The sequence below is a fragment of the Lampetra planeri genome, chromosome 55 (assembly GCF_965212315.1).
Source record: "Lampetra planeri chromosome 55, kcLamPlan1.2.h2, whole genome shotgun sequence".
NCBI lineage: Eukaryota > Metazoa > Chordata > Hyperoartia > Petromyzontiformes > Petromyzontidae > Lampetra > Lampetra planeri.
Window position 1 is genome coordinate 1597656 of NC_136161.1, and position 119439 is coordinate 1717094.

General features: G+C 49.3%; 5 protein-coding genes across 5 annotated transcripts; 1 reads left to right on the forward strand and 4 right to left on the reverse strand.

Annotated features, from left to right (window-relative positions):
• The first annotated feature begins 5507 nt into the window (after window positions 1–5507).
• On the forward strand, window positions 5508–13411 carry LOC144735504 (uncharacterized). Its single transcript, XM_078617900.1, has 2 exons — window positions 5508–7326; window positions 8831–13411. Exon 2 carries the CDS (start codon window positions 8930–8932, stop codon window positions 11006–11008), a length of 2079 nt encoding a protein of 692 aa, XP_078474026.1. The 5' UTR covers window positions 5508–7326; window positions 8831–8929; the 3' UTR covers window positions 11009–13411.
• A 5114-nt stretch (window positions 13412–18525) lies between these two features.
• Window positions 18526–45493, reverse strand: LOC144735455 (interferon regulatory factor 5-like). Its single transcript, XM_078617856.1, has 10 exons — window positions 45423–45493; window positions 36161–36316; window positions 33921–34095; window positions 30341–30427; window positions 27847–27897; window positions 26794–26924; window positions 24231–24377; window positions 22462–22624; window positions 21688–21815; window positions 18526–18781 (listed from the first exon to the last, which is right to left on the reverse strand). Exons 2-10 carry the CDS (start codon window positions 36314–36316, stop codon window positions 18617–18619), a joined length of 1203 nt encoding a protein of 400 aa, XP_078473982.1. The 5' UTR covers window positions 45423–45493; the 3' UTR covers window positions 18526–18616.
• Window positions 45494–59566: 14073 nt separating this feature from the next.
• LOC144735575 (uncharacterized) lies at window positions 59567–63652 on the reverse strand. Its single transcript, XM_078618008.1, has 2 exons — window positions 61523–63652; window positions 59567–60166 (listed from the first exon to the last, which is right to left on the reverse strand). Exons 1-2 carry the CDS (start codon window positions 63650–63652, stop codon window positions 60050–60052), a joined length of 2247 nt encoding a protein of 748 aa, XP_078474134.1. The 3' UTR covers window positions 59567–60049.
• Window positions 63550–97245, reverse strand: LOC144735576 (uncharacterized). The gene is made up of 8 exons (XM_078618009.1): window positions 97153–97245; window positions 92697–92804; window positions 76378–76458; window positions 74244–74398; window positions 72098–72146; window positions 69479–69559; window positions 66590–67252; window positions 63550–64213 (listed from the first exon to the last, which is right to left on the reverse strand). The coding sequence occupies exons 1-8, from the start codon at window positions 97235–97237 to the stop codon at window positions 63828–63830; spliced, it is 1608 nt and encodes a 535-aa protein (XP_078474135.1). The 5' UTR covers window positions 97238–97245; the 3' UTR covers window positions 63550–63827.
• Window positions 97246–101137: 3892 nt separating this feature from the next.
• Window positions 101138–112318, reverse strand: LOC144735581 (transmembrane protein 50A-like). The gene is made up of 7 exons (XM_078618014.1): window positions 112163–112318; window positions 110006–110105; window positions 105851–105963; window positions 104246–104313; window positions 103988–104080; window positions 103246–103306; window positions 101138–102538 (listed from the first exon to the last, which is right to left on the reverse strand). The coding sequence occupies exons 2-7, from the start codon at window positions 110102–110104 to the stop codon at window positions 102493–102495; spliced, it is 480 nt and encodes a 159-aa protein (XP_078474140.1). The 5' UTR covers window position 110105; window positions 112163–112318; the 3' UTR covers window positions 101138–102492.
• Window positions 112319–119439: the final 7121 nt, after the last annotated feature.

Here is a 119439-nt window from a genome sequence, read left to right on the forward strand (position 1 = left end):
CAGCATCATCAGCAGGGACATCAGCAGCAGCATCATCAGCATCATCAGCAGTATCATCAGCATCATCGACAGGGACATCATCAGCAGCAGCAGCTATATTATAATCAGCAGCAGCAGCGACATCATTTGCAAGTATCAGCATCATCAGCAGTATCATCAGCCACTTTGTCTATATGCATCATCAGCAGTATCGACATTAGCTGTGGCAGTACAATCATCATCAGCAGCATCAACCATCGTCATCAGCAACAGCACTTGCCTTATCTCCATAGCGACCTCTTCATTATGATGATGCTGCTGATGATTATGTTTTGGATTCACGCCGTTAAAGCGTTTATAGTGGAGGCATCATCAGCTTCATCAGCAACATCATCAGCAGCAGCATCAGCAGCTTCATCAGCATCATTATCAGCAGGGCTGCACCACCACTCGCTCTGCGGCTGTCTTCTCGACCGCGTCCGCCTCGCCACGAAGCGGTGAGTGTCTGTGCGGGACTCCCCTAGGTCCACTCGGCCTCAAGTGAGTCACGTGGTACGGTGCGTATTAAATATCGCCGCTGGGGAGACAAAGGCGGCCGGGTCGTGGTGGTTGCCACCCACTGCCTGGTGCGCCACAGTGCTGAACTACACTAACAGCACTTGTCCCAACAGCACGTGCAGGCTATAAGGGGGTCTTTGTCTGTATGAGTGTGTATGTGAATGTGATTGTGAATGAGTGTGATTGTGTGAGTGAGTGTGATTGTGTGTGAGTATGTGATTGTGTGTGTGCGTATGTGATTGTGTGTGTGTGATTGTGTGTGTATGTAATTGTGTGTGTATGTCGTTGTGTGAGTGTGATCGTGTGTGTGTGATTGTGTGTGTGATTGAGTGGAGAGTTTCCCATACCTGGGCAGTGTGCTTATGACCTGCTCCAGTTTATCAGCAGAGGTCTCACTCCGAATCAGTCGAGCGGCAATATCTTTTCATCGGTTGCGTAACGCTGTGTGGAAGCTACCTGGTCTGTCGCTCCGCACGAAGCTTCAGGTCTTCTCGGCCACGGTCATTCCCTCCCTTCTCTACGCTTGCGAAACGTGGACCCCCCTAGTGGAGCATCTTCGCCGGTTGGAAACATTTAGGCTGGCCTGCCTACGATCCATCCTGGGTTTAACCAGGCTGGATTGTGTGAGGAGCTCACAAGTCCTTGAAAGATCTGGGCAAAGTCCCATCAGTGAGCTCCTCCGGCAGGCAAGGCTGCGTTGGCTGGATCATGTAGCCCGCATGCCCAGCCACCGCATGCCTAAACAGCTTTTGTTCGGCCGGATCGAGGGGGCTAAACGGGCGTGGCACGGGCTAGAGAAGAGATGGAGTGATGGGTGGGTGGGTGGCTGAGTGGGTGGGTGGGTTGGTGAGTGGGTGGGTGAGTGGGTGGGTGGGTTGGTGAGTGGGTGGGTGGGTGGGTTGGTGAGTGGGTGGGTTGGTGAGTGGGTGAGTGACACGGGCTAGAGAAGAGATGGAGTGACGTGGTACAGGAGGACGTGGAGCTGAGTGGACTTGCCGACGACTGGTACCAGCGGTGTCAAGATCGGCCTCAGTGGAGGAGGCTCGTGAAGGACGCTACTGGGCAGTTGGAGGCAGTCGCCCTCCAACAACAACGGAGGGCGGAGGAGCGACGCTCACAACAACGAGCGGAGCGCCGGGTGGCTAAAGCACAGCAAGTTGGTACAGTAGGGGGCACAGGTGGTGCATCAGCCAGTCATCTCGGTCATCTCGGTCAGTCGACCCGTGGCACCTGGGTCTGCCCCGTGACCTCCTGCCAGCGGGCGTTCGACACTTCACGTGGCCTCAAGGTGCACATGGCCTGGCACAAGCGTCGTGGTGACGTCACCGCCACTTAGTGGCGAATGGCGGTTGTTGTTGTTGTTGTTGTGATTGTGTGTGTGTATGTGAGTGTGTATGTGATTGTGTGTGTGTATGTGCATGTGTCTGTATGTATGAGCACGTCATATCTATTTATATAGTACAGTAGATGGATACTTTTATTATTTATTAACTAACTTCAGAGTATTTATTTATCATTTCACTTCACATATACTTTCGTTCATGCCATTAAAACAACAGTAAATGCATCCAAAGTTCAGTTATTGCACATCAACTTCATACCGCGCGTATCGAAGTGTCCACACATGTGACAGTCGTACTAAGCGGATCTCTCTCCCACTGCTGCCCGCAGGGTCCTAACGTCTCCGCATGCCTCTGGCCTGCCGTGGCTGCTGCTGCTCCTGCTCCTCGCTCTGCGATTCCTCGGCTCCAGACTGCGGCGTCAGAGGGAGAGAATCGGGGTCTGTGCGTCACGCCGTGTCGGAGACTCGGGCAGAACTCGAGCAAAACTCATAATATAGGTTTTGGGTCAGATCGCGTTATTTATAAATGTGTCGTAACCCTCCACCACCCGACACGGCCAATCAGTAAAAAATGTGTCATTTTTATTAAATAAATACAATGGCAATTCCTTATAAGGGAAACAAACACCAATGAATAACAGTTGAATGATTACCAATCTATATAATTACAATACCCTCCCCCTCCTTGCCTCGAATCACTGCACCAGATTGAATTGAATTAAATGATGACGTCACCCTGATGCTGCTGCTCTATTTAAGACCGGAAGCAACAGGAGAGCTTCACAATTCTTGCCCGATGAAGCTGATTGTAATTATCAGCGAAACGTCGAACTACTCAAATTTAAAAATGCTGTTGAATCTCTCTTCAGCACACCGGTGGGCTAAAGAAGTGAATTATTTTATCCTTTGAAAAAGTGACACATTTTTTTGCTGATTGGCCGTGTCGGGTGGTGGAGGGTTACGACACATTTATAAATAACGCCATCTAACCCAAAACCCTTTATTATGAATAATATTGGTGGCGAAAGCTTTCCACGTGTTAAATCGAGCAAAACTGTTGGTATAGCGCCCGTCACTTCGTATACAGCAGCCCATGCCTTGCCGCTGCTCGTGCGTGGTTCCTCATCCTCCTCACCCCTCTCTGTCTGTCTGTACACGTTACAAGTTGAGATGATAGATAGGGGACCGAAGAGCTTGGGAACTGCACACTGATGTTGTAGGAGAAAACATTTATTAAAAAGTCTATTTAATTAAGTAGAACGTGTTGACTATATTTTTTTTAAGTTGCGCATTTTGATGTGACGTCACATTTCTCAACCCCCCCCCCCCCCCCCATCGTCACAAATGTCTGACCCCCCCCCCCCTCCAGGTGCGTGACGTGATTTATGGACGGCCCCTTAGTTTCCAGTCCGCAATAGCGCGTAAGATGCGTGCGCAGGCTGGCCATCTGGGAGCATCATCTCAACGCCTTGTGTGATGACGGTGCTACGCCGCGTGACGTAGCTCCGTTCACTCGATCGCGCTATATCCAATCCGCATCTGCGCTATAAAAAAAATGTGTTCCCTAATATGTGTGCATGTTGAACTTCTTTCGCACCGTACGTAGCCAACCGTGCTAATCGGAGGTGCCGGGGAGGATCAACAAACTACGGATCTCTGTGTGAGTCTATGGGTTTTTATGCGATTCTACGGGTCTATTTTGGGAGTCTATGGGTCTCTGTGTGAGTCTACGGGTCTCTGTGTGAGTCTACGGGTCTCTGTGTGAGTCTACGGGTCTCTGTGTAAGTCTGTGGGTCTCTGTGTGTTGAGTCTTTGGGTTTCTGTGTGGTGAGTCTGTGGGTCTCTCAATGAGTCTGTGGGTCTCTGTGTGATGAGTCTTTGGGTTTCTGTGTGGTGAGTCTGTGGGTCTCTCAATGAGTCTGTGGGTCTCTGTGTGGTGAGTCTGTGGGCTTCTGTGTGTCAGTCTGTGGGTCTCTGTGTGAGTCTGTGGGTCTCTCAATGAGTCTGTGGGTCTCTGTGTGAGTCTGTGGCTCTCTGTGCGAGTCTGTGGCTCTCTGTGTGTGTCTATGGGTCTCTGGGTGTTGAGTCTGTGGCTCTTTGTGTATGAATCTCTCTGCCTCTCAGTATAATCATCATCGTGGTTCATCCACTGTTCGATGAAGTTCAATGTGGTGATGATGATGGTGTCGCCACCATGTGTGTGTAGGCACGCTCACTAATCCACGTGCCCCTCTCTGTCGTGAGCGCCGCCTTTTCCCCTCCTTCACCGCGCAGGCACCAACGCGTCGCTCTGACGCGGCCCCTCGGCCCGTCGCTGGGAAGCCGTCGGCCCCGAGCGCGGACCGGGAGGAGGCCGGGCGGCCCGGATCCGGGGCCCCCGGGCCTGGGACGGCTAAGCCAGAGGCCGCGAAGCGACGGGCCGATGGGCCCCGGCAGCAGCGGCCGCTCCTGGCGGCCCTGGCGTGGTGGACGTTGGGCGCCCGCCGGGAGGTCGCGGGCCTGCGGGCGCGGCTGGCGGAGCTGGAGTCCAACTGGGGCCGTCCCCTCGAGGAGGAGAGAGAGCGGAGCGAGTGAGCGAACGACTCTTCACTCACCCCGACGACTTTCACCCCAAATGGCAGCCCGACTCTGACCCCAACGCTGAATCTGAACCTGACAGCCTGGGTAGGGCAAGTGTCTGGGTGGCTGAGTGGGAGGGGCAGGGGGGGTGTGTGGGTGGCTGAGTGGTGGGGGCAGGGGGGGTGTGTGGGTGGTGAGTGGGAGGGGCAGGGAGGGGGATGTGGGTGGTGAGTGGTGGGGGCAGGGGGGGGTGTGTGGGTGGTGAGTGGTGGGGGCAGGGGGGGTGTGTGGGTGCCTGAGTGGTGGGGGCAGGGGGGGTGTCTGGGTGGCTGAGTGGTGGGGGCAGGGGGGTGTGTGGGTGGTGAGTGGGAGGGGCAGGGGGGGGGGGGTGTGGTGAGTGGTGGGGGCAGGGGGGGGTGTGTGGGTGGTGAGTGGGAGGGGCAGGGGGGGTGTGTGGATAGCTGAGTGGTGGGAGCAGGGGGTGGTGTGTGGGTGGCTGAGTGGTGGGGGCAGGAGGGGGTGTGTGGGTGGTGAGTGGGAGGGGCAGGGGGGTGTGTGGGTGGCTGAGTGATAGGGGCAGGGGGGGGGTGTGTGGGTGGCTGAGTGGTGGGGGCAGGGGGGGGGTGTGTGGGTGGTGAGTGGTGGGGGGGGGTGTGTGGGTGGTGAGTGGGAGGGGCAGGGGGGGTGTGTGGGTGGTGAGTGGGAGGGGCAGGGGTGGTGTGTGGGTGGTGAGTGGTGGGGGCAGGGGGGGGTGTGTGGGTGGTGAGTGGTGGGGGCAGGGGGGGTGTGTGGGTGGTGAGTGGGAGGGGCAGGGGGGGTGTGTGGGTGGTGAGTGGGAGGGGCAGGGGGGGTGTGGGTGGCTGAGTGGTGGGAGCGGGGGGGGTGTGTGGGTGGTGAGTGGGAGGGGCAGGGGGGGGTGTGTGTGTGGGTGGCTGCGTGGTGGGGGCAGGAGGGGGTGTGTGGGTGGTGAGTGGTGGGGGCAGGGGGGGTGTGTGGGTGGCTGAGAGGTTAGTGGTTGTGAGATTCTTGCATAATTTAGGGAATTTATTAATGATCTGGTGGCCATCCAGTTACCAAAACCGAATCGAAATACCCGTGACAATTAAATAATTGTATGTTTTTATTTAACTTGACCAAATTCCACTACTACTATCTTAAACTCATATTGTTTTTAATATTGTCATGCGATGAACGTCTCCAGACATGGGAAAATGTGCGCATATAAAGTTACTCGTAGGGAGCTCAGAAGATCATCCGTGATATCACCTTCTGCTAAGCTAAGACTAAACTAAAACTATCCACGATACAGGTTTTTTTTTTGGGGGGGGTGCTGTAGATTTGCTCTCCAACACATTGGTGTGCTGTACCCGTAACGAATTGGCACGTTCTGTTTACGTGACAAACCTTACCAATTGGCTGTGTCGAGTGGTGGAGAGTTTAACGACACATTTATATTTAGGCGATCTCACCCAAAAAAATCTGTATTATGCGTGATATTGGTCGCACAAACCAACACGTGTTCTACTAAAACGATTTAAATACCAGGTAAGGCCCACTGAGCTATGTAGCTTCTTTATAGAGGCAACTTGGCCACAAACCACAGCTCAGCGAAGTGGCTTCTCATCATCACGTGTGGAAATGTATAGTAGGAGCCGAATACTCTAAACTCACCACACAGACAGCCACAAATGCCTTAAATACTGAGAGGCAGAGATATTGATACACATAGCCACATACTCACCACACAGAAACCCACAGACTCACACAGAGACCCATAGACTCACACAGAGACGCACAGACTCACAGAGAGCCACAGACTCACACAGAGACCCACAGACTCATTGAGAGGCCCATAGACTCACCACACAGAGACCCATAGACTCACCACACAGAGACCCACCGACTCATCACACAGAGACCCACAGACTCACCACACAGAGACCCACAGACTCACCACACAGAGACCCACAGACTCACCACACAGAGACCCACAGACTCACCACACAGAGACCCATAGACTCACCACACAGAGACCCATAGACTCACCACACAGAGACCCATAGACTCACCACAGAGAGACCCATAGACTCACCACATAGAGACCCATAGACTCACCACACAGAGACCCATAGACTCACCACACAGAGACCCACAGACTCACCACACAGAGACCTATAGACTCACCACATAGAGACCCATAGACTCACCACACAGAGACCCACAAACTCACCACACAGAGACCCGTAGACTCACCACACAGAGACCCGTAGACTTACCACACAGAGACCCACAGACTCATCACACAGAGACCCACAGACTCACCACACAAAGACCCACAGACTCAGCACACAGAGACCCATAGACTCATCACACAGAGACCCATAGACTCACCACACAGGGACCCATAGACATAAAGAATACGCCAACTCCAAATATACAGCAGCAGGCAACGTCAAGGTCCAGGATCAAACCCACGAGCTCCTGCACACCAGGCGAGGGAGACGACATCTCCTAGCCACCTCATACATTACAAACAAACAAAGACAAAGATCCCCCCGATAGCCTGAACAAACCGTTGTGGCAAGTGCTGTTAGCGAACACAAACCAAACGAACCGTAGCACCCCCCCCCCCCGAAGCAGTTCCACGATAGCCCCCTTCTGCCCGCCGGTGCGCCAGGCCTCGGCCGCTGCTCCACGAGGCGACGGAGCCGCGCTGGCCCCGCTCGCTGGAGCTGCGCGTCGAGCGACTCGAGGCCGAGAGGGGGGAGCCACGCGGCCACGGCTGGAGGCCATCGTCGGGCGGTCGCAGAGGAGGAGGAGGACGGGGGGCGGCAGACGGCGGTCCCGGAGGGGGTGGCCAGGTGCGTCTGCGGAGACGTCACGGGGAGGTAGGTGGGGTGGGGGTGGTTATGAGATGTTAAATCCCTCACCGGGTATGCGGGAGGTCGTGGGTCCGATCCCCGTGGTGCCCTGATGACTGCTGCTGCGTGTTGTTTGGAGTTTGTGCGTGAGAGGGGGAGTCGACTCCGCCTCGAATAAGTGCCTGGTGTGGTGATGTGTTGTAAACGTGGACGCTGGGGGAGACAAAGGTGGTCGGGCGTGGTGCTGGCCACCCACCCCCATGCGTACCGTGCCGGCCTTCATACCGGCTATACAACAGCACTTGCCCCAACAGTCTGGTAAGGCTACATGGGGGATCTTTGTTTCTATGAGGAGCGCTTCGGTGGCTATGATATGTTAACTCCCTCACCGGGTATGCGGGAGATCGTGGATCCGATCCCAGCGACCCAGACGACGCCTGTTGGCATGGCAATTAGGAGAAAACCCCATGCGACCATGGGGAGAACATGAAAACTACAAATATACCTTCTGCATTGGCCTCGGCTATAGATTTACACGTAAAAAGTCACTTCGTTAAGCCATCATTTGGTAACGAAAATAGTATTTTTTGTATTAATTTAGTCTGTCTGTCTCTGTGTGGTGAGTCTATGTTTCTATAAATGGTGAGTCTATGGGTCCCTGTGTGGTGAGTCTATGGGTCTCTGTGTGATGAGGCTATGGATCTCTGTGTGATGAGGCTATGGGGTCTCTGTGTGGTGAGTCTATTGTCTCTGTATGGTGAGTCTATGGGTCTATGGGTCTTTGTGTGGTGAGTCTGTGGGTCTCTGTGTGGTGAGTCTGTGGGTCTCTGTGTGATGAGTCTATGGGTCTCTGTGTGGTGATTCTGTGGGTCTCTGTGTGGTGAGTCTGTGGGTCTCTGTGTGATGAGTCTATGGGTCTCGATGTGGTGAGTTTATGGGTCTCTGTGTGATGAGTCTATGGGTCTCTGTGTGAGTCTGTGGGCCTCTGTGTGATTAATCTATGGGTCTCGATGTGGTGAGTCTGTGGGTCTCTGTGTGAGTCTGTGGGCCTCTGTGTAGTAAGTTTATGGGTCTCTATGTGATGAGTCTATGGGCCTCTGTGTGGTGATTCTGTGGGTCTCTGTGTGGTGAGTCTGTGGGTCTCTGTGTGATGAGTCTATGGGTCTCGATGTGGTGAGTTTATGGGTCTCTGTGTGATGAGTCTATGGGTCTCTGTGTGAGTCTGTGGGCCTCTGTGTGATGAGTCTATGGGTCTCGATGTGGTGAGTCTGTGGGTCTCTGTGTGAGTCTGTGGGTCTCTGTGTGATGAGTCTATGGGTCTCGATGTGGTGAGTCTGTGGGTCTCTGTGTGAGTCTGTGGGTCTCTGTGTGATGAGTCTATGGGTCTCGATGTGGTGAGTCTGTGGGTCTCTGTGTGGCGACTCCATGATAAGCCACTCGGTTGAGCTATCATTTGTCGCTTCTCAAAAAGAGCTACGTAGCTCAGTGGGCCTGCCGTGGTCAAATAAAATAATATTTGTACTTTTTTTAGGTCACGGAGGAGCCGAGGTTGAGAAGGAGCGACACGGAGGACGAGGACGAGTGCCGAGAGTCGGACTCAGAAGTAGAGAGCGGTCACGGGGAGGGGGTCATGGGCCATTGTGGAGTTCTGAGTCCGCGCATGCCAAGCAGTGACGGGAGGGAGGTCAAGGACGAGCACGTCAGGGGAGAGTCGGACTCCAGGAGCAATCTCACAAAGGTCACGGAAGCGTTCGGAGATCCGAGTCCAAGCGTGGGAAGCAGTCACGGCAAGGAGTTGAGGGAAGAGTCTGTACAGACTGGCTCGATGGTGAGCACAAGTCACGAGGAAGTCACGGATCGCTGCTGCCTGAGGATTAGCCTCGGAGTGGTCACGGGGGAATGTCACGGGGCGGACTCCGTCGTGGTAAGCAGTTGTGGGCAAGTGGCGGAAGAGCTTACGGTTACGATGGGCAGTCACGGGAAGGATATGCGAGAGGGTACAGAGGCCGGATCAAGAGGCGGTCACGTGGGGGTCACGGAGGTGTGTGCGGAGACTGGGTCAAGGTCAAGAAGCGATCTCAACGACGTCACGGACCAAACACACTTGAGGAGCAGTCTCGTGGAGGTCACGAAAGTGTGTACGGAGCCTGGGTTCAGAAGCGGTCACATCGAGGTCAACCAAGTGTGTACGCAGACCGAGTTAAGGTCAAGAAGCTGTCTCAACGAGGTCACGGACCAGTGCCACCTGAGAAGCAGTCACGTGGAGGTCACGAAGGTGTGTACGGAGCCTGGGTCGAGGTCCAAAAGTGGTCACGTGGAGGTGACAGAGGTGTATACGGAGCCTGGGTCAAGGTCCAAAAGTGGTCACGTGGAGGCCACGGAGGTGTGTACTGAGCCTGGGTCGAGGTTCAGAAGCGGCCGTGAAGAAGCCACGAATCAGTACCAGGGGAGAAGTGGGGATAGGAGGGAGGCAGCGGAGACCCGTGGGACGAGGCCGCAGGTCGGCCACACGCCCTGCCCCATGTCGAGAAGCAGCCACGGGGAGACGAGAGCGGAGCACGGAGCGCCGGACTCGACGTTCAGAAGCGGTCACGTGGGGAACGTGGAGGAGGAGCGGGAGGAGGGGCATCAAGCTCTGAGTTCGAGGCAGGGGAGCAGCAACAAGATTCCTGAGCGGCGCCTCCACGTGCCCTCGCCGCTTTCGCGAGAGGGTCACGGGAGGGGCAGAGGAGAGCACGGAGAGCCGGACTCGATGCTGAGATGCGGTCACACGGAGGGGAGAGAAGTGCGCGGGTGCTTGGAGTCAGATGGGAGGAGAGGTCACGAGGAGGTGACAAACCAGTGTCGCTGGCCAAACGCGGACTTCAAGAGTGGTCCCGGGGAGATCCGGGAAGAGTTCGGAGCATCGGAGTCGAGGTTGAGATGCGGTCCCGGGGAGATCCGGGAAGAGTTCGGAGCATCGGAGTCGAGGTTGAGATGTGGTCCTGGGGAGGTCCGGGAAGAGTTCGTATCGTCGGAGTCGAGGTTGAGATGCGGTCCCGGGGAGATCCGGGAAGAGTTCGGAGCATCGGAGTCGAGGTTGAGATGCGGTCCCGGGGAGGTCCGGGAACAGTTCGTAGCGTCGGAGTCGAGGGTAAAAAGCCGTTATGGGGAGGACGCCACAAGCAATGACCGTTACCTCGGGGAAGCGAGAGAAGTGCGCGGGTGCCCGGAGTCAGAGTGGAGGAGAGGCGATGATGGGGAGGCGTCCGACGACTGTCACTGGCCCGACGCGGACCCACGGCTTCAGGGCCCAGGCCGGAGGAGTGCGGCCGCAGCAGAGGAGCGGTGTCGGGGCGAGGGGAGGAGGATGGCCACTGACATCCGCTGCACGAACGCCAGCGGCGGCGGCAGGCGCAGTGCCCCCTGCGATGTCGTCGAATGCGACAGTGTCTGTAGCTACAGCAGCGGCAGCAAGTGTGGCAGTAGAGGTGGTCGTGGTGTGGATGATGACGAGGATGAGGGTGATGATGGTGATGAGGAGGATTTAGAAGGCATGAGATGGAGCGAGGAAGCTTGGAAGAGCTACCGCGCCGCTCAGAAGCTTCTGGAATCCAACTACAGCAGCAACCGAGTTCGCTGGGCCGATGAGGAGCAGGATGAGGAGGAGGGCAGAGATGACTACTTTTACGACCATAAGCGCTCCGCAGCATTCTCCACCACGCGATGAAAGGGGTGGTGAGCGCAATGGCCCAGTCGCAGAACGATCGCGGTTCCTAACACCGGTGGGCCGTAACCCCCGACGGATTAATACTATTGCGGTGCATTGTTAAAGATTTTATCGGAGCGGACGTTAAAGGTCTCCCAGAGACGTCGTTCGCAAAAGAGTAGTCGGCCATCATCGGCATGTCCTGGAGTTTCAGTTCAAATTTTTAATGGCAAAGACGACAAAAATGGAAAATAAGTTGACGCCGCAAGTCACTCGATTGCGATTTCTCACAAAGTCAAATTGCCGCGGTGGCTTTGAGATATTGACTACCTCGCCTGGTATACAGGAGGTCGTGGGTTCGATCCCGACCTTAACGCTACAATGGCTCGGAGATGTTGACTACCTCGCCTGATAATATAGGAGGGAGTGGGTTCGATCACGACCCTGACGATGCCAGTTGCGAACTGTATTGGGCACAATGTAAACTGTAATTGGTACAGTGTAAACTGTATTGGATACAGTGTAAACTGTATTGGGTACAGTGTAAACTGTATTTGGTACAGTGTAAACTGTTTTGGGTACAGTGTACACTGTATTCGGGACAGTGTATTGTGTACATGATTTCATCTCTATTGTTGATTACAATAAAACTCGGGGTCAATGTTTGGCTATGATCCACGTTCAGGTGACGCATTATCAACAATAATACCATCTCGTCAAGGATCGTAAACTCCAGTCATCCTCGCAGCAGCAGCAGCTCTTGGGGCTCGCCATCGAACAAAGACGGTGGGCGCCACATCGCGAGGCGCTTTCAGATGCGCTTCTGCGGCTGTCTGGAACGTGCTTCCTTACGATATTAGGAAGCTACTGGGAGCTATGGGCTTTTAAATCATCAAGATTGAAAACTAATTTCGTTAGAACTGATTTTTGTGTAAGTTTGTTGTCCTTACCCCGCACCTCCGATTAGCACGGTTGGCTACGTACGGTGCCAAAGAACGACCCATACTCACACAACGATCCCCATAGACTCACACAACGACCCATAGACACACAGAGATGCATAGTTTGTTGTCCTTCACCCGCACCTCCGATTAGCACAGAGACCCATAGACTCAATAGAGACCCATAGACTCACACAGAGACACAGACTCACACAGAGACCCATAGACTCACACAGAGACCCATAGACTCACACATAGACCCATAGACTCACACATAGACCCATAGACTCACACATAGACCCATAGACACACAGAGATGCATAGTTTGTTGTCCTTCACCCGCACCTCCGATTAGCACAGAGACCCATAGACTCAATAGAGACCCATAGACTCACACAGAGACACAGACTCACACAGAGACCCATAGACTCACACAGAGACCCATAGACTCACACATAGACCCATAGACTCACACATAGACCCATAGACTCACACATAGACCCATAGACTCACACAGAGACCCATAGACTCAATAGAGATCCATAGACTCGCACAGAGACCCATAGGTTCACACAGAGACCCATAATTTGTTGTCCTTCCCCCGCACCTCCGATTAGCACGGTTGGCTACATACGGTGCGAAAGAAGTTCAAATTCCATCCGTGGGTGGGCGTCGAGGAGGAGCTATAACACAGGCTGTGCCAGAAGGCGCTATCGCAAGAAGGTGGACTCCACCTCTTCACCCCTGTATGGGATAGAGTGCTTCCCCCTCGCATGTGTGGTTTTCTCTCCGGTGTCCTCCCACATGTAAACACTCATTAATTTAGAGATACAACCAGAGCTTGGGCAGTTGTCTGTATCACTGGCTCCTCACCTCATCTGTGGTTCCTTCTTCTGGGCGCCTCTGAGTCGTCCCCTCTCTCCCGAGGAGAGCGATGATCCCTCCAATAATTTCTCACTTTTTTGTCGAGAAAGTCGATTAATAAAACACCATTGTTTTTTTCCTACGGAGTCTGCCAATAAATGATCGTGGCAAGGTGCTGCTGTTACATAATTATATAATTGAAACTAAATTAATAGAACATTGTCAACATGGATGCATCGCAGAAAATAACGAGCAGCAGGTCTAAAAGAATGCATTAGAAGTGGAATTACATAAGAAATAAAGATTACTTTAAAGCGGTAGAAACAAGCGCTATGTTAAACTTCCTTTGCACCGTACGTAGCCAACCGTGCTGATCGGAGGTGCGGGTGTAAAGACAATAAACTAAACACGAGAATCAGTTGTAAAGAAATTCGTTTTCAAAAAGTACAGGCATAGTCCGGTTTACACCCCGGATGCGGTCCTGAAAACCAGAAAGTAAATGGAAAAAACTTCAATCAAAGCCAAGATCTAGTTGTAGGTACTATTAGTTGTAGGTACTACTATTAGAGATGGGATAGTGGGTCGTAACTACTAGTAGGTACTGTACCACGTATTAAACATACTATACGGATAATCATACATATAGTTTACGCTATAATCCACCACCTAGTAGTTGTAGGTACGACTACTAGAGATGGGATGGTGAATCGTAACGTGGTACAGAACCTACTACTACTAGAGATGGGATCGTGAATCATAATGTGGTATTGAACCTACTACTACGAGTGATGGTATGGTGGATCGTGACGTCGTACAGAACCTAAACAGAGGATGCTCAAAAGTAAGTGTACAGGAATCCCTTGCCAACCGCGGACTTGCCAAACACAGTTTCATGTCTACACGGTTTATTACTTGAACACCCATTAACCAATCGCGGTTGGGAAATTTGAGTATCCTTGGGTAAGCAAGCACGCGGTATCAAGGAAGCCACATGACGCGTTTAACATGTCATTGCGTTGCGACATGACGTCATTGTTTTGCGTGACGTCATTGCCACTAATTTCGCGGAGCCGTGGGTCTCCTCCCGCGCCACAGCGCCACCCCGTGGCTGCTGCGAAGCTGATCAGCTGCCACCGTCAGTTCTCGTTGATACCGTGAACTTACTACTCGAATTCTCGCAGCGCGTTAGACCACGTCGCGTCACAAGCCAGAGGTCGCAACCGGGTACCCGATACCCTACCCGAAACCCGGCTACCCGGCCGGGTACGGGTACCCGTTTTCGACCCTGGTGCGGCCGGGTACGGGTAGGCCGTGAGTCACTGGTGAGTCACCGTTTGTCACTCATTTTGGGTAGGGCATGGGTAGCGTACGGGTACCCATACCCGGCCGGGTATGGGTACGGGTACCCGTTTGCGACCCTGGTGCGGCCGGGTACGGGTAAGGAATCAAAACCCGTTTGCGACCTCTGTCGCAAGCGCATTCACGTTCATTTTGCCCCCTCAATCGTAGAGCCGAGAGCGTGGTAAGCGAGTGGTGAAGGTGAGTGCGGTGCGTCTCTGGCCCCTTCTTCTAGCGAGCCGTTCCCCCATCATCTCATTGTCATCACCATCATTAATATTAAAGGTACATGAAGTTAATGCAACAGTTTATATGTATTATTGCCTGTAATGTACTGGATTTTATTCGGCGTATAGTTAATTAACAGGCAACTTGGTTAAGCTTTGGCGAGTCTGACAGCGGCCGTGGCTCCCCTAACCCCGTATTTCCCTTAGGACCCTGTACTTCAACAACCGCGGATTTGCCTCCCGTGACATTTTCCAGGAACCTAACCCCCACGTTTGGCGAGGGATTGTTGTATATCTTACCTATAAACGTCATTTTTTTTCTCTGTCTGCGCGCGCCTATCCTTGCAACGCTTTTAACTGACAAACTGTTGGGTTTACGTTTCAACAAAGTATACAGATACAACACACTAAACTCTCGGACGAAAACGCGCCATTTGTATTTGCCCCTTGGTCAAGTGAACCTTATGGCGGGACCCCGGGGACCCGAAACACAACAGACTGAGTGAGTTAAAACACGTTCCTTCGGAGTGGGCAGGTCGGAACTTGGTTGGACGGCGCATTCGAGCGATCCGTGTCACGTGGTGCAAGCTGCGTGGGGCGGCGCGTCACGTGGTGCTGAGCCCGCCCGAAGCTCTCTTCTATGAAATACAAATCGAGGGCGTGGCTATGCACGACAGACAAATAATCCCTGGTGGGCAGTGTGGAACCTGTTGTTCCTACCTGTAGAAACAGAAGTAAAAATCGTAATTGATATATTTTTGGTGACTCCATCCCACCGTGCACATAAACGCCGCGACCCACCTGGCGCGGATCATTCTGTTATGTCATGCAAGCGCAGCGAGGTTGAATGCGTAGAAGAAACAAAACTTTGAAACTTTGATTAGGGCATCGTGTAGACTGTAGAGCGAGTCGAGAGGAATAGATTGCCGTATTGTTCGCCTTCAACAGACATAGAATGACGTAGCAACGCAGTTTATGCGAGAGCCGGGGGCTTATGGGACCCCGGGTTCCCGCCATAAAGTTCAAGTGTAAACTAATAAAATCACAAACTCTTTGGTTCTTTCGGTAAAGTCACGTAGGTATACAATAAAATCAATTAAATCACGACGTTTCGGGCGCAACACAAGCCTCCGTCACAGCTCGATAGTGTCGCCGACAATCGACGGTTGTGTGTGTAATATATAAAGTGTACACCCACATAGGGTGCGTATAGTCCCCATTGTGTGCAAAGAATAAAGAAAGGTGCCTCCAATAATTCCTGTCTCCGAACTGCGTCACTACAAAGTTGGGTCTCGATGGTAAAGTTCGCAAATTTCGAGTGTGTTACGGCGAGGTGCCTGTGTACGTGAAACGCGATTTGGTACCGGCAAGTTGAGTGCGTTAGCAGTAAATCACGAACAGTGGAAGGGCGTAAATCGGGGTGTTACTATAAATACAATTTAATAATAGTGTAAACACGATACCATAAACACAATATCATTAATACGTTTTACATTTTACTTAGAAAACAGCAACAGGGACTCATGATACAATGTCACAGTGTAGAGAATCATGATGCCATGTCACAGTGTAGAGACTAATGCTCTCATGTCACAGTGTAGAGAATCATGATGCCATGTCGCAGTGTAGAGTCTCATTCTCTAATGTCAAAGTGTAGGAACTCCACGCAATCATTTACTCTTTAGAACAGGGGGAAGATCATACAGACTCCACTTACTCACTCTGTATTACAGGGGAAAATCATACAAACTCCACACTCTGTAGAACAGGGGGAGATAATACAAACTCCACTCACTCTGTAGAACTTGGGGAGATCATACAAACTCCACTTACTCACTCTGTAGAACAGGGGGAGATCATACAAACTCCACTCACTCACTCTGTAGAACAGGGGGAGATAATACAAACTCCACTCACTCTGTAGAACAGGGGGAGATAATACAAACTCCACTCACCCACTCTGTAGAACAGGGGGAGATCATACAAACTCCACTCAATATCACTCTGTAGGACAGGGGGAGATAATACAAACTCCACTCACTTACTCTGTAGAACAGGGGGAGATCATACAAACTCCACTCACTCTGTAGGACGGGGAGATCATACAAACTCCACTCACTGTGTAGAACAGGGCGAGACAATACAAACTCCACTCACTCACTCTGTAGAACAGGGGGAGATCATACAAACTCCACTCACTCTGTAGAACAGGGGGAGATAATACAAACTCCACTCACTCACTCTGTAGAACAGGAGATCATACAAACTCCACTCACTCTGTAGAACAGGGCGAGACAATACAAACTCCACTCACTCACTCTGTAGAACAGGGGGAGATCACACAAACTACACTCACTCACTCTGTAAGAACAGGGGGAGATAATACAAACTCCACTCACTCATTTTTTTTTAGATTTGAAGCTTTCGTGACTGCAAGGATTCATATTCTTAGGTTTTTTAGGTAAAGTCACGTAGGTAAAACATCAAAATTAATATAAAATAAAAGTCACGACGTTTCGGAGGCAACACAAGTCTCCGTCATCAAGTGGGACCGTCACAGCCATATTAGCTGCATCAAGTGAGGCAATGATTCAAGATGCAATCCCTTAAAAGCAAGTTGAGGGGGGAGGAGAGGGGGGCTCATCAGAATGTGGTAGCCAATGAATGGAACGTATCGGGAGGGAGGGAGGGGGGCGGGGCCAAAAGGATGTGCCCGACGGCGCGAACGCGGCCGCTGCAGCACACGCCAACGCATTGGACAGAGAGGGGGGAGGGGAGGCCCAATACACATGATTGAAAGGCACGAAAATGCCCATGTTTATACCAATGCTGGCTGAACAACGAAGAGAGAGCACTGTTAAACACTGGGGATGTTAACACTCGGTAAAGTAAAGTAAAATAGTGTCTGTCAGATAAGATGGTCCAAAAAAGTGTAACTAAGTCTTTTTTGCGTGGTTGATAACATCTTTCCAATGATTACTAAGTTTGTACCCATCATCACGGTTGAAATTATGTCTGTGTTTGTATATTTGTATGGCTTCGTGTACAAACCTTTGATGGTAGCCAGGAGGTTTGCAGAGAACCTTGGTCTCGGAAAAGACAATTTAATGAGAGCCCACAGAGTTGTAGCAATGATCGGCAACGGCCGAAGAATCAGTTCTGCCGTGTTTCAGATCTGACTTGTGCTCGCGGACACGATCAGAAACATGACGTTTCGTTTCTCCAATGTAGCAATCACCGCAAATGCAACTCAATTTGTAGACTCCAGGATACTGTAAGTCAGGAACGACATCCTTCACAGATGGAATCAGATCACGGATTTTATGCACTGTACTGAATCGGACTTGGATCTTATGTTTGTTTAGAATTTTGGAGATCTTTTTGGTCACGCCTGCTATGTATGGTAACGTGATAGTTTTGGTCGGAGTTTCATGTGGCTGTTTCTGTGTGGGGGGAGAGACAGCTTGGCGGATAGTACGGTCAGAGTATCCGTTCATCCTGTAGAACAGGGAGAGATAATACAAACTCCACTCACTCACTCTGTACAACAGGGGGAGATCACACAAACTCCACTCACTCACTCTGTAAGAACAGGGGGAGATCATACAAACTCCACGCAGAGTCGAGAATCGAACCCAGGGACCATCTTGCCGTGAGTCGCTAGCATCACCAATGCAGCTGCCACCCTAGAAATGATGATTACTTTCTTGCTGCTGCTACTGGTGCTACTGCTGCTACTACTGCTGGTGCTGCTGCTGGGGCTATTGATGCTATGGCTACTGCTGAGGCGACTGCTGCTGCTGGGGCTACTGCTGCTGTGGCAAATGAAGCTGGTGCTACTACTGCTAGTGGTGCTGCTGCTGGGGCTACTGCTGGTGCTGCTGGGGCTAATGATGCTGTGGCTAATGAAACTGGTGCTACTACTGCTCCTGCTGCTGCTGCTGGGGCTACTGCTGCTGCTGCTGCTGAGGCTTATGATGCTGTGGCTAATGAAGCTGGTGCTACTACTGATAGTGGTGCTGCTGCTGGGGCTAATGCTGCTGCTGCTGGGGCTAATGATGCTGTGGCTACTACTGGGGCTACTGCTGCTGTGGCTAATGAAACTGCTGCTACTACTGCTAGTGGTGCTGCTGCTGGGGCTACTGCTGCTGCTGCTGGGGCTACTGCTGCTGCTGCTGCTGGGGCTAATGATGCTGTGGCTACTGCTGGGGCTATTTCTGCAGCTGGTGGTGGTGCTGCTGGGGCTACTGCTGCTGCTGCTACTGCTGCTGGTCATAGGCACTGCTCCCCAGCTCGAGTTTCTTGAGCAAATCCAGGAATCTGTCGGCAGAGTTGGGGTCCGAGCAGTCGGGGCGAGCGTCCCGCGGGCAGACACCCAAGTGCTTGAATCCGTCGACGATGGCGTGCGACCTCAAGTGCTCCACCTGAGATGGGCAGAGAACAAAGGGTCCACCTGAGATGGCAGAGAACAAAGGGCAACCCCACCCCCCCACTAAAGCCTTAACAAAGTAGCTGTTTATAGCAATAGCAGCAGCAGCGCCTATGAAAGCCGGCACTGTGGCACACGAGGGGGTGGCGGTGGGTGGCCAGCGTCACCACGGTGGCTATGAGATGCTAACTCCCTCGCCTCGTATCCAGGAAATCGTGGATTCGATCCCGACCCACAGACGGCTGTATAGTTGCAGATTGTATGTTTAGAATGAACACGCGTTTAGAGTATTTGGCTGCTGCAAATGTTCACATGATGAGCCACTTCGTAGAGCTATTATTTGCGATGGCCAGGTCGCTTCTGAGAAAGAGCTACATAGCTCAGGTGGGCCTTACCTGGGAAAATAAATAAAAGTTATATACATGTACGCGTATATACATATATCGCCCGGGACTTGGATTCACGACGCCCGGCCGCCTTTGTCTCCCCAGTGGCGATGTTTGCACACTGCACCAGGTACTCTTTGAAAGCTGAGTCGACCTAGGGGAGGCCCAGGACCGATTCAGATAATCGTCACCGGTGTTGGCCGTGAGCGGGAATCGAAACTCGGTCCGCCAGATTCGTAGCGCACACACACACAGACACACACACACACAGACAGACACATACACACACGTACACACAGACACACACACGTACACACACACACAGACAACAACAACCGCCATTCGCCACTAAGTGGCGGTGACGTCACCACGACGCTTGTGCCAGGCCATGTGCACCTTGAGGCCACTTGAAGTGTCGAACGCCTGCTGGCAGGAGGTCACGGGGCAGACCCAGGTGCCACGGGTCGACTGACAAAGATGACCGAGATGATTGGCTGATGCACCACCTGTGCCTACTACTGTGCCAACTTGCTGTGCTTTAGCCACCCGGCGCTTCGCTCGTTGTTGTGAGCGTCGCTCCTCCGCCCTCCGTTGTTGTTGGAGATGATAAAATTCTTGCTTGCAACTTTCATCAGCTTACTGAGACCAGGACACTTTCGGTTGGAATGGGGTCCTGGGTGTACACCCACCACCGGAGTGGAAGAATGGCAGGGGCATCTTACAGATGACTAGTCGATGGTCAGAGGGCAGATCAGCTCCACGGTAGGTCCTGGTGTCAAGGACATGGGCTCGCATCCGCTGGTCCGTCACTATGTAGTCCAGCAGATGTTCTTGCTTGGACCCGGCATGCATCCCTGATGTTGTGTGGATGCGCCGATGCCGGAAGAGCATGTTGGTAATTACAAGCCCATGGGTTGCACAAAAATCTAGCAGCCTCCTACCTTTGTTATTGAGCTGATCTGGCCCATGCCTTCCAATCACTCCAGATCAGGTGCCAGCATCATGACCAACTCGGGCATTGAAGTCACCCAACAAAATGACCGTGTCCCGAGTGGCCACTTTAGCCAGCACCTGTGACAGGAGGTCATAGAACGCATTTGACTCATTGGCTTTGCTTGCATCCCTCCACGGATGTTCGTCTTTGGTGGGAGCATAAGTAACCACGACCACCACTCCCCGCCTCCGGTTGATGGGAAAGCGAGCCCAAAGTAGCCTGGGGCTTACAGCTTCCCACACTTCAACGCCACGCTCCCATGCCCCCTTCATTCTTTTGTTTAGAAGAAGGGCCACACCCTGTTGTTTCACAGTCTCCTGCCCCGAGTAGAAGACTGTCCACCCCTCATGGTGGCTGGAGCCAGAACCGGTCCACCGGAATGCCACAGAGTACCAGGCGGTACCGGTCCAGCTCCCGACAGAGGAGTGGCAGCCTCTCCTCCGCAGTGAGCGTTCGAACATTCCACGTGGCCACACGAAGTGGTTTTTCGTTGTTTCTGGAGGAGCCCTGAGGGTAAAGATTCAATCTCCTGGCTCCGCCAATTGGGGTTTGGCCAGGAGACGTCATAGACGCCTGTCCCCCCGGGGCCTCTGGCACAAGCTTATTAGTTACATATTTATGTTTAAGTCGTGGTTTCGTGGTAATTAATTGAAAGGTGGAGGGGTTACCAGCCCCTCGCACCCGTCCAGAGCCCCCGTTTAGCCACTGTGGTGGTCACAGACGCCATGAGGGGAGAGGCCAATCGGAATTGGCCCTCCCCCCACAGCACTGTCCACGACAAAGCACCGTGAGGAGGTAGGGAGTTGTTTTGCCAGACACACAGACAGACACACACACGTACACACACACACGTACACACACACACGTACACACACACACGTACACACACGTACACACAGACACACACAGACACACACACACGTACACATGCACACACAGACACACACACAGACACACACACAAGTACAGACAGACACACACACAGACACACACACAAGTACACACAGACACACACACGTACACACAGACACACATACAGACACACGTACACACAGACACACAGACACACACAAACACACAGACACACACAAACACACACGTATACATAGACAAAGATCCCCCGTATAGCCTGTAACAGACTGTAGGGGCAAGTGCTGTTAGCGAGCACCTATGAAGGCCGGAACGGTACACGAGGGGGTGGGTGGCCAGCACCACGCCCGACCGCCTTTGTCTCCCTAGCGGCGATGTTTACACACCGCACCAGGTACTCATTTGAGGTTGAGTCGACCTAGGGGAGGCCCAGGACCGGTTCAGATTATCGTCACTGGTGTTTGCCGTGAGCGGGAATCGAACCCAGGTCGCCAAGTTCGTAGTGCAGCGCGCTAACCACTACACTACCGCTCCCCACTATATACATAGACACACACATGTACACACACAAGTACACAGACACACACACGTACAGACACACACACGTACACACAGACACACAAGTACGAGCGTGGCCCCATGGGCCCATACCCGCACGGCGATGGGCTTCCTGTGAACTTCCTCGCCGTCTGGCCACTTTGTGCCGATGCAGAGCGTCACCTCGTGACTGGGGGCGTGCACGAGGCTGTCCAGGGGGGTCCTGATGTAGTCCTGCATCTCTGTGTGACGGTAAGAACCACAAAGACAGTTACCCACCCCCCAACAAGCACCTATGAAGGCCTGGCACTTTGGCACACGAGGGGGTGGGGTGGCCAGCACCACGCCCGACCGCCTTTGTCTCCCCAGTGGCGATGTTTACTACACACCGCTCCAGGTACTCATTTGAGGCTGAGTTGACCTAGGCAAGGCCCAGGACTGGTTCAGATAATCGCTGAACCGGTCCTGGGAATCGAACCTGGCGACCCGAGTTCAATTGCCAACTTAAGGGCAAGTATCTATGAAGGCTATACAGGGAATCTTTGTGTGTACTTGTGGGTAGTGGTACTCTGGCAGTTCGCGTGCTGCACTACTTAGCTGGGGGACTGAGTTCGATTCCCGCTCATGGCTAACACCACTGATGACTATCTGAAGCGGTCCTGGGCCTCCCCTAGGTCGACTCAGCCTCAAACGAGTACCTGGTGTGGTATGTAAAACCATCGCCACTGGGGAGACAAAGGCGGTCGGGCGTGGTGCTGGCCACCCACCCCCTCGTGTGCCGTTCCAGCCTTCGTAGAGGTGCTCGCTCACAACACTTGCACCTACAGTCTGCTGAGGCTATACGGGGGTATTGATCTGTGTGTGTGTGTGAGTGCGTTCCGCTCTCACTTCGTTGGAATTCTTTGAAGTCAAAGATGAGTTGCCGGGCGCTCCCAGAGCTCTTGGGCCTGGGCAGGGATTGGGGGTCTCCCTGCAGCTTCTGGGTCTCGGGTCCAGAAACGTAGACACGGCAACGGCAGAGACGGGTGCAGAAAATCCCCAGCGGAGTCACCTACACTCGACATTGTCAACATCATCAACGTCATCAATATCATCATCAAAATCATCATCAACAACATCATCAAAATAAACAACATCAGCAACAATATCATTAACATCAACAACATGATCAACATCCTAAAAATCATTAACATCATAATCATCAACATCATCATCAACATCATCAACAACAACATCAACAATATCAACAACAACATCATCAACAATATCAATATCATTAACATCAACAACATTATCAACATCATCAACATCCTAAAAATCATCAACATCATAATCATCAACATCAAAATCATCATCAACAACATCATCAAGATCAACAACATCATCAAGATCAACATCATCAACAACAACATCATCAACAACATCATTATCAACATAATCAACATTAACATCATCAACATCACCCACACGTATGTCTGAAATCTTGCAGCCCTTCCTGGAACACGCTCCAAACCCCGACGAACCGATGACAGTCTCCTACATCTGGATGGCGTGGCTCCCGGCCGACGGCAAACATCACCGATGGCAAACATCACCGATTGCAAACGTCACCAGTGACCCGACCACCAAGCGGTGAAGTCTTGGGGGGTTCACGAAGCTGGTTGTGGTTGTTGTTGTTGTGGTTGTTGTTGTTGTGGTTGTTGTTGTAATTACCGGCGAAACGTCACAGTACTGGACTCGAGTTGTAAATGCTGTAGTGGCTTTACGCTCCAACTCACAACCGGTTAGCGCCAGACTCGTACATAATGGGCCACGTTTTGTTTACGTGACAACCCTTTCCTGATTGGGCTGTGTCGGGTGGTGGCGGGTTTAACGGCACATTTATATTTACGCGATCTACACCAAAAAAAAAAACTCTTGTGGATATTGGTCGCGAAAGAATCCTACCGCTACTACTGCGTGTTAAACTGGGGTTCAACCTTCCCACAGAAAACTTGGGATGAACCCTCCAGCACTTGAGGACAGGGCCGGGGGATATACACACAAACACATATGCATAGAAAAACACATACATGCAAACAAAACAACAAAGATCACCCTGTAGCCTTAAACACACTGTAGGGGCAAGTGCTGTTAGCGAGCACCTATGAAGGCTGGAAGGGTACACGAGGGGGTGGGTGGCCAGCACCATGCCCGACTGCCTTTGTCTCCCTAGTGGCGATGTTTAAGCACCGCCACCAGGTACTCGTTTGAGGCTGAGTCGACCTAGGGGAGGCCTAGGACCGGTTCAGATAATCGTCACCGATTTTGGCGTGAGTGGGAATCGAACCCGGGTGGCCAGGTTCGTAGCGCAGCGCGCTAACTACTACACTACCGCTCCCCACACACACACACGTGTACCAACACACACGTGTACACACACACACACGTGTACCAACACACACGTGTACACACACACACGTGTACACACACACACGTACCCACACACACGTATACCAACACACACACACGTATACCAACACACACACACGTGTACCAACACACACGTGTACCAACACACACGTGTACCAACACACACGTGTACCAACACACACGTGTACCAACACACACGTGGTGTTTATAAGCAGTGTACACACTCGCCCATCCTCAACCCTCACCTCCAGCAGCAGCCCGTTCTCCATGAGCTCCAGCCTCTCCTGCACCTCTCTGCGGTCGCTGCCACTCATGGAGTCACCTTGCGGTGGCCGAGGCAGCATCATGGGAAACAGTTGGGGCTCCTTCGAAGACAGGAAGTTTCTGTTCACCTGCGGGCAAAAGTGTGTGGGGGAGTGGTGTCGTAGCGGTGAGCGCTACGCTGCACTACGAACCCAGTGACCCGGGTTCGATTCCCGCTCATGGCCAACACCAGTGACAATTACACTGGTCAACACACTTTTTCTGGCATAAGGTATTCCAACGGTTTTAAGGTAAGTTTGGGGTGCTGATTCCAAATCTGGCATCAGTTTTTGTCTATCACGTCAGGTTTTTGAGATATAAAATATTGCATTTTCAATAGAAACTGCAGAAGAAAAATATTAAATAAATGTGGATATCTACATAAAATGATATTATAAACACACTATCCTAAAAATACAGCACCATATTTTAACACTAAAGCAGTCACTGACTCGCAACAACTTGCAATCATAAGTGACAGAGTTAATTTCGGGTAAAATCAATGAAAATGGGGTATGCCGATAGCATAAAAATTAGATGTGATAGAGCAAATCTGAGATCAGATTTGGTATCAGCACCCTGAACTTAGTCTAAAACAGCTGCAAAAGTCCACGCCAGAAAAAAATGTTTTTTTGTTGACCAGTGAATGATCTGAACCGGTCCTGGGCCTCCACTACATCGAATCATTATCTATCATCCCCCCGTCCCCTCGATCCTCTTCGTCGACCACCCAGACTGTTCCTCCCTCTCCCGCTCCCTTTAATTCTTCTAGCTAATTTCAATCTGGATCTAGGTCTTCCCTCCATTGCGTCGACCCTCCTTCCCCTCACTAACTCCTTCAACGTTCGTCTCCTTCCCTCGCCTTCTACTCACTTCTTTGGCAGCACCCTCCACATCATCTTTACATCAGATTGTGAGGCTTCCCCCATTGTAGCCGACCTCCGCCCTCCCTCGGACCACTTCCTCCTCTCCCTCACCATCACCGTACCCAGCCCCATCCCACCCCACCACTTTCTTTCCCGCAAACTCCGCTCACTAGAGACTCCGCGTCCCTAATCTCCCGGATCTCCTCCTTTCTCCCTTCCTTGCCCTCTTTTTTCCTTCCCAAACCCCCCCCACCCAGACGCTGCCTCTGCCACCTTACACTCCACCATCAACACATCACTCAACCTCTTTGCTCCCCTGCACAACTGCTCCCACCGTCCGAAGCCCCCCAACAGCCCCGGCTAACCCCCTGCATCCAATCGAGCAAACGTCTCTACGCAAATCGGAGCGTACGTGGGGAGCTCACGCCTTCCACTCTTCCCTCTCCAGTTACCTCTCTATACTCCGGCCATGTCTATCATCGCTGGAAGTAGCCAAACAGAATTACTTCCACACTCTCCTTCCCTCCCTTCCTCTCATCCCCGCCTACTCTTCTCTACCCTTAAAAACCTTCTCCACCCACCCACCCCAACTCCTCCCCCGCCCTTTCCACTTGTCTCTCCGCTACTGACTTTGCCCTTTTCTTCTCTTCCAAAACGAATGCCACTCGCTCCTCTGTCCCAACCAGCTCCTTCCGTCCTTAGCTCCTCACCAACTCGTCATGGCCTTGCCCCACCCCTTATCTCGCTTCCCTCATCTCGTTTTGTGTCCCCTGCCGCCCGCTCCCCTCTCAATCTCTCCTACTCCTCGCCGTTGCCCCTTCTACTTGTGCACAATCCCGTTCCCGCTCCTTATCCCTACTTGCCCTCTTACACTGGAACAAACTTCCACTCCACAATAAGCTTGCACCCTCCCTGTCGAGTTTCCGCTCCTCCCTCAAGACCCCCACCTCTTTTCACTGACCCATCCTCTTCCCTCCATCCCGAGGCACCCCCGGAATTCCGGTACCCACTCACCACCCTTCCTATACCCCATCCCTATTCACCATATCACTTTTAGTTACCCAATTTTTTATTTTATTTAAACTAAACAATCTTTATTTTACCAGGTAAGGGCCACTAAGCAATGTAGCTCTTTTTAAGAAGTGACCTGGCCACACATCATAGCTCAATGAAGTGGCTTATATCAATCTAGATTATATCAATCTATATAGCCTCTTGTCATCGCAGCCCTTCAGCCCACTTCAGCAATTGTTTCTTGCTGTGGTTGTCCCACCTGAAGACGGACGCTTGTGTTGCGCCCGAAACGTCGTGATTTTATTTATTTCGTTTAATACATTACGTGACTTTACCGAAATAATCAAAGAATATGGAAGTGGCTTATCACGTGGAAATGTATAGCAGCCAAATATGCGCATGTTGATTCTAAATGTGGAGAGAAAAACCGGAGGACCCGGAGAAAAATCCACGCGACCACGGGGATAAAGAGAGACACGCAAACTCCAAATATACAGCAGCACGCGTCAGGGTCGGGATCGAACCCACGACCTCCTGTATACCAGGCGAGGTAGTTAACATCTCCTAGCCGCCACCGCGGCCGTCCCAATGCTGATGAACTGCCACAGGCAGCGCCAACACGGACCTCCCTCTGGTCCAAGGCGCCATGGAAGAGGAGGCAGCCGTAGGAGGAGTCACAGGCCATCGACCCAGGGCCCACGGTCTGGCTGAGCGCCAGGAGGCCCCGGTAAGTGACCGTCAGCCGCAGGGCGCTGGCTGCGGCGAGCAAGGGGTGGGGGGGGAGGGAGGGGGAGGGGAGAGAGCGAACGAGGGAGGCTGCTACTCGGAGCCGTCGCCGACGGTGCACGGTGAATCATTGGGGCAACTGCCCCGGGCCCCGTGCTTTCAAGTCATGGTGTCAGATAAAATACTTCAAATTTAGTTTGAAGTCGTTCAACTATAAAGGCTCCGATGGCGTTCAATGTTAAAGATTCCCATGGCGTTCAATGTTAAAGACTCCCATTGTATTCAATATTGAAGGCCCCTATGGTGTTCGATGTTAAGGGCTGCCATGGAGTTCGATGCTAAAGGCTCCCAATGGGTCATTCAATGTTCAAGGTCGCACTCATTACACGCAAAAAAGTGCTTGCCACAAATGAGCCACAATACCTCGCTGACCTCATCAATGAGCTCTATAAACCATCACCAAGCAAAACTCCGGTCATCCTCGCAGCAGCAGCAGCAGCAGCGGCGGCTTTTGGCTAACAAAGCAGTCACCACATCGCACGGCGCTTCTGCAGCCGTCTGGAAAGTTCTTCCAGACGATGTTAGGAAGTCACTGGAGCTATGCAACTTTTAAATCATCTCGATTTTAAAAACTATTTTCTTGAAAACTGCTTCATGCGTTTAGTTTGTTGTCCTTCCCCCGCACCTCCAATTAGCACGATTGGCTACGTACGGTGCGAAAGAGTTCAACATTACATAAAATACAGTATCAAGGTATTGAATGATAAACAGAGGCTTTACTCTTTCCGGCGTAAATACAGGAAGTGTTAATATTGTTAAACGCCAAATAGACACCTATTACAAGACATCAAGTCTGCATTCACCACACCGCTGTGCCACCACCTCCCTCCGGCTGCTATCCCAGCTTTAAATTCCAAACTTGAAATCAAACCCAGGACCTTCCCCTGCTCACCTTTATCCATGGCCACATTTTCAGGGCTCGGAGAGGCCAGAAAAGTCGGGGCTGCACCAGTCGGACACACACAACAAAGACAAACATCATCATGAGACCTCCTTTGCCAACATTAAATTATGATAATAAGGGTTTCCCCTTTCCGGCAATAAAACAGTTGTGTTAAGATGTTAAAACACCAAACTGAAACCTTTGCAAGGAATCATCTTTGGTTCTTTCGGTAAAGTCACGTAGGTATAAAATTAAATTAATTAATTCACGACGTTTCGGGCGCAACACAAGCATCCGTCATCAGGTGGGAAAGCATAGTCTGCTGCTGAGGCAGACTGTTTTAAAAGTTCAAGGTCCCTATTATCATAATTTAATACTGGCAAAGGTGGTCTCATGATGTAGCTCCTCACCCCGAGCTCTCAATGCCCTGATAGTGCGTTGTCTTTGTGCTGTTCGCCTTTAGGCGTCCTCTGGTCTAACACCGTTTGAGACGAGGCTCTAAAGAAAGCTGTCTTTGGTGTGGCCCAATCAGTTTCAAAGACAATGCACCATATACTGTGAGAGCATGTTTTTTTGTTTGCATGTTCACCACAAGTATGTGTGGTTAATGCAGACACGATTCCTTGCAAAAGGTTTCAGTTTGGTGTTTTAACATCTTAATACAACTGTTTTATTGCCATAAAGGGGAAATCCCTATTATCAAGAAAAACATCCCCCGTATAGCCTTAACACCCTGCAGTTAGCGAAAAGAACCTATAGCTGGCCGGCACGTTACATGAAGGGGTGGGTGGCCACCATCACACCCGTCCGCCTTTGTCTCCCAAGTGGCGATGATTAAAATGCATCGATTCGCTGTAACGTTTTGAAAAAAATAAACAGACGAGAATGCAGGAGCTTGGGCAGCGTACGAGACGATGCTCTTCGCCACATCACCCCAGAGCGGGCGCTCACGTATATACACTGCACTACATCGCCATACTGCAGACTGTACGTACTACATCGTTATACAGGTAGTCCTCTACTTACGATGGAGATGCGTTACGACGACCCCATCGCAAGTCAAAAATATCGTAAGTCGAAGATGGCCTAGCCTACCCAGGAGTCTTAAAGAATGATGATAATTTAGCAAAACAGAGCAATTTACAGTACCGTACTGTATAAACTATATACTGTATGTATTTATTAACTACAATACTGTATTGCACAGTAAAATGCAAAGTAAATAAAAAAAAAGGTAAATTCTTAGCCTACCTATATGAACTGCAATTTAATAGAATTTTTTTTCAGGAAACAATCCTATCTGCTATAAAAACTTTTAACATGCATTGAACGTATCGTATCGTGGTAACCCTAAAATGACATCGCTAAAGCTACGTATCATACATGCATTGAACGTATCGTAACGTATCATATTGTATGGTACTCACCAAGATTCATACGCTGCTGCGTTTGCCTGCCTTTTCGAAATTTCAAATATTTTACAATTTTGCCCTATCGCTATCGCCATCGTAAGTTCGAAATATCATAAGTCGGGGACTATCTGTACTCGATACTCTACTACACTGCCATACCGGGTCACTGTACTATATTTCCACAATGGACGCTGTACTACATCACCACACTGTGCCACATCGATTTTGTGCTGCCTTCTCTATTAAATTAAATCTCCACCGCTATTACTCGTGCAATAGCGTTTCCTCGAATTTTTGACCCGAAAATTACCCCCAGGAAGCGTATCCTAAATTGACACCGTTAAGTCAAACGGTGGTTAAATATCATTCGCCCCGCGTCGTCTGACGTCGCGTTTAACCAGGGTATGCATGCACCAACGTTAATGGAGGCCTCGCCGTCAGTGGTTTCAAGTCTCAACATCCACGGGACCACCTTTTTTCGTTGGCTTCTGGCTTTCCAAAGAACGCCATTGTCACGTCGCACTCGTGACACACAACAACAAAGTGCTTGCCGCAAATGAACCACAATAGCCTCGATGATCTCGTCAAGCAGCTACGTAAACCATCACCACGCGAAAACTCCGGACATCCTCAAGCAGCAGCAGCTTTTGGCGAACAATCGAAAAAAAACGGCGGTCACCACATCGCACGGCGCTCTCAGATGCGCTCCTGCGGCCGTTTGGAACGCTCTTCCAGACGATATTACGAAGTCGCTGGAGCTATGCACTTTTAAATCATCTCGATTTAAAAAACTATTTTCTTGAAAACTGCTTTGTGCGTTTAGTTTGTCGTCCTTCCCCCGCACCTATATACGGTGTGAAATATCTCAACATACACGCAGTATCAAGGCATTGAATGACAGAGGCTTTACCCTCTCTGGCGTAAACACAGGCGGTGTTAAGATGTTGAAACACCACAGAGACACCCATTAAATACAAGGCATTGAGTCTGCATTAACCACACACCGCTGCACCACCACCTCCATCCCGGCTGCTAACCTAGCCGTCAATTCCAGACTTGAAATCAAAACCCGGGGACGTCGCTGCTCTCACCTTGCTCCAGCTTGTGACCCTCGGCGGTCTTCATCGGCACGTTCACGGCGACGTCGTCCGGGTCCGGAGGGGCCGGGAAAATCGGGGCTGCACCAGACAGACACACACAACAGAGACAACGATCCGCCCCCCCCATAGACTTTAACACACCGTCGAGGCAAGTCACACACACGTCCGCCTTTGTTTCCCCGGTTGGCGATGTTCACTACGCACCACACAGCCGTACTCATTTGAGGCCGAGACGACCTAGCGGAGGTGCCAGGTACCGGTTCAGACAATCGTCACTGGTGGTGTTGGTGGTTGAGCGGGAATGAGACTCAGGTTGCTGGGTTCGTAGCACAGCCAGACACATATATACAACATCAGACACAGATATACAACATGTGGGCACCATCACCGCCGTGGCGACGACACAGCCCCCCACCCATCAGTGCATTAGGGGCCATCCATAAATGACGTCACGCACCTGGGGGGAGTCAGACATTTGTGACGATGTGTGACGAGTGGGGGGGTGGTTTGAGAGATGTGACCTCACGTCAAAATGCGCAACTTTAAATAAATATAGACAACACGTTCTACTTAATTAAATAGACTTTCTCATAAATGTTTCTCTTACAACATCAGAGTGCAGCACCACATTAAATACACACTACAATGACAATAGTTTAAAGCGAATTGAAGCATGTTTTATATTTTTTGGGGGGGAGGGAGGGTCAGAGCTTTGTAACATTATATTTGAGGGGGAGTCTGACTTTTTGTGAGGCCGTGTAACGAGACGGGGGGGGGGGGTCAAAAATCGTCCAAAATCGTGTGACGTCATTTTTGGACGGCCCCTTATCCCCTCTGCCAGCTGGGCAGTGGTGGTGGCTTCGCTGCACGGGCTGCCCGCCCGTACTGCGGCGCTGTGGCGTCAGAAGCGAGGGTTGGTAGATCACCGGTAGAGTTGGGTCGTGAAACTCCCTTCCCGTGGGCGTCGAGGAAGAGCCGTACCTTGGCTCTGCCAGGAGAAGGCAAAGTGTGGACTAATACCCATCTATAAGAGGCTTTTTTGGGGGTTAAATCGCGTAAATATCTAAATGTGTCGTTAAAACCCGCCACCACCCGACACAGCCAACTAGTAAGGGTTGTCACATGAACAGAACCTGCCAATTCGTTACTAGTACAGCCCACCGATGTGTTGGAGAGTACTTATGCCGATTAGATCGTACATTCGTACGATCTAATCGGCATAATCATTGATTCACTGCAGCTCAAAGACTCAGTCCCTACAAGGAGTGTGGTGAAGTTAGGATATTTGCCATGTGTGTGTGCTCGGCATTTGAAGGCCTTGAGACCAGAATTGGTGATTTAACTGACAGTGTTTCGGGAGGCAGTTCCATATCGGGACAGCAGAGTGAAGAAGTGAGCTTCTGTCCAGGGAGCACGTTCGAGCAACAGGACTTGCTCCAGCAGCCTGGTTAAAGGTTGTATGGGTGATCTTTGTTTCTTGTATTTGTTGTTATACAATATAGGCATTGTAGAAACGCACGCTACTCTGGTCAGGTGCCACAGACCTGCAGTGTTTGTGTTCGTGTCACGTCGTGTTTGCTCTGCGTGGATGTGTGTCCACTGTCGCATTGCAGGCTGTTCCACTTTAAGGGCGCTTTACAGGTGCAACATACTTTGAATGTATGGTGAACAAATAAAGTGCCTTGAACATTGAACCCGATGGGAGCCTTTAACATGGAACCCTATGGCAGCCTTTAAGGTTGAACACTCACGAAGACTTTAACCTTGAACCCAATGGGAGTCTTTAACGTTGAACCATGTGGGAGCCTTTAATGTTTAACCCTACGAGAGCATTTAACGTTGAGCCCTATAGAAGGCTTTAACATTGAACCCTAAGGGAGCCAAAAACTTTGAACCCTATGAGAGCATTTAATGTTGGACCCTATGAAAGACTTAAACAATGAACCCTATGGCAGCCTTTAAACTTGAAGCCTATGGGCGCATTTATCGTTGAACCTTATGGGAGCCTTTAACGTTGAACCCTGTGGGAGCATTTAACATTGGATCCTATGGGAGCCTTTAACATTGAACGTTTTACTCGCACAAAACACCGATATGCAACGTGAAACACGTGCATACCTCACACAAAACGCGTGGCTTTGTCTCTGGTCCTGTTAATGTGTTCCTGTATCTCCATATCCCCGTATCCCCATCGCTCCATATGCCCGTATCTCCGTGTCCCCGTGTCCCCGTATCTCTGTGTAGGGCCTTCTATAGGGAGGTGCGGGGCCTGGGGCAAATCCCACTGTGCCCCCCCCACCCACCCAAATTGCAGGGCCCGGGGCAGTCACCCCGATGAGCCGTACCCCAGGGGATGGCTCTGACTGGTGTCAGTCAAGCACCCGGTGTAAGCGCCACGGTGGCTAGGAGATGCTGATTACCTCGTCTGGTATACAGGAGGGTGCGGGTTCAATACTGACCCTTACGCCTGCTGTATATTTGGAGTTTGAATGTTCTCTCTCTCCGTGGTCGTGTGGATTTTTTTCCGGGTCCTCCGGTTTGAGAATCAACATCGACATGCGTTCAGAGTATTTGCCTGCTACGAATGATGATGACGATGATAAGCCACCAACTTCGTTGACCTATCATTTGTGTTGGCCAGGTCGATTCTGAAATAAGAGCCACTACGTAGCGGCTCAGTGGGAGCCTTACAACCTGGTAAAATAAATAAAAAATGTGTCAACTGTTGTATGCGGGAGCGACGGGCCCCCTGAACGTGGTTGGCAGGAATGAGATGAGGATGGCGAGGAGCGGACTCACTCACGCCAACTCTAAACTATGAACCCAACTATTTGTTTTTGTTTTACCAGGTTGTAAGGCCCCCACTGGGCTACTACGTAGTGGCTCTTATTTCAGAAGCGACCTGGCCAATACAAATGATATCGGCGTCAACAAAGTGACTGCGCTTATCATTATCGGCAGAAATTTTTTGCAGCAGCCAAATAACTCTTAAAAACGTGGTGATGCTCATTCTAAATGTGGGGGGACAAACCGGAGGACCCGGAGAAAGATCCACGTGACCACGAGGAGAGACACACGCAAACTACAAATATACAGCAGCAGCCATCAGGGTCGGAATTGAACCCATGATCTCCTGTATACCAGGTCAGGTAGTTAACATCTCCTTGCCACCGTGGCGCTCTTACCCTCTTACCAAACTCACCTGGGGACCCTTACCTCACCTGGCGACCCTTACCTCACCTGGGGACCCTTACCTGACTCACCTGAGACCCTTACCTCACCTGGGGACCCTTACCTGACTCACCTGGTGACCCTTACCTGACTCACCTGGGGACCCTTACCTCACCTGGAGACCTTTACCTGACTCACCTGGGGACCCTTACCTCGCCTAGCGACCCTTACCTCACCTGGTGACCCTTACCTGACTCACCTGGGGACCCTTACCTCACCTGGAGACCCTTACCTGACTCACCTGGAGACCCTTACCTCACCTAGCGACCCTTACCTCACCTGGAGACCCTTACCTCACCTGGGGACCCTTACCTCACCTGGCAACCCTTACTCAACTCACCCGGGGACTCATGTGGGCGCCGTTCGAGCCGCGCGTAAATGCGGAATGGCTGTGGCGGGTTGAGGTCGGCCCCGTTGCAGACGCAGTGCAGAGTGCTGCGCAGGGCGCAGCGCAGGGACTGCCTCCATGTGCCGGGCGACGTCAAGCCGTCGCGGCAGCGCAGCACCGCGTAGCCCTGCGGGGGAAGGGGTAGGTGGATGTGTGAGTGGGTGGGTGGGTGGGTGAGTGGGTGGGTGAATAGGTGAGTGGGTGGTTGGGCCAATGGGTGAGTGGGCCAATGGGTGAGTGGGTAGGCGGGTGAATGGGAGGGTCGGTGAATAGGTGAGTGGGTGGGTGAATGTGTGAGTTGGTGGGTGAATGGGTGAGTGGGAGGTTGAGTGGGTGGGTGGATGGATAAGTGGATGGGTGGGTGAGTTGGTGAGTGATTGAGTGAGTGGGCTAATGGGTGGGTGAATGGGTAGGTGAGTGGATAGGAGTGGGTGGATGGGTAAATGAATGGGTGAATGGACGGGTGAGTGAATGGGGTGAGTGGGTGAATAGGTGAGTAGCTGGGTGGGTGGGTGAGTGGGTGGGTGAATGGATATGTGGTTGGGTGGATGAGTAGATTAGTGAATTATTGTGTGAGTGGGTGAGTGAGTGGGCTAATGGGTAGGTGGGTGCATGGGTGGGTGAGTGAATAGGTGAGTGGGTGGGTGAGTGAATAGGTGAGTGGGTGGATGGGTGGGTGCATGAGTTAGTGGGTGGGTGAATGAGTTAGTAGGTGGGTGAATGAGTTAGTGGGTCAGTGAATGGGTGAGTGGGTGGGTTGGTGAGTATGTGGATTGGTAAGTAAATGGGTGAGTGTATGGGCGGGTGAATGGGTGGGTTGGTGGGTGAATGGGTGAGTGGGTGGGTTGGTGAGGGGGTGGATGGGTGAGTGAATGCGTAAGTGTATGGGTGGGTGGGTGTTTGCATTGCTGAGTGGCAACCCTAACCGACCCACTTTTTCCGACAGACCAAGCCCAGACCTATTTCACAGTCAGCACTCCTCGGTCTATTCTCAATACTGTAGAGCAGCGGTCCCCAACATTTTCAGCACCCGGAACCGGTTTCGTGGAAGTCAATTTATTTCATGGACTGGGGGGGGAGGTTCATCATTGGGTTTTTCCCTCTTTTCAAAGAAGCTCTCCGGCAACGTTTGTTTTTACTCATGTTGGCTAGGGGTTCGCTTGTGGGGAAAAGAGGCGTGGACGAAAGTGGTCAATAATAAAATAATGGAGGTGTGCCACGCGCGGACTCACAGCTCACCTCCTGCCGTGCGGCCCGGTTCCTAACAGGCCACGGACCGGTACCAGTCCGCGGCCCGGGTGTTGGGGACCGCTGCTGTAGAGCATACTATTGTAATAAAGTTCAACAGAAAACCGGTACCAGATGCGAGTACAGGAGGTATCTAATTTACAACGTTCACACAGGGATTTACGACATAACATAATAATCTTCTTGGTTCTTTCGGTAAAGTCACGTAGAAGGGAAATAATAAAATAATAAAAATAAAACATAATAAAATAATTCTCACGACGTTTCGGCCACAACGCAAGCAGCCGTCCTCAGGTGAAGAACTATTGTAATAAAGTTCACCTGAGGACATCTGCTTGCGTTGTGGCCGAAACGTCGTGAGAATTATTTTATTATGTTTTATTTTTATAATTTTATTATTTCCCTTCTACGTGACTTTACCGAAAGAACCAAGAAAATGAATCCCTGCAGTCACAAAAGCTTTAAATCGAAATATAACATAACTTTCGTTCATCACTAAGTGGTGGTCATGTTACCACGGCGCTTGTACCAGGCTAGGTGCACTTTGAGACCATGAGAAGTGTCGAAGGCCCACTGGCAGGAGGTCACAGAACAGACCAAAGTGTCATGGGTTGACTGACTGAGATGACTGGAAGATGCATCACCTGTGCTCCCCACTGTGCTAACTCTCTGCGTTTTAGCCACCTGGTGCTCTGCTCATTGTTGTGAGCATTGCTCCTCTGCCCTCCGCTGCTGCTCACTAATTTCACTGAGGATTGCTCCACTGAACAAGATAGTCCCGTGGTTCAATTTGCAAGTGCGAGTTCGCGTTTTAAGTCGATGTAAAACAATTCGTAGTTCATGGAAGCTGGTTAGTAAGGGCGGGCATTCGTAAGTGCGGGCGTTCGTAAGTCGGGTGTTCATAAGTGCGGGTGTGTGTGCGTAAGTGCGAGGACTGTCTGTACCTTGAAGATGGAGTCTCCGTCCGGAATCGCCGACGTGGGGTGCCACGGGATCCGCACGCTGGTCCGCTCCGCGTCTTCCCAGCTCAGGCCGTAGCTGCCGCTGTCCGCGAGGCCGCTTAGCCAATCCCAGAGCAACGTTTTCCCTCCAGCGGCCATCTCGATGGGTACAAAGACAAAGATCCCCCCGTGTAGCCTTTAATAGACTATCGGGGCAAGTGTGCTGTGAAAGCAGGACCGTCCAAAGCAGGATGTGGGACCTGGGGCAAATCACACTGTGTGGGCCTTTAACACTGAAAACTATTAACTAAAAACTAGAAACATTTTTTTCATGGGCAAGACCCCCTCAGCTATATTTAACTCAGCTCACTTGCTTTCTCTAATCAAGGACATCTCATTGTCTCCAGATTATTTACTTGTCAGTTTCGATTTAGTCTCCCTGTTCACCATGATACCATTGCAATCATTGAAGACTTGGTCCAACAGGGACTGAATCCAGATGTACCAACTTTGGTAAAGCACTGCCTTACCAACACTTACTTCACCTGGAATGGTACATTCTACAAACAAAATGCGGGTACCCCAATGGGTTCTCCCTTATCGCCAGTGGTAGCGAATGTTTTCATGGAGAAATTTGAGACAGATGCCATCCAGACATCAACCCTACGCCCATCCTTGTGGAAGAGATACGTGGATGACACGTTCGTCATCTGGCCACGTGGCCTGCCAGCACTGAACCAATTTCTCAACCACATCAATTCCATACACCCATCCATCAAATTCACCATGGAAGTGGAAAAGGATGGCAAGCTACCGTTCCTGGATGTTTTGATCGAGAAGAGACCTGTTGGCTCGTTGGGACACTTTGTCTACAGGAAAGCCACCCACACGGATGCCTATCTAAAGCCTGACTCCCACCACCATCCAGCCCAGAAGAATTCCCTCATCAAAACATTACACCATAGGGCCCGTTGCATCTCCGACCAGCATCACCTAGCCAGTGAGCTGGAGCAGGATGAACGGATATTCTGACTGTACAATCCACAAAGCTGTCTCCCCAGCCATGGGGAGACAACCATCTGAGGATCAAACCAATACCATCACTTTGCCATACATAGCAGGGGTTACCAAAAAGATTTCCAAAATCTTAAACATACACAAGATCCAGGTTCGTTTCAACACAGTACACAAAATCCGTGATTTGATCCCATCTGTAAAGGATGTGATTCCTGATATGTAATACCCTGGTGTCTACAAACTGAGTTGTGGCTGCGGCAGCAGTTACATTGGGGAAACGAAACGACATGTCTCGGACCGCGTTCGGGAACACAAGGCAGATCTGAAACAAGGTAGAACCAATACCTCTGCTGTTGCTGATCATTGTTGTAACGCTGTGGGCTCACACGAAATTGACTTTTCCAAGACGAAGGTACTCTGCAAACCCATCGGCTGTTATCAGAGATTTGTTCATGAAGCCATCCAGATATATAAACACAGACACAACCTCAACCGAGAAGATGGGTACAAACTAAGCAATCATTGGAATGACGTTATTAACCAGGCAAAGTCTTAACTGACTGTGATGTTTCCATCCTACCTGCCTATGTCAGCTGTTATTTCCAACTCTCTGTGTGTCTTTTTCTCTCTCTGTATGCATCTCTCTCCGATCTCTACCCCAGTGACCCGGGTTCTGCCGCGGGGTCCACTTTCTGCCCCCCCCCCCCCCCTTTTCTCTCCCCCCTACTGTCGAGGCCTACTATATAACCTCGTGCCACGGCAGATCTCTCGCCTACTTCAGCAGTTTTTTTCTTGCTGTGGTTGTCCCACCTGATGACAATTGCTTGTGTTTTACCACGTAAGACCCATGGAGCTATATAGCTCTTTTTCAGAAGTGGCCTGACCACAAGCGATAGCTCAACGAAGTGGCTTATCGTGTAGAAATGTATAGCAGCAGCCAAATACTCTAAACACGTGTTGTTGTTTATAAAAGGAGGGAAAACCCGGAGGACAACAAAAAAAGCGAACACAAATAAACTAAGAATGCCTATTCTACATACGTACAAATCATACAATTAAAACGCAACTGTAAAACGCAACCAAGCAGTCAGTGATACAAATTATAGTGCCGAGAAAAAGTTTGTGAACCCCAATCATAATTATGGAACTTCCATAGTTTTACCATAAAAGTGTTCTTGAATCAAAACCGGCCTTTTATTAAATATCCAACAGGGTTTATATTAACCAATTCCATGTATTTTGAAACGGAATAACGTATGAATTAAACAATGAGTAATGAAGGTTCAGGGTATGTGAAAAAGTAAGTGAACCCCTGGTTGCATTAGCTCAATTAAGGGGGTAATTAGTATTAGGTGTTTAAACATTTAGATAGATCTTCAGCGGTGAGTTTGGTAAGTTCGACCCTATATAAATATCAGAAATAATATAGGTTTATTGGGTTAGATCGCGTGAATATAAATGTATCGTTAAACCTGCCACCACCCCACACAGCCAATGGGTAAGGTTTGTTACATAAACAGAACATGCCAATGCGTCACTAGTAAAGCAGGCCAGTTGTGTTGGAGAGCAAAGCCACATTTACAATCCGAGTACGACGTTTCGCCAGTAATTACAACTAGCTTCATCAGGCGACAGCCAGATTTGTGGAGAAATTCTCCTATTTCGTTCCTTATATAGAGGCGTAGATGTGATGAAGTCACTTGTGAGCCCTTCCTGTGCGAAGGGGCGGATTAATTAATGCATATGAATTAGAATGGGTATCCATTGAGGGTTGGGCTATTCATATGGTAATCAACGCACCCCCTGTCGTTTACGTGCAATAAAATAGTGGTACCTGTTATTTACGTGTACAGGTAATCCCCACTGATGTATGGTGACCTGTATAGGCATACATTTAAATCATGTGTAGTGGGTTAAATTCAGGCGCACACTGGACTTTGGAGGCAGCACTATTTATTAGCTAACACAACAGGTAACACTTAACATAACGACTTAAGGGGGTAGCCACCGTCCCTAACTTAGATAACACACTGGGGTACTACATCACTGGACCAGGACAGCCCAACACGCTGCCTGGTCCACTGGCGGAGACTGGAGAGCTTCATCCCAGAGTTGACCCAGCAACAGAACAGCGCAGACCAGCCCCAACTCTCCGTCCACGCCCCGCTCATAACCACTCCGGCGTGGCCGGTTCCGCCCCAGGCCACGCCCCCCTTCCCGATCCTTCGGGAAGGCCCGAACCCCAACCACGTGACCTCCCTGGGGCCCCTACCCCCCCCCCCCCTTTATCCAGTCACGTGTCCTGTTGGGTTCACGCAGAGTGTCACGGCCCGACACGACCCCCGTGGCACCCGCCTACAGCCCCCATACCGAGCCAGCACAGTAGTGTCGTTCTACTACACTACACTTGTATTATTTGATGATTCGCTTCCAAGCAGCACTAAGTCTGTAGCTATCCGAATGGTTAAATATGTTTTATTTCTCTCAATTTCGATAGATTCTCTAATTAGTCTCGGTTAGTAGTAACTAGTTTTTCACAAAACTTCAACATTATCAACATCAATGGAATGTCCTTGTTGGCACGCGTGTTCTGCCATTGACGACAGTGCTGTTTACTTGACAAACCTTACTAATTGGCTGTGTAGGGCGGTGGCAGGTTTAACGACACATTTATATTTACGCGATATAACTCAAAAAACCTATTATGGATGACATTGGTCGCGAAAGCCTACATGTTATACCAAAGATCAGAAACTTGATGAGTTTGGTCTTCACCATACAGGTGTATGGAAACAAGCCATGCCATGATCAAAATACATCTTTGAGGACCTCATAAAAATAGCTCCACCAATCCGCTGTCAGACAAATAGTATACAAATGGAGAAAGTTCAAGACCACAGTCACTCTGCCCAGGAGCGATCATCCTTCCAAAATCTCTCCAACAAAGCAGAAGATCATCAAGGAAGTCACAAAGAACCCCAAAATAAACATCCAATGATCTGCAGGTCACTCTCACCTTGGCTAATGTAAGTGTTCATAACTCAACTATTAGAAAAAGAATGAACAACAAAGGTGTTCATGGAAGGATAGCAAGGAGAACACCACTGCTCTCTAAAAATAACATTTCTGCCCGTCTGACGTTTTCCAAACAGCACTTAAGATGATCCACACGAATTCTGGAACAAAGTTATCTGTGCAGACAAGTCAAAGGTAGAAAATGTTGGTATCAGTGAGAAACGTAATGTTTGGCAAAAAACAAACACTGCTTTCGATCAAAAGAACCTCATCCAAAACGTCAAGCACGGTGGTGGGAAAGTGGTGATGGTCTGGGACTGCTTTTCTGCCTCAGAATCTGGACGGCTTACCATCATTGACACACCCATGAATTCTGCATTGTATCAGAAGATTCTAGAGGAGAATGTTAAGCTATCTGTCCAGGAGCTGAAGCTGAAATGAAAGTGGGTTTGCAGCAAGACAATGATTTTAGACGCACAAGCAGATATACAAAGCAATGGCTGCAGAAGAATAAATTCCGCGATTTACAATGACCTCGTTAAAGTCCGGCTAAACGCCATCGAAATATTGTGGCAGGACCTGAAGAGAGCTGACCATGCAAGGCAACCTTCGAATGTCACTGAGCTGAAGGCATTCTGTAAGGATAAATGGGCGAAAATTCCTCAAATCCGATGTGAGAGTGAGTGCATTTTGTATAATCTTCCCCTGTTATACAGAGTGAGTGGAGGTTGTATGATCGTGCCCAATTCTACAGAGTGAATGAGTGTAGATGTATGATCTCCCCCTGCCCTACAGAGTGAGCGGCGTTAGTATGATCTCCCACTGTTCTACAGAGAGTGGCTGAGTGATTATCGTTTGTATGATCTCTCCCTGTTATACAAGGTGAGTGGAGTTTGTATGTTAGGGGCCGTCCATAAAAGACGTCACGCACCTGGGGGGGGGGGGGGGTCAGACATTTGTGACGATGTGTGACGAGGGGGGGGGGGGTTGAGAAACGTGACGTCACATCAAAATGCACAACTGTAAATAAATATAGACAACACGTTCTACCTAATTAAATAGACTTTTTGATAAATGTCTTCTCCTACAACATCAGAGTGCAGCGCCACATTAAATACGCACTACAATGACAATAGTTTAAAGCGATTTGAAGCATGTTTATTTTTTGGGGAGGGGGGCAGAGCTTTGTGACGTCATATTTAAGGGGGGGTCTGACTTTTTGTGACGCCGTGTGACGAAGGGGGGGGGATCAAAAATCGTCCAAAATCGCGCGACGTCATTTATGGACGGCCCCTTATCCCCCTGTCCTGCAGAGTGAGTGAGTGGAGTTTCTATGATCTCCCCATGTTCTACAGAGTGAGTGACGTTTGTATGATTTCACCCAGTACTACAGATTGAGTGGTGTTTGTATGATCTCCCCCTGTCCTACAGATTTTTGAGTGGTGTTTGTATGACCTCCCCCTGTCCTACAGAGTGAGTGGTGTTTGTGTGATCTCCCCCTGTCCTAGAGATTGAGTGGTGTTAGTATGATCTCCCCCTGTCCTACAGATTTTTGAGTGGTGTTTGTATGATCTCCCCCTGTCCTACAGATTGAGTGGTGTTTGTATGATCTCCCCCTGTCCGACAGAGTGAGTGGTGTTTGTGGAATCTCCCCCTGTCCTAGAGATTGAGTGGTGTTTGTATGATCTCCCCCTGTCCTACAGATTGAGTGGTGTTTGTATGATCTCCCCCTGTCCTAGAGATTGAGTGGTGTTTGTATGATCTCCGTCTGTGCGAGGTTCAGTTTTCCACATACAGTGAGGGAAAAAAGTATTTGATCCTCTGCTGATTTTGTACGTTTGCCCACTGACAAAGAAATGATCTGTCTATAATTTTAATGGTAGGTTTATTTGAACAGTGAGAGACAGAATAACAACAACAAAATCCAGAAAAACGCATGTTAAAAATGTTATAAATTGATTTGCATTTTAATTAGGGAAATAAGTATTTGACCCCCTCTCAATCAGAAAGATTTTGGCTCCCAGGTGTCTTTTATACAGGTAACGAGCTGAGATTAGGAGCACACTCTTAAAGGGAGTGCTCCTAATCTCAGCTTGTTACCTGTATAAAAGACACCTGTTCACAGAAGAAATCAATCAGATTACAAACTCTCCACCATGGCCAAGACCAAAGAGCTCTCCAAGCATGTCAGGGACAAGATTGTAGACCTACACAAGGCTGGAATGGGCTACAAGACCATCGCCAAGCAGCTTGGTGAGAAGGTGACAACAGTTAGTGCGATAATTTGCAAATGGAAGAAACACAAAAGAACTGTCAATATCCCTCGGCCTGGGGCTCCATGCAAGATCTCACCTCGTCGAGTTGCAATGATCATGAGAACGGTGAGGAATTAGCCCAGAACTACACGGGAGGATCTTGTCAATGATCTCAAGGCAGCTGGGTCCATAGTCACCAAGAAAACAGTTGGTAACACACTACGCCGTGAAGGACTGAAATCTTGCAGCGCCCGCAAGGTCCCCCTGCTCAAGAAAGCACATATACATGCCCGTCTGAAGTTTGCCAATGAACATCTGAATTATTCAGAGGACAACTGGGTGAGAGTGTTGTGGTCAGATGAGACCAAAATGGAGCTCTTTGGCATCAACTCAACTCGCCGTGTTTGGAGGAGGAGGAATGCTGCATATGACCCCAAGAACACCATCTCCACCGTCAAACATGGAAGTGGAAACATTATGCTTTGGGGGTGTTTTTCTGCTAAGGGGACAGGACAACTTCACTGCATCAAAGGGACGATGGACGGGGCCATGTACAGTCAAATCTTGGGTGAGAACCTCCTTCCCTCAACCAGGGCATTGAAAATGGGTCGTGGATGGGTATTCCAGCATGACAATGACCAAAAACACACGGCCAAGGCAACAAAGGAGTGGCTCAAGAAGAAGCACATTAAGGTCCTGGAGTGGCCTAGCCAGTCTCCAGACCTTAATCCCATAGAAAATCTGTGGAAGGAGCTAAAGGTTCGAGTTGCCAAACGTCAGCCTCGAAACCTTAATGATTTGGAGAAGATCTGCAAAGAGGAGTGGGACAAAATCCCTCCTGAGATGTGTGCAAACCTGGTGGCCAACTACAAGAAACGTCTGACCTCTGTGATTGCCAACAAGGGTTTTGCCACCAAGTACTAAGTCATGTTTTGCAGAGGGGTCAATACTTATTTCCCTCATTAAAATGCAAATCAATTCATAACATTTTTGACATTCGTTTTTCTGGGTTTTGTTGTTGTTATTCTGTCTCTCACTGTTCAAATAAACCTACCATTAATATTATAGACTGATCATTTCTTTGTCAGTGGGCAAACGTACAAAATCAGCAGGGGATCAAATCGTTTTTTCCCTCACTTTACCCCCCCCCACCCCCCTCCCGCACCCACCTGCCCCCTTCCACCGCCCTCGCGATGGCATTTACCAGGGCGGCGGGTGGGTGGTCTGTCTGGTTCGTGGGTGGATTCCACAGGGCGGGAGGAATGTGGTAAGGCCACAAATAGCATGTGGCCTTATTTATTAATATTATTATTGTAGAGTGTGTGCGGAGACACGGCCAGGATGTTTGGGGGGTTTACTGGACCGTGCTCAGAGAATTAATTAAATATGAGTGCTGGGTAAGGCACGACAAATGGGATAGGGGCTTTTGGGGTGAGGGGGAGGGTACCCAACAGATACAGACTGGCTGGAAAGAGGAAATGAGGAGAGAGGGTCTTTAAAAAAAACGATTGCAACTACAATTTTTATTTTACCAAGTCAAAGGTCCCACTGAGCTGGTATATAACTCAACGGAAGGGGCTTATACCATCATCAGCAGCATCAGCAGCAACCAAATACTCGAGACTCACCACGCAGAGATCCATAGACTCACCACGCAAAGATCTATGGACTCTTCACACAGAGACCCATAAATGAATCGCACAGAAATCCAAAGACTCACCACACAGAGTCCCACAGACTCCTAACACAGAGGCTAATCACGTGGCTTATCACGTGTAACTGTACAGGAGCCAAATTCTATAAACGCGTGATGTCGATTGGAGATGTGGAGGGAAAAACCAGAAACACCGGATAAAAACCCACGCGACCACCAGGGCAAGAGAGAGAGAGAACATGCAAACTCCAAATATACAACGGGCTTCGTCAGTGAGATCACATCTCGCCATCAGAGCGAGACAATTTCCACGAGATAAGCCACTTCCTGGAGAGATCGTTTGTTGCCAGGTCGCTTCTGAAAGAGAAGCCGGTAGCTGAGTGGGCTCTTTACCTGGTAAAATATAAATAGTTCATACCTCTTGGCTCTTTCGGTAAAGGCACGTAGGTAAAGAAAATAATAGATAAAAAAGAAAAGAAAAAAGAAAAATTAATACAATTGTGATTTTATTTATTTAAATTTTTTATCTTTTAGATACAAATAAAAAAAATTCGTGATTTTATTTTATTTATATAAAATTTTTAGCTTATAGATACAAATAAATAAAATTGTGATTTTATTTTATTTATTTCATTTTTTTATCTTTTAGATACAAATAAATAAAATTGTGATGTTATTTTTTATCGTTTATTTTATTATTATTATTTATTATTTTCTTTACCTACGTGACTTCACCGAAACAACCAAGAGTATGAATCCTTGCAGTCACGAAAATTCAAATCTAGAATAAATAGTTTAGTTAAATCTTGTTTCTGATTGTGCTTTCCCTTCTTATACTTTGCACTCCGATCGTGTCTATGTGTAATGTGTTTATTGTCGTAACGTGCTGACCCTGTGTGCTCCGACTGGACATCTGAGAAAAAATAGATTGAAAGCTCATCGGCTCCCTCCTGCTGTATAAATACAGCTTCTGACAAACATTCACGGCAAGCGTGCTAATCATACGAATGTATACATTCGACGCTGCATCAGTTTTCTCTCTCGAGATACAGACCGGAGAAAATAACACAGAGTAGTCTCCACTCTTTAGTTATTTCGGCAAAGTCACGTCGGGAAAAAGAAAAAAAAACTTCAAATCAAGAGTCGTCTCTGATCGAGTCTCTAGCCAACAATGGACAGACGGACCGGTCTCTGATAAGAGTCTCTAGACAACAACAACGACGATAATAGAAACACGGTCAGATCAGCCGACGTTACCACAATGACGCCGCATGCAATGCTCCCATGTCCACACAGGCGCACATTCAGTGTGGACGCGAATTACCTTGGAGGTCGGATAGAACCCCGAGGCTTGGAGACGTGTCAGGTGTAAGTGTCACGTGACTATACCCGCCACTCCACACCGCCCACATCCCCACGTCAGTGCAATAGGCATGTGACGTCAAGCCAATCAGATTGCCCGGCGACAGACAGGTGGCATTACCGCCCACTTTTGTATAAACACACTCACACAACGACTAGCTCCACCTACTATTAGACAGACACACCCACACAACGACTAGCTCCGCCTACTACTAGACAGACACACCCACACAACTAGCTCCACCTACTATTAGACAGACACCCACACAACAACTAGCTCCACCTACTACTAGACAGACACACCCACACAACGACTAGCTCCACCTACTACTAGACAGACACACCCACACAACGACTAGCTCCGCCTACTACTAGACAGACACACCCACACAACTAGCTCCACCTACTATTAGACAGACACCCACACAACAACTAGCTCCACCTACTACTAGACAGACACACCCACACAACGACTAGCTCCACCTACTATTAGACAAACACCCACACAACAACTAGCTCCACCTACTACTAGACAGACACACCCACACAACGACTAGCTCCACCTACTATTAGACAGACACACCCACACAACGACTGGCTCCACCTACTACTAGACAGACACACCCACACAACGACTAGCTCCACCTACTACTAGACAGACACACCCACACAACAACTAGCTCCACCTACTACTAGACAGACACACCCACACAACGACTAGCTCCACCTACTACTAGACAGACACACCCACACAACGACTAGCTCCACCTACTACTAGACAGACACACCCACACAACGACTAGCTCCACCTACTACTAGACAGACACACCCACACAACGACTAGCTCCACCTACTACTAGACAGACACACCCACACAACGACTAGCTCCACCTACTACTAGACAGACACACCCACACAACGACTAGCTCCACCTACTTCTAGACAGACACACCCACACAACGACTAGCTCCACCTACTACTAGACAGACACACCCACACAACAACTAGCTCCACCTACTACTAGACAGACACACCCACACAACGACTAGCTCCACCTACTACTAGACAGACACACCCACACAACGACTAGCTCCACCTACTACTAGACAGACACACCCACACAACGGCTAGCTCCACCTACTACTAGACAGACACACCCACACAACGACTAGCTCCACCTACTACTAGACAGACACACCCACACAACAACTAGCTCCACCTACTACTAGACAGACACACCCACACAACGACTAGCTCCACCTACTACTAGACAGACACACCCACACAACGACTAGCTCCACCTACTACTAGACAGACACACCCACACAACGACTAGCTCCACCTACTACTAGACAGACACACCCACATAACGACTAGCTCCGCCTACTACTAGGCACACCCACACAACAACTAGCTCCGCCTACTACTAGACAGACACACCCACACAACGAGTAGCTCCACCTACTACTAGACAGACACACCCACACAACAACTAGCTCCACCTACTACTAGACAGACACACCCACACAACAACTAGCTCCACCTACTATTAGACAGACACACCCACGCAACGACTAGCTCCACCTACTATTAGACAGACACACCCACACAACGACTAGCTCCACTTACTACTAGACAGACACACCCACACAACAACTAGCTCCACCTACTATTAGACAGACACACCCACACAACTAGCTCCACCTACTATTAGACAGACACCCACACAACAACTAGCTCCACCTACTACTAGACAGACACACCCACACAACGACTAGCTCCACCTACTACTAGACAGACACACCCACACAACGACTAGCTCCGCCTACTACTAGACAGACACACCCACACAACTAGCTCCACCTACTATTAGACAGACACCCACACAACAACTAGCTCCACCTACTACTAGACAGACACACCCACACAACGACTAGCTCCACCTACTATTAGACAAACACCCACACAACAACTAGCTCCACCTACTACTAGACAGACACACCCACACAACGACTAGCTCCACCTACTATTAGACAGACACACCCACACAACGACTGGCTCCACCTACTACTAGACAGACACACCCACACAACGACTAGCTCCACCTACTACTAGACAGACACACCCACACAACAACTAGCTCCACCTACTACTAGACAGACACACCCACACAACGACTAGCTCCACCTACTACTAGACAGACACACCCACACAACGACTAGCTCCACCTACTACTAGACAGACACACCCACACAACGACTAGCTCCACCTACTACTAGACAGACACACCCACACAACGACTAGCTCCACCTACTACTAGACAGACACACCCACACAACGACTAGCTCCACCTACTACTAGACAGACACACCCACACAACGACTAGCTCCACCTACTTCTAGACAGACACACCCACACAACGACTAGCTCCACCTACTACTAGACAGACACACCCACACAACAACTAGCTCCACCTACTACTAGACAGACACACCCACACAACGACTAGCTCCACCTACTACTAGACAGACACACCCACACAACGACTAGCTCCACCTACTACTAGACAGACACACCCACACAACGGCTAGCTCCACCTACTACTAGACAGACACACCCACACAACGACTAGCTCCACCTACTACTAGACAGACACACCCACACAACAACTAGCTCCACCTACTACTAGACAGACACACCCACACAACGACTAGCTCCACCTACTACTAGACAGACACACCCACACAACGACTAGCTCCACCTACTACTAGACAGACACACCCACACAACGACTAGCTCCACCTACTACTAGACAGACACACCCACATAACGACTAGCTCCGCCTACTACTAGGCACACCCACACAACAACTAGCTCCGCCTACTACTAGACAGACACACCCACACAACGAGTAGCTCCACCTACTACTAGACAGACACACCCACACAACAACTAGCTCCACCTACTACTAGACAGACACACCCACACAACAACTAGCTCCACCTACTATTAGACAGACACACCCACGCAACGACTAGCTCCACCTACTATTAGACAGACACACCCACACAACGACTAGCTCCACTTACTACTAGACAGACACACCCACACAACAACTAGCTCCACCTACTACTAGACAGACACACCCACACAACAACTAGCTCCGCCTACTACTAGACAGACACACCCACACCACAACTAGCTCCACCTACTACTAGACAGACACACCCATACAACGGCTAGCTCCACCTACTACTAAACAGACACACCCACACAACAACTATCTCCGCCTACTACTAGACAGACACACCCACACAACAACTAGCTCCACCTACTATTAGACAGACACACCCACACAACTACTGGCTCCACCTACTACTAGACAGACACACCCACACAACGACTAGCTCCACCTACTACTAGACAGACACACCCACACAACTTCTAGCTCCACCTACTACTAGACAGACACACCCACACAACGGCTAGCTCCACCTACTACTAGACAGACACACCCACACAACGACTAGCTCCACCTACTACTAGACAGACACACCCACACAACGACTAGCTCCACCTACGTCTAGACAGACACACCCACACAACGACTAGCTCCGCCTACTACTAGACAGACACACCCACACAACAACTAGCTCCACCTACTACTAGACAGACACACCCACACGACTAGCTCCACCTACTACTAGATAGACACACCCACACAACAACTAGCTCCACCTACTACTAGACAGACACACCCACACAACGACTAGCTCCACCTACTATTAGACAGACACACCCACACAACGACTAGCTCCACCGACTACTAGACAGACACACCCACACAACGACTAGTTCCACCTACTAATAGACAGACACACCCACACAACGACTAGCTCCGCCTACTACTAGACAGACACACCCACACAACAACTAGCTCCACCTACTACTAGACAGACACACCCACACAACGACTAGCTCCACCTACTAATAGACAGACACACCCACACAACGACTAGCTCCGCCTACTACTAGACAGACACACCCACACAACGACTAGCTCCACCTACTACTAGACAGACACACCCACACAACAACTAGCTCCACCTACTACTAGACAGACACACCCACACAACGACTAGCTCCACCTACTACTAGACAGACACACCCACACAACGACTAGCTCCACCTACTACTAAACAGACTCACCCACACAACGACTAGCTCCACCTACTACTAGACAGACACACCCACACAACAACTAGCTCCACCTACTATTAGACAGACACACCCACACAAGGACTAGCTCCACCTACTATTAGACAGACACACCCACACAACGACTAGCTCCACCTACTACTAGACAGACACACCCACACAACGACTAGCTCAGCCTACTACTAGACAGACACACCCACACAACAACTAGCCCCACCTACTACTAGACAGACACACCCACACAACGACTAGCTCCACCTACTACTAGACAGACACACCCACACAACAACTAGCTTCACCTACTACTAGACAGACACACCCACTTTAGTATTGCCACACCCAATCTTATTAATAATCGGGGTTTTCCTCTTTTTTCTGGCAACAAAACTGAAACCTTCTTACAGGGAATCAATTGTGCATTAACCACGATACATTATGACCACAAGTATTGTGGTTAATGCAGACATGATTCCTTGTCAAAAGGTTTCAGTTTCGTTGCCAGAAAAAAGGGGAAAATCCCTATTATTATATTTTGGTCCTGGCAAAGGAGGTCTAATGATGTAGACCCAATCATATTCTTTAGGTCTTTCGGTAAAGTCACGTAGATAGGTTTAAAAATAAACAAATAAACTACGTTTCGATCACAACACAAGCGACCGTGATCACGTGTTGTGATCGAAACGTCGTAGTTTTTTTGTTATTTTCTTTCAACCTATCTACGTGACTTTACCGAAAGACCCAACAAATTTGAATTCCTGCAGTCACGAAAGCTTTAAGTCAAGATTCACACCCAATCAGTTTCATACCCAGCCCACCTTGACGTAGTAGCCCCAGCCACCAGACCACAAGACCCACAGGATCGCACAAAGACGATAAACATTTCTTTATATGACCAGGTAAGCCCCACTTGAGCTACAGAACTATTTTTGAGAAGGGACCTCGCGATCACAAATGATGGCCCAGACTAAGTGGCTAATCATCATCATCAAGTGGAAATTCCTGGCAGCAGCCAAAGGAACTACTGAGTTGCGTGGGCCTTATCTGGCAAAATAAAATTTTAAAAAATAGTTTCACTGAGGCAGACACATCGTTAATATGCAGCAGTCATCTCTTTTACTGCAAAATGAAGGCACACGGTGAGTAACGTTATGACGTTCACGGTTCAAACAACAATAACAACACAAGCAAACATGGGCATGATGAAAATATAGCATAGCGTCGATAATAATAATACTGATAAACTTCTTGGTTCTTTCGGTAAAGTCACGTAGAAGGGAAACAATAAAATAATAAAAGTACAACATATTATGTTTTACTTTACCAGTGAGAATTGTATTTTATTATGTTTTATTTTTTATATTTCCCTTCTACGTGACTTTACCGAAAGAACCAAGAAGATGAATCCCTGCAGTCACGAAAGCTTTAAATCGAAATTTAATACTGATAATAGTGATCACAGTAATAGTTTCAGTCATGTGACCTTTAAGTGCGAGGTTAATACATCTCCGGGGGCAACACTTTGGCACGACAAAAGCAACGACAAGCATCTCTCTCTCTGCCACCCCGAGCAACGTGACGAGCAGACACCAGCGAATCATAATCATCCTTCTGCTGCGGGCCAGCTAAATCGGCTACTAATTTGTGCAGGCACATCGCAGGCAATTAACGTGGCGGTCTGACCAGGTCACCTACTGAAACCCGGACCCACACTTTTACCCCACCTCCACCAGAAGACCTGCCCGATCGACTGTGGAGGACAGAGGTTTGTAAAGCTATGAACTATTTTTAAAACTATAAACTTTACGATAAGTCATCAACTAAACTAAAACTTGTATTTATTTTACCATGTAAGGCCCTCTGAACTATGCAGCTCAATGGGCGACCTGGCCACAAATGATAGCTCAACCAAGTGGCTTATCACGTGGAAATGTATAGCGGCCAAATAATCTAAAACTCTAAATGTGGAGGGAAAAACCAGAGGACCCAGAAGAAAATCCAAGCGACCACGGGGAGAACATGCAAACTCCAAATATGTAGCAGGCATCAGGGTCAGGATCGCACCCACGACCTCCTGCATAGCAAGGGAGGTAGTTAACATCTCCTAGCCACCGAGGGCCACACAGTGAGGGTGGTGGGAGATTGAAGAATCTCGCACCAAGTTTTCAAATGTACAGAAGATAATACGCAGCAAGTAACAATGAGGGTGGTCGATCTCTGACAGAGATATCCCTCGATTTACAAACGTTCGGTTCACATTTCGCGTTCACGCAATCGACAAATTGAGAACACTTTGTTTTAAATCCTATATATTAAGTTCGCTTGCTTGCGTGCTTGCGCGCTTACGACCGTGCAAATCTTTCGGTCGTTTTTTAACCCACTTCCCGTGATCCAATCGAGCTGACATTTTGCACACAGACTCGTTATACGTGACAATTAATTTTCGTGAAAAAATGTTTGCAAAATTTTACACTTTTTAGGATTTTTTTTTTATATTTACCAATTGCTTAATGGTGGCAGGCAATCATCTGACCCATAGGTGGCAGCCATCTCAAGCCAGAGGACGAGAGGACTCTAGCCGCCACGCATATAAAGGATTTATAGTGAAAAACTTTGTTTTTACGGGTAAATTTTTTATCGATTGACGAAATCGAATTTCCCTACGATCACGCGCCACGAGATCGTCAAACAAGAAGCCACCCGGGGGAGCTTGCCGTCATCCATCCGCCACTGGACATCTGTGACGATGAGCTTCATAACTCTTCAGATTCCTCCTCCTCCAGTTTAAATCAAGATTGTGATCCGCGGCAGCGTCACGGTGTCCCTAAAGTGCAAAAGTGACGCATCCACATCGCCTGTCCCAGTCATTCCAACGTTTGGCGAGTTCCCTGAAGAGGTTATGCTCATACTCTTAGGTTTTTTCGGTAGTCACGTAGGTAAAAAAATAAAATTCAAATAAAAAATCACGACGTTTCGGAGGCAACACAAGCTTCCGTCTTCAGGTGGAAGTCACAGTACGATTGCTGTACCTCTTTCCTTGATACAGCAATCGTGCTGTGACTGTTCCACCTGAAGACGGAAGCTTGTGTTGCCTCCGAAACGTCGTGATTTTTTATTTAAATTTTACTAATTTTATTTTTTACCTACGTGACTTACCGAAAAAACCTAAGAGTATGAATTCTTGCAGTCACGAAAGCTTCAAATCTAGAATGAGGTTATGCTCGTTTTAAATAATTATTTTGCCGTTTTAATGCTTATGTTCTTTATTACCGATTTTGTGCTGTGAAAAGTGATATCTGTGTATTTATATTTTTAGATCTGTAGTAGAGTTGGAATGACCGTTCGAAACACATCACCACGTGTTAGTTTTACATGGATGGGAAAAGCCGTTTCCAATTGACGACATTTCGTTTTTGTGCACATTCTTTGAGGAACGAACCCTCTTCCAGTAAATCGAGGGATACACCCTTTAGGGTACTTTCAAAATGACTCTTTTCCCTCTTCATGGCATTCTCCAGACCTGTTGTGGGGGGAGGAGGGGGGGGGTCTGTGATTGTTATATCTCTGGAACCACGTTGTGTTTGCAATGTCAATCATATTTGTCTCACCTGATGACGATTGCTTGTGTTGCGATCGAAACGTCGTGATCTATGACACTGGTCAACAAAAAAAAACATGTTTTTTTTTTCTGGCCTGGACTTTTGCAGCTGTTTTAGACTCATTTCAGGGTGCTGATTCCAAATCTGATCTCAGATTTGCTCTATCACATCTCATTTTTATGCTATCGGCATACCCCATATTCATTGATTTTACCCGAAATTAACTCTGTCACTTATGATTGCTTGCAAGTTGTTGCGAGTCAGTGACTGCTTTAGTGTTAAAATATGGTGCTATATTTTTAGGATAGTGTGTTTATAATATAATTTTATGTAGATATCCACATTTATTTAATATTTTTCTTCTGCCGTTTTTATTGAAAATGCAATATTTGATATCTCATAAACCTGATGTGATAGACAAAAACAGATGCCAGATTTGGAATCAGCACCCAAAATTACATTAAAACCGTTGGAATACCTTATGCCAGAAAAAGCGTGTTGACCAGTGTTATTTTTTCTACCTGCGTGACTTTACCAAAAGAACCACAGAGTATGGAAATGTGTATCATTAACTTCTTTCGCACCGTGCATAGCCAACCGTGCTAATCGGAATGTTGCTGCCTTGGTAAATGTTATATTCGTTTTGCAGTTTCACTCTAGAAGCCAGCACAGTCCATCATCATCACCATCATCATTCCCTGTGAGGTTGAATAATTCAATTACTAACATTTGTAAGACCGCTCTTTCATAGTCTTGACCTGGTTCTCAGATTGCATATTGACATTTTCACTTCCTCGGGGAAAAAAAATAAACTGCCTCCGCCCCCTATTAAAGCTGCCAAAATCCTATCAATGAAGACTGCCGGCGTGAGGACCTTTAGCCCCCTGAGTCTTGGCCTCTCGTCACCGGCCAGATTCCTACAAATTTCACAGAAGGCTTTTTGTTTTTAGATTCTCCTTCTCATCGATGAGGCTCTCACAAATGGTCAATCCGGATCACCTTACCCATTTACTGCCCCTCCCCCCCGTACTCGTGGCAATCCCCGAAGCCTTCGTCCTGAGCTGAGGGCCCGATTTAGGCCTCAGCTAGCACAGATTCTAGGCAACTCACATGACGAGTTTTAGAGAATTGAATGGGGGTCACGAGACATCTGTACCACCCTACACAATGCTTGCGTATCTTCTTGGTTCTTTCGGTAAAGTCACGTAGAAGGGAAGTAATAAAATATTTTATTACTTCCCTTCTACGTGACTTTACCGAAAGAACCAAGAAGATGAATCCCTGCAGTCACGAAAGCTTTAAATCGAAATTTAATGCTTGCGTAGTTTCTCCTCTGCTAGGCCCCAGTTGTGTATTTCCGTGATAGGAACACACGACGCCTCGACCACCTTGCACAAAGGCTCCTTGTAAATGACGCCTATTATCACCACCCTTCTAAGGGTAGCTAAATAAAGTACGAACGTCTCTCGCTGCGGTCAACAATACTTCAACAATCATAATAATACTTTCATGGTATATGCCCCCCAGTTGCCTGGGTGAAAAGTGGGCTAAGTGTTGCCCAATCCTGGTCAGCTGGCTCAACAAACTCAATAAAGTGAATAAACGCTGACGGTAAGCAGGGCCGGATTTAGACCTAAGCTCAGTAAGCTACAGAGCAGCGTCTCACATTACAGGGGGGTGCAGGGCAGGGGGGGGGAATCTAAATACGCAAAAAATAATACGAAGTTTCAAGTTTAACATACAAGTAGAACCCCTCTTAACGACTCATCGCTTGACGACGAGCCTCCATAGAGCCCAATGTGTTCGCTTAGCGATCATCCCCCTGTTCAGCACGGGCTGTTGTAGGCACAGTAAATATGAATTAATGCAGTGATCAACCACGTTTCTTTTCATTTTGTTTATCATTTTGTTAATATCTATATTTAATATTATCATTTTGTTAATATCTATATTTAATATTGTTTATCATTTTGTTAATATCAATATTTAATAATGTTTATCATTTTGTTAATATCTATATTTAATATTGTTTATCATTTTGTTAATATCTATATTTAATATTGTGTATCATTTTGTTAATATCTATATTTAATATTGTTTATCATTTTGTTAATATCTATATTTAATATTGTTTATCATTTTGTTAATATCAATATTTAATATTGTGTATCCTTTTGTTAATATCTATATTTAATATTGTTTTATCATTTTGTTAATATCAATATTTAATATTGTTTATCATTTTGTTCATATATATAAGTATTAATATCCATTGTAGAAATATTATAAAGTTGTTTTTTTAGTCAAAGAGGGCACCACCTTTCGATGCAATCGGAACGAATTAATCCTTTAACGTGCATTTCCTATTCTCGCTTAACGACCAAACCACCTAATGACCAGTTTCGTGGAACCGATCAGCGTCGTTACGAGGGGTTCTACTGTTATATTTAAAAAACGTTGAACTTCTTTTGCACCGCACGCAGCCCACCGTGCTAATGGGAAGTGCCGGATGGGGCCCTCTACAGCTCAACACGACTTCGGGGCCCCAGCAATATCCAAGTCCCTGGCCAGCGGCAAGTGCGATTGACTCTCTCGCGCTTTCCGCTCCCAAGACTCGGCTCCTACAAATGCCTTCCTCAGTTTGTCCTCCACCTTGGCCGGTGAGCGAAGTAGTTTTGTGATGTGCAGGCATAACGCGGCTTACGCCCAGGACGGCGTTCCTGAAAGAGCACTTAAATCGAGGCGAAGAGATGGGATAGTGGATGGTAACGTGGTATAGTACCTACTGCTACTACTAGCAGGAACTACTACTAGAGATGGGATAGTGGATGGTAACGTGGTACAGTACCTACTGCTACTACTAGTAGCAGGAACTACTACTAGAGATGGGATAGTGGATGGTAACGTGGTACAGTGCCTAGGCAGAGGATACCAAATAACCCATGGTGCATCTCTACTGTACAGCCATCGGTGTGAAAAATTAAGTGTATATTAGTCATATATTAACATACATCACCTTGTCTATTATACTATATGGATTACTATTAGTTGTTTATCATATTAACAAGAAGTAGTTTACACTTGTTTGAAGGTAGTAGGCATAAATACGCTATGTGGGAGTAGGTCAGGGGTGGGGAACGTCCGGCCCGCGGGCCGTATTAGGCCCCCGAAATCATTTGGTATGGCCCTGCCAAGGCAACCGCAGGCAGGACACGAAATTCAACAAATCTCGGAGCAAACCTGGAAAAGCAGTTGCGAGTAGCAGCAACATCATCAATACCGGCTAACATCACCACACGCCTCGCCAAAGAGAAGCAGTTCCAACCATCGCATTAGGGGCGAGTTATTGAAATGTTTGACCAAATATAACGGGCTAATTTTGAAGTTGATCATTTTGCGTGGCCCGCGAATGATGTTATATAAACATCCAAATGGCCCTTGACAGAAGAAAAGTGTCCACATGAAAGAGACTGTCGCCAATCCGTCACGCCGATCACTTGGGCCGCCATTTGGCGCCTGAATGTTCGCGGTGCGGCGTAACAATAATTACAATTCACCCTGAAACAATCGTAAACAACGGAGTGTTTCGATGGTAAAGTTCGCAAGTCTCTAAGACGTGACTGCGAGGCACGCACAACGTGAACCGGGATTGGGTATCATCAGCAAGTTGAGTATGTCAGAGCGAAAGAACGCAGCAGCGGGAGGGAGTAATTCGGGATGCTACTGCCGTCCATAAATGACGTCACGCGATTTTGGACGAATTTTTACCACCCCCCCCCCCCCTTCGTCACACGGCGTCGCAAAAAGTCAGACCCCCCCCCCCCTCAAATATGACGTCACAAAGCTCTGCCCCCCCCCTAAAAAAAATATATAAAACGTGCTTCAAATCGCTGTAAACTATTGTGATTGTAGTGCGTATTTAACGTGGCGCTGCACTCTGACGTTGTAGGAGAAAACATTTATTAAAACGTCTATTTAATTAAGTAGAACGTGTTGTCTATATTTATTTAAAGTTGCGCATTTTGATGTGACGTCACATTTCTCAAACCCCCCCCCATCCTCACAAATGTCTGACAACCCCCCCCACCCCCCAAGGTGCGTGACGTCATTTATGGACGGCCCCTTAATTTTAAAAAAATCCGCGGTTCTGATGGCTGGCACTCAGGCTCAGGCAAAACAAGATGTGTGCAAGGCTCGTGTGGTGGTGGTGGTCACAGACTGCAGGATTCAGGGTTCTGCGCGTCAAACGAGCCTCGGCACGACACTCGACCAGAACGCTGTTCGATCACCAAGTGCACAACCTCGTCGGGTTCTGAAATGTTCAAATCAGCGCTCGACGCTACATGCAGCGTCGCATCGACAAGGCTCGATTATTGCAACTCGCTACTCTACGGGACGTCTGGCAAACGCATGACCAGGCTGCGGCGCGGATGACAATTCTTTGGCACGTGTCGTGACGGCGACTGCAAGGCCCGACCGCTGTTGGCCTCCTGCCGCCTAACGAATACATCGCGAGGTCGTGCCCGTTACACGCTAAGCGCTCGCTACGCGCTCGCTACTAAGGAACCATTGATACCTTGCTAATCTCGTCGGCGCGGCACACGAGGGGGTGGGTGGCCAGCTCCACGCCCGCTCGTCTTCGGTCTCCCTAGTGGTGACTGAGGGGAGGAACAGGCACAGTGCTCTGCCACAAATTAATCACAATACCCTGTTGATCTCGAGGAGCACAGACCATCACGCTAACCATCTAAAGCTAACCATCTAACGCTAACCATCTAACAAAGACGGTCACCGCATCGCGCGCTTTTAGACGCGCCTCTGTGGCCGTCTGGAACGCTCTCTTCCTTCTGCAATTTTTCGAAGCGATTTGTGTAAAGTTTTTTTGTCCTTCACCCCAAACCTCCGTACGGTGCGAAACAAGTTCATCATACACACAAACATGCTCACGAAACCTTGCCTGCCTTACACAATGGCGCTGTGTAAATGACCACTAAGCTTCTTATTTCCTAAGATATGTTAAATAAACTCGAGGCGTGTTTTGTTTTTTCTGCACGACGGTCTGACGTCTGCTGCGTATTTGGAGGTCTTTCCCTCCACGTTTAGAATGGACATCACGCATTTAGATCAGATTTCTTGGCTGCTAGAAATTTCCACAAGATAAGCCATTTCGCTGGGCTATCATCTGTGGCCAGGTCGTTTGGTTTTAGTTGATTTAGAGATATTTTCTTACCTTTCCTAGACGTTTCACTCCTATCGTGGACATCTGCGATAAAGCAGCTTCATAGCTCATCGGATTTCTCCACGGTAAAATAAAGATGCCGATCCTGTGCTTGCTGCAAACCCTTACAAAAGTAGAATATGCATTATCACCACCCCTTCTCCAAGGGGTCGATAAAAAAGTACTAACTTGTGTACACACTGTCAACAACACTTCATTACTAATAACACTCTCGTGATACATGCTGGTGGGTACAGGTAATGGAAGGCTGCAATTGCCCGCTGCCACTGCTGCTAGCGGCGGCAGGGCCTCCACTAGACTAGCGATACAGCCAACCATCGGCTACTAACCTGCTAAGGTTATGTGACAACGCCGTCACGGTTTCACCAGCTCCACTGAACCCCACTATAAACTTGGCCTACTCTTTCACGCTGGCCAGACACAGCTTTGAAGAGGCTCAGCTACCCACGAGTCAACCCACGCGGCCTGTAACGGACTGTCTGGGGCTGCTGGCACTGTGGCACACGACGGGGCGGGCGGCCAGCACCAGGGAAGGCCGCCTTTGTCTCCCTCGTGGCGACGTAAACTTCACACAGCACCAGGTACTCATTTGAGGCTGCGTCCACCTAGGGGAGGCCCGGGACCGGTTCAGATAATCGCCGGTGTTGGTGGTGGCCGTGAGCGTGATGGAACTCAGGTCTCTACCGGCTTCGTAGCGCAGCGCTAACCGCCACCCCAAAGACAAAGATCCCCCGTGCAGCCTGTAACAGACTGTGGGGCAAGTGCTGTTAGCAGCGAGTAGCCGCACCTGTGAAGGTCGGCACGGCACACGAGGGGGTGGGTGGTCAACACCACGCCCGGTCGCCTTTGTCTCCCCAGTGGCGATGTTTACTACACACCGCTACACCAGGTACGCATTTGAGGCCGAGTCGACCTAGGGGAGGCCCAGGACCGTCTCTGGGTCTCTCTGTAGTGAGTCTATGGATTTCTGTGTGGAGAATCTGTGGGTCTCTGTGTGGTGAGTCTTTGGATCTCTGTATCATGAGTCTATAGGTCTCTGTGTGACGAGTCTGTGGGTGTCTGTGTGATGAGTCCGTGGGTCTCTGTGTGAGTCTGTGGGTCTCTGTGTGATGAGTTTATGGGTCTCTGTGTGATGAGTTTATGGGTCTCTGTGTGAGTCTGTGGGTCTCTGTGTGAGTCTGTGGGTCTCTGTGTGATGAGTTTATGGTCTCTGTGTGACGAGTTTATGGGTCTCTGTGTGAGCCTGTGGGTCTGTGTGATGAGTTTATGGGTCTCTGTAATCCACATGTTCCTCTCTCTGCCCCTCAGTGTAATCTTCATCAACATGTCTCTCTACTGCTGCATAGAGATCAGTGATGAGGATGGTTGATGACGATGTCTGTACCCTCTGTGTGTTCTCTAAAACCCATGTTCCCATTTCTGTCTTTCAGTGTAATTCCAAGCATCTCAAAGCTTATTTGAGCACTTATCAGGCAGTGTCTGTGTGTGTCTGTCTGTGTGTCTGTCTGTGTGTGTCTGTGTCTCTAAAAACTGTGACTAGGTATCCACAGGTGGACACGGGGACACAGGCAGACAGGGAGACACGGGGACAGTCTCCTGCCTCCGTCTGTGTCCGTGATTCTTCCGAGTCCGGGACATGATTTGCTCGAGACGCTGAGACACGGGGAGAAGGGAGACACGGGGAGGAGGGAGACACGGGGAGGAGGGAGACACGGGGAGGGGGAGGGAGACACGGGGAGGAGGGGGGAGACACGGGGAGGAGGAAGAGGGAGACACGAGGAGGGGGGAGACACGGGGAGGAGGGGGGAGACACGGGGAGGAGGGGGGAGACACGGGGAGGAGGGAGACACGGGAAGGGGGGAGACACGGGGAGGAGGGAGACACGGGGAGGAGGGGGGAGACACGGGGAGGAGGGGGGAGACACGGGGAGGAGGGGGGAGACACGGGGAGGAGGGAGACACGGGGAGGGGGGAGACACGGGGAGGAGGGAGACACGGGGAGGAGGGAGACACGGGGCGGAGGGGGGAGACACGGGGAGGAGGGAGACACGGGGAGGAGGGGGGAGACACGGGGAGGAGGGGGGAGACACGGGGAGGAGGGAGACACGGGGAGGGGGGAGACACGGGGAGGAGGGAGACACGGGGAGGAGGGAGACACGGGGAGGAGGGGGGAGACACGGGGAGGAGGGGGGAGACACGGGGAGGAGGGAGACACGGGGAGGAGGGAGACACGGGGAGGAGGGGGGAGACACGGGGAGGAGGGGGGAGACACGGGGAGGAGGGAGACACGGGGAGGGGGGAGACACGGGGAGGGGGGAGACACGGGGAGGAGGGAGACACGGGGAGGAGGGAGACACGGGGAGGAGGGAGACACGGGGAGGAGGGGGGAGACACGAGGAGGAGGGAGACACGGGGAGGAGGGAGACACGGGGAGGAGGGAGACACGGGGAGGAGAGAGACACGAGGAGGAGGGAGACACGAGGAGGGAGACACGAGGAGGAGGGAGACACGGGGAGGGGGGAGACACGGGGAGGAGGAAGACACAGACACATATTAGTGTCACTCAGCTCTCTAGACCTTCCAGAACATCATTAGAATTAAAATGTGTGAACATTGCACTGCGTACACATGCATCCCCACGTCCACGTGTGTGTCCCCGTGTCTGTGTGTCTGTGTCCCCGTGTCTGTGTCCCCGTGTTTGTGTGTCTCCGTGTCCCCGTGTTTGTGTGTCTCCGTGTCCCCGTGTCTGTGTATCCCCGTGTCTCCGTGTCTCCGTGTCCCCGTGTCTCCGTGTCCCCGTGTCTGTGTATCCCCGTGTCTCTCTGTCTCCGTGTCCCCGTGTCTGTGTCCCCGTGTCTCTCCGTGTCCCTGTGTTGTCCCCGTGTCCCCGTGTCTGTGTCCCCATGTCCCCGTGTCTGTGTCCCCGTGTTCCCGTGTCTGTGTGTCCCCGTGTCCCTGTGTCTGTGTCCCCATGTCCCCGTGTCTCCGCGTTGTCCCCGTGTCCTACTACCTGCTTCCTCTCTTTCCTCTCCTGCTCATCTCTTTGTGCCGCTTTCAAGATGGCTGCTCTCCCCGTCTCCACGGCAACCGTCTTGTCCATCTCCATGGCAACCGAATTCTTCGTCTCCAAGGATACCGATGACTCCATCTCCAGAGCAACCGGCTTCGCCGTCTCCATGGCAACCACCTCTCCATTCTCACCCACAAACCCTTCGCCTGTTTCCATGTCAGCCTGTGAAATGCTCGGGATGCTGTTCTGATCGCTGTCGCTAAGGCAGTTGCTAGGGCTGTTGCTAGGGCTGTTGCTAGGGCTGTTGCTAGGGCTGATGGCTATGGGCTTGCTGTTGCCATCACAGCTGTCAGTCTGACTGTCGCCGATGCGGCTGTTCATGTGGTTATTGTTATTGGTGTTGCTGTGGCTATTGTTGCCATGGCTCTTGTTGCCGTGGCTGCTGTTGCCGTGGCTCTTGTTGCCGTGGCTGCTGTTGCCATGGCTCTTGTTGCCGTGGCTGCTGTTGCCGTGGCTGTCGTTGCCGTGGCTCTTGTTGCCGTGGCTGCTGTGGCCGTGGCTGTCGTTGCCGTGGCTGTCGTTGCCATGGCTGCTGTTGTCATGGCTCTTGTTGCCGTGGCTGCTGTTGTCATGGCTCTTGTTGCCGTGGCTGCTGTTGTCATGGCTGTCGTTGCCGTGGCTGCTGTTGCCGTGGCTGTCGTTGCCGTGGCTGTAAGCCTCACCGCTGCTGCTTCTTTGGCTGTCGGTGAGGCTGCTGTTGGGCAGATTCTCCTGAATTTGGCCGCCTGTCTGACCGACGGTCTGGCTGTTGCTGCTGCTGCTGGTGCAACCGTCGCCATGGCGGTGATCCGTCTGACCATCGGGCTGGCCGTGAGTGAGGCTGTTCATCCGGCTGTCGTCTCGGCTGTCACTGTGGCTCTCCCCAGTTTCACCCTTTGTCTGACTGTTGCTTTGGCTGTCGCCGTTCGGGCTGTTGGCCTCGCAGTTTGCCTGCATGTCGCAATGATTGTTAGTCCACCTGTCAGCTGGGTGACTGCTCTGACTGTCTGTCTGCGTGTCAGCTGGGTGACTACTCTGACTGTCTGTCTGCCTGTCAGCTGGGTGACTGCTCTGACTGTCTGTCTGCGTGTCAGCTGGGTGACTAGTCTGACTGTCTGCCTGCCTGTCAGCTGGGTGACTGCTCTGACTGTCTGTCTGCGTGTCAGCTGGGTGACTACTCTGACTGTCTGTCTGCCTGTCAGCTGGGTGACTGCTCTGACTGTCTGTCTGCGTGTCAGCTGGGTGACTAGTCTGACTGTCTGCCTGTGTGTCAGCTGGGTGACTGCTCTGACTGTCTGCCTGTGTGTCAGCTGGGTGACTAGTCTGACTGTCTGTCTGCCTGTCAGCTGGGTGACTGCTCTGACTGTCTGCCTGTGTGTCAGCTGGGTGACTAGTCTGACTGTCTGTCTGCCTGTCAGCTGGGTGACTACTCTGACTGTCTGCCTGTGTGTCAGCTGGGTGACTAGTCTGACTGTCTGCCTGTGTGTCAGCTGGGTGACTAGTCTGACTGTCTGCCTGCATGTCAGGCCGGCTGTCTGCCTGCCTGTCAGACTGACCGTCAATCTGCCTGTTGGCATCGCCATCAGCCCGCCCGGCAGTCCGACCGTTGCTACGGGCAACGCTGCCGGCCTTGGCCCGCGCCTTTGTTTGCCTGTTGTCGGCAGTCTGACCAGTGTTGTTGTCACGGCTATTGCTACGGCCTCTGCTGGTCTGGCTGTTCCCTTGGCTACCAGGCCGCCTGTTGGTCTCGCCATTGCCAGGCGTCTTTTTTGGCTGTTGCTGTCGACTGTTTCTACGAGTTGTTGCGGTTGTTGTGGTTGTTGCGGTGGTGGTGGTGGTGGCTCTCGTGTGACTGTTCTTGTCAAGGGCTCGGTTGTCGCTCCTGGTGGTGGCTGTAGTGGCGGTGGCGGTGGTGGTTCGGTTGTTGCCACTGGTGGTAGCCGTGGAAGTTGTGGCCGACGCGGCTGTTGTCTGGCTGTCTGTTGGAACCTGGTTGTTGTTGTTGCTGACGGTGCTGGTGGTTGAAGTGGGACTGTTGTTGCTGGTGGTAGCCGTGGTTGTTGTTGCCATCTGACTGTTGCCGTCTGTCATTGTATTGCTGCTGCTGCTGCTGGTGGTGGTGGTGGCTGCGGTTGTTGTTGTTGTTGTCGTCTGACTGTCCTCGCCTGCAGTTTGGCTGTCGCTAGCGGTGGTAGCTGCAGGGCCGTTGCTATCGGCATCCCCGCTGCTTGCGGTTGCCGTGCGACTGTTCTTCTCTGCGTTGTTGCTAGGGGTGCTGGCGCCTGTTGTGGGGGTGGCTGTAGAGGTGTGGTCGGTGGCTCCGTTGCCAACGGTGACGGCGGGTGGCGGTGGTTGTTGTGCTGCTGCTGTTACTTTTGCAGCTCTTGCTACTCTGGCTGTTGCTGCGGTCCCGGCTGTTGTTGTTGCTGTTTTGGCTGTTGCCCGGCGGGCTGTACAGAACCTTGGAGACCTGAGCCGCGAGTGTTGCCGTGGGCGACGCCACCGCTTGAATCAGAAGCACGGGGTTGCCGTGGCGAGCGGGGGAGTTGCCACGGCGACCGGGGGAGTTGCCACGGCAACCGGGGGCCCGGTCCAGGCTCCGGCTGCGGAGAAACGGGGAGTGGGGGGGGGGCACTGGGGAACGGGGGCAGACTGAGAGACACGGGGGGAGGGGGGGGGACACGGGGGGGGGGGGAGACACGGGGGAGGGGGGGACACGGGGTGGAGGGGGGACGACACGGGGGGGGGGGAGACACAGGGGGGGGGGGACACGGGGTGGAGGGGGGGGGAAACACGGGGGGGGGAGACGCGGGGTGGAGGGGGGGGAGACACGGGGTGGAGGGGGGGGAGACACGGGGGGGGGGAGGGGGGAGACACGGGGGGGGAGACACGGGGTGGAGGGGGAGGGAGACACGGGGGGGGGGGAGACACGGGGGGGGAGACACGGGGGAGGGGGGAGACACGGGGGGGGGGGGACACGGGGTGGAAGGGGGGGAGACACGGGGTGGAAGGGGGGGAGACACGGGGAGGGGAGACACGGGGTGGAGGGGGGGGAGACACGGGGGGGAGAGACACGGGGTGGAGGGGGGGGGGAGACACGGGGGGGGGGGAGACACGGGGTGGAGGGGGGGGAGACGGGGGGGGGAGACACGGGGTGGAGGGGGGGGAGACACGGGGTGGAGGGGGGGGAGACACGGGGGGGGGGGGAGACACGGGGGAGGGGGGAGACACGGGGGAGGGAGACACGGGGTGGAGGGGGGGGAGACACGGGGGGGGGGGGGGAGACACGGGGGAGGGGGAGACACGGGGGGGGAGACACAGGATAGGGGGGGGGAGACACGGGGTGGAGGGGGGGGGGAGACACGGGGGGGGAGACACGGGGTGGAGGGGGGGAGGTAACATTGTTAGTCATTGTCATCATCACTGTTATCGTCACTGTCATCATCGTCACCACTCATCATCACCGACACGATCTGTGTTGTGGTTGTGCACGGCAGCTGCTGCTGTTGTAAGTTGGTGCAGCAGAAGTCAAGGTTGTTGCTGTACATAGTTGTTGTATTTGGTTGTAGTTGTTGTTGTAGCACCAGTGATGTTTGCTGTCAATGTTCTAAGTTGTAATCCAATGCTAAGATCACCCTACCGTACTCATTTGAGGCTGAGGTTGTTGGGGTTGTGGTTGTTGGGGTTGTGGTGGTGGTGGTTGTGGTGGTGGTTGTGGTGGCCTCAAGGTGCATATTGGGGCTGTCCATAAATGACGTCACACACCTGGGGGGTAAATGTGACGTCACATCAAAATGCACATCTTTAAATACATATAAATAATAGAATTCTTAAAACACTAATTTTTATTAATTTTTATTATTAACTATTTGATTATTTCAATTTACTAAGGTCACCTTTTATTTATTCCATGAAGGAGCATTTTGCTTCTCCATGGGAGAATGATTGTTATTAAACATTTTTATTTTCATGATTCTACCAGGGCTTTTCATTCTGTGGAATGAATAAAAATTGTTATAATTGTACTCTCCATTGTGCTTCGTTCTACTACGAAGTTTCAAGTATTTTTTTCTAGTTATAATTACATTTAATATTTCACAATTATAAGAGAATTTCAATATGATATTCTGAACATCTGCAGTTTTAGTTCGACGTTGAATATTTTCAAGTAAATTTTATGCTAAATTTCAGCTTTCCAACACCCTTTGTAATAAATGTTTTCTCCTACAACATCAGAGTGCAGCGCCACATTAAATACGCACTACAATGACAACAGTTTAAAGCGATTTGAAGCATTTTTTATATTTAAAATGGAATTATGGTTTGGGGGGGGGGGGCAGAGCTTTGTGACGAGGGGGGGGAGGGGGGGTCAAAAATCGGCCAAAATCTCGTGACGTCATTTATGGACGGTCCCATAGCCTGGCACAAGCGTCGTGGTGACGTCACCGCCACTTAGTGGCGATTGGCGATTGTTGTCGTTGTTGTGGTGGTGGTTGTTGTGGTGGTGGTTGTGGTGGCTGTTGTGGTGGTTGTGGTGGTGGTTGTTGTGGTTGTGGTGGTTGTGGTGGTGGTGGTTGTGGTGGTTGTTGTGGTTGTGGTGGTTGTTGTGGTGGTTGTTGTGGTGGTTGTGATTGTGGTGGTTGTTGTGGTTGTGATTGTGGTGGTTGTGATTGTGGTGGTTGTGATTGTGGTGGTGGTTGCTGTAGTTGTTGTGGTGGGTGTGATTGTGGTGGTTGTGATTGTGGTAGTTGTGATTGTGGTGGCTGTGGTGGTGGTTGTGATTGTGGTGGCGGCAGTTGTTGGTGTTGTTGTCTTGGTGGATGTTGTCGTAGTGGCTGTTGTTGTGGTAGTTGTTGTCGTGGTGGATGTTGTCATGTGGGATGTCGTAGTGGTGGTTGCTGTGGTTGGTGTGGTGGTTTCTGTGGTTGTGGTGGTTGTTATTGTTGTGGTGGTTGTTGTGGTAGTTGTTGTCATGGTGGTTGTTGTCATGGTTGTTGTCGTGGTTGTTGTTGTTGCTACTGCTGCTACCGGGCGAGGGAGCTCGGTGACTCTTGCCCATGGAGGCGATGGTTGGGGTCAGGAGTCGTCCCAGCCCCTCCCGCACCCCGGCGCAGGCACTTCCCGCCAGCTCCCTGGACACCCGCATCGGGGTCCTCGCGGGCGCCTTTCTCGCAACCTCCCTGGACACCCGCGCAGAGTTTTCGTTCAGGCACTTCCCGGCGACCTCCCCGAACACCTGCGTGGGGTCCACGAAGGGGTCCTTCGAGAGGTCCTTCGAAAGCACCGGTGCCTGATTCTCTCCGGACACCTGTGTCGGGTCCTTCGAGACCTGTGCCTGATTTTCTGTCGACGCTCCTGCCGAGTTGTTTGAGGATCCTTGGGAGGTTTCTTCATTTTTCACTTCATTTTTGACTTCGCTACCATCCGCAGACACCTGTGCCTGATTTTCTTCGCATGCCACCTCTGGGTCCTTCACCGAGGGGTCCTCGGCCGAGACCACGTCGGACACCTCTGCCTGATTGCTTCCGGACGCGCCATTTATTATTTTCTTCGAGGGACCTTTCTTTAAATTCTCCTTGGACGCCCGCGCCTGCTGCCGTGCGAGATTGCCGCTTGACGACGCCCGCTGTGGGTCCTTGCAAGGGTCCTTGCGAGACGGAAGGCGTCCGAGGGAGGCGCTCCTCTGAGTGCCTGATTTTAGGAAACACAAAATATAGAAAATTAATCTTGATTTGATGTATTCTTGGTTCTTTCGGTAAAGTCAGCAGACTCGGCCCACTTAGTCGATCACAGCAGAGCCACAGCCAATCAATGTCAATCAAACTCCGCCCCGCTGTTGTAAAAATATGGCAACTACTGTACTGGCGGTTAAATTTCGATTTAAAGCTTTCGTGACTGCAGGGATTCATCTTCTTGGTTCTTTCGGTAAAGTCACGTAAAATGGAAGTAATAAAATAATAATAATAAAACATAATAAAATAATTCTCACGACGTTTCGGCCACAACGCAAGCAGCCGTCCTCAGGTGAAGAACAGAGCTGTATTTTTATTATTTTATTATTTCCATTCTACGTGACTTTACCGAAAGAACCAAGAAGATGAACTACTGTACTATAGAGGCAATCACGTAAATTTTGGATTAACCGAAGCAACGTAAATGTTCGGTTTAAGCACCGCGTGTGTGACCTGTAAGTAAACCTTTCCAAGAATAACACGACATAATAACTGTATTTTAGATTATCAATTTGGGGTGAAAGGGAAAATCCACGAGTTAATAATTCATTTCCATTTAAAGCTTTCATGACTGCAGGGATTCATATTCTTCGATCTTTCAGTCAAGTCACATAGAAGGGAAATAATAAAATAATGAAAATAAAATATAATAAAATAAAATTCTCACGACGTTTCGGCCACAATGCAAGCAGCCGTCCTCAGGTGGAGAACAGGTCTGTCGGAAAGACAGCGTCCTAATGAACACCGCCAAGCTTGGCAGCGTATTACGCTGAACACTAAGCTTGGCAGCAGTGTTCATTAGGACGCTGTCTTTCCGACAGCTCTGTTCTTCACCTGAGGACGGCTGCTTGCGTTGTGGCCGAAACGTCGTGAGAATTTTATTATGTTTTATTTTTATTATTTCCCTTCTACGTGACTTTACCGAAAGATCCACGATTATTAATTAACGTCAAAATCTCAGGTGCCGCGGTTAATCCGCAAATCGGATGAAGACGCACGCGGATAATGGAGAGTCTACTGTGTAGCGCCATTGACGCAAGGCCTCACACTGCGCTTTGCAACACAACCCCAGTCACAATAAAACCCCTGAACGTTAAAACTAAGAGGAGGATAAAGCAACCCCCCTACAACAGACGGGGGGACATGCGACAGAAAACAAACGTGGTTCTCGGACGAGCCCCCAAAAAGCTCCACTGGTACGGAGCGTCCCGAACGGACCGAGGCGGAGACAATTGACAGGGACGAGGCGGCCCCTGGCTACCGAACGCTCCGTCGCCCATTCAACGCGGAAGATTTTGTTCGTCGGTAACTCTCTCGGATTCGGTGGATCGAGTTTACCGGACAGGGGGCATCACGCGGTTTCAGGCAGATCCCCGAGATAAAAAATGGAGCCACTTGAACCCTCACAGCAACCGTTTAGCGCTCGCTCCAGGAGTGGAGAAAGCAAAGACGAAGAAAGATCCCCCGGATAGCCTCAACAGACTGTTAGGGCAAGTGCTGTCAGTGAGCAGCAGCACCACGCCCAGCCGCCTTTGTCTCCCCGGCGGTGATGTTGACACAACGCACCAGGTACTCATTTGAGGCCGAGTCGACCTAGGGGAGGCCCAAGACCGGTTCAGATAATCGTCACTGGGTGTTGGCCGTGAGTGGGAATCGAACTCGGGTTGCTGCACCACCGCTCCCCCAGCAACCGTTTAGCCCCCCCCCAACTATCCCTCCCCCCACCTACCCCTCCCCCCACCTACCCCCCCCCCCCCACCTTCCCCTCCCCCACCCTCCCACCTACCTCTCCCCCCCCCTACCTACCCCCCCACCTACCCCCTCCCCCACCTACCCCTCTCCCCCACCGACCCCCCTCAACTACCCCTCCCCCCACCTACCCCTCCCCCCACCTACCCCCCCCCCCCACCTTCCCCTCCCCCACCCTCCCACCTACCTCTCCCCCCCCCTACCTACCCCCCCACCTACCCCCTCCCCCACCTACCCCTCTCCCCCACCGACCCCCCCAAACTACCCCTCCCCCCCTACTCACCTACCCTTCCCCCCCTACCTACCCCCCCACCTACCCCTCCTCCACCTACCATCTCCCACCCACAAACGGGGGTCTAAATTCAAACTGCTCGTCGTGGCGAATTCTCATGGGTGGAAAAGAACGCTCGGTGCATAGCAAAAATTAAACGGGCACCTCGTGAGGGCAGCGCCGCGGACGCCTCGGAGAGCAGCGGGGTCCTCGATCGCTCGCGGCCCACGGAGTAGCTCCTGGGTGCTGGGACCGCCGAGGAAGAAGAAGCAGGCACACGCAGCGCGCCGTCAAAGTCGCTCGCTCACTCGCTCACGAAAGTTTAAAACGCGGCAACAAGTTTAACTTTGCGAGAGAGAAAAAGGACACTCAGAGGTGCGTCAAAAAAATGTAATCAAATATGGGAGGAGAGGGATTTGGGAGAGAGACACCCAGTCCGCTTCGGTGGGTGTCACTGTGTGTGTGTGTGTGTGCGTCACTGTATGTCACTATTTAACTCCATCAGAAAAGTGACCTGCAGTGCCACACCTATTACCATCATTAGGGGGAAAAACGGTGAGCCAATCTCCGACCCCCAGGAACAGGTTTGCAGATTTGCTGAGCATTTCTGTGAGGTCCTGGGGGAGGGGAAATCCCTCAGCCAGGAAAACATCATGGCACAAAGTGGGGATAACCCTGCTGAGGCTGCGGTGCCTCAAATATTGGAAGAAGGCACCCCCTGTGAGTGGCTGGCTGAGGTGCCATCTGTTGAGGAAGCACTAAAGGCGATCCAGAGTCTGAGACCAGGAAAGGCACTGGGCAGAGATGATCTCCCAAGCGAAATGCTGAGGGAGGGTGGCGTTTGTGCACAGACTGCCCTACATGACATCATAACAACAGTCTGAACCACTGGACGGGTTCCGCAGGATTGGAAGGATGCCCTGGTGGTCCCCCTCTTTAAGAAGGAGGACCGCATAGACTGTAACAACTACAGGGGCATCTCACTCCTCAGTGTGCCGGGAAAGGTCCTGGCAAGGATTATTCAACATCGCCTTGCTAGGCACGCTGAGGAGAGGCTTGCGGAGCCCCAATGTGGTTTCAGGAAAGGACTGTCCTGCACAGACGCCATATTTTTCGTCTGTCTGCTACAGCAGAGATGTAGGGAATTCCAACAAGACCTACATCTCTGCTTTATTGACCTGGTCAATGCCTATGATACCATCAGTAGGCCTGGGCTCTGGGTTGTTCTTCGTGCTTTCCGAGTCATTAAGGACCTTCATGATGATGAGCGGGCCCGGGTAAAACTACGTGGCCGGGAGTCAGAGCCATTCCCTATACACCTTGGGGTGCGACAGGGATGTCCTCTGGCTCCCACATTATTTAACATCTATTTTGACCACGTAGTTCATGAAGCCATGAATAGCTGTACCGGGGGAATTTCCATTTGGTGCAGATATAATGGGAGGCTGATCGATGCCCAAGTGCGGTCAAGGGATGGCTCCCTATTGGTCAACCACGTTATGTATGCCGATGATTTGGTAATTGCTGCTCATTCAGCAGTTGGAGACGCTGCTGCTTAAACTGGAGCGTGCCACTAAGAGGTGGGGCCTTACCATCAGCCCCACCAAAACTAAGCACCTGCCTGGGTATTTTGTACCATCGGACACTCCACCCCCACAACTCCCAATCGGTGATGGGGCAGTGGTGGAGAGAGTGGAGAGTTTCCCATACCTGGGCAATGTGCTCATGACTGGCTCCGGTTTAACAGCAGAGGTCTCACTCCGAATCAGTCGAGCGGCAATATCTTTTCATCGGTTGCGTAATGCTGTGTGGAAGCTACCTGGTCTGTGGCTGCACACGAAGCTTCAGGTCTTCTCGGCCACGGTCATTCCCTCCCTTCTCTACGCTTGCGAAACATGGACCCCCCCTAATGGAGCATCTTCGCCGGTTAGAAACATTTAGGCTGGCCTGCCTACGGTCCATCCTGGGTTTAACCAGGCTAGATTGTGTGAGAAGCTCACAAATCCTTGAAAGATCTGGGCAAAGTTCCATCGGTGAGCTCCTCCGGCAGGCAAGGCTGCGTTGGCTGGGTCATGTAGCCCGCATGCCCAGCCACCGCATACCTAAACAGCTTTTGTTCGGCCGGATAGAGGGGGCTAAATGGGCGCGGCACGGGCTAGAGAAGAGATGGAATGATGTGGTACAGGAGGACGTGGAGCTGAGTGGACTTGCCGATGACTGGTACCAGCGGTGTCAAATCGGCCTTAGTGGAGGAGGCTCGTGAAGGACGCTGCTGGGCAGTTGGAGGCAGTCGCCCTCTAACAACAACGGAGGGTGGAGGAGCGACGCTCACAACAACGAGCGGAGCGCCGGGTGGCTAAAGCACAGCACGTTGGCACAGTAGGGGGCACAGGTGATGCATCAGCCAGTCATCTCAGTCATCTCAGTCATCTCAGTCAGTCGACCCGTGGCACCTGCTGGGTCTGCCCCGTGACCTCCTGCCAGCGGGCGTACGACACTTCACGTGGCCTCAAGGTGCACATGGCCTGGCACAAGCATCGTGGTGACGTCACCACCACTTAGTGGCGAATGGTGGTTGTTGTTGGTGGTGTTGATGGTAGTGTTGAAGGTCGTGGTGTTTATAGTGGTAGTTGTGGTGGTTGTGGTGGTGATTGTGGTGGTGGTTGTGTTGGCGGTTGTGGTGGTGGTGGTGGTGGTTGTGTTGATGGTTGTGGTGGTGGTTGTGTTGGTGGTTGTGGTGGTGGTTGTGGTGGTGGTTGTGGTGGTGGTTGTGGTTGTTCTCACCGGGTGAGCGGCGTTCAATTGACTGGATCAACAACTCCTGCTTCTGTTCCTGCAACAACCACAACCAACAACACACGACATCAACAACCACGACCATCACCACAACCACTACCACCACCACTACCACCATTACCACCGCCACCTTTACCACCATAACTACCACAACCACCTCCACCACCACATCCACCATCACCACCACCACCATCATCATCACAACCACCACCAGCTCCACTACCGCCACCATCAACAACAACCGCCATTCTCCACTAAGTGGTGGTGACGTCACCATGGCACCTATGCCAGGCTAGGTGCACTTTGAGGCCACGAGAAGTACCGAAGGCTCGCTGGCAGGAGGTCACAGGACAGACCCAGCAGGTGCCATTGGTTGACTGACTGAGATGACTGGCAGATGCACCACCTGTGCCCCCTACTGTGCCAACTTGCTGTGTTTTAGCTACCCGGCGCTTCGCTCGTTGTTGTGAGCGTCGCTCCTCCGCCCTCCGTTGTTGTTGAAGGGCGACTGCCTCCAACTGCCCAGTAGCGTCCTTCACGAGCCTCCTCCATAGAGACCGTTCTTCACACTCCTGGGACCAGTCTACGGGAAGTCCTCTCAGCTCCAAATCCTCCTGTACCACATCACTCCATCTCCTCTCTAGCCCGTACCCATTTAGCCCCCTCTATCGGGCCAAACAGAAGCTGCTTGGGCATGCGGTGGCTGGGCATGCGGGCTACGTGACCCAGCCAACGCAGCCTTGCCTGCCGGAGCTCACTAATGGGAATGTGTCCAGATCTTTCTAGGATTTGTGAGCTCCTCACACAATCCAGCCTTGTTAAACCCAGGATGGATCGTAGGCATGTCAGCCTGAATGTTTTAACCTGTGCAGATGTTCTATTAGTGGGGTCCATTTTTCACAAGCATAGAGAAGGGAGGGCACGATTGTGGTCGAGAAGACCCGAAGCTTTGTGTGGAGCGACAGACCAGGTAGCTTTCACACAGGATTACACAGCCGATAAAAAGATATTGCCGCCAGACTGATTCGGAGTGAGACCTCTGCTGTCAAATCGGAGCTGGTCATGAGCACACTGCCCACGTATAGAAAACTCTCTGCTCCCTCCACAACTGCTCCATCACCGAAGGGGAGTGGAGAGGGTGGAGTGTTTGGTGGCATAAAATACCCAGGCAGGTGTTTAGTTTTGGTGGGGCTGATGTAAGACCCCACCTCTTAGTGGCACAATCCAGGTTCACCAGCAATGCCTCCAACTCCTCTGAGTGAGCAGCAATCACCAGACCATCAGCATACATAACATGGTTGACCAATAAGGAGCCATCCCTTGACCGCTCCCAGGCATTGATCAGCCTCCCATTGTATCTGTACCAGATGAAATTTCCTCCGGTACGGCCATGGTAAGCTTCTCGAACTACGTGGTCAAATTTGATGTTAAATAGTGTGGGAGCTAGAGGACATCCCTGTTGCACCCCAAAGTGAACAGGGAATGGCTCTGACTCCTAGCCACGTAGCTTTACCCGGGCCTGCCCACAAGCCCCTCGCATACACTAACCTAACGACATACACCCCCCGACTCACACCACCACGGCCCGCATACACACACAGCATGCTTACACACAGCCCGTACCGCCAAGTATACAGACCCACACACACACGCGCACCACCTCTACCATATACACACAGTCTGCACCACGCGTGCACACACATACACAGTCGGCACCGCATGCACACCACCTGTGCAGCATTGTACATACTGACGTACACCCCCTACGCTACACAAGCGACAGTACACCAAATACTACAGTACACTCCACCACCAACACCACCACCATCACCACCACAACCACCACAACCACCATCACCACCATCACCACCATCACCACCACAAGCACCACAACCACCATCACCACCATCACCACCACAACCACCACAACCACCAGCACCACCATCACCACTATCACCACCATCACCACCACAACCACCACAACCACCAGCGCCACCATCACCACCACAACCACCACAAGCACCACAACCACCACAAGCACCACTACCACCATCACTACCATCACCACCACAGCCACCACAACCACCACAGCCACCACAGCCACCACAAGCACCCCAAGCACCAGCGCCACTACCAGTATGTGGTCCCGCCTGGCGCGTGTCTCCATCTGCCTCTGCAGCAGCGTGTTTCTCCGCGTCTCCTGGTGTCGGCGTGTCTCCGTGAGACGCGTCTCCTCCCGCTGCTGTCTCTGGGCTGTCTCCCTGCGCACAGCCTCCACCGCACGTTCCGCTGAGAGACGTGGAGACACGGGGTGAGACACGGGGTGAGACACGGGGTGAGACACGGGGTGAGACACGGGGAGAGACACGGGGCGAGACACGGGGGGAGACACGGGGTGAGAAACGGGGTGAGACACGGGGTGAGACACGGGGTGAGACACGGGGTGAGACACGGGGAGAGACACGGGGTGAGACACGGGGGGAGACACGGGGTGAGAAACGGGGTGAGACGCGGGGTGAGACGCGGGGTGAGACGCGGGGTGAGACGCGGGGTGAGACGCGGGGTGAGACACAGGGTGAGACACGGGGAGAGTCACGGGGTGAGACACGGGGTGAGACACGGGGGGAGACGCGGGGTGAGACGCGGGGTGAGACGCGGGGTGAGACGCGGGGAGAGACACGGAGAGAGACACGGAGAGAGACACGGGAAGTGAGACACAGAAACAAGGGAAAGGTGAGAGAGAGACACACGGAGACACATGGAGTGAGACACGGAGAGACGGGAGGTGAGACACAGAGCCAAGGGGTGAGACACGGAGAGAGACATGGGGGGAGATGCAGACACAGGGGGAGACACGGAGACAATTCAGACACCCGGGCTTGCAAGCCGACGCAGTCTCGGCCGCATGTTCCGCTGAGACTCACGGAAACAGAATGATGGAGACACGGAGACATGGAGACACGCTGAGATAAACACAGAGACAAGCTGAGATAAACACGGAGACACGCTGAGATAAACACAGAGACAAGCTGAGATAAACACGGAGACAAGCTGAGATAAACACAGAGACAAGCTGAGATAAACACAGAGACAAGCTGAGATAAACACAGAGACAAGCTGAGATAAACACGGAGACACGCTGAGATAAACACGGAGACAAGCTGAGATAAACACAGAGACACGCTGAGATAAACACAGAGACACGCTGAGATAAACACAGAGACACGCTGAGATAAACACAGAGACACGCTGAGATAAACACAGAGACACGCTGAGATAAACACAGAGACACGCTGAGATAAACACGGAGACACGCTGAGATAAACACAAAGACACGCTGAGATAAACACGGAGACAAGCGGAGATAAACACAGAGACAAGCGGAGATAAACACGGAGGGATGTGGCGAGTGCGACGGAGAGACGGCGCATAACGCTGGCGACACGAGGAGACACGAGGAGACACAGAGAGATGGGGAGACACACTGAGATACTGGGAGATCGAGATATCAGGAGACACGGGGAGATGATGCAGAGAGCCGTGGGGTTGTTGTGGTGGTTGGAGTTATTGTTGTGGTGGTGGTGGACGTAGTGGTTGTGGTTGTTGTGGAAGTTCTGATGATTTTTGTTTTGGTTGTTGTGGTGATTGTAGTCATGGTTGTGGTCGTAGTTGTTCTTATAGTTGTTGTGGTGGTGGTGGTTATGATTGTTGTTGTTGTTGTTGTGATGGTGGTTGTAGTCATGATTGTTATAGATGTTGTGGTGATTGGAAATATTGTGGTGGTGGTTATTATAGTTGTTGTGGTGCTTGTAGTCATGATTGTGGTGGTTGTTGTTGTGGTGATAGTTTTGTGGTGATTGGAGTTAATGTGGTGGTTGTAGTCATGGTTGTTGTTGTTGTTTTTGTTGTATTTGTTGTGGCGTTTGTTGCGGTAGTGGTTGTAGTCATTGTTGTGGTGGCTGTTGTTGTGGTTGTTGAGGCGTTTGTTGCGGTAGTGGTTGTAGTAATTGTTGTGGTGGTTGTTGTTGTAGTTGTTGTGGCGTTTGTTGCGGTAGTGGTTGTAGTCATTGTTGTGGTGGTTGTTGTTGTGGTTGTTGTGGCGTTTGTTTCGGTAGTGGTTGTAGTCATTGTTGTGGTGGTTGTTGTTGTGGTTGTTGTGGCGTTTGTTGCGGTAGTGGTTGTAGTCATTGTTGTGGTGGCTGTTGTTGTGGTTGTTGTGGTGTTTGTTGCGGTAGTGGTTGTAGTCATTGTTGTGGTGGCTGTAGTACCAATCTCTTTCTCTCTCTCCGTGCGTCTCTGTCTCGCCCGCCTTTGTCTCTCCTCACTCTTCAGGAACGAAGCGTCCAGCACTGACAACAACAAAATCAACAACAACCCACCGCCACCACCACGACCGCTACATTATCACAACAACGCCATCAACAGGTTACCAAATCAACGACCCCGGCAACGAATGCCACTGTCGAGGATATCTCACCCATCCTCACACATCTTCTTGGTTCTTTCGGTAAAGTCGTCACGTAGAAGGGAAATAATAGAATAATAAAAATATTAAACAATTAAAATTCTCACGACGTTTCGACTGCAACACAATCAATCATCATCGGGTGTGAAAACCACATAGAAAAAAACCCGCCACTTTTTTCCAAAAAGCTTTCAAACGAAACGAAATTCATCCTCGCACACTGGCATCACACACACAGCACGCATCCCGTCCCGCACCCCACATCACACGCGTCAATCGACGCCCAATCCAACAGGCGGGCGGACGACGATCGGATCGGTGCGCACAGCGGATCGGGAAAGGGTGGAAAATTGAAGAAAGGTGGAGAATGGGGTTGGGTTGAATGATGATGAGTGTTGCTGTGGTGACAACGGAGTGAAGCAGTTCAAGAACACCTGCCCAAGTCTCCTTTTCACCACTATTAAACTACTTAAACTATTAAACTACTTAAACTATTAAACTACTTAAACTATTAAACTACTTAAACCTTTAAACTACTTAAACTATTTTAGATTTGATAATTGGTTTTTTACCCTTTTACCTGGCAACAAAACTGACACCTTTTTTTTACAAGGAGTCATGTTTGCATAGACCACAATACCTGCAGTCATAATGCATTATGCATTATTGCATAGACCACAATACCTGCAGTCATAATGCATTATTGCATTATTGCATGGACCACAATACCTGCAGTCATAATGCATTATTGTATTATTGCATAGACCACAATACCTGCATTCATAACGCATTATTGCATTATTGCATGGACCACAATACCTGCAGTCATAACGCATTATTGTATTATTGCATGGACCACAATACCTGCATTCATAACGCATTATTGCATTATTACATAGACCACAATACCTGCAACCATAATGCATTATTGCATTATTGCATAGACCACAATACCTGCATTCATAATGCATTATTGCATTATTGCATAGACCACAATACCTGCAGTCATAATGCATTATTGCATTATTGCATAGACCACAATACATGCATTCATAATGCATTATTGCATTATTGCATAGACCACAATACCTGCATTCATAATGCATTATTGCATTATTGCATAGACCACAATACCTGCAGTCATAATGCATTATTGCATTATTGCATAGACCACAATACCTGCAGTCATAATGCATTATTGCATTATTGCATAGACCACAATACCTGCAGTCATAGTGCATTATTGCATTATTGCATAGACCACAATACCTGCAGTCATAATGCATTATTGTATTATTGCATGGACCACAATACCTGCAGTCATAATGCATTATTGCATTATTGCATAGACCACAATACCTGCAGTCATAATGCATAATGCATTATTGCATAGACCCAAATACCTGCAGTCATAATGCATTACGACTGCAGGTATTGTGGTCTATGCAAACATAACTCCTTGTAAAAATAAAGGTGTCAGTTTTGTTGCCAGATAAAAGGGTAAAAAACCAATAATCATATTTTTTTACTGGCAAATGAGGTTCCAATGGTATTTTAGATTTGACAAGGTGTAAGGCCCACGACTGAGCTATGCAAATATTTTTCAGAAGCGACGTGGCTTTCACAAATGATAGCTCAACGAAGTGGCCTTATCATCATCGTTGTCATCATCGTGTGGAAATCTATAGCGGCAGCCGAACACTCGAAACGCCGTGACGTTGATTCGAAATGTGGCGGGAAAATCCGGAGGACCCGGAGAAAAATCCACGCGACCACCACGGGGAGACAGAGAGAGACACACAAACTCCAAATATACAGCAGGCATCAGGGTCGGGATCGAACCCACAAGCTCCTGTATACTAAGTGAGGGAGTTAACATCTAGCTGATAATTGTTTTTTTACCCTTTAATCTGGCAACACAACTGACACCTTTTTTACGAGGAGTCGTGTTTGCATTGACCACAATACCTGCAGTCATAATGCAAACAAAAAACACAACTCTGATAATATATGCACTGTCCTTGAAGTTGATTGGTCCATATTCTCAGGTTTTTTCGGTAAAGTCACGTAGGTAAAACATTAAAAGTAATGAAAGTAAAATAAAACAAAACAAAAATAAAAATAAAATTCACGACGTTTCGGAGGCAACACAAGTCTCCGTCATCAGGTGGGACCGTCACAGCCAGATTAGCTGCATCAAGTGAAGCAATGATTCAAAATGTAATCCCTTATAAGCAAGTTGAAGGGGGGGAGGAGAGGGGGGGGGGAGTTCATCAGAATGTGGTGGCCAATGAATGGAACGTATCGGGAGGGAGGGGGGTGGGAGGGGGAGGGAGCCAACAAAACATTTGGCGACGGCTTGGACGCGGCTGCTGCGCACGCCAACACAATGGGCAGAAAGGGGGGAGGGGAGGTCTGATACACATGATAGAACAAAGGAACGAAAATGCCCATGTTTATACCAATGCAGGCTGAAAAATGAAGAGAGTACTGTTAAAAATAACTGGGGATGTTAACACTCGGTGAAGTAAATTAAAATAGTGCCTGTCAGATAAGATGGTCCAAAAAGTGTAATTAAGTCTTTTTTGCGTGGTTAATAACATCTTTCCAGTGATTACTGAGTTTGTACCCATCATCACGGTTGAAATTATGTCTGTGTTTGTATATTTGTATGGCTTCGTGTACAAACCTTTGATGGTAGCCAGGAGGCTTGCAGAGAACCTTGGTCTCGGAAAAGACAATATCATGAGAGCCCGCCGAGTTGTAGCAATGATCGGCAACGGCCGAAGAATCAGTTCTGCCGTGTTTCAGATCTGACTTGTGCTCGCGGACACGATCAGCAACATGACGTTTTGTTTCTCCAATGTAGCAATCACCACAAATGCAACTCAATTTGTAGACTCCAGGATACTGTAAGTCAGGAACGACATCCTTCACAGATGGAATCAGATCACGGATTTTATGCACTGTGCTGAATCGGACTTGGATCTTATGTTTGTTTAGAATTTTGGAGATCTTTTTGGTCACGCCTGCTATGTATGGTAACGTGATAGTTTTGGTCGGAGTTTCATGTGGTTGTTTCTGTGTGGTGGGAGAGACAGCTTGGTGGATAGTACGGTCAGAGTATCCGTTCATCCTGAGGGCCCCTTGATTGGTCCACACCCGAGACAGCTTTCCTTAGAGCCTAGTCTCACATGGTGTTGGACCAGATGACGCCAAAAGGCGCACAACTCAAAGACAATGCACCAGCAGAGTATGAGAGCTCAGGGTAAGCTGCTGAGGCTCCTATTGAATACATCAACAACAACACCGTCAATCATCGCCACACCCACCGTGCACCAAACTCATCAACAGCTTCAGATCAACGACCACCGCAACATCCGCAAGCGTTTAGAGGCGGTGGGCTCCGGTTTAACGACGACGACGACACTCCACACTCACTCACGTTCAACACAACGCGACCAAGTAACGACACCGAAACTTGATTTAAATGCCTCTTCCAATGCGGCTCCGAAACTCACTGGAACAGAGCCGGTGTGGATGTGACTTGGCGTGGAGCTTCCGCTGTTCTCCGATGTTTTTTCGTGGATGATGCTTTCTAATTAAGTCCCCCGCTAAATGTGGCCGATGAACGTAAAAGTACATTCAGAAAGCGATGTTTCTACTTTATACTATTTTATTTCTACCCACGTGACTTTACCGAAAGAACCAAAGAGAATAAAGGATGATAATTGTTATTTACCCTTCTATCTGGCAACAAAACTGACACCTTTTTTTACAAGGAGTCATGTTTGCATAGACCACAATACCTGCAGTCATAAAGCATTATTGCATAGACCACAATACCTGCAGTCATAATGCATTATTGCATGGACCACAATACCTGCAGTCATAATGCATTATTGTATTATTGCATGGACCACAATACCTGCAGTCATAATGCATAATGCATTATTGCATAGACCACAATACCTGCAGTCATAATGCATTATTGTATTATTGCATAGACCACAATACCTGCAGTCATAACGCATTATTGCATTATTGCATGGACCACAATACCTGCAGTCATAATGCATAATGCATTATTGCATAGACCACAATACCTGCAGTCATAACGCATTATTGTATTATTGCATAGACCACAATACCTGCAGTCATAACGCATTATTGCATTATTGCATGGACCACAATACCTGCAGTCATAACGCATTATTGCATTATTGCATGGACCACAATACCTGCAGTCATAAGGCATTATTGCATTATTGCATGGACCACAATACCTGCAGTCATAACGCATTATTGCATGGACCATAATACCTGCAGTCATAATGCAAACAAAAAACATAACTCTGATAATGTGCACTGTCCTTGAAGTTGATTGGTCCACACCCTAGACAGCTTTCCTTAGAGCCTAGTCTCATGAGTTATGTTTTTGTTTGCATTATGACTGCAGGTATTGTGGTCTATATAAACATGACTCCTTGTAACAAAAAGGTGTCAGTTTTGTTGCCAGATAGAAGGGTAAAAAACTTAATTATCATATATTTACTGGCAAATGAGGTTCCAATGGTGTAAAGAATTAAGGATGTTTCTACTGTCTGTGGGAAAATATTGTCCGGATAACGACGATCCGATTTAACACCACGGAGCTTCCAGCAAAGCACAATATCAGCGTTTTATCTGACTGCTGTTGTATCTGCTGTTGTATCTGACTGCTGTTGTATCTGCTGTTGTATCTGACTGCTGCTGCATCTGACTGCTGTTGTATCCGACTGCTGTTGTATCCGACTGCTGTTGTATCTGCTGTTGTTGTATCTGACTGCTGTTGTATCTGACTGCTATTGTATCTGACTGTTGTTGTATCTGACTGCTGTTGTATCCGACTGCTGTTGTATCTGCTGTTGTTGTATCTGACTGCTGTTGTATCTGACTGCTATTGTATCTGACTGTTGTTGTATCTGACTGCTGTTGTATCTGACTGCTGTTGTATCTGACTGCTGTTGTATCTGACTGCTGTTGTATCTGACTGCTGTTGTATCTGATTGCTATTGTATCTGACTGTTGTTGTATCTGACTGCTGCATCTGACTGCTGTTGTATCCGACTGTTGTTGTATCTGACTGCTGTTGTATCTGACTGCTGTTGTATCTGACTGCTGTTGTATCTGACTGCTGTTGTATCTGACTGCTGTTGTATCTGACTGCTGTTGTATCTGACTGCTGTTGTATCTGACTGCTGTTGTATCCGACTGCTGTTGTATCTGCTGTTGTTGTATCTGACTGCTGTTGTATCTGACTGCTGTTGTATCTGCTGTTGTTGTATCTGACTGCTGCTGCATCTGACTGCTGTTGTATCCGAATGCTGTTGTATCTGACTGCTGATGTATCTGACTGCTGTTGTATCTGAATGCTGATGTATCTGACTGCTGTTGTATCTGAATGCTGTTGTATCTGACTGCTGATGTATCTGACTGCTGTTGTATCTGAATGCTGTTGTATCTGACTGTTGTTGTATCTGACTGCTGCTGCATCTGACTGCTGTTGTATCTGACTGCTGTTGTATCTGCTGTTGTTGTATCTGACTGTTGTTGTATCTGACTGCTGTTGTATCTGACTGCTGTTGTATCTGACTGCTGTTGTATCTGCTGTTGTTGTATCTGACTGTTGTTGTATCTGACTGCTGTTGTATCTGACTGCTGTTGTATCTGACTGCTGTTGTATCTGCTGTTGTTGTATCTGACTGTTGTTGTATCTGACTGCTGTTGTATCTGACTGCTGTTGTATCTGACTGCTGTTGTATCTGACTGCTGTTGTATCTGACTGTTGTTGTATCTGACTGCTGTTGTATCTGACTGCTGTTGTATCTGACTGCTGTTGTATCTGACTGCTGTTGTATCTGACTGCTGTTGTATCTGACTGTTGTTGTATCTGACTGTTGTTGTATCTGACTGCTGTTGTATCTGCTGTTGTTGTATCTGACTGTTGTTGTATCTGACTGCTGTTGTATCTGACTGCTGTTGTATCTGACTGCTGTTGTATCTGACTGCTGCTGCATCTGACTGTTGTTGTATCTGACTGTTGTTGTATCTGACTGCTGTTGTATCTGACTGCTGTTGTATCTGACTGCTGTTGTATCTGACTGCTGTTGTATCTGACTGCTGTTGTATCTGACTGCTGTTGTATCTGACTGCTGCTGCATCTGACTGCTGCTGCATCTGACTGCTGTTGTATCTGCTGTTGTTGTATCTGACTGCTGTTGTATCTGACTGCTGCTGCATCTGACTGTTGTTGTATCTGACTGTTGTTGTATCTGACTGCTGTTGTATCTGACTGCTGTTGTATCTGACTGCTGTTGTATCTGACTGCTGTTGTATCTGACTGCTGTTGTATCTGCTTTTGTTGTATCTGACTGTTGTTGTATCTGACTGCTGTTGTATCTGACTGCTGTTGTATCTGACTGCTGTTGTATCTGACTGCTGTTGTATCTGACTGCTGTTGTATCTGACTGCTGTTGTATCTGACTGCTGTTGTATCTGACTGCTGTTGTATCTGACTGTTGTTGTATCTGACTGTTGTTGTATCTGACTGCTGCTGCATCTGACTGCTGTTGTATCTGACTGCTGTTGTATCTGCTGTTGTTGTATCTGACTGTTGTTGTATCTGACTGCTGTTGTATCTGACTGCTGTTGTATCTGACTGCTGTTGTATCTGACTGCTGCTGTATCTGACTGCTGTTGTATCTGCTGTTGTTGTATCTGACTGTTGTTGTATCTGCTGTTGTTGTATCTGACTGTTGTTGTATCTGACTGCTGTTGTATCTGACTGCTGTTATATCTGACTGCTGTTGTATCTGACTGCTGTTGTATCCGAATGCTGTTGTATCTGACTGCTGCTGTATCTGACTGTTGTTGTATCTGACTGCTGCTGCATCTGACTGCTGTTGTATCCGAATGCTGTTGTATCTGACTGCTGTTGTATCTGACTGCTGTTGTATCCGAATGCTGTTGTATCTGACTGCTGCTGTATCTGACTGTTGTTGTATCTGACTGCTGCTGTATCTGACTGTTGTTGTATCTGACTGCTGTTGTATCTGACTGCTGTTGTATCTGACTGCTGTTGTATCTGACTGCTGTTGTATCTGACTGCTGTTGTATCTGACTGCTGTTGTATCTGACTGCTGTTGTATCTGACTGCTGTTGTATCTGACTGCTGTTGTATCTGACTGCTGTTGTATCTGACTGCTGTTGTATCCGACTGCTGTTGTATCCGACTGCTGTTGTATCTGACTGCTGTTGTATCTGACTGCTGTTATATCTGACTGCTGTTGTATCTGACTGCTGTTGTATCCGAATGCTGTTGTATCTGACTGCTGTTGTATCCGAATGCTGTTGTATCTGACTGCTGTTGTATCTGACTGCTGTTGTATCTGACTGCTGTTATATCTGACTGCTATTGTATCTGACTGCTGTTGTATCTGACTGCTGTTGTATCTGACTGCTGTTGTATCCGAATGCTGTTGTATCCGACTGCTGTTGTATCTGACTGCTGTTGTATCTGACTGCTGCTGCATCTGACTGCTGTTGTATCTGACTGTTGTTGTATCTGACTGCTGTTGTATCTGACTGCTGTTGTATCTGACTGCTGCTGTATCTGACTGCTGTTGTATCTGCTGTTGTTGTATCTGACTGCTGTTGTATATGACTGTTGTTGTATCTGACTGCTGTTGTATCTGACTGCTGTTGTATCTGACTGCTGTTCTATCTGACTGCTGTTGTATCTGACTGCTGTTGTATCTGACTGCTGTTCTATCTGACTGCTGTTGTATCTGACTGCTGTTGTATCTGACTGCTGTTGTATCTGACTGCTGTTGTATCTGACTGTTGTTGTATCTGACTGTTGTTGTATCTCACTGTTGTTGTATCTGACTGCTGTTGTATCTGACTGTTGTTGTATCTGACTGTTGTTGTATCTGACTGCTGTTGTATCTGACTGCTGTTGTATCTGACTGTTGTTGTATCTCACTGTTGTTGTATCTGACTGCTGTTGTATCTGACTGCTGTTGTATCTGACTGCTGTTGTATCTGACTGCTGTTGTATCTGACTGCTGTTGTATCTGACTGCAGTTGTATCTGACTGCTGTTGTATCTGACTGCTGTTCTATCTGACTGCTGTTGTATCTGACTGCTGCTGTATCTGACTGCTGTTGTATCTGACTGCTGTTGTATCTGACTGCTGTTGAATCTGACTGCTGTTGTATCTGACTGCTGTTGTATCTGACTGCTGTTGTATCTGACTGCTGTTGTACCTGACTGCTGTTGTATCTGACTGCTGCTGTATCTGACTGCTGTTGTATCTGACTGCTGTTGCATCTGACTGCTGTTCTATCTGACTGCTGTTGTATCTGACTGCTGTTGTATCTGACTGCTGTTGTATCTGACTGCTGTTGTATCTGACTGCTGTTGTATCTGACTGCTGTTGTATCTGACTGCTGTTGCATCTGACTGCTGTTCTATCTGACTGCTGTTGTATCTGACTGCTGTTGTATCTGACTGCTGTTGTATCTGACAGCTGTTGCATCTGACTGCTGTTCTATCTGACTGCTGTTGTATCTGACTGCTGCTGTATCTGACTGCTGTTGTATCTGACTGCTGTTGTATCTGACTGCTGCTGTATCTGACTGTTGTTGTATCTGACTGCTGTTGTATCCGACTGCTGTTGTATCTGACTGCTGTTGTATCTGACTGTTGTTGTATCTGACTGTTGTTGTATCTGACTGTTGTTGTATCTGACTGCTGTTGTATCTGACTGCTGTTGTATCTGACTGCTGTTGTATCTGACTGCTGTTGTATCTGACTGCTGCTGTATCTGACTGCTGTTGTATCTGACTGCTGTTGTATCTGACTGTTGTTGTATCTGACTGTTGTTGTATCTGACTGCTGCTGCATCTGACTGCTGTTGTATCTGACTGTTGTTGTATCTGACTGCTGTTGTATCTGACTGCTGTTGTATCTGACTGTTGTTGTATCTGACTGTTGTTGTATCTGACTGCTGCTGCATCTGACTGCTGTTGTATCTGACTGCTGTTGTATCTGACTGCTGTTGTATCTGACTGCTGCTGTATCTGACTGCTGTTGTATCTGCTGTTGTTGTATCTGACTGCTGTTGTATATGACTGTTGTTGTATCTGACTGCTGTTGTATCTGACTGCTGTTGTATCTGACTGCTGTTCTATCTGACTGCTGTTGTATCTGACTGCTGTTGTATCTGACTGCTGTTCTATCTGACTGCTGTTGTATCTGACTGCTGTTGTATCTGACTGCTGTTGTATCTGACTGTTGTTGTATCTGACTGTTGTTGTATCTCACTGTTGTTGTATCTGACTGCTGTTGTATCTGACTGTTGTTGTATCTGACTGTTGTTGTATCTGACTGCTGTTGTATCTGACTGCTGTTGTATCTGACTGTTGTTGTATCTCACTGTTGTTGTATCTGACTGCTGTTGTATCTGACTGCTGTTGTATCCGACTGCTGTTGTATCCGACTGCTGTTGTATCTGACTGCTGTTGTATCTGACTGCTGTTATATCTGACTGCTGTTGTATCTGACTGCTGTTGTATCCGAATGCTGTTGTATCTGACTGCTGTTGTATCCGAATGCTGTTGTATCTGACTGCTGTTGTATCTGACTGCTGTTGTATCTGACTGCTGTTATATCTGACTGCTATTGTATCTGACTGCTGTTGTATCTGACTGCTGTTGTATCTGACTGCTGTTGTATCCGAATGCTGTTGTATCCGACTGCTGTTGTATCTGACTGCTGTTGTATCTGACTGCTGCTGCATCTGACTGCTGTTGTATCTGACTGTTGTTGTATCTGACTGCTGTTGTATCTGACTGCTGTTGTATCTGACTGCTGCTGTATCTGACTGCTGTTGTATCTGCTGTTGTTGTATCTGACTGCTGTTGTATATGACTGTTGTTGTATCTGACTGCTGTTGTATCTGACTGCTGTTGTATCTGACTGCTGTTCTATCTGACTGCTGTTGTATCTGACTGCTGTTGTATCTGACTGCTGTTCTATCTGACTGCTGTTGTATCTGACTGCTGTTGTATCTGACTGCTGTTGTATCTGACTGCTGTTGTATCTGACTGTTGTTGTATCTGACTGTTGTTGTATCTCACTGTTGTTGTATCTGACTGCTGTTGTATCTGACTGTTGTTGTATCTGACTGTTGTTGTATCTGACTGCTGTTGTATCTGACTGCTGTTGTATCTGACTGTTGTTGTATCTCACTGTTGTTGTATCTGACTGCTGTTGTATCTGACTGCTGTTGTATCTGACTGCTGTTGTATCTGACTGCTGTTGTATCTGACTGCTGTTGTATCTGACTGCAGTTGTATCTGACTGCTGTTGTATCTGACTGCTGTTCTATCTGACTGCTGTTGTATCTGACTGCTGCTGTATCTGACTGCTGTTGTATCTGACTGCTGTTGTATCTGACTGCTGTTGAATCTGACTGCTGTTGTATCTGACTGCTGTTGTATCTGACTGCTGTTGTATCTGACTGCTGTTGTACCTGACTGCTGTTGTATCTGACTGCTGCTGTATCTGACTGCTGTTGTATCTGACTGCTGTTGCATCTGACTGCTGTTCTATCTGACTGCTGTTGTATCTGACTGCTGTTGTATCTGACTGCTGTTGTATCTGACTGCTGTTGTATCTGACTGCTGTTGTATCTGACTGCTGTTGTATCTGACTGCTGTTGCATCTGACTGCTGTTCTATCTGACTGCTGTTGTATCTGACTGCTGTTGTATCTGACTGCTGTTGTATCTGACAGCTGTTGCATCTGACTGCTGTTCTATCTGACTGCTGTTGTATCTGACTGCTGCTGTATCTGACTGCTGTTGTATCTGACTGCTGTTGTATCTGACTGCTGCTGTATCTGACTGTTGTTGTATCTGACTGCTGTTGTATCCGACTGCTGTTGTATCTGACTGCTGTTGTATCTGACTGTTGTTGTATCTGACTGTTGTTGTATCTGACTGTTGTTGTATCTGACTGCTGTTGTATCTGACTGCTGTTGTATCTGACTGCTGTTGTATCTGACTGCTGTTGTATCTGACTGCTGCTGTATCTGACTGCTGTTGTATCTGACTGCTGTTGTATCTGACTGTTGTTGTATCTGACTGTTGTTGTATCTGACTGCTGCTGCATCTGACTGCTGTTGTATCTGACTGTTGTTGTATCTGACTGCTGTTGTATCTGACTGCTGTTGTATCTGACTGTTGTTGTATCTGACTGTTGTTGTATCTGACTGCTGCTGCATCTGACTGCTGTTGTATCTGACTGCTGTTGTATCTGACTGCTGTTGTATCTGACTGCTGCTGTATCTGACTGCTGTTGTATCTGCTGTTGTTGTATCTGACTGCTGTTGTATATGACTGTTGTTGTATCTGACTGCTGTTGTATCTGACTGCTGTTGTATCTGACTGCTGTTCTATCTGACTGCTGTTGTATCTGACTGCTGTTGTATCTGACTGCTGTTCTATCTGACTGCTGTTGTATCTGACTGCTGTTGTATCTGACTGCTGTTGTATCTGACTGTTGTTGTATCTGACTGTTGTTGTATCTCACTGTTGTTGTATCTGACTGCTGTTGTATCTGACTGTTGTTGTATCTGACTGTTGTTGTATCTGACTGCTGTTGTATCTGACTGCTGTTGTATCTGACTGTTGTTGTATCTCACTGTTGTTGTATCTGACTGCTGTTGTATCTGACTGCTGTTGTATCTGACTGCTGTTGTACCTGACTGCTGTTGTATCTGACTGCTGCTGTATCTGACTGCTGTTGTATCTGACTGCTGTTGCATCTGACTGCTGTTCTATCTGACTGCTGTTGTATCTGACTGCTGTTGTATCTGACTGCTGTTGTATCTGACTGCTGTTGCATCTGACTGCTGTTCTATCTGACTGCTGTTGTATCTGACTGCTGCTGTATCTGACTGCTGTTGTATCTGACTGCTGTTGTATCTGACTGCTGCTGTATCTGACTGCTGTTGTATCTGACTGCTGTTGTATCTGACTGCTGCTGTATCTGACTGCTGTTGTAACTGACTGCTGTTGTATCTGACTGCTGTTGTATCTGACTGTTGTTGTATCTGACTGCTGTTGTATCCGACTGCTGTTGTATCTGACTGCTGTTGTATCTGACTGTTGTTGTATCTGACTGTTGTTGTATCTGACTGTTGTTGTATCTGACTGCTGTTGTATCTGACTGTTGTTGTATCTGACTGTTGTTGTATCTGACTGCTGTTGCATCTGACTGCTGTTGCATCTGACTGCTGTTGTATCTGACTGCTGCTGTATCTGACTGCTGTTGTATCTGACTGTTGTTGTATCTGACTGTTGTTGTATCTGACTGCTGTTGTATCTGACTGCTGTTGTATCTGACTGCTGCTGTATCTGACTGCTGCCGTATCTGACTGCTGTTGTATCTGACTGCTGTTGTATCTGACTGCTGTTGTACCTGACTGCTGTTGTATCTGACTGTTGTTGTATCTGACTGCTGTTGTATCTGACTGCTGTTGTATCTGACTGCTGCTGTATCTGACTGTTGCTGTATCTGACTGTTGTTGTATCTGACTGCTGTTGTATCTGACTGCTGTTGTATCCGACTGCTGTTGTATCTGACTGCTGTTGTATCTGACTGTTGTTGTATCTGACTGTTGTTGTATCTCACTGTTGTTGTATCTAACTGTTGTTGTATCTGACTGCTGTTGTATCTGACTGCTGTTGTATCTGACTGCTGCTGTATCTGACTGCTGTTGTATCTGACTGCTGTTGTATCTGACTGCTGTTGTATCTGACTGCTGTTGTATCTGACTGCTGTTGTATCTGACTGCTGTTGTATCTGACTGCTGTTGTATCTGACTGCTGTTGTATATGACTGTTGTTCTATCTGACTGCTGTTGTATCTGACTGCTGTTGTATCTGACTGCTGTTGTATCTGACTGCTGTTGTATCTGACTGCTGTTGCATCTGACTGCTGTTCTATCTGACTGCTGTTGTATCTGACTGCTGCTGTATCTGACTGCTGTTGTATCTGACTGCTGTTGTATCTGACTGCTGCTGTATCTGACTGCTGTTGTATCTGACTGCTGTTGTATCTGACTGCTGCTGTATCTGACTGCTGTTGTAACTGACTGCTGTTGTATCTGACTGCTGTTGTATCTGACTGTTGTTGTATCTGACTGCTGTTGTATCCGACTGCTGTTGTATCTGACTGCTGTTGTATCTGACTGTTGTTGTATCTGACTGTTGTTGTATCTGACTGTTGTTGTATCTGACTGCTGTTGTATCTGACTGTTGTTGTATCTGACTGTTGTTGTATCTGACTGCTGTTGTATCTGACTGCTGTTGCATCTGACTGCTGTTGTATCTGACTGCTGCTGTATCTGACTGCTGCTGTATCTGACTGCTGTTGTATCTGACTGCTGTTGTATCTGACTGCTGTTGTACCTGACTGCTGTTGTATCTGACTGTTGTTGTATCTGACTGCTGTTGTATCTGACTGCTGTTGTATCTGACTGCTGCTGTATCTGACTGTTGCTGTATCTGACTGTTGTTGTATCTGACTGCTGTTGTATCTGACTGCTGTTGTATCCGACTGCTGTTGTATCTGACTGCTGTTGTATCTGACTGTTGTTGTATCTGACTGTTGTTGTATCTCACTGTTGTTGTATCTAACTGTTGTTGTATCTGACTGCTGTTGTATCTGACTGCTGTTGTATCTGACTGCTGCTGTATCTGACTGCTGTTGTATCTGACTGCTGTTGTATCTGACTGCTGTTGTATCTGACTGCTGTTGTATCTGACTGCTGTTGTATCTGACTGCTGTTGTATCTGACTGCTGTTGTATCTGACTGCTGTTGTATATGACTGTTGTTCTATCTGACTGCTGTTGTATCTGACTGCTGTTGTATCTGACTGCTGTTGTATCTGACTGCTGTTGTATCTGACTGCTGTTGCATCTGACTGCTGTTCTATCTGACTGCTGTTGTATCTGACTGCTGCTGTATCTGACTGCTGTTGTATCTGACTGCTGTTGTATCTGACTGCTGCTGTATCTGACTGCTGTTGTATCTGACTGCTGTTGTATCTGACTGCTGCTGTATCTGACTGCTGTTGTAACTGACTGCTGTTGTATCTGACTGCTGTTGTATCTGACTGTTGTTGTATCTGACTGCTGTTGTATCCGACTGCTGTTGTATCTGACTGCTGTTGTATCTGACTGTTGTTGTATCTGACTGTTGTTGTATCTGACTGTTGTTGTATCTGACTGCTGTTGTATCTGACTGTTGTTGTATCTGACTGTTGTTGTATCTGACTGCTGTTGTATCTGACTGCTGTTGCATCTGACTGCTGTTGTATCTGACTGCTGCTGTATCTGACTGCTGTTGTATCTGACTGTTGTTGTATCTGACTGTTGTTGTATCTGACTGCTGTTGTATCTGACTGCTGTTGTATCTGACTGCTGTTGTATCTGACTGCTGCTGTATCTGACTGCTGTTGTATCTGACTGTTGTTGTATCTGACTGTTGTTGTATCTGACTGTTGTTGTATCTGACTGTTGTTGTATCTGACTGCTGTTGTATCTGACTGCTGCTGTATCTGACTGTTGTTGTATCTGACTGTTGTTGTATCTGACTGTTGTTGTATCTGACTGCTGTTGTATCTGACTGCTGTTGTATCTGACTGTTGTTGTATCTGACTGTTGTTGTATCTGACTGCTGTTGTATCTGACTGTTGTTGTATCTGACTGTTGTTGTATCTGACTGCTGTTGTATCTGACTGCTGCTGTATCTGACTGCTGCTGTATCTGACTGCTGTTGTATCTGACTGCTGTTGTATCTGACTGCTGTTGTACCTGACTGCTGTTGTATCTGACTGTTGTTGTATCTGACTGCTGTTGTATCTGACTGCTGTTGTATCTGACTGCTGCTGTATCTGACTGTTGCTGTATCTGACTGTTGTTGTATCTGACTGCTGTTGTATCTGACTGCTGTTGTATCCGACTGCTGTTGTATCTGACTGCTGTTGTATCTGACTGTTGTTGTATCTGACTGTTGTTGTATCTCACTGTTGTTGTATCTAACTGTTGTTGTATCTGACTGCTGTTGTATCTGACTGCTGTTGTATCTGACTGCTGCTGTATCTGACTGCTGTTGTATCTGACTGCTGTTGTATCTGACTGCTGTTGTATCTGACTGCTGTTGTATCTGACTGCTGTTGTATCTGACTGCTGTTGTATCTGACTGCTGTTGTATCTGACTGCTGTTGTATATGACTGTTGTTCTATCTGACTGCTGTTGTATCTGACTGCTGTTGTATCTGACTGCTGTTGTATCTGACTGCTGTTGTATCTGACTGCTGTTGTATCTGATTGCTGTTGTATCTGACTGCTGTTGTATATGACTGTTGTTCTATCTGACTGCTGTTGTATCTGACTGCTGTTGTATCTGACTGCTGTTGTATCCGACTGCTGTTGTATCTGACTGCTGCTGTATCTGACTGCTGTTGTATCTGACTGTTGTTGTATCTGCTGTTGTATCTCACTGCTGTTGTATCTGACTGCTGTTGTATCTGACTGCTGTTGTATCTGCTGTTGTATCTGACTGCTGTTGTATATGACTGCTGTTGTATCTGACTGCTGTTGTATCTCACTGCTGTTGTATATGACTGCTGTTGTATCTGACTGCTGTTGTATCTGACTGTTGTTCTATCTGACTGCTGTTCTATCTGACTGCTGTTGTATCTGACTGCTGTTGTATATGACTGCTGTTGTATCTCACTGCTGTTGTATATGACTGCTGTTGTATCTGACTGCTGTTGTATATGACTGCTGTTGTATCTGCTGTTGTATCTGACTGCTGTTGTATCTGACTGTTGTTGTATCTGCTGTTGTATCTGACTGCTGTTGTATCTGACTGCTGTTTTGTCTCCTGTTGCTGTATCTGACTGTTGCTGTAGATGTTGCTTAGTGGTGGTTGTGGCTGGTGTCGTAGTGGTAGGTGTTGTTGGTTATTGTTAATGGGTGTAATTGTTGTAGTTGGAGTTACCTGGTTTAGTAGCTGTTGCTGAGGTAGAGGTGGTGGTGGTTGTTGTGGTTGTTGCGGTTGTGTCGCTGAGTCGTCGTCGCTCATCCGCAACAGCCAGAGCCTCTGCCACTAAGACGCAGAGACCAGAGTGGGGAAGTATGGTCAGAGAGACGAACAGACTCACGAAGACCCACACAGATTCACACGGAAACCCATAGACTCACACAGAGACCCACAGACTCACACAGAGACCCACAGACTCACACAGAGACCCACAGACTCACACAGAGACCCACAGACTCACACAGAGACCCACATACTCACACACAGACACACACACAGAGACTCACACAGACACACACTCACACATAGACACACACACAGACTCACACACACACAAACTCACACACAGACTCACACAGAGACCCACATACTCACACACAGACACACACACAGACACACACACAGACTCACACACAGACTCACACATAGACACACACACAACAACAACCGCCATTCACCACTAAGTGGCGGTGACGTCACCACGACGCTTGTGCCAGGCCATGTGCACCTTGAGGCCACGTGAAGTGTCGAACGCCCGCTGGCAGAAGGTCACGGGGCAGACCCAGGTGCCACGGGTCGACTGACCGAGATGACCGAGATGACTGGCTGATGCACCACCTGTGCCCCCTACTGTACCAACTTGCTGTGCTTTAGCCACCCGGCGCTCCGCTCATTGTTGTGAGCGTCGCTCCTCCGCCCTCCGTTGTTGTTGGAGGGCGACTGCCTCCAACTGCCCAGTAGCGTAGCGTCCTTCACGAGCCTCCTCCACAGAGGCCGATCTTGACAACGCTGGTACCAGTCATCGGCAAGTCCACTCAGCTCCACGTCCTCCTGTACCGCATCACTCCATCTCTTCTCTAGCCCGAGCCGCGCCCGTTTAGCCCCCTCGATCCGGCCGAACAAAAGCTGTTTAGGCATGCGGTGGCTGGGCATGCGGGCTACATGACCCAGCCAATGCAGCCGTGCCTGCCGGATGAGCTCACCGATGGGACTTTGCCCAGATATTTCAAGGATTTGTGAGCTCCTCACACAATCCAGCCTGGTTAAACCCAGGATGGATCGTAGGCAGGCCAGCCTAAATGTTTCCAACCAGCGAAGATTCTCCATTAGGGGGGTCCACGTTTCGCAAGCGTAAAGAAGGGAGGGAATGACTGTGGCCGAGAAGACCTGAAGCTTCGTGCGGAGCGACAGACCAGGTAGCTTCCACACAGCGTTACGCAACCTATGAAAAGATATTGCCGCTCGACTGATTCGGAGACCTCTGCTATTAAACTGGAGCCGGTCATAAGCACACTGCCCAGGTATGGGAAACTCTCCACTCTCTCCACTACTGCCCCATCACCGATTGGGAGTTGTGGGGGTGGAATGTCCAATGGTACAAAATACCCAGGCAGGTGCTTAGTTTTGGTGGGGCTGATGGTAAGGCCCCACCTCTTAGTGGCACGCTCCAGTCTCAGCAGCAGCGTCTCCAACTCCTCTTCTGAATGAGCAGCTATTACCAAATCATCGGCATACATAACGTGGTTGACCAATAGGGAGCCATCCCTTGATCGCACCCGGGCGTCGATCAGCCTCCCATTATAGCTGTACCAAATGGAAATTCCCCCGGTACAGCTATTCATGGCTTCATCAACTACGTGGTCAAAATAGATGTTAAATAATGTGGGAGCCAGAGGACATCCCTGTCGCACCCCAAGGTGTATAGGGAATGGCTCTGACTCCCGGCCACGTAGTTTTACCTGGGCCCGCTCATCATCATGAAGGTCCTTAATTACTCGGAAAGCACGAAGAACAACCCAGAGCCCAGGCCTACTGATGGTATCATAGGCATTGACCAGGTCAATAAAGCAGAGATGTAGGTCTTGTTGGAATTCCCTACACCTCTGCTGTAGCAGACGGACAGAAAATATGGCATCTGTGCAGGACCGCCCTTTTCTGAAACCACATTGTGGCTCTGCAAGCCTCTCCTCAGCGTGCCTAGCAAGGCGATGTTGAATAATCCTTGCCAGGACCTTTCCCGGCACACTGAGGAGTGAGATGCCCCTGTAGTTGTTACAGTCTGTGCGGTCCCCCTTCCTAAAGAGGGGGACCACCAGGGCATCCTTCCAATCCTGCGGAACCCGTCCAGTGGTCCAGACTGTTATGTCATATAGGGCAGTCTGTGCACAAACGCCACCCTCCCTCAGCATTTCGCTTGGGAGATCATCTCTGCCCGGTGCCTTTCCTGGTCTCAGACTCCGGATCGCCTTCAGTACTTCCTCAATAGATGGCACCTCAGCCAGCCACTCACAGGGGGTGACCTCTTCCTATAGTTGAGGCACCGCAGCCTCAGCAGAGTTATCCCCACTTTGTGCCATGATGTTTTCCTGGCTGAGGGATTTCCCCTCCCCCAGGACCTCACAGAAATGCTCAGCAAATCTGCAAACCTGTTCCTGGGGGTCGGAGATTGGATCACCGTTTTTTCCCCTAATGATTGTAATAGGTGTGGCGCTGCAGGTTACTTTTTTGATGGAGTTAAATAATGATTTGTGATCGCGAGCCACTGAGGCAGACTATCTCCTCAGCAACCCGCGACCACCACCCATCCTTGCAGCGCCTTACGGCTCTCCGAACCTCCGAGCGAAGGCTGCGGTAAACCTCCTCATTCTCTGACGTGGGATGCTGTAGCCGATGAGAGTGGGCCTGTCGCTTTTTCTCAACTAACCTGAACACCTCCTCTGTCAGCCAGGGTTTCTGGGGAGGTCTGGATCGCATACCCAAAGCAGCCATTGCAGCTGCATGAGTCACAGTCCTAAACCTCGCCCATTTACCCTCGACATCAGGAGTGGGGGACGATGACAACCCCAGCTGCAAGCGATGATGAAATTCTCGCTTGCAAGTTTCATCAGCTTACTGAGACCAGGCCACTTTTGGTTGGAATGGGGTCCTGGGTATACACCCACCACCGGAGTGGAAGAATGGCAGGCGCATCTTACAGATGACTAGTCGATGGTCAGAGGGCAGATCAGCTCCACGGTAGGTCCTGGTGTCAAGGACATGGGCTCGCATCCGCTGGTCCGTCACTATGTAGTCCAGCAGATGTTCTTGCTTGGACCCAGCATGCATCCATGATGTTGTGTGGATGCGCCGATGCCGGAAGAGCGTGTTGGTAATTACAAGCCCATGGGGTGCACAAAATTATAGCAGCCTCCTACCGTTGTTATTGAGCTGATCTGACCCATGCCTTCCAATCACTCCAGACCAGGTGCCAGCATCATGACCAAGATGACTCTGTCCCGAGTGGCCACTTTAGCCAGCACCTGTGACAGGAGGTCATAGAAGCATCTGACTCATCGGCTTTGCCTGCATCCCTCCACGGATGTTCGTCTTCGGTGGGGGCATAAGTAACCACGACCACCACTCCTCGCCTCCGGTTGATGGGAAGGCGAGCCCAAAGTAGCCTGGGGCTTACAGCTTCCCACACCTCACCGCTACGCTCCCACGCCCCCTTCATTCTTTTGCTCAGAAGAAGAGCCACACCCTGTTGTTTGGCAATCTTCTGCCCCGAGTAGAGGACTGTCCATCCCTCATGGTGGCAGGAGCCAGAACCGGTCCACCGGACATCCTGAATGCCACAGAGATCGAGACGGTACCGGTCCACACACAGACTCACACACTCACACAGACACAGACTCACACACACACAAACTCACACAAACACAGACTCGCACACACACAGACTCACACACACTCACACAGACACAGACTCACACACACACAAACTCACACACACACAGACTCACACACACACAGACTCACACACACACAGACTCACACAAAAACACAGACACAGACTCACACACTCAGCCACACACACACAGACTCACATACACACAGACTCACACACACACAGACTCACACACACACAGACAAAAACACAGACACACACACAGCCACACACACACACAGACACACACAGACTCACACACACACAGACTCACACAAACACACACAAAAACACAGACACAGACTCACCACACAGAGACACACAGACTCACCACACAGAGACCCACAGACTCATCACACAGAGACCCACAGACTCATCACACAGAGACCCACAGACACTCACACACAGACACACAAACAGACACTCACACACAGACACACACAAACAGACTCACACACCGACACAGACACTCACACACAGACTCACAAACAGACAAAGCTGCCCTGGGTAGGCCACGCGCGCCGCTGGGGCAAGTGCCGAGCAGCTGCCGAGGCCGCGAGGGGAGCCGCGAGAAGCGTTCACATCGCGTCGCGAGCACCGAGGGGGTTCCTATCGACGGGAGGGAGAGGCCCTTGGGGCTCCTAGGGGGCTCCTAGGGGGTCCATGGGGGTCGGAGGGGGGCTCCGAGGGGGTCCCGTGAGCGCTCACCTCTCTGCGCCCTCAGCCTGCGCATGGAGGTGACGGCCTCCGCCATTGCGCCTCGCGGGCCGGGACCACAATCCATAGTGCACATAGGCTATGGGGTTAGAATCCATAGTGCAAGTAGGCTATGGGTGTTAGAATCCATAGTCCGAATAGGCTGTTGGGTTGGAATCCATAATGCACATAGGCTATGGGGGTTAGAATCCATAGTCCGAATAGGATATTGGGTTAGAATCCATAATGCACATAGGCTATGGTGGTTAGAATCCATAATGAACATAGGCTGTGGTTTGAATCCATAGTGCAGGCTATCGGGTGAGAATCCATAGTGCACGTAGGCGATGGCGGTTAGAATCTATAGTGCATGTAGGCTATGCGGTTAGAATCCATAATGCACGTTGGCTTTTGGGGTTATAATCCAAAGTGCAGATAAGCTATCGGGTTAGAATCCATAGTGCACGTAGGCTATGGGGTTATAATCCACGATGCACATAGGCCGCGGGGTTAGAATCCATAGTGCACATAGGCTGCGGGGTTAGAATCCATAGGCAGCGGGGATAGAATTCATAGTGCACGTAGGCTGCGGGATTATAATTCATAGTGCACGCAGGCTGCGGGATTAGAATTCATAGTGCACGTAGGCTGCGGGATTAGAATTCATAGTGCACGTTAGCTATGGGGTTAGAATCCATAGTGCATGTAGGCTATGGGGTTAGAATCCATAGTGCACATCGGCTGATGGATTAGAATCCACAGTGCACACAGGCTTTCGGGTTAAAATTTAATAGTACCGATCGGTATAAGATATTTGTCGTCATACAATTGAGTGTATATCAGAATTCACAATGCATATAGGCTACGGTGTTACCATTCAGAGCGTGCATAGGAGGGATGTCGAACTTTTTTCGCACCGTACGTAGTGCAGTAATACAACCTCGACATACAAAGTCGATGCGTTCCTGGAGCTTTGCGCATTGAAACGTCGTAAAGTGAATCACTTATAACACCAGTGCTGTGAGGATGCGTTCCCAACCTCCGTGAATTACCATTTCAGACAACTTCACAACTTACCGTTCACGTCGCGTGCTGACACAGAAGAACTCCTCTTAACGACAACCCTGTGAACGACTCATCGCTTCACGATGGGCCTCCATAGAGCACAACGTGGAGTGTGTAGTGTAGTGTATAGTGTAGTGTATAGTGTAGTGTGTGGTGTAGTGTATAGTGTAGTGCGTAGTGTACTGTGTAGTGTAGTGTGTGGTGTAGTGTATAGTGTAGTGTATAGTGTAGTGTGTGGTATAGTGTAGTGTGTAGTGTAGTGTGTGGTGTAGTGTATAGTGTAGTGTGTGGTGTAGTGTATAGTGTAGTGTAGTGTGTGGTGTAGTGTATAGTGTAGTGTATAGTGTAGTGTGTGGTGTAGTGTATAGTGTAGTGTGTGGTGTAGTGTATAGTGTAGTGTGTGTGGTGTAGTGTATAGTGTAGTGTATAGTGTAGTGTATAGTGTAGTGTGTGGTGTAGTGTATAGTGTAGTGTATAGTGTAGTGTATAGTGTAGTGTGTGGTGGTGTTTAGTGGTGTAGTGTATAGTGTAGTGTATAGTGTAGTGTATAGTGTAGTGTTTAGTGGTATAGTGTAGTGTATAGTGTAGTGTGTGGTGTAGTGTATAGTGTAGTGTTTAGTGGTGTAGTGTATAGTGTAGTGTGTGGTGTAGTCTATAGTGTAGTGTATAGTAGTGTATAGTGTAGTGTATAGTAGTGTAGTGTATAGCGGTGTAGTGTATAGTGTAGTGTATAGTGGTGTAGTGTATAGTGGTATAATGTAGTGTATAGTGTAGTGCAGTGTAGTGTATAGTGGAGTGTGTAGTGGTGTAGTGTATAGTGGTGTAGTGTATAGTGGTGTAGTGTATATTGTAGTGTATAGTGTGTAGTGTATAGTGTAGTAGTGTATAGTGTAGTAGTGTATAGTGTAGTGTATAGTGGTGTAGTGTATAGTAGTATATAGTGTAGTGTAGTAGTGTATAGTGTAGTGTATAGTGGTGTAGTGTATAGTGTAGTGTAGTAGTGTATAGTGTAGTGTATAGTAGTATAAAGTGTAGTGTATAGTGTAGTGTATAGTGGTGTAGTGTGTAGTGTATAGTGTAGTGTATAGTGTAGAGTAGAACCCCTCTTAACGACCACCCCTGTGAACGACTCATCTATTACACTGGTCAACAAAAAAAAAAATTTTTCCTGGCCTGGACTTTGTGTTCTAGACTAATTTCAGGGTGCTGATTCCAAATCTGGTCTCAGATTTGCTCTATCACATCTCATTTTTATGCTATCGGCATACCCCATTTTCATTGATTTTACCCGAAATTAACTCTGTCACTTATGATTGCAAATTGTTGCGAGTCAGTGACTGATTCAGTGTTAAAATATGGTGCTGTATTTTTAGGATAGCGTGTTTATAATATCATTTTATGTAGATATCCACATTTATTTAATATTTTTCTTCTGCAGTTTTTATTGAAAATGCAATATTTGATATCTCAAAAACCTGACGTGATAGACAAACACTGATGCCAGATTTGGAATCAGCACCCCAAAATTACCTTATAACCGTTGGAATACCTTATGCCAGAAAAAGTGTGTTGACCAGTGTTATCGACGGGCCTCCATAGAGCCCAACGTGTTCGCTTAGCGAACGTCGCCCAGTTAACGACGCGGCCGCCAATTTCGGCCAATCGGCGAGCTCCAAAGCCGTCTGAGGAGGCCTCGGCCAATCAGCGACGTCCATTCACGTGCGTTGAGGGAGCATTGCAGTGGGAAACATCTCCTTTGAATTATTGGCGGTGTTACTGCTACGTCCTATACTCGCTTACCAGCTTCACGTTCCTTATTGCCGTACAAATACCGGAGGAAGGCCCTTTGCTATTGATGCCCCCAGGGTCTGGAATGCTGTCGCCAATAAACTGAAACTTGGATCACTACCTGTGAGATCTTCACTCAAAACTGCTCTAGAGGAGTTGTACACCCCCAGCTGCCACTGCAATTTAGTGGCCTGAAATCAAATGTATCGCTCCGGATGATCGCTGCAAAGTATGATCTTGAGTTTTGATTATAGTGTGCTGATCTTTAAAGGTGCATTGAAAATTTTTGATACTGCTACTGATGCTCCTGCTGTTATGGAGTGACTCATGCTCCCAGCTATGGCTGCAGGGTTTGGTGGTACATGTTATGTATATCGCTTATTGTTAAATTTGAATCACAGTTCCTATGTTAAACCGCAGTTGAGGTTTAACATGGTTAATCACATCTTTCCAATGATTGCTCAATTTGAATCCATCTTCTCGGTTGAAGTTATGTCTGTTTGTATATCTGTATGGCTTCATGGATAAATCTTTGGTGGTATCCAGACGGCATGCAGAGTACCTTCGTATCGGAGAAAACTATATAATGATCACCCACAGCGTTGTAACAAGTTCCTATGATCACTGTTACATTGCTTTTATAGCTTTATTTTGGTGATTTCGAAAACGTTTTGGTTTAGCCATGTTTGTTTGTTGTAGTACAGTTAGCCTGATAACTTTAATCTAAGTTGTCTTATGGTTGTTGTTTGACTTGCATCCCACTGGGATTTTTGCACACAGCGTTGATATTCGGTGCTTTTTCTGGAAAACTTTGATGTTTTTTCCTGGATTTTTATGTTTGCACGTAGTCACTTTAAGATGTTTCTTGTTCATGTTTTTGTTTTGTTGCGGTTACACCCGGGTCAAGAGCCGCATGGCCTACAGGGTTTTACCAAATAAATGAAATTGAAACCGAATCAGTTACCGACCGGTTCGTGCAACCAATTACCGCCGTTAAGAGGGCGTCTACTGCAGTAGTAGCAGCAGCACATCTTCGTATGTCGCTCAGCGTTATATTTACCAGGGGGCGTGGGGGGGAATCGATTTCGCTGAGACGCGGAACTTTTCAAGCTCGTCAAAGCGAGGGACCTCAACGATTTGCACGAACGTTAAAGTATCAGTTTATTACATTTCCTGGTTTTACACGGGCTTACGTATATGGTGGGGGTATAACCGTGGTGTGTACACAGTTCACGTAAGAATCGTACGAAACGCATTGCCCCCCCCCCCGCCGCTCGTCAAAACGGAACACATCCGACCGTCAGTGACATCCGAATGGGCCAAAGTCACATCGCCTGGGTCTTCAGCAATGCAGGCCAACTGGAGCCCTTGACCATTGGCCGCTGCTATAAATCTCCACACGATGACTATGATGAGGTCAGCCACTTCCGTTGAGCTGCGATCATTCGCGATGATGGGCACGTCGCTTCTGAAAAAGAGCTGCCACATACCCCAGTGGGCCTCGCCTTGTAAAATAAGAGTTGTGTTTAGTCTTCGATTTGCTTACATTTCATATACTTGGCACGATCGTGTGTTTTGTTGTAACTTTCAGACCCCCTGCCCCAATTGAGCGTAACTTTCAGACCCCCTGCCCCAATTGAGCTTGTTATAAACGAGCTTCATAGCTCATCAAATTCCTCCTGCAGTCGCAATAACGATTCTGATGTCTGAACGCTTTGGGAGCCCTTTGACACTAAACCCCCATGCCCCCCCCAACCACCAAAGCGCTGGGCCCGGGGCAGTCACCCCTTGGAGACTTGTCAGGGGACGGGGCGTCCGTAAACACAGATGCTTCTCTCTCCACTGCTGGATTATTAGAGGGGGGGTTGTGGCCCCCTTCCCATTGCATGTATATTGTGGGAATCGGGGGGGGGGGGGGGCGTTTGACCATACTTCACCGTCTTGGTTCGGTGCGATCGAAATGGAGACACGTTACGGACACGGCGCAAGGGGACACGCACACACACACGCACGTACAACTTACATGTCACAGCACTTACTGGTAAAGGCGGTAGATCCACCACTCTTACACTTCCCATACGCACGAGGGGTGATTCGGAGACCAGTGACTGGAAATGGCAGATATGAAAAGAGCAGGGCGGCATTATAATCCCTAGTTCAGATACGCAGAACCTCCGCACTAAAGTGGCTTACAAAAACTAATGATAACATAATAGCATTGTGACAGCGCGTGAGACTGGGTGGGTGGGTGAGTGAGTGAGTGGGTGAGTGGGTGGGCGAGTGAGTGAGTGTGTCAGTGGGTGGGACTGGGTGGATGAGTGAGCGAGCGAGTGAGTGGGTGAGCGAGTGAGTGGGTGAGTGAGTGTGTCAGTGAGTGGGACTGGGTGGATGAGTGAGTTGATGAGTGAGTGGGTGACTGAGTGAGTGAGTGGGTGAGTGAGTGGGTGAGTGGGTCAATGTTTAAGCGAGTGGGTGAGTGAGTGCTTGAGTGGAAATTTCTCATTCCCAAAGATCTTCAGATCGTCCAAACTTGAAAACCAGACCCCTGCAACACAAAAACTCATGTCAGTACTCACCACTCACTCGCCCACTCACCCGCCCAACCACTCACTCACTCACTCACCCACTCACTCACTCACCTGCCCAACCACTCACTCATCCACCAACCTGTCTGACTGCTCACCCCCACCCATTCACTCACCCACCCCTCCCCACCCATTCACTCAAGCACTCGCTCACTCAAGCCCTCACCCACACAACTTCTCACCCACTCATTCGCTCACCTACGAACCCACTCACCCACGAACCCCCTCACTTGATCACCCACCCACCGACTCAAGCCCTCACCCACTCATCCACACAATCACTCACTTAATTGTTCACCCACTCAACTGCCCACTCACTCACCCACAAACCCACTCGCTCACTCACGCACCCACCCACTCAAACCTTCACCCACTCACCCACACACTCAAACCCTCACCCACACACCCACACACTGGGTGACCCACCCACTCACCTAGCCACCCACTCAAACCCTCACCCACACACCCACACACTCGGTGACCCACCCACTCACCTACCAACCCACTCAAACCCTCACCCACTCACCCACACACTGGGTGACCAACCCACTCACCCACACACTCAAACCCTCACCCACTCACCCACCCACACACTCAAACCCTCACCCACACACCCACACACTCGGTGACCCACCCACACACCCACACACTCTGTTGTGGGACTTACCCAAAGAAAATGAACGCGTTCTGGAAGAAGACAGCCAGACCCGGGTAGACATTCTCTTGCTCTGCAACCACCGCCACCACCACATTAACCACATCAACACATGCACAACATGTGACATGCACAACATGTGACATGCACAACATGTGACACTCACACAGCACTGATCTCAACTGCAAAATAAACAATTCATATTTTACCCAGTAAGGTCCACTGAGCTATTTAGCTATTTTTCAGAAGTGACCAGGCCACAAATGATAGCGCAACGAAGTGGCTTGTCGTGTTTTCCCCATGGAGGTTGAGTGGATTTCTCTCCAGGTCCTCCGGCTTTTCCCTCCACGTTTAGAAACAATACGTGCTTGGATTATGTGGCTGCTGCAATACATTTCCACGTGATAATTATCTGTGTGATGAGTCTGTGGGTCTCTGTGTGTTGAGTCTGTGGGTCTCTGCGTGATGAGTCTGTGGGTCTGTGTGTGGTGAGTCTGTGGGTCTCTGTGTGATGAGTCTGTGGGTCTCTGTGTGGTGAGTCTGTGGGTCTCTGTGTGGTGAGTCTGTGGGTGTCTGTGTGGTGAGTCTATGGGTCTCTGTGTGATGAGTCTATGGGTCTCTGTGTGGTGAGTATGTGGGTCTCTGTGTGGTGAGTCTGTGGGTCTCTGTGTGAGTCTGTGGATCTCTGTGTGGTGAGTCTGGGGGTCTCTGTATGAGTCTGTGGGTCTCTGTGTGGTGAGTCTGGGGGTCTCACTTGTGACGACAAATCCACCAAACAGGATCCACATGGAGGCGATGAGGGCTCCGAATGACAACATGAAGCCCACAAACAGCCAGATGCGCGCCCCTGCACCCAGAGAGAGACACGGCGAGATACAGAGAGACAGAGTTGGACACAATGCCTTGGGTGAGACGCAGGGAGGGGAGCAGGGGGAGACGCAGGGAGGGGAGTAGGAGGGCGTAAGAAGTGAGTCACAGGAAGTGAGGTCACAGGGAGCAGGAAGTGAGTCACCTGTCTGTCCCATGCACCCATCGCTGTATCCATCTCCTCTGACCTGACCGTTAGAGACGGCGTTTATCCTGCACACAGACAGAGACACACACAGACAGAGAGAGACACACACAGAGAGGGAGACACACACAGAGACACACACAGACAGAGAGAGACACACACAGAGAGGGAGACACACAGACAGAGAGAGACACACACAGAGAGAGAAAGACACACACAGACAGAGACACAGGACAATTCGTCTCCGTTCGGTAGCGGCGGTGGTCGTGCCGATAGTGGTGGCGGTGGTGGTGGTGGTGGTGGCGGTGGTGGTGGTGTTGGGTGGCTGAGGGGAGCGGTGGCGCAGCGGTTAGCGCTATCCTGCGCTACGAACCCGGCGACCCGAGTTTGATTCCCCCTCAAGGCAACCAACACTGCTGACAGATGCCTGAACCGATCCTGAGCCTCCCCTAGGTCAGCTCAGCCTTAACTGAATGCCTGTTGCGGTGCGTAGTAAACATCTCCACGAGGGAGACAAAGGCGGCCGGGCGCGGTGCTTGCCACCCACCCCCCCGTGTGCCGCATTGGCCTTCAGTGGTGCTGCTACTCGCTAACAGCACTTTCCCCATCAGTCTACACGGGGGATCTTTGTCTTTGGTCGTGGTTATGGTGGTTGTAGTGGTGGTTGTGGTGGTTGCGGTAGTAGGTGTGGTGGTGGTGTTGATGGTGGTGGTTGTATTGGTGGTTGTGGTGTTGGTGGTGGTGTTGATGGTGTTGGTTGTGATGGTGGTGTTGATGGTGATTGTGGTGATTGCAGTGGTGGTTGTAGTGGTGGTTGTAGTGGTGGTTGTAGTGGTGGTTGTGGTGGTTGCGGTAGTAGGTGTGGTGGTGGTGTTGATGGTGGTGGTTGTATTGGTGGTTGTGGTGTTGGTGGTGGTGTTGATGGTGTTGGTTGTGATGGTGGTGTTGATGGTGATTGTGGTGATTGCAGTGGTGGTTGTAGTGGTGGTTGTAGTGGCGGTTGTGGTGCTGGTTGTGATGGTTAGGATGGTGGTTGTGTTAATGGGTGTAATGGGTGTGGTGGTGTTGATGGTGGTGGTGTTGATGGTGGTGGTGGTGTTGATGGTAGTGGTTATGATGGTGTTGATGGTGGTGTTAATGATGGTGGTGGTGATGGTGGTGGTGGTGTTGATAATGGTGGTGTTGATGGTGTTGGTGGTGGTGTTAATGGTGGTGTTGATGGTGGTGGTGGTGTTGATGGTGGTGTTGATGGTGGTGGTGTTGATGGTGGTGGTGTTGATGGTGGTGGTGTTGATGGTGTTGGTGGTGGTGTTGATGGTGGTGGTGTTGATGGTGGTGGTGTTGATGGTGTTGGTGGTGGTGTTGGTGTTGGTGGTGTTGATGGTGGTGGTGTTGATGGTGGTGGTGTTGATGGTGGTGGTGTTGATGTTGATGGTGGTGGTGTTGATGGTGTTGATGGTGGTGGTGTTGATGGTGGTGTTGATGATGATGGTGTTGATGGTGGTGGTGTTGATGGTGGTGTTGATGGTGATGGTGGTGTTAATGATGGTGGTGTTGATGGTGGTGTTGATGGTGGTGGTATTGATGGTGTTGATGGTTGCTTACATGAGGAAGGCTATAGTTGAGATCACACCACACGTGTGGTAAGCGTGGTTGAGTTTGGACGACTCAGGATACATAACCGCAGCGTCGATGATCACCCACCAACCTGTGAAAAACTACAACCACCACAACAACAACAACCACCACAAAAACCACCACCACAACAATTAGCAACAGCAATGTTAACAGCAGAAGCAGCACCATTACACACCACGCGACATTGATAACAGCATCATCACCATCACCGCATTCCCTTCCCTGTGCTTCAGATGTGTTGGCTTCTGCTTGCCAACAAATACATTTCTTATAGGGTCCGCACTCACTACACACACAGTGCTTGTCACAAACGATACCACAATACCCATCTATGGAGACCACTTTTTGCCAGTATCCAAACTTGATTTGAAGCTTTCGTGACTGCAGGAATCCATCTCTTTGGTTCTTTCGGTAAAGTCACGTGGGTATAATCTCCATATATAGAAAAGGCAACGTTGTGATTATGTGTGTCTGTTCAAAATGTTTAGCGTACTTCCCGACATGCAACAAACTGCAAATTTGCCATGCGGGTATACTTGCCAGACTGTACACCATGCAAACATTAATAAAATAAACTTGTTTGGGGGGGGGGGGAGCTCAATAATGCAGAGATTGTTTGCACGGCAAGTGAGAATGTGACGTCACATCTGTCACATGACCCGCACGAGGGGAAGTGTCACGCATTGTGGTGTAGCGGGTAGCGCGCTGTGTGGGGAGTGGTGGTGCAGTGGTTAGCGCACTGTGTGTGTGTGTGAGGAGTGGTGGTGTAGTGGTTAGCGCACTGTGTGTGTGTGGGGAGCGGTAGTGTAGTGGTTAGCGCGCTGCGCTACGAACCCGGCGACCCGAGTTCGATTCCCGCTCACGGACACCACCGGTGATGATTATTTCAACCGGTCCTGGGCCTCCCCTAGGTCGACTCAGCCTCAAACGAGTAACTGGTGTGGTGTGTAAACATTGCCACTGGGGAGACAAAGGCGGCCGGGTTTGGTGAATCCAAGTCCCTGGCGAAGCCGGGTAGTACAGCTAGTCTAAAATAAATCACGCGCCCGAAACGTCGTGATTTATTTTATAGTACCCAAAATGTTGAAAAATAAGAAGAGGGTTTGTACCCTTCTCTGGCAATGAAAACAGGAGTTGTGTTAAGATGTTCAAACACCAAATAGATCCCCAGTCTGGCAAGGCATCAAGTCTGCATTCACCACACAAACTTGCGGCAAAAAATGCCAACAAACCGGCTCTAATTAAAGCTTTCGTGACTGCAGGGATTCATATTCTTGGTTCTTTTGGTAAAGTTACGTAGAAGGAAAATAATAAAATAATAAAAGTATAAAACAATACAATTCTCACGACATTTCGATTGCAACACAAGCAATCATCATCAGGTGTGAAAATCACACAAAGACCCATAGACTCACACAAAGACCCATAGACTCACACAAAGACCCATAGACTCAACAAAGACCCACAGACTCACACAAAGACCCACAGACTCCCACAAAGACCCACAGACTCACACAAAGACCCATAGACTCACAAAGACCCATAGACTCACACAGAGACCCATAGACTCACACAGAGACCCATAGACTCACACAAAGACCCATAGACTCACACAGAGACCCATCGCTTGTTGTCCATCCCTCGCACCTCGGATTAGCACGATTGGATAGGTTAAAAATGATATAGCACCGTAGGTAATGCATTTCCAATGTCACCATGTTACAGCGGCCTCCTAGAGCGCTGTTTCGTAAACAGGGACTCCTCTACTTACAAACATTTAACTCACAAGCTTTCAGAGATAGGAACAGATCTGTCCGTATGTCCAGTTTGCATGTTCGGACCGAGAGTTGTAAGTTCAACCGCCGCGCAATAGATGGCGGTGGTGGCATCTACATCTGCAGAACGTGAAGAACCAGTGGCATCTACATCTACAGAACGTGAAGAACCAGTGGCATCTACATCTGTAGAACGTGAAGAACCAGTGGCATCTACATCTACAGAACGTGAAGAACCAGTGGCATCTACATCTGCAGAACGTAAAGAACCAGTGGCATCTACATCTGCAGAACGTAAAGTACCAGTGACATCTACATCTGCAGAACTTGAAGAACCGGTGGCATCTACATCTGCAGAACGTGAAGAACCAGTGGCATCTACATCTGTAGAACGTGAAGAACCAGTGGCATCTACATCTACAGAACGTGAAGAACCAGTTGCATCTACATCTGCAGAACGTGAAGAACCAGTGGCATCTACATCTGCAGAACGTGAAGTACCAGTGACATCTACATCTGCAGAACTTGAAGAACCGGTGGCATCTACATCTGCAGAACGTGAAGAACCAGTGGCATCTACATCTGCAGAAAGTGAAGAACCAGTGGCATCTACATCTGCAGAACGTGAAGAACCAGTGGCATCTACATCTGCAGAATGTGAAGAACCGGTGGCATCTACATCTGCAGAACGTGAAGAACCAGTGGCATCTACATCTACAGAACGTGAAGAACCAGTGGCATCTACATCTGTAGAACGTGAAGAACCAGTGGCATCTACATCTGCAGAACGTGAAGTACCAGTGGCATCTACATCTGCAGAACGTGAAGAACTAGTGGCATCTACATCTGCAGAATGTGAAGAACCAGTGGCATCTACATCTGCAGAACGTGAAGAACCAGTGGCATCTACATCTGCAGAACGTGAAGAACCAGTGGCATCTACATCTGCAGAACGTAAAGTACCAGTGGCATCTACATCTACAGAACGTGAAGAACCAGTTGCATCTACATCTGCAGAACGTGAAGAACCAGTGGCATCTACATCTGCAGAACGTGAAGTACCAGTGACATCTACATCTGCAGAACTTGAAGAACCGGTGGCATCTACATCTGCAGAACGTGAAGAACCAGTGGCATCTACATCTGCAGAAAGTGAAGAACCAGTGGCATCTACATCTGCAGAACGTGAAGAACCAGTGGCATCTACATCTGCAGAATGTGAAGAACCGGTGGCATCTACATCTGCAGAACGTGAAGAACCAGTGGCATCTACATCTACAGAACGTGAAGAACCAGTGGCATCTACATCTGTAGAACGTGAAGAACCAGTGGCATCTACATCTGCAGAACGTGAAGTACCAGTGGCATCTACATCTGCAGAACGTGAAGAACTAGTGGCATCTACATCTGCAGAATGTGAAGAACCAGTGGCATCTACATCTGCAGAACGTGAAGAACCAGTGGCATCTACATCTGCAGAACGTGAAGAACCAGTGGCATCTACATCTGCAGAACGTAAAGTACCAGTGGCATCTACATCTACAGAACGTGAAGAACCAGTGGCATCTACATCTGAAAACGTGAAGAACCAGTGGCCTCTACATCTGCAGAACGTGAAGTACCAGTGGCATCTACATCTGCAGAACATAAAAAACAGTGGAATCTACATCTGCAGAACGTGAAGAACCAGTGGCATCTACGTCTGCAGAACGTGAAGAACCAGTGGCATCTACATCTGCAGAACGTGAAGAACCAGTGGCATCTACATCTGCAGAACGTGAAGTACCAGTGGCATCTACATCTGCAGAACATAAAAAACAGTGGAATCTACATCTGCAGAACGTGAAGAACCAGTGGCATCTACGTCTGCAGAACGTGAAGAACCAGTGGCATCTACATCTACAGAACGTGAAGAACCAGTGGCATCTACATCTGCAGAACGTGAAGAACCAGTAGCATCTACATCTGCAGAACGTAAAGTACCAGTGGCATCTACATCTGCAGAACATAAAAAAACAGTGGAATCTACATCTGCAGAACGTGAAGAACCAGTGGCCTCTACGTCTGCAGAACGTGAAGAACCAGTGGCATCTACATCTGCAGAACGTGACGAGCCAATGGCATCCACATCTACGGGAGATGATACAACTTTTAAAGCCATTCCCCGTGTTTAGTGTACACTCCGTACAACACGTTTGGAATCATCAGGGGTAAAGTTTGGACTTACGAACAGACCTCTGGAACCGAACTCGTTGGCAATTAGAGGAGTCCCTGAATGGCGCTATACGAGGCGGTACGCCCGTAGTGGTTGTGCTAACGGTGGATGTGCTTGTGTGTTCGTGATCACCAGCACGCCCGCAGCCACGGAGGCGATGGCATTTCTCTTCTCGCTCCAGTCGATGCATTCGCACTCGGGCCAGCGCACGTGATCCAGAAACCCGGCCATTCTGAAACCAGAACATCATCAGCAACTTTCGATTTAAAGCTGTCGTGACTGCAGGGATTCATCTTCTTGGTTCTTTCGGTAAAGTCACGTAGAATGGAAATAATAAAATAATAAAAATATAACATAAGAAAATAATTATCACGACGTTTCGGCCACAACGCAAGCAGCCGTCCTCAGGTGAAGAACAGGTCTGTCGATAAGACAGAGTCAGACCTGTTCTTCACCTGAGGACGGCTGCCTGCGTTGTGGCCGAAACGTCGTGAGAATTATTTTATTATGTTTTATTTGTATTATTTTATTATTTCCATTCTACGTGACTTTACCGAAAGAACCAAGAAGATCATCAGCAACGTCGTCATCAACAATACCATCGGCAACAATGACAACAAAAACCGCCATTCGCCACTAAGTGGCGGTAACGTCACCATGGCGCGTGTGCCAGGATAGGTGCACTTTGAGGCCACACGTGAAGTGTCGAAGGGTCGCTTGCTAACAGGAGGCCACGGGACAGACCCAGGTGTCGTGGGTTGAATGACAGAGATCACTGGCAGATTCAACACCATCATCAACACCATCATCAATACCATCATAAAAGTGACAAATCACATTGGCAAATGTCACTGTATCCAACACTAATCCTCTGCTTCAGGGTGTTTATAGAAGGAAGATTTACAATGTTCAGGGAGGAGACAAGATTGGTGCTACAACGCCAAAGGCTTTGTCACCTATTGCTGTTCTTGGTATACCATGCGTCAGGTCACTTACAAATGAGACTCCTATCCTGGTCTCTATTGAGTTATTACCTGGTTACACGAGATACATTTTAACTCACTCACTCGTCCACCAACTCACTCACCCGTTCACTCAATTACCCACTCACTCACCTATTATCTCACTTACTAACTCACCCACATACTTGATCCACAAACCCACTCACTCGTCCACCAACTCACTCACCCATTCACTCAATTACCCACTCACTCACCTATTATCTCACTCACTCGCCCACTTACTTGATCCACAAACCCACTCACTCGTTCACTAACTCACTCACCCGTTCACTCAATTACCCATTCACTCACCAATTGTCTCACTTACTCACTCACCCACTTACTTGATCTACAAACTCACTCACTCGCCCACCAACTCCCTCACCCGTTCACTCAATTACCCACTCACTCACCAATTGTCTCACTCACTCGCCCACTAACTCACTCAATTACCCACTCACTCACCCATTGTCTCACTCACTCGCCCACTAACTCACTCGCTAACCCGCTCACTCACGACTCAATCTTCAAAATGAGACTCATACTGGTCTCACGAGTTCGTCTGGTTAAATACAATCAACTTGAAGCATCTGAAACTTGAACCTCTAAAACATAAATTAAAGCAACAAAACCCCCCCGTATAACCTGCAATAGACTGCTGGGGCAAGTTCTGTTAGCGATCACCCATGAAGGCCGACACGGCACACGAGAGAGTGGGGGGTGGCCAGTACTACGCCCGGCCGCCTTTGTCTCCCCAGCGGCGATGTTCACAGACGTCCAGTCGACAACTACCACGAGCTCAAATCGTCGGTCACAACCCAACCACAAAAACCGACTGACACAACACACCCTGCACATTGTTGACATCACGCAACCACATCAACAACAGCCACAACACACGGACACAACGCAACACACGGACACAACGCAACACACGGACACAACGCAACACACGGACACAACGCAACACACGGACACAACGCAACACACGGACACAACACACGGACGCAACACACGGACGCAACACACGGACACAACACACGGACACAACACACGGACAACACAACACACGGACACAACACACGGACACAACACACGGACACGCAACGTGACACCCCCCACCACCCGAGTCGCGCTCCGCCCGAGGCCTAGCTCAGGCTGCTGGGAAAGAATCCATGCAAGGCCCGTAGAGCCCCGGGGGAAGCCCGAATATAATCCAAACAGTGCCAGGACGGAAGCGTTATGGGGGTTGTTTTAATTCGCGCGCGATGCTGCGAGTGGAACTCACGCGTCTGTGTGTCTCTGTGTGTCTCTGCGTCTCTCTCTGTCGTCTCTTGCGAGTCAGCAAGAAAGGGGGAAACGCCGATTAGAAAGCAAACAATGGAGGCGACTTCCCGAGACGAGCGTCAACACGCGTGACGCAATCACGCCTCTCGCTGACGTCACCGCGCACAGCCGGCTCAGCGTTGCAACTCGACTGGTGACGTCATCGCGCACAATAGTCCGTTTGCGTGCCGAGTCCGTGACGTCATCACGCACGGTGACGTGATGTTCATTTAATAAACAAAAGGAGGACATCCTTTTTGGTTCCGCCGGTAAAGGGGCGGTCCATAAATGACGTCACGCACCTAGTGGGGGGGGGGGGTCAGACATTTGTGACGATGTGTGACGAGGGGGGGGAGTTTGAGAAATGTGACGTCACATCAAAATGCGTAACTTTAAATAAATATAGACAACACGTTCTACTTAATTAAATAGACTTTTTAATGAATGTTTTCTCCTACAACATCAGAGTGCAGCGCCACATTAAATACGCACTACAATGGCAATAGTTTAAAGCGATTTGAAGCATGTTTCATTTTTTTTGGGGGGGAATGCTTTGTGACGTCATATTCGAGGGGGGGTCTGACTTTTTGTGACGCCGTGTGACGAGGGGGGGGATCAAAAATCGTCCAAAATCGCGTGACGTCATTTATGAACGGCCCCTTAGTTTGTAGACACCAGGGTGTTGCATGTCAGGAATGACATCTTTCACAGATGGGATCAGGTCACGGATTGTGTGTCCCGTGTTGAATCAAACCTGAATCTTGTGTTTATTCAAGATTTTGGAAGATTCAGGGAGCCCCTACGTCATCACGCACAGGTACAAGAGGGACCGTGACGTCATCACGCACAGTAGACACAATCCACTCTGTGACGTCATCACTCAAGTCGATGCAAGACGGTCCGTGACGTCATCACGCAAAGAAAACACAATCGGGACTGTGACGTCATCACTCAAGTCGATGCAAGAAGGGCCGTGACGTCATCACGCAAAGACACAATTGGGGTTGTGACGTCATCACGCACAGAAGACACGACGGGGGGGGCCGTGACGTCATCTCGCAGAGGAGACACGATCGAGTGGCCGTGACGTCATCACGCACAAGACACGACGGGAGCCGTGACGTCACCTCGCACAGGAGACACGGTGGGTTGACCGTGACGTCATCGCACACAGAAGAAATAATAGGGGCCGAGACGTCACGCACAGAAGACACGGTGGGGCGGCCGTGACGTCATCGCACACAGGAGACACACCGACACAATTAGCGTTAAAACCCAACACCGTGAGGGTTGTCGGGCTTTAAAAGGGCAAATATAGAATAGGCGACCTTTCGGGCAAGGGCTCTTCTTGAGAGCCCATTAATAAGAGAGTCCAGAATGAGAGAGTTAGGGGCCGTCCATAAATGATGTCACGCGGTTTTGGACGATTATTGACCCCCCCCCCCTCCATCGTCACACGGCGTCACAAAAAGTCAGACCCCCCTCAAATGTGACGTCACAAAGCTCTGCCCCCCCCCCCAAAAAAAAATAAAACATGCTTCAAATCGCTTTAAACTATTGTCATTGTAGTGCGTATTTAATGTGGGGCTGCACTCTGATGTTGTAGGAGAAAGCATTTATTAGAAAGTCTATTTAATTAGCAATACAGTATATAATTGAATGTTGGGTTTGTCTATGGCAGTATATAGTACGGTGTAGACTCGTGTGATGTAAGAGAATAAAGTTTAGATGGAAGCATATTATATAATTTTTACGACGTAGAATTCTAATGTATTACTTAATGTTAGTAACTCAGCTTATTGTAGAGTATAGTAAGTATACTGATGATGCTATGTAGTTTATACTTTAGTTGTTTATGTAGTTTATACTTCAGTTTTTTTACGTGGTTGTTTAGTAACTGCAGCAACATACTATTAACATTCCTTTCCTTTGTTAATGCTACCCCCCTTCCCCCTCCCTTTGATGCTGCTAATCCTGCATAATGCACGGGCATAATATTAATTTGAAACCCCCCTGCCCACCTCCTACGCATTTTCCATATGCTAAATTCCTCTTGATATGCAAATTATTTTGTCAAGGCGCTCTTCTTCCCACCTCCCCCCCTAAAACCCAGCTTAAATATACGCCCCAAGCTTGGTGGTTTTTCATTCTTCACCTGAGGACGGCTGCTTGCGTTGTGCCGAAACGTCGTGAGAATTATTTTATTATGTTTTATTTTTATTATTTTATTACTTCCCTTCTACGTGACTTTACCGAAAGAACCAAGAAGATAGAACGTGTTGTCTATATTTATTAAAGTTGCGCATTTTGATGTGACGTCACATTTCTCAAACTCCCCCCCCCCCTCGTCACACATCGTCACAAATGTCTGACCCCCCCCCCCCCTCTAGGTGCGTGACGTCATTTATGTACGTCCCCTTACTGGTGAGAGTTGGAGAACTGTGGATCTCTACTGAATGGCAGCAGCGACTGGCTCACAATCCCTTTCACTTCCCCAAGTTTGACTCGAGCAGGTGCCACGTGGCACTTCAGCAGAAGCGACGTGGCCATCACGAATGGCGGCTCAACCACGTGGCCTCGTACCACGGTCACGTGGCAATTTACAGTGGCAGCCAAAGAATCTTGTAATCCATTTTCTTGTGCAATGTAATTGAGGGGCTGTTGTTGTTGTCTTGGTGTGGGGCTGTTGTTGTTGTCTTGGTGTGGTCTGGGGCTGTTGTTGTTGTCTTGGTGTGGTCTGGGATTGTTGTTGTCTTGGTGTGGTCTGGGACTTGTTGTCTTGGTGTGGTCTGGGACTGTTGTTGTTGTCTTGGTGTGGTCTGGGGCTGTTGTTGTCTTGTTGTGGTCTGGGGCTGTTGTTGTTGTTGTTGTGGTCTGGGGTTGTTATTTTTCCGCCTTGCCTCAAGCTTGCATTTAGTGTTGAAAAATCGGCAGCAATGTGCATACTTATGCAATTTGTACTCATCAATATTCATGTTTCGTGTTGTGTTTACTGTCCGTGGCTTATTTACACATTCTGTATGTTGCACTGTCATCAGTGGCGGGATGTTAAATCCCTCACCCGGTCTACAGGAGGTTGTGGGGTCGATCCCGACCCTGACGCCTGCAGCTGTATATGTGGAGTTTGCGCGTTCTCCCCATGGTCGCATGAATTTTTCTGCGAGACCTCCGGGTTTTTATCTCTTCACATCTAGAAACATGCGTTTAGAGTGTTTTGGCTGCTATACATTACCACGTGATGATACTCCACTTCGTTGAGCTATCATTTGTAAGAGCCAAGTCGCTTCTGAAAAAGACCTACATAGCTGAGTGGGCCTTACCCCATAAAATACAAACAAATATTTTTGTTTGTATTGTTCGTTGTTGTAAATCGATCACCTCATCCCTCCTCATGTAGTCTAAATAAATATCCTCGTTCTGCCTTCGACGCCGTGGCAAGACATTAACGGAGAAGTCAGGGTCGGGATCGACCCCACAACCTCCTGTACACCGGGTGAGGAATTTAACATCCCGCCACTGATGACAGTGGCGAGATTTTAAGTAAACACAACACGAAACATGAATATTGATGAGTACAAATTGCATAAGTATGTACATTCCTGCCGATTTTTCAACACTAAATGCAAGCTTGGGGCAAGGCAAAAAAATAACAGCCCCAAACCACAACAAGACAACAACAACAGTCCCAGACCACAACAAGACAACAACAACAGCCCCACACCAAGACAACAACAACAACAGTCCCAGACCACACCAAGACAACAACAACAGCCCCAGACCACACCAAGACAACAACAACAGCCCCAGACCACACCAAGACAACAACAACAGTCCCAGACCACACCAAGACAACAACAACAGTCCCAGACCTCACCAAGACAACAACAGCCCCAGACCACACCAAGACAACAACAACAACCCCAGACCACACCAAGACAACAACAACAACAGTCCTAGATCACACCAAGACAACAACAACCCCAGACCACAACAAGACAACAGTCACAGACCACACCAAGACAACAACAACAGCCCCAGACCACACCAAGACAACAACAACAGCCCCACACCAAGACAACAACAGCCCCAGACCACACCAAGACAACAACAGCCCCAGACCACAACAAAACAACTACAACAGTCCCAGACCTCACCAAGACAACAACAGCCCCAGACCACACCAAGACAAGAACAACAACAGCCCCAGACCACAACAAGACAACAACAACAACAGTCCCAGACCACACCAAGAAGGAGTGTTGTGCATCACGCGGGACGCTGGGACTCATTTCACCTTGCGGAGGATCGCCCGCGCCAATCAAAATAGTTCCTCGGTTCAGTTCTTATGGCGGTTGGTTCGTAATTGGGGGACATTCATAAGTGCGGAATGTTCGTAAGTGGAGGACGCCCTAAGTGGGGGGCGTTCATAAGTGGAGGACGTTCATAAGTGGGGATGTTCGTAAGTGGGGGTGTTCGTAAGTGGAGGATGTTCGTAAGTGGAGGGCGTTTGTAAGTTGGGGTGTTCGTAAGTGGAGGACGTTCCTAAGTGGAGGACGTTCATAAGTGAGTGTTCGTAAGTGGGGGTGTTCGTAAGTTGGGGATGTTCGTAAGTGGAGGGCGCTCATAAGCGGGGATGTTCGTAAGTGGGGGACGTTTGTAAGTGGGGGATGTTCATAAATGGGGGACGTTCGTAAGTGGGGGCGTTCGTAAGTGGGTGACGTTCACATCTCGGGGACTGTCCGTGGTTCTTTCCGACACAGACACAGCGAGCGACCCGGCCGTGCATCACAGCAGAGCCCTGTGGATTGTGGGACACATTTTTATTGTCGTTATTTACAACGAGACCCCCCCCCCCCCCCACAGCATCAATTACCGGCGCCCTGTTATCCGCAGCCCTCATATCCGCGACACCCACATCGGCATAATCCATAACCACCGCCTTCTCAATTCCCCTATCGCCAACTCACCACGCACACATCAGCTCCGTCACAACACATCGACACGGCCGCTCACTCACGGACCAGCTTCATCGTCAGTGCCTTGTGGTTCCAAGTGTTAACAGATATTCCATTTTCTTGGTTCTTTCGGTAAAGTCATCACGTAGAAGGGAAGTAATAAAATAATAAAAATAAAACATAAGATTTATTTTATTGTTTTATTTTTATTATTTTATTACTTCCCTTCTACGTGACTTTACCGAAAGAACCAAGGAGATGAATCCCTGCAGTCACGAAAGCTTTAAATCGAAAGATATTCCATTATCAGCTAAACAAACAAAAACACGAAAAACAACAACACAGAGCAGAAGGGCAAAGTGTCACTTGGTCTTGGCCAAACATCCCACTGCTGCAAGATGACCTGGAAGACGCGTTGGGGGGCAACGTTGATCTCTGCTGCGAATTACCTCGACAGGAAACGTGAAGTTAAAACCCATCTGGAGACTTGGCGAGGCTTTGGTGGGTAAACGAGCGGGGTGATCATCATAGTAATGATGTCCTCAGGGTTATCATTTGCATGATCAGTAACCGCACCTCCGATTACCAAGGTTGGCTAAGTCCGTTGCGAAACAAGTTCACACAACAACAACCACCGCCGCCATTCGCCACTAAGTGGCGGTGACGTCACCACGACGCTTGTGCCAGGCCACGTGCACCTTGAGGCTGCCACGTGAAGTGTCGAACGCCATCTGGCAGGAGGAGGTCACGGGGCAGAGCCAGCAGGTGCCACGGGTCGACTGACCGAGATGACAGAGATGAGTGTCTGATGCACCACCTGTGCCCCCTACTGTGCCAGGCTAGGTGCAGCAGGAGGTCACGGGGCAGAGCCAGCAGGTGCCACGGGTCGACTGACCGAGATGACCGAGATGAGTATCTGATGCACCACCTGTGCCCCCGACTGTGCCAACTTGCTGTGCTTGAGCCACATTGAACTCGGCAGTCAAACGCCCCCGTTAGTGGCGTGTGCCGCGCTTACGGGAATGTCTCCGACGACGAGCACCACCACCACCACCACCCCCCCCCCCCTGAGTTGTTAACGGAGATGTGAACCTCCGAGTTGCCCCACGTTTAATCGCTGGGGGGGGAGGGGGGCGTTTGATTGAATCTTAAATCCCTCGACCCTCTCGCGCTCGGCACGATCCAGAGCCGGCCCACCCCCCCCCTCAGGTAGCCGGCGAATCATCGGGGGGGGGGGCCCCGCGCTTTGGGGGGGCCGTCAGATGTGATGCCTCAGGGGGGCCCCAAGGTGGGATCTGCCCCAGGCCTTGCCCCCCCCCCCCTGTAAATGGGTCCACCCCGTTAGTTGACGGTCACATTACGCGCTAGTAGTGGGTAAAAGTGCGGGTGAAGTGACGTCACAAAGGCACGGGCCTTCGTTGTGACGTCACAAAGGCACTGATTCTAAAGTCATAATGGCACTAAATCTATCATGAAGGCACCGACTCTGATTGTGACGTCACAATGCCACTAATCACGTCACAAAGCCACTGACTCTGATTGTGACGTCACAAAGGCACTAATCACGTCACAAAGCCACTGACTCTGATTGTGACGTCACAAAGGCACTAATCATGTCACAAAGCCACTGACTGATTGTGACGTCACAAGGGCACTAAACACGTCACAAAGCCACTGACTGATTGTGACGTCACAAAGGCACTAATCATGTCACAAAGCCACTGATTGTGACGTCACAAAGGCACTAAACACGTCACAAAGCCACTGACTCTGATTGTGACGTCACAAAGGCACTAATCACGTCAAAGCCACCGACTCTGATTGTGACGTCACAAAGGCACTAATCACGTCACAAAGCCACTGACTGATTGTGACGTCACAAAGGCACTAATCACGTCACAAAGCCACTGACTCTGATTGTGACGTCACAAAGGCACTAATCACGTCACAAAGCCACTGACTGATTGTGACGTCACAAAGGCACTAATCGTGTCACCAAGCGACTGACTGATTGTGACGTCACAATGCCACTAATCGTGTCACAAAGCCACTGACTGATTGTGACGTCACAAAGGCACTAACCGCGTCACAAAATGTGATCTTGTGATGCCAACAAAAGTACTGGGGGGTGATGATGATGATGACGACGGCGTGGAGCGAGTCTCCGTGAAGGCAACAACAACAACAACGACAACGCCACGTGGTCGTCTGTGAGAGAGACACAAACATGACGATGAAGAGCTTCACGGCTCATCAGATTCTCGCGCGATGATGAACAGGCGGC

What these genes read in the sequence shown, in the direction of transcription:
- LOC144735575 (XM_078618008.1), bottom strand. Translation starts at nt 63,652, where the DNA reads ATGACAGACGGCAACAGTCAGATGGCAACAACAACCACGGCTACCACC. An exon ending in AGAGGAAAGAGAGGAAGCAG is followed by an intron (nt 60,167 to 61,522) that starts GTAGTAGGACAC and finishes CCCGTGTCTCAG; the next exon opens with CGTCTCGAGCAAATCATGTC.
- LOC144735581 (XM_078618014.1), bottom strand. Translation starts at nt 110,104, where the DNA reads ATGGCCGGGTTTCTGGATCACGTGCGCTGGCCCGAGTGCGAATGCATC. An exon ending in TCAACTATAGCCTTCCTCAT is followed by an intron (nt 104,314 to 105,850) that starts GTAAGCAACCAT and finishes GTCTGTGTGCAG; the next exon opens with GATAAACGCCGTCTCTAACG. An exon ending in TGGGTGCATGGGACAGACAG is followed by an intron (nt 104,081 to 104,245) that starts GTGACTCACTTC and finishes CTCTGGGTGCAG; the next exon opens with GGGCGCGCATCTGGCTGTTT.
- LOC144735576 (XM_078618009.1), bottom strand. Translation starts at nt 97,237, where the DNA reads ATGTGCACTATGGATTGTGGTCCCGGCCCGCGAGGCGCAATGGCGGAG. An exon ending in CAGGCTGAGGGCGCAGAGAG is followed by an intron (nt 92,805 to 97,152) that starts GTGAGCGCTCAC and finishes TCTGCGTCTTAG; the next exon opens with TGGCAGAGGCTCTGGCTGTT. An exon ending in GGAGAGAGAGAAAGAGATTG is followed by an intron (nt 74,399 to 76,377) that starts GTACTACAGCCA and finishes CACGTCTCTCAG; the next exon opens with CGGAACGTGCGGTGGAGGCT.
- LOC144735504 (XM_078617900.1), top strand. Translation starts at nt 8,930, where the DNA reads ATGGGCCATTGTGGAGTTCTGAGTCCGCGCATGCCAAGCAGTGACGGG.
- LOC144735455 (XM_078617856.1), bottom strand. Translation starts at nt 36,316, where the DNA reads ATGGCCGCTGGAGGGAAAACGTTGCTCTGGGATTGGCTAAGCGGCCTC. An exon ending in ACGGAGACTCCATCTTCAAG is followed by an intron (nt 34,096 to 36,160) that starts GTACAGACAGTC and finishes CTTCCCCCGCAG; the next exon opens with GGCTACGCGGTGCTGCGCTG. An exon ending in GCGCCCACATGAGTCCCCGG is followed by an intron (nt 30,428 to 33,920) that starts GTGAGTTGAGTA and finishes TGTCTGGTGCAG; the next exon opens with CCCCGATTTTCCCGGCCCCT.